General features: G+C 38.1%; 9 protein-coding genes, 1 non-coding gene and 1 pseudogene across 13 annotated transcripts in view; 8 read left to right on the top strand and 3 right to left on the bottom strand.

Moving 5' to 3' along the window:
- Positions 1–15530, bottom strand: part of LOC143621044 (uncharacterized) — a 19194-nt gene extending 3664 nt beyond the window's left edge. Inside the window, exon 1 of the mRNA XM_077092579.1 lies at positions 15278–15530. Coding sequence (XP_076948694.1) covers positions 15278–15496 — 219 coding nt within the window. The 5' untranslated portion in view covers positions 15497–15530. The remainder of the gene's footprint in view (positions 1–15277) is intronic.
- Positions 15531–17867: 2337 nt separating this feature from the next.
- Positions 17868–19462, top strand: LOC143621043 (elicitor-responsive protein 3-like). The gene is made up of 4 exons (XM_077092578.1): positions 17868–18096; positions 18176–18241; positions 18324–18649; positions 19272–19462. Exons 1-3 carry the CDS (start codon positions 18030–18032, stop codon positions 18476–18478), a joined length of 288 nt encoding a protein of 95 aa, XP_076948693.1. The 5' UTR covers positions 17868–18029; the 3' UTR covers positions 18479–18649; positions 19272–19462.
- A 2275-nt stretch (positions 19463–21737) lies between these two features.
- On the top strand, positions 21738–26080 carry LOC143621042 (uncharacterized). Its single transcript, XM_077092577.1, has 7 exons — positions 21738–21848; positions 23498–23816; positions 23888–23981; positions 24069–24190; positions 24899–24997; positions 25156–25257; positions 25869–26080. The coding sequence occupies exons 2-7, from the start codon at positions 23499–23501 to the stop codon at positions 25917–25919; spliced, it is 786 nt and encodes a 261-aa protein (XP_076948692.1). The 5' UTR covers positions 21738–21848; position 23498; the 3' UTR covers positions 25920–26080.
- A 774-nt stretch (positions 26081–26854) lies between these two features.
- LOC143621249 (small nucleolar RNA Z199) lies at positions 26855–26941 on the bottom strand. Its single transcript, XR_013151482.1, has one exon. It is a non-coding gene; the product is annotated as a small nucleolar RNA Z199 (small nucleolar RNA).
- Positions 26942–33492: 6551 nt separating this feature from the next.
- LOC143621041 (NAD-dependent malic enzyme 59 kDa isoform, mitochondrial-like) lies at positions 33493–39177 on the top strand. Its single transcript, XM_077092576.1, has 19 exons — positions 33493–33772; positions 35464–35560; positions 35647–35765; positions 35847–36014; positions 36113–36241; positions 36346–36406; positions 36503–36606; positions 36684–36767; positions 36842–36948; positions 37052–37148; positions 37226–37339; positions 37423–37488; positions 37593–37665; positions 37762–37848; positions 37980–38034; positions 38121–38192; positions 38317–38379; positions 38494–38608; positions 38700–39177. Exons 1-19 carry the CDS (start codon positions 33617–33619, stop codon positions 38769–38771), a joined length of 1839 nt encoding a protein of 612 aa, XP_076948691.1. The 5' UTR covers positions 33493–33616; the 3' UTR covers positions 38772–39177.
- A 3103-nt stretch (positions 39178–42280) lies between these two features.
- Positions 42281–47091, top strand: LOC143621040 (phosphomannomutase-like). Of its 2 annotated transcripts, none has more exons than XM_077092575.1 (12): positions 42281–42454; positions 44250–44335; positions 44634–44678; positions 44774–44840; positions 44959–45035; positions 45185–45220; positions 45473–45528; positions 45608–45707; positions 45788–45883; positions 45967–46056; positions 46167–46218; positions 46764–47091. In XM_077092575.1, the coding sequence occupies exons 2-12, from the start codon at positions 44267–44269 to the stop codon at positions 46823–46825; spliced, it is 750 nt and encodes a 249-aa protein (XP_076948690.1). In that variant the 5' UTR covers positions 42281–42454; positions 44250–44266; the 3' UTR covers positions 46826–47091. The 2 variants fall into 2 exon arrangements, with proteins under 2 accessions (XP_076948690.1, XP_076948689.1); XM_077092574.1 differs by lacking the exon at positions 42281–42454 and adding an exon at positions 43124–43218 and having other exon boundaries at positions 46764–47090.
- A 2209-nt stretch (positions 47092–49300) lies between these two features.
- LOC143621039 (uncharacterized) lies at positions 49301–61408 on the top strand. Its single transcript, XM_077092572.1, has 12 exons — positions 49301–49676; positions 50114–50188; positions 50271–50372; positions 50483–50514; positions 50614–50727; positions 50811–50925; positions 51179–51369; positions 51454–51570; positions 59822–59902; positions 59983–60212; positions 60655–60694; positions 60788–61408. The coding sequence occupies exons 1-12, from the start codon at positions 49469–49471 to the stop codon at positions 61337–61339; spliced, it is 1857 nt and encodes a 618-aa protein (XP_076948687.1). The 5' UTR covers positions 49301–49468; the 3' UTR covers positions 61340–61408.
- Positions 61409–62760: 1352 nt separating this feature from the next.
- On the top strand, positions 62761–65144 carry LOC143621038 (LIM domain-containing protein PLIM2b-like). 2 transcript variants are annotated; one of them, XM_077092571.1, is made up of 5 exons: positions 62761–62895; positions 63141–63240; positions 63992–64011; positions 64089–64178; positions 64742–65144. In XM_077092571.1, exons 1-5 carry the CDS (start codon positions 62761–62763, stop codon positions 65123–65125), a joined length of 729 nt encoding a protein of 242 aa, XP_076948686.1. In that variant the 3' UTR covers positions 65126–65144. The 2 variants fall into 2 exon arrangements, with proteins under 2 accessions (XP_076948686.1, XP_076948685.1); XM_077092570.1 differs by having other exon boundaries at positions 63989–64011.
- Positions 65145–74838: 9694 nt separating this feature from the next.
- LOC143621143 (K(+) efflux antiporter 2, chloroplastic-like) lies at positions 74839–82397 on the top strand. Its single transcript, XM_077092656.1, has 20 exons — positions 74839–74996; positions 76629–78192; positions 78304–78472; positions 78566–78656; positions 78723–78859; positions 78958–79017; positions 79090–79209; positions 79296–79364; positions 79483–79548; positions 79659–79748; positions 79885–79989; positions 80072–80200; positions 80277–80486; positions 80601–80750; positions 80843–80896; positions 81010–81068; positions 81153–81396; positions 81505–81561; positions 81757–81831; positions 82101–82397. The coding sequence occupies exons 2-20, from the start codon at positions 76706–76708 to the stop codon at positions 82221–82223; spliced, it is 3495 nt and encodes a 1164-aa protein (XP_076948771.1). The 5' UTR covers positions 74839–74996; positions 76629–76705; the 3' UTR covers positions 82224–82397.
- Positions 82398–83517: 1120 nt separating this feature from the next.
- On the top strand, positions 83518–86998 carry LOC143621142 (bifunctional protein FolD 4, chloroplastic-like). The gene is made up of 5 exons (XM_077092655.1): positions 83518–83858; positions 85111–85439; positions 85537–85773; positions 85853–86020; positions 86649–86998. Exons 1-5 carry the CDS (start codon positions 83645–83647, stop codon positions 86817–86819), a joined length of 1119 nt encoding a protein of 372 aa, XP_076948770.1. The 5' UTR covers positions 83518–83644; the 3' UTR covers positions 86820–86998.
- A 496-nt stretch (positions 86999–87494) lies between these two features.
- LOC143621129 (tRNA-specific adenosine deaminase TAD1-like) lies at positions 87495–93964 on the bottom strand (annotated as a pseudogene). The gene is made up of 10 exons (XR_013151459.1): positions 93802–93964; positions 92350–92470; positions 89152–89158; positions 88793–89108; positions 88565–88731; positions 88383–88459; positions 88169–88288; positions 88007–88091; positions 87780–87908; positions 87495–87664 (listed from the first exon to the last, which is right to left on the bottom strand). The product of XR_013151459.1 is annotated as a tRNA-specific adenosine deaminase TAD1-like (transcript).
- Positions 93965–144179: the final 50215 nt, after the last annotated feature.

Genomic DNA, 144179 nt, shown 5'->3' with positions numbered 1-144179 from the left:
TAAATTTAGCCTTTTCGGCCGGAATTTGAGCCCCCCCTCGTTTGTGAAATTTTGTATACATTTTGAGTTCGCCTCCCTCCCCCCGGGTGCCTTAGTCCAAGCTTCGCCACTGATAACGTTAAAAGTGGCGGAAGGTTAATCAAAAATCATGTGGTGGCGTTGATAGCCGAACTACAATGGTACATGCACCAATCAGCTGGTGTCCCGATAATTGAGTGTTATTTGCCTTATGTCCAAGGCTTGATGCAAAACTAATATCGAGCTGGGGGTCTTACCGGAAACAGCTTCTATATCCAAATGGCGTTGTCTACATTTTACCTTCCTCAGACCCCTACCATAGCTTTGTTATTGATGGAATGTACTAAGTACGATGATGATGATGATGATGATGATGATGATGATGATGATGAAACCGGTTATAACATGGGTCGTACTTGATAACTCTTAAATATATTATAACATCTTATTATAATAAAAATTAATCAAACTAAAATATTTTATATGAAAATCATATAAAATAGGATATACTAAATATCCGTTTTTTTAATATATTATTTATAATTTAAAAACAGTTTTATAGTAAAAAAAAGTTAGTGGGTCATAGATATCAACAAATACAGATAACTTTTAAATCAGGTTATAACATCTCTGAGAGGGCGTTTGAAATTGCTTATTTTTGGTTACTTGTGAGTTACTAGCTTTTAGAATAGTTAAAAGGTGTTTTGTATTATGCCTTATTGTGAATTAATAAGTTAATAAGTCATAGTGTTGTACTGTTGTGACTTGTTAACTTTTAAGAAAAAGTTATGAGGTAAAGTAAGGAATCCTAAACACCCTTAAGAGCAATATACTCCTACAGCATGTGGGCTTGTTCCTAGAAAATCGGGCACTTGGGCTGCCAAAGCCTGTATGGATTTTTCAGAATACAGGTTCGAACTTCAAAAACATATCAAAGGGATTGTCGGGAATGGTCAGAAAATTCGCTTTTGGATCGACGTTTGGATTGATTCCAAGAAACCGTAGTGAAGAACTGAAGACTACTGCCTACTAGTATGGACGGCTAGGGGTGTTCTTCGGGTTCGTTTTTCAGGTTTCGGGTTTTTCGTGTCAGGTTCTTCAGGTTTCGAAATTTTAAATCTTAACTCGAACCCAACCCGAATCTCTCATGGATTTTTCGGGGTTCGGGCTTTTTCGGGTTGGGTTAATCGGGTTTCGAGTATTATAGAAAAAAAAAACTTCAATGCTAAAATTAAACCAACATATTCTTATTTGTATTTGCTCCTAACACAAATAATCAAATAATAAACCAACATAACTTCATAAAACATTTCAAAAGAAAATAAAAACTAAGTAATTAACTCGAACCATAATCTTCTTCAGTAGGACGCGATTTGGTTGTTCGATTACGGTTGCTATTAGTAATAAACGGAAAACATTAATTAGCAATAAACAATCGATCCATAATAGTTGGAATGTTAACAATCGATTATGGTCAGTTTTTGATAACTTTAGTGACTAAGACTAAAAGGCTATTATACCTAAAAATATATTTAATTTCAAAACTAAAAATTTATTTGGGTTTTTCGAGTTGATCCGACACTTATAAATCAAACCCGAAAACCAACCCGAATTAATTCGGTGAAAGGCTTGTTCAAAAGAGCTTACATTCAAGATGGGGGACAAAAGATAATGTAGTTATTCACTTATTACACACAATCATAAACTAAACAATTGTGTAAAGATGGAATACAACATAGATAAAACATATTTAGTAAGGTGGAAGCCCTTGAACCATATAATGAATTGCTTTCTAATCAAGAACGTGAAAGCAACCTCTCAAACCCAAAGAGAGAAATACCTCCTAACCAACTATGTTGAAGGTAAGCAACGCGTCATTTATATGTCAAGATTACAATAAAATAACTACAAGAGTTATACGTATATGTTAACCCAATAAAAGCTAGGATATAATATAACTTGCTGGGACAGAAATTAGGAGTTATATATCAGCTATTAGAAAAAAAAGATCTCTTGAAGTGACTAATGACTCATTCCTAAAGATTGTGACAACAAAAATGTATAAAGGTACATCTAACACCTTCGATGGTGTGTCCAAACTTATGAGAACAATCCTTTTAACTTTTAAAAGGTGCTTCATATACATATACCACTTGCATTTAAATAAAATTGTAGTTAAAAACCGATGGCTTTGCTTTATCTATTTTAGAACCCGATTGTTCAGTTTGGTTTTGGTTTTGCTACCAACTAAAATCGAAAAGACAAACCGAACTAATTGGAATTAAAAGATCAATATGAAGTAATTTCTAGAAGGGAAAATAATAAATGGTGTTACCTAAAACTTCTATATCCATTAGTTTACAAAGTCCTATATTATTTAGCATAAATACATTATTTTGAACCATTTTTTTCAGCCCTAGTTTTTCAAGTCCGACTGATCAAACATAAACCAAACCAAACCGATTTTTAAACCGAAACCCAATGATTTTGAAAAACCAAAAAACAGAATATTCGGGTTGAGTCAAACACCTACCTATGCACACCCGTAATAGTATAGTGTGTATCGTATGTTACACGGTATCTACTGATAACCTGGAAATGATTACATCTTAAACCATATATATTTTCAAGTAAACATTCATTAGCTTTCATTTATGCAAGTAAAATTTAATCATCAATTGATTTTACCTTCTACAATCAACTCGAATTACTTGTCAACCATGTGATCCTTACAAACATGTCACCGTACTTATCCTAACTAGTCGTGAAAACTAAATAATTCTTTCGTTTTTTGTTGTCGCGGTGTTCTAATTAAGTTTGGCCCACTATATCAGGGTGTTTATGTGGCTCTACTTAACATGTAAACACGTCCAAATACAGAAATTAAAAAAAAAATAAAAAATGTACCTGGTATTAATCCCAAGCCCAAATAAAAATAAAAACATGTGAGTAACTAAATCGTTAAATATTGAAAATTGTCATTGACACAGAAATTATGGGACTACTTACACAAAGCATATACAACAGCAGTACATACCTTCCATGCATCAAGATTAGCCTCAAAAACATGAATGAAGATGCATTTATTTTATATTTCATTGCAGGTTAGCTAGAAGAACCTGCCTCACAAGCTCGCAACAGGCATGTTATAGAAGGTAGCACGGCACAAATAATTTAATCTTTCTGAATCCTTTGATTTGAACTCTATGGAAACAACTGTCAAGTTCCTTCCGCTCCATAGTACAGATGCATCAACAATCAATTCTGCCTGGCGATATTAGAAAATAATGGATTTAAAGCCTTAAATATATAATCAACAACCGAGTAGAATAAATAATGCATAGGATTTGGTAGCATATAAGTTTCATAACAGTCATTGAAATTGATTCAAAAGTCTTAAGTTGAATGTTTATAAAATTTAATACTTTCCTCTCATGAAAATCACATAAAGATTTGGTAATAAGATTAGGTCTGTCCAAAAAGCTCATGGCTCGGAGCTCGCTCGGAAAAAAGTTAGAAAAAAAGCTTGCTCATATTGGCTGTTTGAAACCAAGCCGAGCTGGCTCGGTCTGTAAACGAGTTGAGCCTGAGCCGTGGGTGCCAGGGTGGCTCGCTCTTTAGCTTGGTGAAGAAACACTAACCAGACCCCGGACAGATTACTGGTAACCTGGGGGTTGGAGAGATGTTTCCCACGAGGGGTTAGACCCTTGGAAGACGGTTCTTCTGATAACCTGCAAAACAGACACCGTGAGCTCGTCACTGAGAAGGGGGGGTTCCTCCTTGTGACCACCCTCCGGCGTGAGAATCAGACTAGATTGCTCTTTAAATATCAAAGTATATTAAGAGATTGCTAGAGCAAATATCAGGTATAATATGATGATAATGTAGTAAGATATGATAAGATGAGATGATCATACCATTTGTGGTATTTATAGCCGAAGGTAGGTTTCCAAGGGGTTTAGCCGGCCCAACACGCTACCAACTGTAACCTATGCACGTGCCCTGCCTGTGAGTGGTGGATAGGTAGCGGCTGACACAGAGCAGGCGTGTCGTGCACTCTTCCTCTTCTGCCAACTACAGGCTAGGCACGTGGTATGGCAGGAGTTGGTGGGTAGGCGGCGGCTATTGGTCACAGTGCTGTGGCGTGCTGTCTGCCATGCTGCTGTCAGTGAGCTGTCGCATCTCTGATCAGATCTTTTGCCCATACCTCGTCAGGTACAGTAAAAGATCCTTCAGTATACGGACTGGCTTATTTAGGCGGGAGTTTTCCCCCTCCCGCCTTTGCTCATTCCTTCAGGTGACACTGGGGAGAGTTAAGTGCCTTGTGCGTGTAGCCATGCTGCGCGGGTGGCCTTTCCTCATGGCTTGTATCCGAGGCTGCGGGAACAGGCGGAGTCCTTCACCATGGGAGGCATTTCCTGCGGGACCAGCTTGCATACTGCGCGTAAGGACGTCACTTCTCTGAGCATGGTTGGTCCTGCGGATCCAGTTGGTCTCTGCGCAGACGTCCCTGTTTAAGGTGAGTCTTGCGGGTCCAACTGGGCTCTGCTGGGACCTACCTCTTCAAGTCCCCCCAGTCCAATGTTCTTCTCATGCGTGTTTAATAAAGTGAGGTGAACTTTTGGACTTAAAAGGGTTTTGAAAAGGGTTTTGTAAGGTTTTCCATGGGAAGTCCTTGTCACTTGCAGAAATGCCCGAGTTTCCTGCTTGGTCTTTGGGTATGATGCGGGTAGGTCTGTAACCTCCTCGCAAGTCAGGAGCATTGAGTCCCAGTTGTGTGGATTCTCCATGAGGTTTTGGTAGTTTTGAACATAGTGATCAATTATGTTAAAACCACCAATTCCATCCTGGAGCTTCAAACAACGTAGCTCTCGACGTTCCCGCTATGCGAGGATGTTATTTCCTTTTCCGCAAGCATTGCCCAGAAGATCCTTCTTGGTTTCAATTCCCAGCGGAGCGTTAGGTATGTGAAGGGTTTTGCCTTAACACTGTACCTGCGCTCGTCTTACGGTTACTTTACTTCCAAGGTATTCCTGGCGTCAATTCCCTGCGGGTGCTGGGTATGTGAAGGGTTTTGCCTTTACACTGTACCCGCACCTGTCTTATAGTTACTTGGTTGCCGAGGTACTTGGCTTCAATTCCCTGCGGGTGCTAGGTATGTGAAGGGTTTTGCCTTAACACTGTACCCGCATCCATCTTATGGTTACTTGTTCGCCAAGGTTTTCTTGGCTTCAATTCCCTGCGGGTGCTAGGTATGTGAAGGGTTTTGCCTTTACACTGTACCCGCATCCGTCTTATGGTTACTTGTTCGCCAAGGTTCTCTTGGCTTCAATTCCCTGCGGGTGCTAGGTATGTGAAGGGTTTTGCCTTAACACTGTACCCGCATCCGTCTTATGGTTACTTGTTCGCCAAGGTGGGGGGGTATTTTCCCGCTTACTTTTTAATATTTTCGAATTTTGAATTTTGAAATTCGAAGAGTTGGTGAAAAGATAAGAGCAATCCAATACCTCAAACGTCGTGCGACGGTTTCTTCTGACTGTGTCAGGACGTGCCAGAAGTTATGGCGACATGACATTATGTGGTCATTCCAGTCGTTTTTTCAGGCGCGTGGGCACGGGATTTCGGGCGCGTGGCCGCGAAATTACTGGCACACGTCCTTTCAACAGCTGTTGCCAGCTTGCTTTTTGCCACGTGTCATAGTTTCATTGCATCTTCGATTTCTCTCTCCTCCGCATTAAATTCACCGCATTAATTGCGATTACTATATAAAGGGGGAGGGGGTTATTTGCAATTCACACTTTTCACTTTCATCTCTTCTTGTCAAGTAATTTCCGGCGAGTTTTTCTGTCCAGTAAAGCATTACCCTGAAATCTCTTTTCATCTTTCTTCCACCATGTCTTCTCATGATGCTGATGACCAGAAGACTGCTGGCGAATGCCAGTGCTCTCTTCCTGTCGATCTGTACCAGTATATCGTCAGGAAGTTCATGCTCGAGTCTCTCGAGCCTGAGTTTCCTGAACCCCACCATACTGTGTACGATGCCCCTAGTGGCAAGATCGGGGTTTATGCTGCATTTTTTGTCTACGGAAACCTTAGGTTTCCGTTGACAAAGTTTGTGTACCGTGTCCTGGAGAGGCACGGTGTGCACCTGACAGAGGTGCACCCTATGGCCATTGCCAAGGTCCGGCACTTTGAGTGGGTGTGCCGGATTCTGGGTATCGAGCCCCATGTGGACCGGCTGATGACCTTCTACACTTGGAGGTGCATCCAGGGGTGGTACAGTCTGACAACCCGGATCAAGGGTTTAAAGATTTGTACCACCGAGCGGAGTCTTCGCTCGTGGAGAAGAGAGTTCTTCTTCATATCCGCTCGCGCCATCCCCATCGCCATGAAGTTCAAGAATGGCCAGGCGCTTCCGAACCTTCCCGCCCTCAACTACGAGGAGGCGGAATGGTTCTCGAAGATATCCCGGGTCCAGTCCCCGGTTTTCCGTTTTCCGGAGTCAGCGATGGTGATGCTGGGGATGAGCCGGGTGTGGAAGGCGGCGAATGCGGATAAGGTTCCGATCGTTCTTGAATATGGTTCGAACTCTGTCCCTTATGGTACGTCTTGTTTCATTTTGCTGACTTCGATTTTTTCTAACTTTCTTGTTGATTTCAGAGGGGAACGATCTTCAGTCGCTCCTGAATCCGCGGGAGGAAGATGGTCCTGCGCGGATGGGTACTCGTGCTCTGGACGAGAACGAGTTGCCCATCTTAGAGCAGACCGCGGGTCGGTTCGTGGAGGTTTACCCGCCAGGCCAAGAGATCCTGAGCCACCGACGGCCAGGTAAGCCTATCTTCTACCCTGAACCTCTCAATGCTGTGCCTGCTGCTGGAGTTCATGACATTTCTTCTTCTGAGGAATCCGCAGAAGGTCCTCCACTGGTGCGGAAGAAAAAGGCTGCCGTCGGGAAGGGCAAGGAGAAGGTGGCCTCTATGGCCGACCCGGTAGTCCTATCTGACTCGGAGTCAGATAATGCAGAGGTGGCGGGGAAGCCCGGTGGTGAGGAGACCACCGCTCCGGAGGCTGCAGGTGTTACCTCCGGGGAGGCAGCGACGACGACGGTTACCGGTGTCAAGAGGCCGGCTCCATCGGGTTCGCCCCCGCTCGTCCGTGCGTTCAAGCTCAAGAAACCCCGTGAGTACCCCCATAATTCTTGTCTAGATTTGTTGTTTCAAATAAATTTTTCTAACACTTTTGCTTGTGCAGGTGTGGATGTTGACGCATTCCAGGGTGGAGTTGGAGCAACTATTCCCCCGCCAATGACGGTAGGCTCGGTCAGCCTTCCCGAGGCGTCGACCCAGGCGTCTACGCCTGCTTCCGCTGGTTCCAGCCTTCCTGAGGCTGTTCCAGCTGAGAAGGTGTCTCCGCCGGCCGTGAGTGCAATTTTTACAGCATCTTTCACGGAACCGGCGGTTACTGTTGCTGAGGAGGTGGCGCCAACAATGGCTACCACAGCGGCTGCCACTATACCTGTGCCACCGGCAAAGACGGCCGGACCATCAGGTACGCGCCAGGCTTCCCGCCGATCTATGCCACCTTCCCGTCTGCCTGACCTGTTGGATGGATTTCCTTTAGGTTCAGGTGATGGGTTTGGCGGCTATCGGCCTGTTATTGACCCTACAGGTATGTAGGGTTCTTTTTCCCTTATATATTTTTATCATCTTTTCCTAACTGCCTTTGTTTCTTTTGCAGTGTCGGATTCCAATGAAGTGTATGTTCCAAGATGGAACATACGCCGAGGAACAACCCTTCGCACCCCTGTGGAGTGCGTGGACTGGGCTCGCCACGCTGCTACTCATGGTGCGTTGGGGGAAGCCATGGCTAGCTACCAAGAGGGTAGGCTAACCAATGAGCTTCGGGTTCTCCAGGCCCGAACGCAGCCCCGCGTCGAGCTGCTTTGTCGTGAAAACGACAAGTTAAAAGCAGCTCGCGCCAAAGATATATCTGAAGCGCGGGCTCTTCGGGAGGAGAACCGGCAGTTGGCCGCTGCCGCAGCCGAGAAGGAGAAGGCATTCAAGGCCCTCGAGGTTGAAGTCCAGGCGCGACTCGAGGCCCGCTCCAAGGCTGCCCAAGCTGTGAATGAACAGCTTCGGCTGGCCAAGGAGACTGCGCGAAACTCAACTGAGAGGGCTGCCAAGGCTGAAGCTGTTGCTGAGCCACTTCGCGAAGAGAATGAGCAGCTTAAATGCAAATTAAAGGCTCTTCAGCATGCTCATGACGCCTTGGCAATGGAAGATGCCAAGAAGCTGCAGGAGATCCTTGACCAGAGGGGGGTGCTTGACCGTACTGAAAGGAAACTCAAAAGCGTCGAAGAAGCTGCCGCCAAGGAAGTTCAACTTGCCAACCTTGATAAAAGCGGAGCCGAACGTGCTTACAAAGAAAGTCAAGCTACCCTCCAATGGCTGCTTCGAGAAGCGTTGCCTCAGGTATCCCCCTTTTTTTTTTCTCTTTATTCTTTCTGCTTGTAATTAGAAAATGTTCTAACTTGTAATTTTCTTTTGTAGGTTGTGCGTCGCGTCCTTTCAGAGACCTCTTATGACGATGCGATGAGCGCAGCCCTCAACGCTTCTCATGAGGATGGGGAGAAGACTGGCTTCCTGCTTGGTCTAGGGTTTGCTGAGAGAGGCTTTCCGCCCTCCAACTTCCCTTTATTCAATGTTAATACTGAAGCTGCTTATGACCAAGCTGTGAACCAGTACGCTGCCTTCCCGCATCCAGTGGTGGAGAAGGTGAATGAAGTTGCTGCTGCTGATGATGGGCTAAACATCCTTAAGGCTTTCCTTGGGCAGCCGCGCTCTGACGGTGCTGGTCCAAGCGGAGGTGGCCCTGAAGCCTGATCCTGAAGATCCCTTCCCACTGCTAGGATAGACTTAGCTTTGTATAGATTTCTTTTAGGCGGGTAGTTACCCGGCCACTGTTGTAATATATCATTGAAATATACGATTGTTATTCCTTTCACTGGATTCTTTGCTTTATAAACTTATGACTTGCATACTTAGTTTAAAATAGCAATTTTCCAAGTGTTTAGAGTAAGTTAACCTGTGGACGTGGTTGATGGGTTAAAGTTTTGCTTCCTCTTTCGTGATTGTGCGGGTGTAACCGTCACTCGCACTTAGTAGGATGGCAACACTTTACCCATACCTGACCTGCGTGTAGGTTTTTCTTATGAGGATAAGTTAACCTTTGAACGTGGTTGATAATAGGTGTGAAGTTTTGCTTCCTCTTTTCGTGATTGTGCGGGTAGACCCGTCACTTGCACTTAGTAGGATGGCAAAACTTTACCCATACCTGACCTGCGTGTAGGTTTTTCTTATGAGGATAAGTTAACCTTTGAACGTGGTTGATAATAGGTGTGAAGTTTTGCTTCCTCCTTTCGTGATTGTGCGGGTAGACCCGTCACTTGCACTTAGTAGGATGGCAAAACTTTACCCATACCTGACCTGCGTGTAGGTTTTTATTATGAGGATAAGTTAACCTTTGAACGTGGTTGATAATAGGTGTGAAGTTTTGCTTCCTCCTTCGTGATTGTGCGGGTAGAACCGTCACTTGCACTTAGTAGGATGGCAAAACTTTACCCATACCTGACCTGCGTGTAGGTTTTCTTACCTTTTTAAGAATTTTGCTTTGAACCGTTCGACGCGCCGTTGTCGATAGGTTAGTGTTCATTTTCCTCATGATTCATGCGGATAGACCGGCACTTTCATTTAATGGGATGAACTCCTTCAACTGACCTGCGTGAAGGTTTGCTACGTTATTGGGTTCGTGCGGGTAAGACCGCCTTCCCACGCAATGACTTCACGTAATGTGAATGTTGACAGGTTATTATTCAGTTTGGATAGTTTTAACCGTTCGACGCGCGGTTGTTGACAGGTTATTATTCAGTTTCCTTAATGATTCATGCGGATAGACCGGCACTTTCATTTTTGGGTGCTAAACTTTTTCCCCTTCAACTGACCTGCGTGAAGGTTGTCGCGTTATTGGGTTCGTGCGGGTAGGACCGCCTTCCCATTCACTAACTTCACGTAATTATGCGGTGAAAACCGGCATATTAGTGTCCAGAAAAGTATAAATGTATCATCAGCTTCGATATTCTTAAAGAGAATCATTTCCATTAGAAGTGGCTCTTGGCCTTCTCTTTACAAATTGGAATTGATTACATGCAAACTGTGTAATTGAACTCCCTTCCATGTTGGGACAGGAGTGCCATCGAGCCGACACGCACCTGTTTCGGGATCTCGTTCTTTACGCAGCATGTAGTCTATATTGAAGCTGATTTTTTATTCGTGTTTACCCCAGCCGTGGTTCCACACGCACCTGCCTGCCTGCTTAGCTTTTATTTCGCCACGAGGTGCGCGAGCGTCCCATCTCTGACGAATGTTTCGACCATGTCTTTTACGTCTATGCATTCTTCAGTGTTGTGGCCTTTTGTTCTGTGATAGTCACAGTACTTGCTCCGATCAGCATCGTGACGATGTCGGATTACTGGAGGCTTTGGCCATGGGAGCTCTTCAGTAGCAAATATGTCAGTGACGCTTTTGGTAAGTGGCGTCCATCTGGAGTTTCGGTGCGGCTTTACATTATCCCTTTCACCCAGTCGGTGTTGTAAGCCGGATGAGGTGTCAAAGTTTACCCTTGACTGCCAAATGCCTTGCTTCCGTTTTTTGTTCAATCGGGCGGTGAGGACGTTGTCCTCTCTCGTCCTCTGGGTGTAAAGGTTTGTGTTCTGCGGAAGGTCTCTACCCAGTTGCTTCTCCGTTTCCGCATAGCGTTTGGCTGCTGTCATGATGCCATCCCATGTGGATGGCATTCCATCTTTACCCGTTAGGGTGCGGATAAGCTCTGGGTCCTGCGCGCCCTGGATGAAGGCTGCGCGAACAAGATCCTCGCTGATATTGCCCAAACTTAACTTCTTTGAGTTGAAGCGAGTGATGAAGTTTGGCAGAGATTCATCTTCTTCCCGTGTGCATTTGAGGATTGTCCATTGCTCCTCGGTATACTTTCGCTGCTGGCTGAAGTGTTGGCTAAACTTCTGCTGGAAGTCTGCCCAGTCGTAAATGTGGTTAACCGGTAAACGATCAAACCAAGCCCTAGCAGCCCCCACCAGCGTCATTTGGAACATGTAACACCACGTGGGTTCCGTCCAATTGCTAACGGTTGCCCCCGCTATGAACCTGTTCAAATGATCGTCTGGATCAGATAGGCCGTCATATGTGCCTATGTTAGGCATTTGTTTAGCACTCTTCGGGGCAATTGCTTCAGCAATGTCCCTTGCAAATTTGGACGTTCCTGCGTTTGTAACGTTTGGTCTGAACGTTTTAGAGAAGTCTCGTGGACTTCCATCTATGCTTTTTGGTTTGAAGGCTTGTCCAAAATGCCTTTTCGGTTGGGTTTCCGTTTCTTTACGCTTCCCTTTTGCCTTATGACGAGGGTTCGCGTCGGAGTCGGATTCCTCCGAGTCATCCTCCCAGTATTCGAATTCGTCGGCCTGTTGCACGGAACGCAAGCGTTCGTTCAACTCAGCCTGAAATTCCTTTTGTCGTGCCTCCGCCCATGCCTTGACTTCGTCGAGAGTCTGGCGGGGGAGTCTTCGTTTTTCAAACTGGGTATCGGTGGACCCCAGTAGGCGGTCATTTACTGCACTTGCCCCTGCTTTAGTAAGTGGGGTAGTGTTCGTAAAATTTACTTCACTTGCTCCGGCTTCGGTAGCCGGGGTAGTGTTCGTAAAAACTGTGTTGCCGGTATTCCCCCTAGTAGCTGGGGTTGTGGTTACCGGAATTTCTCTAACCATCTTTGTAGAAGTTTGAAAAAACTGGAGAAAATTGTAGTTCTAGCTTTATGCACGGATGGCGCCAATGAAGAAACACTAACCAGACCCCGGACAGATTACTGGTAACCTGGGGGTTGGAGAGATGTTTCCCACGAGGGGTTAGACCCTTGGAAGACGGTTCTTCTGATAACCTGCAAAACAGACACCGTGAGCTCGTCACTGAGAAGGGGGGGGTTCCTCCTTGTGACCACCCTCCGGCGTGAGAATCAGACTAGATTGCTCTTTAAATATCAAAGTATATTAAGAGATTGCTAGAGCAAATATCAGGTATAATATGATGATAATGTAGTAAGATATGATAAGATGAGATGATCATACCATTTGTGGTATTTATAGCCGAAGGTAGGTTTCCAAGGGGTTTAGCCGGCCCAACACGCTACCAACTGTAACCTATGCACGTGCCCTGCCTGTGAGTGGTGGATAGGTAGCGGCTGACACAGAGCAGGCGTGTCGTGCACTCTTCCTCTTCTGCCAACTACAGGCTAGGCACGTGGTATGGCAGGAGTTGGTGGGTAGGCGGCGGCTATTGGTCACAGTGCTGTGGCGTGCTGTCTGCCATGCTGCTGTCAGTGAGCTGTCGCATCTCTGATCAGATCTTTTGCCCATACCTCGTCAGGTACAGTAAAAGATCCTTCAGTATACGGACTGGCTTATTTAGGCGGGAGTTTTCCCCCTCCCGCCTTTGCTCATTCCTTCAGGTGACACTGGGGAGAGTTAAGTGCCTTGTGCGTGTAGCCATGCTGCGCGGGTGGCCTTTCCTCATGGCTTGTATCCGAGGCTGCGGGAACAGGCGGAGTCCTTCACCATGGGAGGCATTTCCTGCGGGACCAGCTTGCATACTGCGCGTAAGGACGTCACTTCTCTGAGCATGGTTGGTCCTGCGGATCCAGTTGGTCTCTGCGCAGACGTCCCTGTTTAAGGTGAGTCTTGCGGGTCCAACTGGGCTCTGCTGGGACCTACCTCTTCATTATGTATATGTATGTATGTATGTACATATAAACCAGCATTTTTTGATATTTTATTCAATGGATTCAATATTTTGTTGATTCAAATCGGTTTATGTTATTTTGTTGATATAAATTTGTTTAAAAACCTTTATGTTATGCTGATTCCATTAACATATTTCAATTTAAAGTTACAAGAGGGTTTTAATACTGTATTTTCAGTTCTATTTTGTTTAAGAATGTTTAATAATTATATTTAGAACCAAGCCGAGCCCGAGCTCAGATTTTCAGCTCGATTTCAAAACAGAGTCGAGCCAACTGGGTTTAAAACCGAGCTGAGCCCGAGCTTGCCCTGGCTCGGCTCAGCTCGTGAACAGCCCGAAACATATACGTAAGTCATCTAACTTTTCAAAAATACTGCAAGATTATATGAGTTTGGTCACTACACATTTAAACACTTCTATAAGCTAAGATATAACCAACCATTGCAGTTATAACTAGACATATAAACTAACAAATAATTAGCTCAAGTGCATACATTTTTAACAGCTGCAGCGAGAAGAGAGATAATTCACCAAGAAAAAGCTCTTTATCTTTGTTGACCACAGTTCTAGCACAGGCTATAGCGACAAACTCTGCTGTCGATCCAACTGCTCCACCATGAAAAGTGTTATACGGGTTCTGCATAAACCATACCATGATGTGATAGATATAACTACAGATAATCGAGTAATTTTGAATGTTCATACTAGAGGTGCAAACGAGCGGAGCCTCTCGCAAGCTACTCGAGCTTAAATAGATAAAAATCTTGACACAAGCCAAGCTTTTTCAAGCTCGAGCCAGAGCCTCAAATAAAGCTTGTTACCGAGCTCAGGCCTTGTATGGGGCACTCATTAGGCTCGTCGAGCCTTGTGTATTTTTTAAGTTTTACCTCTTTTGAACGTCTATATATTGTTTTTACACCGTGTGGTCAAGCTTGAGCCATGATTTGACTCGTTTAAGGTACTACACGAACTCAAGCCGATATTAGGCTCATTTAAGGTATTTTATCAAAATATATAAAACTAATTAAAAACGTATATGAATTAAGTAATAAATAATAGACGAGCTGATGAGCATAACGGCATACAGAGCCACATTTAGTTGCGAATTGAGGAAGTAAATGAGCGGAGCCTCTTGCAAGCTACTCGAGCTCAGATCTAAAAGTGGTAATAAGAGATCATCAATCTTATTCTTGTATGTATTGTTGATGGTAGTGATTAACTTAATTACAAATAATCCCTAACTATAAGCCTCTAATAACCTATATAAAACCTTATTAGACTCAAACTAGGAGAAAAAGTTTTTCTGAAAAACTAACACAAAAAACAACTAGGTTTGTAATAACCACCGTACTTACACAAGATTACTCCAACCAAAACGTGATAAAAAGCTTGAAACGAGCCAAGATTTTCTGAACTCGAGCCTTGTACGGGACACTCGTTTAGGCACATCAACGAGCCTTGTGTATTTTTAAGTTTTACCTCTTTGGATTTCTATATATTAGTTTTATGTTGCACGGTCAAGCTCGAGCCAAGCCAAAGCTCGTTTAAAGTACCACTAGGAGAGCAAACGAGCTGGACCGCCCGCGAGCTACTCAAGTTCGGATTGATAAAAAGCTCCAAACGAGCCGAACCCGAGCCTAAAATAAAGCTTGTTTTGCTAATGAGCCAGAGCCTAGTAGAGCTCGGCTAGGCTCGTTTACACCCCTATCCGTACTACATGAGCTGAAGCCAAGCTTAGGCTCATTTAAGTACAAACAAATAACACACCCCCCCCGGGGGGTACTTACACAAGCAACAGGACCGATATAAAGCTTGAAATGAGCCAAGATTTTCCGAGCTCGAGCCTTGTCGGGACACTCGTTTAGGCACGCCGAGCCTTGTGTATTTTTAAGTTTTACCTCATTTAGACTTCTATATATTAACTTTACACTGCACGGTCAAGCTCGAGCCAAGCTTTGGCTCGTTTAAGGTACTACACGAGCTCAAGGACTCGAGTCAAGATTAGGCTCGGTTAAGGTTTTTCTCAAAAGATATAAAACTAACTAAAAATGTATATAAAATAATTAAGTCAAAACGAGCCGAGCTCGGGCTGGTTTACACCTCTAGTTTTAATCCTAATTTGAATCTATAAACATAACTACAAATTACATAATACAATAGCGAAACTATATGAATACGTAAATATAGAGTTTGGAATGTGGATAAAAAACAAATGAAATTAACGTGCTAAACGTGATAATCAAGTAGAGTAATTATGTAATTATGTCATAGAGTAATTAAGTAATTATATATATAAGTAGAGTATTATGTAATAATTACATAACTTGTATATATAATTCACAATTAGCACGTTAACTTTTCCTCGTAAATATATGTGAAGTTCGGGTTTGAGAAGTTACGAGGACGCAAGGTTTAACGGTGAGGATGCAGGTTACACGGCCGCGATGAATATGTTGAACTTTAAGTACGCTGCGGATCAAATCGGCGCTAAATTCCTCGACGTCGTACTTCGCCGGAACTTCGCCGCCGCCGCCGCAGGCCTTGATGAAACTGCTGATGTTCGCGCCGGTTTTCGGAGATATTTTTTCTGATGTGATAATTGTCGTCGTCGTCGTCATCTTCTAGAGCAAAATGATACGTGATGGATGATGATTTGAATGTGAGGACATTATTAGCGGTTAGAAAGTTAGTTAGTTAGTTAACTCACTAGTTAATTAGTTAGTTAAACTTGAAAGACTAGTTTTTTCTCGAACGATGACTTTCACGGTTAGTTAGTTAGTTGAAAGAGAGTGTAAATTATTTTTAACCGTAAACAAACATAATGGAAAAAGTTCACGGTCAAATGGCCCTACCTAGCCGTACAGATCTCTTAAGCGTTTTCAAGATAACTCTAGTTATAGGGAAAACAGACCCGCCTGAATAATGGTAAAACCCGGGCACCATCAGAATTGAACCGGAGATCACAAAGATCTCGGTCTTTCTTCATTGAGCCACCTATGCCTTCCAAAAAGTGTTGTTTATGGGATTGAACCTCGGTTTCCATTGAAGAATTCATGCTTCCTACCCACTACACCACGTTGGAAAGGACAGTGCGTTGTGGAACAACTGAAAGTTAAATAAAATAAAAAAAATGTTTGATTGGTACAGTGGGGTTGGACCTCACCTGATTTAGCCCTCCTGGGCGTTAACAAATAAGGGGAGTATTTTTTTACGACCGCAATGCATGATCTAAGAAAAAAAACATGTAAATTGTAAGCCATAAATTAAGGTCGTTAACTAGCTTAGCCAAGTCAACCAAGCTGAAAATTTGAACTTGGATTCAGCTGGGCTTTAAGTTGATCTGGCTCGGCTCGGCTAGGTTTTTAGAAGAAAACATTTAAAAATACATAGATTAAGGTTGTTCACAAGTCGATCCAAGCTAACCAACCAAACCGAGCGAACTACCATTGGCATGAGCTCGGCTGGTTTACAAACTGGACGGCCTCAGCTCAATTTAAACTGAGCTAGTTAAATGAGCTTTTTTCAAACTTTTATTTAGCGAATTCTGAGTCATGAGTTTTTTGGACAACCCTGGTATTAAATATTATAATGATCGTGCCAAATATAATTGTTGAAATTATACAAAACAAAATTTTTATTAAACTAATCAAATGAAACTCGAACGATTTCAAATATTTATAAGAGTAGATAACAGAAAATAAAATGTATGAGCAAACAAGACTCCCAAATATAATTGTTGTAATTCGAGTTCAATTTAATGTTTGATTGTTAAATTAAAAGTTACATAATTATATCTCAAAATTTCTTAAAATAAAAAAATAACTGAAAATACGTTTGTTTTATTAGTATAATTAGTTTTTTTTTAATAAAAATACGTAATTATTAACATGTATTTATTAGATAGTTTAGAGCAGTGTTGTAAAAATCGCTAGTTGTTAGTCGGGCGGTGGGGTGGGTGGGGACTAGCGAGTAATCGGGATTAACCGGGTCGGACTTTAATGTATAATTTTCAGTTTTATATATACATGCACACATTTTTATATGTAGTTTTCTGTTTTATACATACAAAAACATATTTTGGTTGGAATCTCGCTTGAAATCGGGGGGGGGGGGGGGGTTGCTGAAAATGCTGTTCACGAGTCAAGCCAGGGTGGTTTCGAGCTCGGGCTTGAAATTAAACGAGGCATCTCAGCTAAGGCTATAGCTTGATTTTGAAGCTAAACGAGATTTAAATCGAGCCAACAAGTCGAGCCATGATCGAGCCGAGCCTAGGTCGAGCCGAGCTTGATTACAAAAATGAGCCAACTCAACTCAGAATGTTTCAAATCAAGTTTTTTTAACTAGTTTTATTCGAGCTTTTATCGAGCGAGCCACGAGCCCGAGCTTCGAGCTTCGAGCTTTTTGAACAGCCCTAGCTGAAATCTCCCGCGGAAAACGGCTGATTTTGGTCAGAATCTCACTGGAACCGTTGTTTTTGGTCTGAGTCTTGTCGGAAGCCACCAATCTTGGCCTGATTTGACCAGAAACCGCAAATTTTGGCCGGAGTTTACCATTACCGATTAATTGGCCGACTTGCCCGAATTAATCAGTGAAGTGTGGACTAGCGATTAATCTGGGATTAATCGGTGACTAGTCAGGAATTTTGCAACACTGGTTTAGAGTATAGATGCATATAGATTAACCACTTAAAAAATGCTTTTTATTTAGTTGACATTTTTTGGTTACTGACTTGATATATGATAATATATATATATATATATAAAGTATGAATTATGTTTAGACCAAAAATTTTTATACAAAGTATGAATTATGTTTATAATTAAATTCGTGAATAATCTTGTTATATTAGATTATAAACACTATAAAATTAGTTTATGAAGTTACGTTCCTATACATGCCTACATGTAACGTGTCAAATTAACACTCAAAAACTTTAATGACATTAATTGTAAAACTTTTCCTTTTAAAACAGTAAACATAACAAAATAAAAAATAAAAACTATCGTCTCTTAAATTCCCACATGGGCACATTCAAAGAACTTGCGAATATGTCTCGCAGCCTTTGAAATCAATCCCACGTAAGTATATATTCAGAAAAAATAAGAACAAAATCAAAAGTTTATCATTTTGTCTATTGAATTTGTTTTAAGTATGCCAGAAGGAACGCTAGAAGTTCTTCTCGTGAGCGCTAAAGGCCTCGAGGATGCCGACATCCTATGTGAGTCCTCGTCGATCCCTTTAATATGACGATATCAATCCTCTATACAAAACACGTTTAAAAGTTATTTTTATTTCAGGTAAAATGGACCCTTATGTTGTTATAAGTTACAGGACTCAGGAAAAGAAGAGCACAATAGCATCAGGCGCGCATTCATTTTATTCATTCGTATTTTTAGTTAGAATATAAAGATAGAATAATTTGTCATGTGTAAAATGTTTGTGTAGGCAAAGGGTCTAACCCCGAATGGAACGAGACGTTTTTATTTGATGTTTCGAGTGACGATGCAACCGATATAAAGGTCAAAATAATGGATAGTGATGGGGCTATAGGTGTCGATGACTTAGTTGGCCACGGGAGGCAAGTTAATTTACGCGCATAAAAAATATTCTAATACAAAACTGATCGAATGTGTGATGTTATGAACATGTTTAGGATCCCGTTGGATGATGTGTTTCGAGAAGGAGAGATACCAGTAAAGTCATATAACGTTATGAAGGATGATGATACGAATTGTGGTGAGATCAGAATTGGCCTCAACTTTACAGCCCAGGTTCGTGTTGTTTGTTTATTGCATACAATGCTTTCTTCACTAGAGAAGTCATTTAATTCGTCATCTTATCGGTCCAGACTGACTTCGAAAAGGGATTATGTTCTATATAAATAATTTTATGTAAATTATTTTAGAAGAATAAAAATAGAATTACTTAAAAATTTATGAATAACAAAAACAGAGAATATAACAAACAAAATATGGAGTCTGAACCAATAAATGAATTTTGAAATTCCTGTTAAAATGAATTTTCAAAATAAGCCGATAAATGAGATTTTATAAGGATTTAAAAAAGAAAAAAAAATCCCAACTGCTGATTTTATGAAATTCCTGTAAAAATGAATTTTCAAAATAAATCGGTAAATGAGATTTTGTGAGGATTTTTATTAAAAAAACAAAAAAAGATAACACGTCTAACCGCTAATTTAGTTAAGCTTGACAACCGGTTGACGCCATAACCAAGTGGTCCTAGCGAAGGTTGTTCAAGATAACTCAACTAAACCGCTCGTGTAGACGATTCCTGGTCATATGTGGTTATGAAAAACACTGGTTACAACAGAATGCAAGTCGAATAATGGTAAGCGTTTACTAATTATGTTTCTTCGATGTCTTGTTGTTTCAGAGGAGTCGAGGTTTGGATGAATTAGATGCAAACATTGGTGGATGGAAGCAATCGGGCTAGGATTAGTCATGCAGGGACCAAGTGTGTGATCTTTGAACATGAAAAATATTATTTGTTTTCTTTGTTTTCCAAGTTGAAATGTGAGTAATTATATATTTTCTCCCTCTCCCAAAGGGAGGGATCTATATAGTGTCATTGATGTAATTATTATGGTTTATATATATGAAGTTTAAGGACCCTCTATATGTATGTTTGATGTGAAAATTTGCTATAGATGTTAAGGTATTGGATAATTTCAGAAGTTTTTTTACAGCGAGAAGTGCGAGAAGTGAATGTGTAACTCCATTAATCCCTAATTTCACTCTATTTCATATGTGTATGTGTGTTGTGTAGGTGCATATGTATGTGTGTAGGTACGTATGTTTGTATATGTGTACGTATGTTTGTATATGTGTATGTTTGTATGTGTGTAGGTACATAGGTTTAAATGTGACTCGGTACATTTATACGTTTGTAGGTAGGTTTGAATGTGTAATTAAGACGTAAATACAATCAACCTACATATATGTATGTAACATCATATGAAAGGGAGTAAAATTAGAGATTAATGGAGTTATACCTTCACTTATCGCACTTCTCGCTGTAATATCACTTCTCGCAAGATTCATCCCGTTATATGTTAAATATGTTAAATCCCAATTATATCCTTCAAGAGAGGGACATTAAACTAGATGCAAGTGTTTTCATTGTCAAGCCTCTTTTAAGGTTTTTTTTAAGTATGTATGTGTATATGATTGCTTTAACTCATTTACTTATGAATTAGTGTATTTATTTTATGTAGTATTTGAAATTGGTCAAATTAAAATGCAACTAAAAGATAAAAGATAATCATCAAACCGTCTAAATCGTATAAACTAATCTATATAAAAAAAAGTTTGACATGTACACAATAATTAACGTAGGCAAGAGTGTAATACCATGTATTGACGCCACCATCATACCACATCATCCTTTAACTTGATGAATACCATTACACACAAGCCAAAAGGGAGCCAATGGGGTGGAACGCCAAGGCAATGACTAGTGCTAGACAGATTGGAGGTGAGGCCGCTTGCAAACCAATCAGTAACATATTAATTTTCTTTTCCTTTTTTTTCCATTTTAATTTTGTTTGATTAATACCATTATACTTATTTGAGAGCTTAGTTAGTTAATTTGCTTCCACATATGTGAAAGTGATGTGACGGTAACGAAAGCCCCTCCACAAGTCCAAAGACACAATGAGTGCTAAAAGTTGCATGTTTAAACCCAAACTTTTAAGAAAAAGCTCCAAAAACTAGTTAAAAGATACGTATTTTAAGAGGAATCACTAAATTACTTTTCTGATTGTTTTTTTTTTACAAAAATAATTTTTGAATACTTCTTTTGTTTTTGTTAACATGATATTTTGACTCATATTCCTTGCACCAACGTGACCCAAAACCTTTACAAAGGGGTCAGTCGAGTGGCTTTTATACTTTTATACAAGAAACTTAACTTACATATAACACCCACTATGCTTCCAAATTATTATTCCCTTAATCCTTGATATATTTAAATGTTAAATGCTTTTTCTAAAAGATTTAAGTGTAAATAAGTATAAGCTGTAATTTTTTTCTTAAAAAGTAAGCTAAATATTTTTAAGTTTTTACATATTTTTAAGTTATGTTTTTATATGTGTTAAAATTAAGTATTTAAGTATTTAAAAAACATGTTTTAAGTTTTTAAATATTTTTTGGACACGTGTTGTATTATTGGTGAGACACAGACGGTAAATTAGGGGTGTGCAAGAAACTGAAAAAACCAATCCGGAACAAAAAAAACCGAAAAGTCCTAACCGAAAAAACCGAACCAGAACAAAAACTGACGGTTTGGTTTTAAATTTTTGTAAAAGCCGAACTAATGGTTCGGTTTTGGTTTTGCATTTAATAAAAACCAAAAAAAAAGAATCAGACGGAATTTATGAATTTTTATTTTTTATATTTTATATTAAGTAATTTATAAGAATTTAATAAATAAGTAACTCAAATATTTTTGATCAAATGTATCATAGTCTATTATTTTACAATTAATAAAATTATTTATACATAAATTCATTAATTTTTGACAACTTTTGTTTTCGGCCAAAAATTTTCAAGCTCAAATGATAAAAACAGAAAAAACCAAAACCGAACTAAAACCAAAACGAAAACCGAAAAAACCGAAGCCAAACGGTTTTAAACACTCAAAAAACCAAAGTTTGTGTTTTAGCCGAAAACCGCATCAAACCGCGCCACGCACACTTTTACAATAAATTAATGAAAAGTGGAATTTAATTCACGTTTTGGATATGGGAAACTGGGTTTTACCGACCGGGTCTGGGTGGGTTACCCGTTGCCATCGAATCCAAAATGCTGTTACAAATTAAAGCCAAAAAAACTACCACATATAATAATAATCACTCATTCATTTGTTGATTCAAATAATAATCAATCAAAACCTTTGTCCATGGTCCATAGCTTTCATCTCCAACTATCAATAATCCCCAATATTTTCCAGGTAACTAATAATTATTATTATTATTATTATTATTATTATTATTATTATTATTCTCACGGTATCATTTTAATTTATTCGGAAATTAGATACTCTTATGTCCATGAGTTGTTATTTAATATTTATAGATTCGAATTACGAACAGAGTGATGTTGTTAAATAGACGTAGTTTAGGTTTTAATAATTTGAAACCAGAGCTACTCGAGCTGCGTTTTTCTCGAGCCTGATTCGAGTCCGAGCCTCAAATAAAAGCTTGTTTAGTTCGGAAGCTCGTCGAGCCTTAACGAGCTTCTTGTGTTTTTATGTTTACTCTTTTGGACAATCTATGTATTAAATTCAAGCTGCACAGCTAGCTTTCGCTCGATTAAGGTACTAAACGAGCTCAAGTTTAGTTTAGGCTTGTTTAAGGTTCTTCTGAAAATATATAAAACTAATTAAAAACATGTATAAATTAATTGTTAATAAATAATAAACGAGCTGAGCATGAAAACGACTCATGAGCTTGAGCTTTAGAAATGATCTCGAAACGAGCTGAGCTCGAGCTCTCGTAAGTCAAAACGAGCCAAACTCGAGCTGGGCATAGGAGGCTCGTTGAAGGTTATTCTGAAAATATGTAAAAATAATTACAAGCGTATATAAATTAATTAATAAATGAACGAGCCGAGCTTGAGTTAAAAAAAAAAGACTCACGAGCCGAGCTCGAGCTTTAGAAAAAAGAGCTCGGAACGAACCGAAATCGAACTCTTGTTAGTCAACTCGGCTCGTTTGCACAAAGAAGAATTTGGGCTAATATATCGGATCGGTTTAAGAATCGATACAGTGACATTTTATCAGTAAATCCGAAAAACGAGCTCTACCTAAGGTTAGGCTTGTTTAAGGTTCGTCTCAAAATATATAAAAATAATAAAGAACGTATGTAAAGATATTTAATAAATAATAATGAGTTGAGCCTAAGCTTGAGAAAACGACTCACGAGCCGAGATCGAGCTTCAGGAAAGGAACTCGAAAACAAGCTGAGCTCGAGCTCTCTTGAGTCAAATCAAGCCGAACTCAAGCCGAGCATGGGTTCGTTTAAGGTTCTTCTAAAAATATATAAAAATAATTAAAAACGTATATAAATTAATTAATGAATAATAAACGAGCCTAGCCTGAGCTTTAAAACATAACTCACGAACCGAGCTCTAAGCCTCTAACATTAAAAAAGAGAGCTTGAAACGAGCCGAGACCGAGCTTTAGAAAAAAGAGCTCGGAACGAGCCAAGATCAAGCTCTTGTAAGTCAAAATGAGCCTAGTTGACCTCGGGCTCGGCTCGTTTACACAAAGAAGAATTTGGGCTAGTATATCGGATTGGTGTAGGAAGAGATGTAGCGACATTTTGTCACTAAATTCGAAAAACGTTTAGGGTCCTTAAGTTCTTAATATAACTCATGATTTTTCGTTATATATCTGTCCCACTAGAACAAATAAAGCAAGTAACAAAATATATTTGATGAGCTATGATATAGATTCACAAAAAAGCCATGGATATTTGTGAATAATTGATCATAGATCTTAATTATCAGACTTTGAGTAACATAGATAAAAATACAAATATAGTTCTATGTCTATATATCTATGTAAAGATATGAATGTTTGGTTGTTTTGGATTGAAGGATGTTTTTGGGACATATGGACTCGATGCAAAGACTGCGGTCGTCAAAGGAGCTACTCCTTTCTGACCCCGTGTCTGAGCTGGAAGCTGACGAGGATGAGGTATCGGGGCAGATACTATATACCGCCTCTTTTGAAGAAAACACTTCAAGTATTTTAACGTACGACACTATTATATGGCTTTCAATATCGTTATTGCTGGTTTTAGCTTGGGGAGTTGGTGTAATCATGTTACTGTATCTTCCCATGAGACGCTACGTGCTGTCAAAAGATTTATGTTCACGAGAACTTTATGTTACTCCTTCTGAAGTGGTTTACAAGGTACAAGTTTCAGATTTTAATGTGTGTATAATGGATATATCATATATGTTAATTGTGATTTAGTTTTGAAGGTGTCCAGACCGTCTTATATACCCTTTTGTGGGATTGTAAACGTTGAAAGGCGTATACCTCTTGCTCTAGCAATTGATATTATTATTAAACAAGGTATCGTTTTCAAAACTATTTTTTTGTTCGTTTATGTTTTTAAAATTGGTTTATGTTTTTATGATTTATGAAATTGATTTTTGTTAGGTTGTTTGCAAGCGATGTTTGGACTCCATACTTTTCGACTTGAAACTGTAGCGCAAGGAAAAGCTTCTTACGTTGATGAATTACAAATTCAAGGTGTTTCTAATCCTCAACTTTTAAGGAAGGTAAATACTTTTAATTTGTATGTTTGACTCCAATAAGTCAAGACCTTTGACCTTGTACAATTTATTTGCGTTTATTTAGTCTTCGACCATCTATAGCAGTCATATCAGTTTTATTAAGTTATTTAGTAATCCCTTTTGGCTATTACCTTGTTCTAGCCGATCCAAGCCCGACTAGGCTCAAGCTCGGCTCGTTTCGAGCTCTTTAAATAAAGTTCGAGCTCAGCTCGTGAGCTGTTTTTTCAAACTCGGGTTCGGATCGCTTTCGGCTCGTTTGTTATTAAATAATTAATTTTTATACATTTTTAGTTTTTTTATATATTTTGAAGAAACACTTAAACGAGCTTAAGCTTGGCTCGAGCTTGTGTAGCATCTTAAACCAACCAAAGCTCGGCTCGAGATCGACTCTGCAGTATGAAATTAATACATAGAAGTAGAAAATGGTAAAATTTAATATACAAAATGCTCGAGCTTGAGCTCGGTAACTAAACGAGCTTTATTTCAGGCTAGGGCTCGGCTCTAGCTCGAAAAAGCTTGGCTCGTTTCAAACTTTTTTATTGATCCTAGCTCAAGTAGCCCGCGAGTGGCTCGGCTCTAGCTCGAAAAAGCTTGGCTCGTTTCGAACTTTTTTATTGATCCGAGCTCAAGTAGCTCGCGAGTGGCTCAGCTAGTTTGCACCCCTACAATTAATGTCATTTTTAAAATTTTTAGGTGATAGTGAAAGAAGCTTCAAGGGCTATACAAGAAAATCCAGCTCACATGAGATCTTTTACAGACGGAAATCTTTTCAAATCATCAAGAAACTGGAAGGTAATTTAGTCTCATAACTACTACTTATTTGATAAATAAAGTTTTTAGCTTCATTAGTTTATGCACAAAATCATTAATAAGAGTAGTTTGAACTTTGAAATAATGAACTTTTAAACGACAATAAGATTTTTATATGTCATAAAATGTTTGAATTGCAGGCGGTGAATTCACCTAGGACTCCTGCATTAGGAGAACGAAGAGTGTTGAATCATACAGAGGTGCTAATAAACAAAATGGACGAAGTCCGCCAATCTGTTAAGGTATGTATGAATATACATAAAAAAACAACAAGGGTTAAAAACATGAACACAATAATAAATTATGCCAGTCGAATAATACGAATTTTTGCATTAGTAAAAATGAGACCTGAGATAGCCTATTAATCTTAGTTGGCAATATTTTGACAGTCTCGTAAGTCCTGTCACATTGCGGTCTTCTTCTCGAGTGTTGATCCACTACATCCTTCTAGTGCTCATATCATATCTCGAGAATGTTGCGTGCCAAGTTGACGAAAATTATGGAAATTTAAGCTATCAGATAATTAAAATTAAAAAAACAGTTTTGGTGAATTAATTGCTTGAAATCTTAATGGTTTTAAGTCAAATATGATGGTTCACTAGTCAAAACATGAAAATTTTCATGTGTAGGGATAAACTGCAGATAAACTTTGTTAATAACTTTTATCATGAAAATTTTAATTGTATTTGATTGATTTTAAACTTGGTATTATTATTATTGTTATTGTTATTGCTATTGCTATTGCTATTGCTATTGCTATTGCTATTGCTATTGCTATTGTTATTGTTATTGTTATTGTTATTGTTATTGTTATTGTAAATCATTTTCTTTGTTTTGATACTGGATTTAACAGAAAATAGAGAGAATACTAGAGAAGGCTCCAGCTACCAGTGAAAGTGGCTAAGGATAAAGGATATCAACTTTGCTATTCTCTGATTTTTAAAAACTAGAAATTGTATTGTTTTATATCATTCTTGAATTATTCATGATTTTCATTAGAAGCCATATTCATTTCAATTTTGACTTGAAATTGATGTATAAAATATTTACAAAATCCCAGTTTGCAGAAGGGTTTATACTTTATTGCATTGGCTACTTTTATTAAGAATCTTAATTTCTCATTTCATTGCTAAAAGTACTCATTGAATGGTGTCATTGATACAAAAGACTAATGACATATGAGTATATGACCAGGATTCATTTGATAAAATAATTAAGAAATTAAGCTCAGTTTGTGGACAAGCCGATCGGCTGTCCAAACTACTTGGCGTTCGATTGGAAAATACAGAAAATGATCATTCGATTTCAGCTCAGTTTGTGAACAAGCCGATCGGTTCGATTCAGTATGTAAACGAGCCAAGCACGAACGAAAGTAAGCTTGGTTCAATTCATTGGCTCAAATTATTTGTTTAGTTTTATTTTTTATAAATGTAATTATATAAATAAAAAATATAAAATTAAAATTTCTCTACTAGAACTTTATTTTGAGATACATTATATTCAATTAAAATACGTATCATAAAGAATTTAAAAAGCTACTAGATTTTTAGCTCATTATGTAAACCAGCGGAGCAATGCTAGGAATACGCCCGGTTTGTAAATAAGCCGATTGGCTCGGTTCGGTTTGTAAGTGAGTTAAGCACGAGCAAGTCCTCGGTTCTGCTCGTGAACATCCCTAGCTAAAACGGAGATCAAAAGTTGGTTAAAAAGTTTTCGGTCACGGTTAATTCAGAAACACGGACCAATGAATTGTTTTTTTCCAATTTCACCAACGATTTATGTAAACTGACACGCATAATCTAATATAATTGCAACAAAACAATTTGAGAATTAACCGTTCATCATCGGAGACATGAATACTAATAATCACGAACAAAATGTCAATGTCCATCATTTTGTTGCGGTTAAATTTCTCATCACTTGATGAACAAAAACAATCACAATTCCAAAATAAGAAACCAAAAGTACCATATGCAAATGGTATAAACACGTGTATTAGACTGCGTTAAAAGCAGCTTTATGTAAAGTGACATGACATAAGAAAATGTATCTTGAAAACCAACATGTGTTTCATGCTACAAGAGGTTTTAACTTTTAAGTGTGCTAAGTCTCAAAGTATGGTTCAAACATGTGAAATTTGATTGAACTTGTCGTCATATTGGTTTCGCAACTACTTTTGGTTTTACAAACATGCAAATTTTCCCATGAAACCAAACGGTTTGGTTTGCAGGTTGGTTTAAAAACCTTCAAGTCCCGGGAAGTGACCAATGGCAAATACAATATCTCTTAAACATCCAAAGATTTTGGATTCAAGTCCCAGGAAGTAAAGAATTTACCTTAAAAAAAATCAAACTGAAATGGACCGCTCTCTTAGTTATTAATATAACAAAACCGGTAATATGTTACATTGCTACATAGTTTTATAGTTTCTCTTTTTACTTGTGTAAAACTACATTTTCTATATTATTTAAAGTTTTTTTTTCATGTATCAAATACGCTACAATGTTACATACTTACATAATGTTAAAATTTTTGGGTCGACCTTGCTTGTACCAAAATTTGCTAGTTTGAAAGGCTCGATAAGCCCAAACCATGAAACCAAAAATCATTATGGTTCGTTTTGATTTATAAAGATTAAAAATTGGCACCAAGACTATATCCACTATGATGATCATTTATCACAACCGATTGCAACTTGCAAGGTGGCAGAAAAAGACAAAAAAACATTTTAATTACAAATTTTTTTTGTCCTCAACCAGTTGCAACCTAGGTTGCTGGAACAACCTAAGTTTGCAGCTAAAAATTTATATATAACTTGGTTTATTCATGAAAATTACAGCTTTTAACCATTTTTTAAAAAATGTAATGACACGGTTTTATTTATAAAAAAATATTGAACATTCTGATATAAATTTTATAAAAAATTAAGCATTTTTATATAATAAAATATAGGTTTAGGTTGGGTTGTGATAGTGGATAGTCGAACAATTTGACTCACGATTAAACCAAAAAAGGAAGAATCGTTAAAATCGAACCGTAAAAACTCAAGTTAATATGCTTATATCAACTTATGAGTTATGACCATCCAATCCATGTCACTTTTTGTCTAGGAAATAAAACCTTTTCTATTTAATGGTACGTGTATGATTTGAGAACAAAGAATAGTTTTAGGCCAGGATTATCGCATACATATCGAATTAGATTCGTGACATGAAAGTGACCAACACACAATTTGGCCCATTGGGCCCTTGATGGTGTCTTGTACTCTTATGTAGCAATAATCAAGCATGGCGTATATGCTTTAAAGTTGCTTATTCTTTTGTAATGAAATCGAATATGATTTACATGATAAAATGTTAGAATAAAATAAATAATAACTCTCCTAGTCTCCTAGGTACACTTTAAAATGATATAAAACACTTCAAAGGAAATTAATTAAAAAAACACGTGAAATTAAATTAAATACAGTACGGAAATATTACTTTCTTTACGACCGAATAAAATGAAATAACAAAGCGAGAGAGAAAAGGGTGATCGAGGATTCATATTCAACACGTGTCAGTTAAAACAAATTGTGAGTCTCATCCAAGAGAAATCGCTTGTCTAGGGATTTTTCCTTGACGATGTTAATTAAAATATTTTGATGTAGGGACGCATTTGATCCCTCACGAAAACCACATGGACTCAACCAGTCAAATTTATCAGGAGAGATGCAATCTGCTCCTACTCCTAAACCACGAGAACACAAAATGCAATTCTCTCTAAATAAGATAGAGGAGGCTTTTAAACGGCTTGCGGTGAAATGCAAAATGTGTCATTGTTATGGTGCACGCGGGGTGCTTTCTATGGCTTATACTTATTTCTTATGACAAAAGGAAATCAAGACTAAGAAATGTTATCACTTATATAGGCTAAGGATCAAATAAAAAGTGTTTTTAATTTAGAAAGTTAAAAAAGATCATGAATGTGACATATTAGACTCCTTTAAATTAGAGGTTTGAAGGTCATTTTAGTCTTATTAACCAACTTAACTCTTTTTGTTTTCTCTAAATACAACAAAAAAAATTCAATACAAAAGAATTTAGCTAAAAAAACATATACAACACAGTTTGTTTGTTTTTTCTTTTCAAAATGCTAGTTTGCATATAGCAATATGACACCCAAATTAAAGATAAAAATGTTTATGTGGTTACTTAAAAAAAGCGTGTAAAAAATTTCGATTGTTTAAAAAAAGTATGGGAGAATTTAAAAAAAATCAACAAAAGTGGTTATTCCAAAATATCATATTTTTTTTCCTTACACCATGATCTATCAAGATGCATTTATTAAATTCTTTACCAAGATGGCTAAGGCTCAATCCTTTGAAACACACAATTTTGAACACTCTCGTGTCATCCATCTTAGCTTCACTCTTGACACATATTTATTTGTTGCGGAAATCTTATAAAAGAGAGCGCAAACAAATTAAATGATTATTCGATAAATAGTTAATTAATTATTATTTATGTTTTAAGCGAGTGTGAAAACTCATATTCTAATATAAACGCCAACTCTCATATTTTACATTTCATTAAAAGTCTATACATTTTATATTCTAAAAAAAAAAGCCTGCAATTCTGCCCATATGTGACTGCTTTACGCATGGTTCAATCTATTCGACCTAAATATTATTCTAATTTTCTTCTAACATTTTTTCACCAACTTTAGGTGATGGTCTAGAAACACAACTTGCGTCTTATTGCAGCAAAAGGAAAGGTTTGGTGCACCATAATCGGTGCTTTAAAGGCTATATTCTTTTGTTTCGATTTCGGATCCACACAGGGCTCGAGCATCATTTAGGACCCGTTTTCAACGGGTGCCCGAAAATTTTAATTATATACATAAAAGGTCTAAAAAATTGATTATCTATGGATTTGGGCCTTATCTATACTATATATAATATATGAGATAGGGACCTCTTAAATTTTAAGAGGTACCACTCTTATTACATGTTATACAAGTAATGATGCATAAAATTTTAAAAATGTAGGGGCAAATTAGTCTTTGCTCATTAAAAAACAAGTTACAATAATGGTCCTTAAACTTCAATCAAGTTTTGTTAATTTATTAAATAGTTACACATTTCCCCCTAATTCTAAATCAACTACCCACACGACTTTTTAACGACCGTAAGTTTTTAACTCTTTAATATTTTTTTTCTAAAAAACTACATCATAAAAACAAACATTTTATTCTCTTTAATTTGAGTATGATATTGCTATAGTTTATTAATATTTAAAAAACTAACATGTTACGCGATTACCATTTATTATCGACAACTGGTCGGACATGTTCGGCTAATGGTGTTGGAACGGGTTAGATTGGAACATGTTAATACAAAAAGGGTTAATTTAGTTCATGTTGGGATGAGTTTAGATCGAAAGGGTTCATGTCAAAACGGAATTCGGGTCGGAACTGGTCCGTCAATACGAATTGGGTTAAAAAATAGATTATTTGAAATTACTATACATTTCATCTTTGCTTTTTGCTTGTCGCCACCAGTTACGCGCGTTTAAGCATCGGTTATGTGGATAACATACCGAGTTGCAAACGTATAGACGTTATGTGACGCGCTTACTGGCACCGGCTATACGTTCGATGCCACGTTAAATGCATACCACCGTAGGGTTACGTACGTACCGTTGCGAGGTTACAAACATACCAACACCAATTACGTTTGCACGTATACCGCTGCATCGCGCAGGCAACTGGCTAGTATGCTATAATATTAATACATAAATGATAAACTTGGCGTAAGTCCTAATAGTTATAATTAATTGATAAACGACCTGAGCCAAGTCATTTGTAACATCCATGATTGTAATTAGGAATTCAAGAGGCAAAGAGGCTGAATGGCACTAGTCTTGATGAAAATGTATATAAGATCTGTTTTTCATACTTGTATTGTACATTCGAAATATCGGAGAGAGGCATGGCGATAATTAGATAATGTCACTTTAATTTATAAAATTTATTCTTATAGTTTCTTTATCAATAAATATATTTACCACTTGAGGCTCTTCATCAAATAGACAAATACCAATCATTCATAGGATTGTGTCGAATATTTGACCACTTGATGATTTTCATCAATATTTACCGGTTGGGAAGATTTGCTCATTTGCATCCAATCTAATATTTCACCACTTAAGAACTTTCATTAGGTATGTTATTAACCACAAATGGACTTAAATCCAAATATTAACTATTTACCGCATGAAACTTTACGTTTAAATATTTACCACTTGAAGATTTACACTCGGATATTCATCATACATGTATTTTCAGCAAATACGTGACGCTCATATACATACCAGTTAATGACTCACCCCGAGCCAACTTATACTTATATATTGTTTCAAATCAATTAGTTAGGATATAATAGCATGCAATCCAATATCAACTTGTATGTGTACACTTACCACTATAGTGCTTATTTGCGATATACAATTTTAACTGTCTAGACATCTAGTAATAAATAGTAACTAAGATCGCACTATGAACACACAACAGTCACCAATCACCATACTATTATAAAGCTTGGGTTTGTACTTGAGCTTGTTTAAATTTTGGGTTGTCTCAAAGCTTTTAACTAGTCAATGCCTAGTATTATCTAACTCGTTTTGTTTAAACATTGTTTTCTCAGCTAAAAATATATCTTCAAAGTAAAAGATTTAGAAAACTTTATAGGTGTTATGCTAACCCTTCAAAGATAAAAACTTACATATAAACAACTCATAATGTTATTATTATCCAGGTACGGGATTTGATAAAGACATTTTGTGCTAGATGGTCGACTTTAAAAAGTTTAAAGACAAACAACTAATAAAACGTTAATTTAAATTTAAAAGCTATATGTTGAGAATTGAACAGTTGTCACTGTGTCATCCTTTTGATTGCACTTAATTTGACTACCAACAAAGTAAAAAAAAGATGAATATCACCATGACATTACGTGGAGAGATGGATGAGATAAAAGTGTAAAGAGTAATTAGTACATTAGTGTAAAAAATATGATTTTTCAAAACGCCTTTTTGTCCTTTTTAACCGAAAATAAGTTTAAAAGTCTAAAAGTATTAACTTAATTGGAAAAAGGTCATGATGTTTTCTTGCCACTATCAATATTGTCTCAACCTATAATATATGAAAAATGTTACGAAAAAATGTGTGAAATCAAATAAAGATGCTATAAAACTTATTCTAGGCCAGAAACCATGTTTCCTTACTGACTCGATTTTCTACCATTCAAAATACCATACCAAAACAAATAAAATAAACCTATAAAATAATTCTTAATCCTTTACCAAGCACCCCTTCAATTTCCATTTTCTTTCAAAACAACCCATTTAACTTTTCTTAATAACATGTTTCAAGATTAAAAGTATCCACATTTTAACTTTTCTTTTACGACGACTTTCTTGTGTGTTAAGCCATCACACTCTCTAATTTTGGAGAATCTCGTTGTTCAGCTATGACCACATTATGTTATCTTAACCGGGTCCACACCGACTTTCAGAGTTTAGCTTAGGCATTTCGTTGGAAAACTATACCGCTGACTACCATTTGACAGTCGTTAACACACGACGGGATAAAAACCCGGGTGAACTCGGGATTCGAACTGACAACCTCGGGAGGTCCAGCTCAAATCATTTATTTCCATGACCCACCAAAAGTGACACAAATAAGGATCAAACTTAAAATCTCCACTGGAAAACCCAAACCTCCTACCTGTCTATCATTACGTCACAACTCACGAGGAAGGACATTTTAACTTCTTGACTACATGTTTCAGGGTTAAGTTTCATAAAGTAAAAAAAATCTTATCATTACAAAGCTTCGTTTTCAGTAGAATTGACTCAACTATTTAAAAAGGGTTTGCGACGCAACTTTTTACCCGTTTACCTGTTACTTTATTGTAAATATGTAATCGTTTTGAGTTTATTGAAATCAAATTCCTAAAAAAAAAGAATTTACAAATAAATATCAAATATCATATGAATATACTTTTATTACATACTAAATACCTATTATTAAAAACCAAAATCAAAACAATCTAATAATAGATACTAAATAGTGGTCAAATCAGATAAAATAATAAAAAAAATAGATAAAATAAGAAGTTATGTCGAAAACGCGGCGAACCCTAAACTCTCGTTCCCCAAATGTGTGAACCTCCTTCAACAGGACCATTTCCTTTTTCCCTTAAATCCCCAAAATACCCCTGACTTCGACTAATCTATAATACCCGGTCACCCCCAATCCACCATCCACTCCCCTGCCCGAAACTTTATTCCTTCACATCCCCCCCTGCCCGTACATCTCGGTCAGTCTTCTCATGCTCAACACTGGATAATATTCTATTAATTCTATTAATTATATTCTATTAAAATTTTCTATTAATATAAAATATTAGCCTATCCATTGTGTATGTATACTATCCATATTTACATGTTTTTTGTATCTACAATCTATATATATATATACATACATATATTATATTCTGTTATGTTTTAAGTTCTAACAATCTAACAAACGAGCAGTTGCGAATTACGTACAAATAATATGTGGAGAAGAGCGGTGGCGCGAACGGTGGCGGTGGTCGGAAACGTACGGCAGCAGCGGTGGATGTCGGTGGCGGCGACGACGACGGTGGTACCGAGTCCGTGTATTGTGCATAAGCGTGGAGCTGATATTCTGCATGATCCGTGGTTTAATAAGGTTCGTAGATCTGGAGTTAATATATTCAGTGTGTATATATATATATTGTGGTGTTTGATGATAAGAGTGTGTAATTGTGTAATTGAATAATTGAATTTTGACCTAATTAATTAAAATTGTTTCGGATGTTTAAAGTGAATACGTTTAGGCTATGCGTTATACTCGAATCTGGACTATTAGTCACGTCATGAGAGTGGAGACTAGCCGGTCTCCACCGTTTGATTTATTTATATTTATTAAATACAAAAAGAGATAACAAAAAGAAAAAAAAACTTTTTGATTGGGTGACTCCGCCACTATTCATGTCATGTCATGTCAGCGTGTATACTCCATAGCCTTACTGGTATCACGGTGTTATGTACTTAATTAGATAATATAAGAGTGAAAACACAAAGTTAAGTTTTGTTTATTAGAATTATGAATGAGATATGCTACAGATTTACAACACATGTGCACGTATGCGTGACTTTGTTAGTTGTACATTCACATCGGTAATGGTCTCTTATGAGACCACTTGAAGTCGCTATCCAAGAGATTTTATGTGGCTTTTGAGAGAGCACTTGGTATTGTAAAATTTTAATTTTACCTAATTAACTAAAATTGTTTAGTATAGTATTATAATGTGTTATGGATTGATATTTTGATTGAGGAATTAGATTTGTGGATAGAGTAAATATTTGGAGGGAACCTGAAAACCTATCAATTTGTATTTTTGAAATTTGGTCAAACATTATTTAATTGAAGAGTGAGTTTATATATGTTATAGTTATGTAGAGAATGGAATGGGACAAACTTGTGATGACGATAACAAGGACCATCACACTCACTTTTTCTTTATTTTTATATGTTTATTTATTTAGATATGAGTTAAGGCACATGTTCTGACTTTTCAGGACAACCTTTCTTTTTCTTCATAAAGGAAACTAAAATGTGATTTGCCTTTTGAACTATTATATACCCTACATGTTGTTTAAACTATTTTTTGTAAATAATAAAAGAAAATATACATGTTGAACTAGGTGAAATATAAACAAGTATCTTAAATTATGTTGGTTGTCATAAATGATAAAAACTAACATGGTGTGGAACAGTGAAAGGGTAATCAATCTTTTGGAATATTGAATTGTGTTCATCTTTGTTTATAAGCAGAATATATACTAATACCATCTGTTCTGAAGAATAAAGATTAGCACATTCCTTTTCAGTTCTAAAAGAGAATGCATGTATTCATTGATTGGAATAATATAAACTAACATGAAAATGTTCTTTTTTTTTATTCTATTCTTTTCAGAAGCAGATTGGAGGGTTGATTAAATGAAATTAATTTTTATAATAGTTCCTAGGATGTATTTTTAATTGTTGTGATTAAATAAAAATGTGATTTTTTTTTCACACTTTTAATTGTTAACTTTTCACTATGGGTTTAGTCTGGAGGTTATTTGGGTCATTTTACTATGGCTGTCTAGCTGGTATGAAATTTTCATTTTTTATTGACAAGTGCTATATAACTTCATAGAGTCTGGATCAGAACTTATTAATTACATAATGCTTACATTCCAGAATTTAAGTTTAATTCCTGTTAACAAAAGGACAGAATATCTATATAGACCAAGTGTATGTTACTTCTCATCATATACAACAAATATAACTAGCTTTACACTAATCAGTGATTGTGATATTTTCAAGAGCAGGATACAGGGTTCCCTTTGACTGAAAGAGACCGACTTGGGCTTCGTGGTCTCCTTCCACCACGTGTCATATCATTTGAACAACAATATGAGCGTTTTAGTGAGTTTTATACTTCATTTTTTGTTTACTTTTAAGGATATCATTAAAGTTGCAACACTAATATCTTAATATCTGTCTATTATTAGTGGATTCGTATCGGTCGTTGGAAAAGAATACAACTGGTCAACCGGATAATATCGTCGCCTTGGCAAAATGGAGAATCTTGAATAGACTACATGATAGGAATGAGACATTATACTACAAAGTATGTTTACTGATAAACATTATATATGTTGAATGATTGAACATAATGCATCAATGTATAATGTTGTGATTTTTTTTTCAGGTACTGATTGATAACATTCAAGATTTTGCTCCAATAATTTACACTCCTACAGTAGGTTTAGTATGCCAAAACTATTCCGGATTGTTTAGACGCCCACGTGGAATGTACTTTAGTGCAAAAGATAAAGGAGAGATGATGTCAATAATCTATAACTGGCCTGCTAATGAGGTATATAATGGATTCTAAATGTGTTCATATATATTATGTGATCCCTTTTGTTATAATATATGAAAGTCTGTTTTTTTTTGTGTGAACAAATTATTCAGGTAGATATGGTGGTACTTACGGATGGTAGTCGTATACTGGGCTTAGGTGATCTTGGAGTTCAAGGAATTGGCATTCCTATTGGGAAACTTGATATGTATGTTGCTGCTGCGGGTATCAATCCACAAAGGGTATGTTTTTTGTATAAAAAATCTGAATTTATTTGATACACTGCTTGCATCTTATTTTAAATCATCACACTCAACATATAATTTTGTGAATGTTGCTATCTCAGGTCCTTCCTATTATGCTTGATGTTGGAACCAACAATGAAAAGCTTCTAGAAGATCCTCTTTGTAAGTGGTCATATATATAGTTATACAAGTTATAAAGATTCGACATGTTATTTCTGAGTAACTAACTGAACCACATAACTTTTTTACTTTTAACAGATTTAGGACTAAGAGAACGAAGGTTGGAAGGAGATGAGTATATATCAATAGTGGATGAATTGATGGAAGCTCTTCATACACGTTGGCCTAAAGCTGTTTTCCAGGTTCATGTCTTTTCCGAGTTTTATTTTTATATATTTGTTTTATACAAACAGTTTTTAAAATAATCATGTTAAATCAGTTTGAAGATTTTCAATTCAAATGGGCTTTTGAAACCCTTCAAAGATACAGAAAGAAGTACTGCATGTTCAATGATGACATACAGGTTAGAATCTATTTACTTTAATTCCTGAAATAATGTTAGAAGATTCAAATTTATGCTGATATTATGGTTTTTAGGGAACTGCTGGTGTTGCGTTAGCTGGATTGCTTGGAGTTGTTAGAGCACAAGGTCGTCCGTTATTAGATTTTGTAGATCAAAAGATTGTTGTTGTTGGAGCTGGAAGGTAGTAAAAAGAATATACTATAACTAATAATATTATACTATCAATACCAGTTTAGAGTATTTGTGATACATAGAACGTCTAATTTTTTTTATATTGTATTCAGTGCAGGGCTTGGTGTTCTTAAAATGGCCTATCAGGTTGTTTCAAGAATGACGGGAGGAAAACCAGCAAATCCTCAGTTTTACTTAATTGATAAAAATGTATGGTATTAAATATCTTTTGTTATTACCATTTCTTTCACCTCTTTTAAATTTTAACTTACAAAGTTTTGTTGCAGGGTCTAATTACAACAGAAAGAAGCGGTGTTGACCCGTCAGCTGCACCATTTGCAAAAGCCGTTGGTGAAGTTGAAAGTCTAGGACTCCGTGAAGGATCTGATCTTCTTGAAGTGGTACACATTTTTTTATTTATATGAAAAACATATTTATGAATTCCTTTAATTTATGAAAAAAGGAATATTATGATATTTTGCAGGTAAAAAAAGTCAAGCCTCATGTGCTTCTAGGTTTATCAGGGGTTGGAGGTATTTTCAATGAGCAGGTGTGTAGTATTTTTACTGCAGTTTGCCCTAAATTTATAGCCTTTCTTTAAGAAAGTTTCCATTTTATTATAAATATTTTAAATATATGTGTGTGCGTATTCAGGTGCTTAACGCCATGCGAGACTCTGACTCCCCTAAACCTGCCATATTTGCCATGTCAAATCCCACAGCCAATGGTCTGTCTTTTATAAACCTCATGCATATCTTCTTTTATGGAATCCGTTAATATACTTTTTTAAACTTTTTATAAGTTTTATAATTTTATGAAACAGCTGAATGCACTGCAGCGGATGCTTTCAAACACGCTGGCGAAAACATAGTTTTTGGAAGTGGAAGCCCTTTCGAGAATGTTAATCTTGGTATGATTTTTCCGTTAATTCCTGTTAATCATGCACGTAATTTTGCTATAGTTGACTAGTGGCAGTTTTTACTCATTTACTTGTGAGTGATTTGGGTGTTATATATATTGATGTTATCGTTCCATGGGCAGAAAATGGGAAGATTGGTCATGTAAATCAAGCAAATAACATGTATTTGTTTCCCGGGTACGTGCTTATATTTATATAAACACACGTATGCTGTTTTTATTATTAATTTGTCATAATATGTCCGATATCTTTTGCTTATCTAGGATTGGTTTGGGAGCTCTACTTTCTGGCGCTCGTATTGTATCAGATGGAATGTTGCAAGCAGCATCTGAATGGTATGAACTAAACAAAATCATCTTGAATTAAACTAAAATGCTAGTTACTTTATATAATGTATATTCTCAAAATATAAAATGACAACAAGGTTGGATTCTAATTAATTATTTTTCGTGTATTCAGTCTTGCTTCATATATGACTGAAGAAGAGATCCAGAAGGGTAAATTCTTCCCATCTATCGGCAGGTACTGTACTCATAGTTTCACTTTTTGTTCCATTATTTAAGCGGTTTACGGGTCAGGCCTAAATTGACCCATTCATTAGTAAACGGGCCATAACTGCTACCAATATTATTGCAGTATTCGAAGTATTACTGCTGAAGTAGGAGCTGCTGTGCTTAGGGCTGCAGTCATTGAAGAGGTAGCAGACGGATGTGGTGACGTGGGACCCAAAGAGCTCACACACATGACAAAAGTACATATCAAATCTCTACAACTTTTAACATTTTTTTATTTTTCTTTGAATATAATTAATTAATGATGATTAATTATAATGTTAAATGCAGGAAGAAACTGTCGAATATGTAACGAGCCACATGTGGTATCCCGTTTACAGTCCCCTAGTTCATGAGAAATAAAGCGGCCAGAATGCGGTTGTGCAGATAGTTATGCGTTATAAGATAAGAGGGTCCCGTTAGTAGCTTAATTATGTGGCTAGGGAGAACTCAACTTGTTTGTTGTTGAGGTTCTGTAGGTCGATTAACCGAAAACAATTTTGATCATTATTGACCATCATTCGTGGTCGTCATCACCTTATATATTCATTATAAATTATAAAATTGGGTTTTGGTTTTTCTTTAGGTGTCCAATATGAGAGCTATATTTATGTAAAACTCTTTTTATCTGTCACTAGAAAAATACATTATTGGAGAATCTTTGATTTAGTTGCTTGTTGACTCATTGCCATTGTAGTTAGAGGTGGGTCAAACATGCTGGTTAATGGGTCAAACAGGATCGGGTTTAAACGGGTCGGTTGATATTATTATTTGATGACATTTTTTTCATAAATAGTTAATGTGTTAGCTGTTATTCGAATAGTTAGAGTTTTTTTACCAAAATGGGAGAGAGGGGAAAAATATTTACCAATATAGGTGATTTGAAAACTATTTACCAAAATAGGTTTTTTCTTAATAAATTTACCTTTTCTCACTCAATCTTATTAAATAAATTAATTTCTATTAAAAACTTATATATAAAAATCATAGATAAAAAATAATTTAAATAAATTAAATACATCTTTTTTTTCCATTAAACTATTCAAAAAAAAAAGTTTCTGGAATCCGTTTCCAACATTTACGTTTTGTTTTATGAAAATCGATTTATAAGAAAAACTATTTTTTATTCTCTTTGCTTTTAATTTCTTTATTATTGTTATTTTTATGGTTTTCTTTAAGTTATTTTACATAGGAGTCTTTAATAACTAATTTGGACATAATAACGATATTGGGAACGATGTTTACTCGGAATCTGTTTGGTTCAATTTGTCATCGTACAAATAAATTACTGAACTCGTGTATAGCTTATGATATAAAAAAATGCTCTAGTTTGAATACATTTTTTCATTCAACAAAATTTAAATGGAGATGTAAGTTATTTTTAACGTATGTTACTTATAGAAAAGATGAAAATGAAATTTCAAAAGCAAAAAAATAAAACATAAAAAATTGAAACATCGGTCTAGACCATAAAACAACTCCAAGCTCATTTTTTTAAAAACTCATATTGATAATAAATAAATAAAAATATAAATATAAGAAACAGTTTATAAGAACATAAGTCAACAAAATGAAAAATAAACTCATTTGATAATAAATAAATAAATAAAAATAGGAATATAAGATATGTTTTACAGGAATATATCTTAATCGAAATGATAAACAAAAAAATAAAAGTTTAATTTTATTTTAACCCACGTTTTTTAACACTTTTCAAACTCATTTATATATGTTTTTTTTATATATAAGTTTTTAATAGAATTAATTTATTTAATAAGAAAGAGTGTGAGAAAAGGTAAATTTATTATATTAAGGAAAACCTATTTTGGTAAATAGTTTTCAAATCACCTATATTGGTAAATATTTTTCCCCTCTCTCCAATTTTGGTAAAAAAACTCCGAATAGTTCTCATCTTTAAATAAAGGTCGCACGCATTGAAAATAGTGACTTTCAACCCATTTCACTCATTACCCCTTTAGCTATCTTTATTGACTCGACTTTCAAACCATTTGACCATTTTGAGATAAAACAACCTTGTAAAATCTTATTTTAGGTGGAGGAACGTTAAATCTTATCAAATACTCTGAAATTTAGTTTGCCTTTTGTTTCGTTTTAGTCGGTTCGGGGTTTTTGTTTCGTTTTGATCGTTTTTTGGATTTCGGATGAGTTTTGTTTCGCACGTGATAGTTTGGGTATTTTGAATTAGATAAATTTTGGATAACTTGGATATTTTGTTTTGACCCATTTTAACCTATAAATGAAACTCACTTGTATATTTCCAACCCATCCTGACCCACTTGAAGAATTTTTATGATCCATCATAACCTATTTTACTTTTAAAGTTTATCCATCTTGACCCAAAACAATACATTTGGGTTGTGTTTGCCACCCTTACTCTGAATCAATGTACTACTATGTTACTCTTTGGGAATAAAAATTACATGCAATTTGTTTGCTTCATATTTGCATAAAGATTTTAGACTTGTTCTTTTGGTTTTGGAAATTTTATGAAGTTTAGAATGTAGCTATCTTGCATAAAACAAGATGAATGCATTAATAACCTATGTTAGATATTATAGTTCTATAGTAAATGTGAGACATACAAAAGTGGACAATCATAATATCATATCCTAGCTTTAGGAATTATACCTAACAAAATTAGTTGTAAATAAACTTCCTATATCTAACCCACTTTTGAACCTTCGTTACTGGGCCAAGTTGGATCAATGATAACGGTTGATGATAAAAACATGAAAATCAATTTTGCTTTAATTTTTAATTAGTTTTAAAAGGTTCAATGTAAAATTTAATCGGTAAATTACACGTGGTAAGTCAAAATTTCACATTTTGTCCTAACTTTTGAGAAACTATGCATATACCCGCAACACTTTTGGCTGATAGAATAGACGACACATTAGTCTTTTTTTCCTTGAACGGCCAACAAATCCTTCAAATTGACTATAGTTAATTCACGACATCATAATACACTCGTCTTTCGATCAAAAAGAAAAAAATCATGACCTAAGGCCAACACCCACCACATTATTCTCTTTTATTTTGTCTAAAATTTTCTGATATTTTATTAATAACTACATAATTATGTCATTCTAGGTTTATTGATGTGTGACCAAGCGTGTAAATAAGAGGTTAATGTGATATGCAAGAAATAAAGAAGATAAAAACATAAATAATTTTATAATTTAATTTATCATCTATGTATCTATGCTATATAGCCGTCTCCGAGAATTTAAATACCTAGGCCGAGCAAAAATAAAAAAGGCCCGTATGCCTTAACGAAAATTTTTTATTCGCTTGCGTATATGGATAAAACTTTTCGATTGCGGTTTATTATAAGCAGATGTCATTCTGAGCATATACATCTCATAAACCATTGCAAATAACCTTATTTTTAACACCAAAAGCATATGTATGTAATATGTATAAAATAGTTTGTGCCCCCGAACCTTATGTGCCTGGCCGATGGTGCAACTCGCACACTCTCAAAGCCTCCCATGGATATAATCCACCACTTGTGTTCTAGTAGTAAAAGATCTGGATTCTTCAGTGGAGACTCAGGTTCGATCTCTACTCGTGTCATTTTTAGTCGATTAAGAGAATAAATGATTTGAGCTAGGTAAGGTTGTTAGTTCGAATCCTGAGTCCACCTAGATTTTCGTCCCATCATGTATTACGTCAGAGATTATGTTCTTGTGATGACACAATTACTGTTAATTGACAGTTGACGATGTGGTTTCCCAGGCGATCGTCAAGCCAAACTCTGAAAGTCAGGTCGGGCGCGGTTAAAATAATATTATTTGTGTTAAAATAATATAACCACAAAAGAAAGGCGTTCCAAAAACAAGATATTATATTAAGTTTCAACGGTCAAAACAAACTGAGTCAGTACCGTTGAGTCTCAGTTGAGCAATCTCACCTTCTTTATATTTTGTTCACAATCAGATCTAAACATCATCCCGCATTGCATTTGGATTCCGATAACCTAATTATTCACGTCAACGAGATTCATTTCATCTTCAATTTCTACTGTAAGCTTTCGTTTTCAACTCTTATCTACTGTTGATATAGTATATACTACAGTAGCCTAGGGTTTTTACCGTTTTAGAACTTAATTGATCAGTCGCATCATATTATTGTATTCTCATTGAATGTATATGTTTAGGTTTGTGATAATTGGAACAGAATTGTAGTGTTTTGAGTAGATCAGTTGAAGTTTACCTGAATTTTGAATTCTAGAGCTGTTTGTTGTTCATATATGTTATCAATTTGAATGTGTATGTTTATGTTTGTGAGAATTGGAACAGATTTGTAGCGTTTTGAGTTGATCGATTGATTATTAACTGAAAGTTGAATTCTAGTGCTGTTGCTTGTATATGTTATATTAATTTGATTGTGCTACTGATCTAAACATCCGGCATTTGAATTCTGATAACCGAATCACGTTAACGAGATTCACTTGATCTTCAATTTATTTGCGCGGTTAGAGTTCATTTTCAACTCTTATATACCGTTGATCTGTATCTAGTACAGTGACCTAGGGTTTTAGAGCTTAACTAATCAATTAAGTCACAGTATTGTATCCTGATTGAATGTATAGGTTTAGGTTTGTGATAATTAGAACAGATTTGTAGCGTTTTGAGTAGATAGTTTGAATTTTAACTGAATTTTGAAGTCCAGGGCTGTTGTTTGTATATGTTATCAAATTGATTGTGTTATAGATCTAAACATCCTGCATTTGGATTTTGAAGATCAAATCACGTTAACGAGAGTCTATTAATCTTCAATTTGTGCGGTAACATTTCATTTTCAACTCTTTTCTACTGTTGATCTAGTTTATAGTACAGTAACCTAGGTTTTAGAGCTTATTTGATTATTAAAATGACAACATTGTATCCTGATTGAATGTATATGTTTATGTTTGTGAAAACTGGAACAGATTTATTGCATTTTGAGTAGATCGATTGAAGTTCAAGTGAATTTTGAATTCTAGCATTTGAATGTGTATGTTTAGATTTGTCATAATTGGAACAGATTTCTAGCATTTCGTGTAGATCACTTGAAGAAATTTGAACTCTAGGGCTGTTTGTTATTCATATATGTTATCGATCTGTATATAATGGTTATTTAAGCTTATAAATTGAAATGTCAGGCTAGAAATTTGAATCTGAATAGCGGTTGGATATAATTGTAGCATTTGGAAAGAAAATTCAGAATTTAAGTGAAAATGTAGTAATTGAGGATTTCATTCATCTTCAAAGTTGATTGGATTGTGATATAGATCTATATAAATAATATAATATATCAAAGGCGGTGGAACACCTCTTGATTCCGTTTCAGATTAAAGTTGAAAATATCAAGTTCAAAGTCTGACTTAAGAGCATTTGTGAAAAAATGATGTTTTAGCTAAATTATATAGATTGAGATGAAGAAAGGAATGTGAGTGCTCTTATGCTCCATTGGAAAATGTAGATGATCGATATGTAAGAATTAAAACGGGAAAAGTTGGATGGTTTACTAATTAAATGATAACATAGAAAATCTAAATAAGTTACCTTCTTTGATTAGAGAGTGATGGTAGTAAAAGCATTAATGCTGACATATGAGTTTTGGTGGCTTAGGATTCAACTTCATATGTCATTATTTAGCGGTTGTAATCTATCCACTGGATTGAACATTTTTATAGATCTAAAAACACGGTACCACAACCAATTAGCATAGCAGACAGGAAGAATTTGGTTGGTTTGATATAATTCATGATTATTGCATCTTCTTTGATCTTACAAACTTGATTCATATTGTTGTATAATTGTGTGTTTTTTGCAGTAAGACTTTGATTGAGGATGGCTTTGAGGAAACCTGGTTTAATTGCTTTATTTGATGTGGATGGCACTCTTACTGCTCCAAGGAAGGTATGCCTTTGTTTTAATCACTATGACATTTGAAGGAGCCCAATAAGCTTCCTTTAAATATGATTGTGTTTATGAAGGTATGGTAGAACATTATGATACTTTTTATCAAACCCGGTTTACTATTATAGAGGAAATCTTGCCAATATAATCAGATTTTGATATTAAAAAGGCATTTCTGTAAGAACTAAGCGGTTTATCTGATTGATTATACCATAAAAAGCTTTGTTTTCAAATGAAGTATTCATTTGTTACTTCCGAATACAATGAATTTTGTATTTAAAGCACTTCAAAATTGCAGGGTGTTACTCCAAAGATGTTGACATTCATGCAGGATTTGCGAAAGGTACATGAATTATTATTATGCCCTGCACTCTTGATTGATTGATTTATTTACTCATGTTATCTCTATTTATTCATGTCTTAGTTATTTTCTTGCAGGTTGTTAATGTTGGTGTTGTTGGAGGATCTGATCTTGTTAAGATCTCAGAACAGCTAGGGTCAACAGGTCAACTATGTGCTCCTTTTTTCTTCCAATTTTAGTGAATGCATATGAAATTTTTGGATGTAGCTGATCTTATAAAATATTTATCAGTGTTTAAAATATGTCACCTATGTCTATGCAGTTATAAATGACTATGATTATGTGTTTGCCGAGAATGGCCTTGTGGCCTACAAGGATGGAAAGCTGGTTGGAAAACAGGTACTGTTTTAAAAGCATAGAAAACATCAAATTCAATCTTTCCCAATATAACTTACTGTTTTTAATCATTACACGTGTTACAAATCTTAGAAACTAATTTTCTTTATGTACTATTTTTATATTAATTGATCAATTCTTCCCTTGTGCAGAGCCTGAAGAAATTTCTAGGAGAGGAAAATATCAAGGTAAAGAGTTTTCTTCCGTTTCTTTACGGGTCTACAAAGTGTTCTTAGAAACTTAGGGGCCGTTTGAGTCATTGCAACTTGAAATATCAAAATTAGCTGATTTTATATCAGTAAGCGGTTTTCTTATGAAAGGAGTTCATTTGCTTCTCCAATTCTGATTATTTTAACTCTAAATATTCAAACAAATAAGATTCATAATCAGATGTATTTTTTTTTAATTTGTAATGATTAAACATACACACCATGATGCAGGAGTTTGTTAATTTCACCCTTCATTACATTGCTGACTTAGATATCCCAATAAAAAGGTGAGTGAAAGCCTAAATTATTGCAACAGTTAATCATCTTTATAGAATCATAATACACCCTCTTAAATCTAAACTACAGGGGAACTTTCATTGAGTTTCGAAGTGGGATGATTAATGTTTCACCAATCGGGCGAAACTGCAGTCAAGAAGAAAGAGATGAGTTTGAGAGATATGATAAGGTACAAAACTTTTCTTTATTTGGAACAAAGGACATTATACCGACATTTGAAATTAATTTTGATTATAAATTACAATTCAGGTCCATAATATACGCCCAAAAATGGTGGAAGTCCTTCGAGAAAAATTTGCTCATCTTAACCTTACATTCTCCATTGGTGGCCAAATTAGCTTTGATGTAAGTAACTGCTTACTTTTGAAAACATATGAGATTATGATTTCTTCTATTGGTTAATTTCTTTTGTAAAATGATAATAATAGGCGTTCCCTCAAGGTTGGGACAAAACTTATTGTTTGAAATACTTGGAAGAATTTCAAGAGATTCACTTCTTTGGAGACAAGACTTACAAGGTAATTCTTTTTAGTTCCCATTACATTTTTTTTAAAATATGTTTTTATAAGACTACTAGTAAATGTAATTGTCTGTAAGTTGATATAATGTTCATTAACTTTTTTGGCAGGGGGGAAATGACCATGAGATTTATGAATCTGAACGAACCGTTGGCCACATAGGTTAGCATATTTCATTTTCATCACAAAATCTGATCTAACTCCTAGTTTCGGGTAGGGGTGCAAACGAGCCGAGCTGCTCGAGCTCAAATCGATAAAAAGCTCGAAAAAAGCCAAGCTTTTTTTGAGCTAGAGCCAAGGCTGAGCCTCAAATAAAGCTCATTCGGTTATCGAGCTAGAGCTCGAGCCTTGCATCAGTAGCTCGTTTAGGCTCGTCGAGCCTTAACGAGCTTTGTGTATTTCTAAGTTTTACCTATTTTTAGACTTCTATATATTGATTTCACACTGCATAGCCGAGCTCAAGCCGAGGTTTGGCTTGTTTAAAAGTTTTTAAAAAGTATATAAAAATAATTAAAAATGTATATAAATTATTTAACAAATAATAAACAATCCGAGCCCGAGCTAGAAAAAAAATTCACGAGCCGAGCTCGAGCTCGAGCTCGAGCTCTAGTAAGTCAAAACGAGCCTAGCTCTGGCACGGCTCGTTTACACCCCTAGTTTTGGGTCGAATGACACTAAAACTTGCCATCCGGTTGTTTGCTTTTCAGTTACGAGCCCCGATGATACTCTGAGTCAATGTACTACTTTGTTCCTCAACAAGCAAGTCTGAGGTTCCCGACTCGTTCTTTACGATTTTAACACCGTAACGTTTGGGAAGAAAAGTCGTCGTATGTAATCTTTTTGCTTCATATTATAACTGAGATTGGTTTTTTTGGTTTTGGTAATTATATAAAAGTCAGAATAAGAGTAATGTACTTATATTGCATTTTAAGTAGACAATGAGTTGAATGGGAAGAAACATGTATCTAACATTTTATAATTATGCAGTTGTTTTAATCATACACACATACATATTTTTGTATGTGTGAATTTATACATGTGTACATCGTAAAGTTGTATGCGACGAAGTAGACAAGTTGGTCCGTCTTTGACCACTTGGGTTTGCAAACCGCAAACCCAACATTGTTAAAGAAGTGTGATAACTCTTGGCGTGTTGTATTTTCTATAAAAACATTAATAAAGCGCGGCTAACTGGCTAAGAGACAACAATCTCTTGCTAGAAAGGTCGAATCTTTTCATACACTGATTCTTGTATTAATTTTATAAGAAATAGTAACTTTAACTGGTAATGTTTTCTTTAGCGATTTATCTTATTGGATGAATCTCGAGACTTCATCAAAGTAGTTAAAACCTACTTAACCGTCCAAGCTAAAACATAGCTAGACTCTAATAATCAAGTGTTAGGCACATACGCAAATAGTCCATAGGATAATTCCAAGGACTTCAAAGCAAACACCAAATCACATGATACAAAGGGATAATTAAAACACATCGCATCCTTTGAGTTTATAGGAGAAGCGTGTTTCTCACTTTCTTAATGCCAAGTCCACTCCAAACTTAAATTTTCACTTGCAATGTTCGTCAATATGGTCTACAAAACATTTTTTATATCCGCTGAGTGAGGCTGATTCACTTCTCACGTGATAGGTATGGGACGGTTTGACGTGAGCCGAATAAAAGAAAAAAAACATTTTAATATTATTTAGTTATGTACATGTATTATAATCATTAACGTCTTTATTGGTTACAAAAAATTAACACAAATTAACAATTTTGCGATTTAAAAAAAACAATTAAAAACCATCAAAGCATCAAACCACTAAATACGAACAGTCCGCCGAACCACCCAATCCATTTGTCATCCAATTCACTTTCGTCAAAACAGCCAAACCAGATCGTGAACGCCCCTATAAAGCAGTACAAATAACGTGCCATGAGCACAACATCTCCCGCTACCAAGAACATAACCGGGGTGTGTATCGTTCGTTATAACGGCCACGCTTGTCAAGGACTAATTTGTAATTCAACAAATCAGCAAGGACTGAAATCGTTATTATCCGATACTGAATGTTTGATCATAATCAGTTATTAATCAAAAAATATAATTATATTCATATTCAGTTAGCTTCATTTACAACTCAAAGCTATGGTAATTACTAACTATATTTTGTTAAAATTAGTCAAGTTCCTTCATTGTTCTCTATTATTTATGCTTTAATTAGTGATTGTGAATTTGTAATTAACACAATTGAATTGAATTCTGTTACGGTTTCGTGTTTAATTCGGTATGTAGTTGGTGAAATTAGGTCGAATTTTAGTCATCGTTTGTTAATATGAAGTTATTACAATTGAACAAGTTGTTATCAATTGAACTTTTGTTTTCTGTAATCAGTAACTGGAAAACCGTTAACCGGAGAAACCGAACCGAAACCGACGGTTTGATTTTATGTTTTTTTGTAAACACCGAACTTACATTTCGTTTTTGGTTTTGTGTGTAATAAAAACCGAAATAACCGAATCCAGCCGAATTTATAGATTTTCATTTTTTATGTTAAATGATTTATAAGAACTTAATAAATGTAACTCAAATATTTTAGCCAAAATGTAATAATAATTAATTATTTAATTCGGCCCGAATTTATTATTTTGGGCCAGTATTTATTTTGGCTACTAGCTCGTAGCTTACTAGATGAAAGCTTGAATTAAGCTAGCTAAAAAACTTGATTTAAAACGACCTGCACCAAGCCGGCTTATTTTTGTAACCGAGCAGAGCTTGAGCCATGCTCAGATCGGCTCATGGCTTGGCTCGTTGACTCGCTCTTAGGCTTGTTTAACTTCTAGCTTGAACTCGAGCTCGAGCTGAGTCGAGCTGCCTCGTTTGAGCTCGAACCCACACCGGCTCGACTCGTTTACAGCCCTAAACAAAACCTAAGCCGAAAACCAAAAAACCAAAACCCAAGCTGCATGGTTTTTAAAGATTAAAAAACTGAGGTTTTGGTCTTTGGTTCGGTTTTAGCCAAAAACCGACCCAAATCAAACCGTGCACACTCCAAAATCAGTTGCTGTAACTCTAGAAATATTACTGTATAGTTTTTTGTTTTGAAAATGATTATCAATAAATGTGATTTTCTTCTCCAATATCACATATTCACATTCAAAATGCACATCCATACCCCCCCCCCCCCCCCCAACTTCTCACATTCTGATTTCTGTTTTAAGTATTACTAGCTCACTGGAATATTTGCAGCACTCAGATAGATACATTGATGCTGGTGAACCCGAGACTCATAACTGTGAGATCAAGCTGGTTCGTAAATAGTAGCCTTTAGTAAAGCATTTTCGCATGCAATTTTTCTTTTATTGGTGTTTTGGATGAAAAAGTTATATTTTAGTAAAATAAGTTGGTGTTCAAATGCAGAGAATAAATCCTACGAGGCGAAGGGAAAAACTATATGTTGGTTGTGGAGCTGGTTTTGGTGGTGATAGACCATTGGCAGCACTTAAGTTACTTCAAAAAGTCAATGATCTTAACTACCTTGTACTCGAATGCTTAGCGGAACGCACCCTTGCTGATCGCTACCAGGCGTTGATGTCAGGCGGTGACGGTTTTGACCCCCGTAGTATGTTTTTGTTCACCACATTTTTTTCTCTATTAAATTGTACCTATAATAAATATAGGGTCGAGATAATGTACAATAATGCCTTAACGTACGATAGGTACGCGAGACGCTCAAAGGCAAAAAACAAGGCAAAAATACTAAAACGCTCAAAAACGCTCAACCAAAACCCTAAAACGCTCAAAAAAGGTTTTCGCGAAAAAAGTAAAAAATTGATCGATTAACGATCCAAACCTGTTTTTTTTTGGTGAACCAATGATTAATTGGATATGTATTGACGATTCTGAGATGTTGGGATGTGATTTCATGGATCGATTTCGTGAAAAAAGGGGATTCGCGTACCTATTGTACGATAAGCTATTATTGTATTGGATCTTTTCCCAATACACACACACACACACATTACATATCCATTGACCATTTTCTGTTTCTGTTTGCAGTTTCGGAGTGGATGCAGTTGCTCCTTCCTTTGGCAGTTGAGAAAGGAGTTTGCATTATTACTAACAAGGGTGCAAGTAAGAAACATTAATCATGTTCTTTTATTTTCTTAAATCTTTTGTCGGCTTTTTTAAAATTCAATTTTGTTTTCCTTGAAAGCGAATACATTGGCTGCTCAAGAAAAGGTTTTGGAAATTGCAAGCAGGTTGAGTATTAAGATTACTGTAGGTGTAGCTCATCAGTTTGATATTGCCAAAGCAGGTCTAAATGTCTAATGCCATTCTTATAACTTACATATGTAAAGTTGATCTCTTTTTTAAATGTATTTCACCGCTGACCGTATTCTTTAAAAAAATTTCTTACATATTCAGGTCTTTGTTCTAACTTGAGAAATGCAAACGATGTAAGAATTCGGTACTCGTGACTCTTATATTGTATCTGCATTTAGCAGTAACTTTGAACATTATGATTGTTACATTCATATTTATATTGATGCATATAGGGTATAAGCATGTATCTAGGAGCAGCGCCTATTGTGGAGTGTCTCGAGAAGTACAATCCCAATGTTGTCATCACTTCTAGGGTTGCTGATGCTTCCTTATTTCTAGCTCCAATGGTATAAAATGATTTTTTTCTTCCTTATATATGACATGTTTATCATATTAAAAGAAATCATCATCTTTGTTGGTGTTTTTCAAGGTTTATGAACTCGGGTGGAACTGGGATGAATACCAACTGCTAGCCCAAGGCTCGTTAGCTGGACACCTTCTAGAATGTGGCTGCCAACTCACTGGAGGATATTTTATGCATCCAGGTGCTATAATAATTACTAGTTCGTTCAAATGCATGCACTTTGACTTTTATGGTCAAACCGATTGTTATTAGTTTTTTATAACGATATCGGTTTCTGTAAATTTGTAGTCCCAGAAATAATTTATATATGTAGTCTATTATAATCTTCTAATGTATGCAAACAATACACTCAAAAGTCTAGCGATACGTATTTCGTGTGAAGTTGAAGATTTGATGTTTTGACCTAAAAAGTCAAATGTATATTGTGGTTGCAGGAGACAAATACAGAGACATGTCTTTTCAAAATCTTCTAGAACTTTCTCTTCCCTTTGCTGAAGTTAGTTACGATGGGAAAGTGTGTGTAGCAAAAGCAGACGGGAGCGGTGGTGTACTAAATTTCAGTACTTGTGCTCAACAACTTCTTTATGAAGTTGGGGATCCAGGTGCTTATATTACTCCAGATGTGGTGAGTTGCATCTCCACGTCCGTATATTTAGTTAATTAATTGAATGTAAAGGAAATTACACTGATTGGAACATACTGGAAGCAGGTTATAGACTTCCAAGACGTTTCGTTTCACTCGTTATCAACTGATAAAGTTGCTTGTACTGGAGCAAAACCGGCTGCGACATCTGTACCCGATAATCTTTTAGCACTAGCTTCAAAGGTATTATTGGAATATTATTTTCTTTTTCAGTCTGGAATCTCATTCTATGTAACCGATTACTTAAAACCCGTGAAATAACATTATAAATCATCATCATCATCATCATCATCGTACTCAGTATATCCCACCAATAGCAAAGCTATGGTAGGGTCTGAGGAGGGTAAGATGTAGGCAGCCTTACCTCTACCCCATAGGGATATAGAGGCTGCTTCCGGTGAGACCCCCGGCTCGATAGTAGTTTTGCATCAAGCCTTGGACATAAGGCACATAGCACTCAATCATCGGGACACCGGCTGATCGGTGCATGTACCCTTATCTTTCCGCTATCAACGCCACTACATGATGCCTAATTAACCGTCCGTCACTTTTAACGTTATTTTCACGAGATTAGTAAAATAACGTCAAAATTAGTGCAATTTCACTTTTGCCCACCCGAGGGTTCACACATATATACATCATATGTGCGCACCGCAAGCAGGGCTAGAAATAACAATATAAATAAGTTGAGGATTCTGAAATATTTGTATTTGAATTAAAATGTGATTCTTGTAGTTAAGCTTGGCTTGTAAGCAAACCAAACGGACACGAGCAAAACATGTTCGTTCGTTTAATATTAAACGTCCAAACGATCGAACACGAACAATTAAATTAACAAGGTTTTTTTGTTCGTGTTTGTTTGTTAAGAAAAGGAACATGTTTATGTTCGTTCATTACCAGTATAAACAAACAGTTCACGAACGTAAACAGACGGACATAACTGAACTACAAACCAGCTAAAGGGTAATGTGAGGAACAATGCGATTGGGCCTAAAATTTTATTAAAACTATACTAAGTTAATGGGCTAAAAAATTTCAAATTAACATATTAACGAACATAAACAAACGAACTTAAACTACCGAACATAAATGAAAATAAATGAGCATAAACAAATTTTAATGGACGAACTTCCAGCCGAACGGTTCACAAATGCTCATTGAATGTTCGGTTCAGTTAGAGGCCTACTGGTAGTGAATAAGTTATTGTAATACATGATTAATCAGTTTGTTGGTTTCGAATCTGCAAGGATTAACTAGAATCTTGCTCATGCCATGTGAATGTGTAAGGCCTCGAACCTGGTAGCCTTACTTTAGCGTCGGATTTACTCATAAACACAGTTCTTACAAATCAGAGTTCATTAAAACTTTCGCGGAATATAAAAACTTCTATGAAACGTTACAGCAATCCAAAACTTGCCTTAATTAAACATTCTCGTCCTTCAAAATAAACGTCAATTACATTAAAACATCTTGAGTCTTCAGATGCCAGTCTCCTATTCGCCCACCATGTGCCCGCTCAAGCTAGCTGTCTCATTCTACTCACCTGCGTGCATACTAAAAGTCAGCTACGCTGAGTGAGTTCTAGTTAATCATACACTATACAATACATACACATACATACATATCCGAAGATACATATCCATACTTAACTAGTTACCCTTCTGTTCTACATACATACTTACTACCATACATACATACATATCTACAATCACTAACCTCAGTCTACCGAGAGTACGTTCATAGTCCGCCGTCTATACCTGTACTCAAGGTCGTGAACACGTAAAAGGTCCGCAGTCCTTACCTATGTTCACCATTCATGGTACGTGCAAGGTCCGCGGTCCTTCCCTATACCATCCCACTTCCACAACACGAACAAGGTCCACAGTCCTTCCCTATGTTGCAACCTAATTCATAGCACGTACGAGGTCCGCAGTCCTCCCCTATGCTACCACAGCACGTATAAGGTCCGCAGTCCTTTCCTATGCCATCCTACATCCACAACACGTACAAGGTCCGCAGTCCTTCCCTATGTTGCAACCTAAACCATAGCACGTACGAGGTCCGCAGTCCTCCCCTATGCTACCACAATACAAATACAGCACGTATAAGGTCCACAGTCCTTTCCTATGCTGATGCCTATCTATAATACGTATAAGGTCCGCAGTCCTTAACTACGTTGTCGTCTATTATCTGTAACACGTATAAGGCCCACCGTCCCTATCTACGTTACATCTATCATCTACATTACGTATAAGGCCCGCAGTCCTTAACTACGCCATCACCAGCCGAGTCTATGTCCGACAGAAGCTAGAGGGATTTGCCATCCTAACTTACTATGTCGAACGTAGAACTCACATACCATTCGTGTACCTGTATACACATACTTCACATATACAATAATTACATTATAGCATAAGAACACTCTAGGCGTTCTTTACATCCTTCATTTAACAACCATACCCCTTGTCGTTACGTGCAATATCCGAAGATCGTTCACGCCCCGACAAGTATTCATTTGTAATATTCATACATCTTCGATATATAATATTCGTACCTTTATTTTTAACCTGACAGTACGCGCAATATCCGAAGATCGTTCGCGTACCGACAAGCAATCATTCATATCCATCACATATATCACATATGGCATACACTTATCACTTAGGATAAATGTATTAACAACACATCGAGTATGCACACAGCCCCGAAAACATAACAAGGAATGGGGCTAGAAACTCACCTGAACTCTGCTTCTTCCTCCGATAGTTGTAAATCCCTTCTTTAACTGAGCTCGGCTGACTGTATAAGTTACACGTATCAATACTCGCTTGATCTAATCCGGTGGCCTAGTATTAGCTTACTTTTACTTATCGTTTTTAATCTATTCTCTAATCGAACTTGACTTTAGGCGAAGTTAAACCTTAGGCGAACTTGGCTTTAGGCGAAGTTGTCATCAGGCGAACTTGGCTTTAGGCGAAGTTGTCATCAGGCGAACTTGGCTTTAGGCGAAGTTGTCATCAGGCGAACTTGGCTTTAGGCGAAGTTGTCATCAGGCGAACTTAGCTTTGCAGGCGAAGTTCATCAGGCGAACTTAGCTTGCAGGCGAAGTTGTCGGCTGCAGCTACTGTTCGTTCTTAAATCCTTCGTTTCTTAACCAAATAACTCGATTTAGGTATCCACGGAATCGTCTGACCAGCGCCTACAAACCCCAACCATCAAATCGGCCTAACATCGATGTTTAAGGGGTGCGATTTAGGCATATAGGTTACGGGTTCTTTTAGGTTAACAATTAACCTATCAATTGCTAATCAGTTCTAGTAATATTTGTTGTTTTAGGTTCGTTTATAACAAACTAACACAGATCTATGATTTTCCAAATCAAACCGAACCTATACGAACGATTTCTAACTATAAACGTACCTTGAACGAGTCGAACTACGAACCCGGTTAAGCCTTGATGTTGTTTTGGTCCGTCACGACGTTCCAGCACCAATAAGCTCGGGTTTTCGCTTTCGGATCTTGGTTCGGGTTATAAGATGGTGTTGTGTGTGTTTTGGTGGTGTATGGAATATGTGAGAATGAGGATTAAATGGTGATTAATGGTATTTATATTTAGGGATCATGGGCTTAAGCCCATGGACTCTCCTTCCTTCTTTCATAACCCAAGTCCATAACCCATATCCATTACCCAACACTAGCCCGACCCATACCAACTCCTACTCTATTTATTTATTTCCCGATAACCCGAGTAAACTTTCCCTCTATTATTAAGTAATACAATTAATATTATTTTGGAAATTTCGGGATGTTACAAGTCTTCCCTCCTTAAAGAGGTTTCGTCCCCGAAACCTAACTTATTCCCTATAATAGGAAAACTCCTTATATTTACACACTTTATTGAATCGCCTTTGTTTTCTGGGTTATCCCTCTTACTCCTGACTTGTAGTCATCGAGCGGTGATCATGTGTTTTAGCTATTAAGGTAGCTTGTCCATGAGGCCCTCAATGTGCCAAGTCTCATCTCACCTTCCCGAGGAACCTTGTTTTATATAATAACGCTAACTCCTAAGGCGACGCTTTACCCTCACACAACTATTTATCATAACCAACACGCATTCAAGATAAATTCATAGTTCGTTCATACAAAATCACAAGAAATCACAAGTACTTCATAACATAAAAGGAAATCATTCAAGTTTGTCAAACAAACATAGGTTCAACTGTAACATAAAACACTCTTTAACTACTAAACATAAAACAACTGTCCTGCAACCTCCTCAGCAGCTAATAGACCATCCTTTCACGCGTCTCCTCTTCCTTCCCCCACTGCCACGGCTTCCCCACACTCCCTAGCTATGTGACCTGACTTACCACACTTGTAACACTTCTAGTCCTCGGTGCATTCACGGGAGATGTGCCCCTTCCTCCCACATCGGTAGCACTGATTTGGACCAGCATTGCATTCCCCCAAGTGCATCTTCCCACACACCTTACATGCTTCCTTTCCTGCCATCTTCTGTGTCTTTCTCCCTGCACGCTCCACGACATCCCTAGCTCTTTTAGTTCCTTTCCCTTCTTCCTCATCTTCCACTTCCACATCATCCGCCGCCAGATCAACATAGACCATCTCCGCCAACTCGACCGCAGACTCAAAGGTAACAGGTTTGTTGGCCCTGACTAACATGCGGACCTTCTGGGGAAGTCCTCTAACGTAGCACTTGATCCGTTTCGCCTCGGTGTTCACCATGTCAGGAACTAGCCTAGACATGCGGTTGAATTCAGTGGTGTACTCACGATGTGTCATCATACCGGCCTTTAAATTCAGGAACTTCATCTCCGTCCTTTCAACCTCGGCATCTGCACACAACTTCTTCATCACCAACTCTTTCAGATCGTCCCATCTCAACGCCTTGATCTCATCCCTAGTCTTTCTCTGCTCCACACTTTCCCACAAATACATAGCTTCTTCCTCAAATGACTGAGTAACATAACCCACAGCTTGGTCGGGACGGCATTCGCTAATGCGGATAATCTTGTCCATAGTGGTTATCCACTGAAGAGTAGCGATTGCGTCTCCTAAACCAGTCAGCTTAGGCGGGTCACAACCTTTGAAGGACTTATAGTTGCAACCGCCTCGGCCCCTCTTCCTATCATCAACTTTCACAGACCTTACCTCACTTGAATCACCTTTTTCCCCCTCATCATCTTTCCCACTATTACCACCCGCCCCTTCAACAGTTCTTTCACGGCTTCCAGCAGACCTTCCCGGGGTAATATTCTTCACAGCAGTGGCTGCAGCTTGAACAATAGCTGCTTGAATTGCGGGATCCAGTTGAATTCCTTCATTGTTTTCCGGGTTTTTTCCAGCTGCGCTTCCTTTAGCTTCGGTGTTGGAAGCTGTCTCAACCGAAGGTTGCTGGACACGACGAGGCCTGCCGCGTCGTCCAGTGCGACCTCCAGCTCCAACAATGTCGCCAGCTCCAGCCATCGTATTCTAAAAGGGAAAACACAAACATCATCACTCAAGGAACTATTTAGTACAAGGATAGCAAGGCTAACAGGTAATAACAGTGGCCAGCTGTGACTAGCTGATCACGTTGCTTTCCGTGTCCTATACACTTCCCTTTATGAGTCTATTTGTGCTGGTTCTACTTAAGCAGTTAGTCAAATCAATCAATCAATTATTCCTATCCCTATCGTTCACGTATCTTTTCTTTCTCATTAACATATATCATTTAATTATACACTTTACCTTTACTGATCTTGCTTGAGCGACACATGGCATTCTTGAACTGGCATCTTCTTTCTTTTCTTACTTAAACCCCATTCTCTGTTCGAGTCTAAGCATGTAGGATGCTTAAATCTCTCGAACTTTGCTCTGATACCAACTTGTAAGGCCCCGAACCCGGTAGCCTTACTTTAGCGTCGGATTTACTCATAAACACAGTTCTTACAAATCAGAGTTCATTAAAACTTTCGCGGAATATAAAAACTTCTATGAAACGTTACAGCAATTCAAAACTTGCCTTAATTAAACATTCTCGTCCTTCAAAATAAACGTCAATTACATTAAAACATCTTGAGTCTTCAGATGCCAGTCTCCTATTCGCCCACCATGTGCCCGCTCAAGCTAGCTGTCTCATTCTACTCACCTGCGTGCATACTAAAAGTCAGCTACGCTGAGTGAGTTCCAGTTAATCATACACTATACAATACATACACATACATACATATCCGAAGATACATACCCATACTTAACTAGTTACCCTTCTGTTCTACATACATACTTACTACCATACATACATACATATCTACAATCACTAACCTCAGTCTACCGAGAGTACGTTCATAGTCCGCCGTCTATACCTGTACTCAAGGTCGTGAACACGTAAAAGGTCCGCAGTCCTTACCTATGTTCACCATTCATGGTATGTGCAAGGTCCGCGGTCCTTCCCTATACCATCCCACTTCCACAACACGTACAAGGTCCACAGTCCTTCCCTATGTTGCAACCTAATTCATAGCACGTACGAGGTCCGCAGTCCTCCCCTATGCTACCACAGCACGTATAAGGTCCGCAGTCCTTTCCTATGCCATTCTACATCCACAAAACGTACAAGGTCCACAGTCCTTCCCTATGTTGCAACCTAAACCATAGCACGTACGAGGTCCGCAGTCCTCCCCTATGCTACCACAATACAAATACAGCACGTATAAGGTCCACAGTCCTTTCCTATGCTGATGCCTATCTATAATACGTATAAGGTCCGCAGTCCTTAACTACGTTGTCGTCTATTATCTGTAACACGTATAAGGCCCACCGTCCCTATCTACGTTACATCTATCATCTACATTACGTATAAGGCCCGCAGTCCTTAACTACGCCATCACCAGCCGAGTCTATGTCCGACAGAAGCTAGAGGGATTTGCCATCCTAACTTACTATGTCGAACGTAGAACTCACATACCATTCGTGTACCTGTATACACATACTTCACATATACAATAATTACATTATAGCATAAGAACACTCTAGGCGTTCTTTACATCCTTCATTTAACAACCATACCCCTTGTTGTTACGTGCAATATCCGAAGATCGTTCACGCCCCGACAAGTATTCATTTGTAATATTCATACATCTTCAATATATAATATTCGTACCTTTATTTTTAACCTGACAGTACGCGCAATATCCGAAGATCGTTCGCGTACCGACAAGCAATCATTCATATCCATCACATATATCACATATGGCATACACTTATCACTTAGGATAAATGTATTAACAACACATAGAGTATGCACACAGCCCCGAAAACATAACAAGGAATGGGGCTAGAAACTCACCTAAACTCTGCTTCTTCCTCCGATAGTTGTAAATCCCTTCTTTAACTGAGCTCGGTTGACTGTATAAGTTACACGTATCAATACTCGCTTGATCTAATCCGGTGGCCTAGTATTAGCTTACTTTTACTTATCGTTTTTAATCTATTCTCTAATCTAACTTGACTTTAGGCGAAGTTAAACCTTAGGCGAACTTGGCTTTAGGCGAAGTTAAACCTTAGGCGAACTTAGCTTTAGGCGAAGTTGTCATCAGGCGAACTTAGCTTTAGGCGAAGTTGTCATCAGGCGAACTTAGCTTTAGGCGAAGTTGTCATCAGGCGAACTTAGCTTTGCAGGCGAAGTTCATCAGGCGAACTTAGCTTGCAAGCGAAGTTGTCGGCTGCAGCTACTGTTCGTTCTTTAATCCTTCGTTTCTTAACCAAATAACTCGATTTTGGTATCCACGGAATCGTCTGACTAGCGCCTACAAACCCCAACCATCAAATCGGCCTAACATCGATGTTTAAGGGGTGCGATTTAGGCATATAGGTTACGGGTTCTTTTAGGTTAACAATTAACCTATCAATTGCTAATCAATTCCAGTAATATTTGTTGTTTTAGGTTCGTTTATAACAAACTAACACAGATCTATGATTTCCCAAATCAAACCGAACCTATACGAACGATTTCTAACTATAAACGTACCTTGAACGAGTCGAACTACGAACCCGGTTAAGCCTTGATGTTGTTTTGGTCCGTCACGACGTTCCAGCACCAACAAGCTCGGGTTTTCGCCTTCGGATCTTGGTTCGGGTTATAAGATGGTGTTGTGTGTGTTTTGGTGGTGTATGGAATATGTGAGAATGAGGATTAAATGATGATTAATGGTATTTATATTTAGGGATCATGGGCTTAAGCCCATGGACTCTCCTTCCTTCTTTCATAACCCAAGTCCATAACCCATATCCATTACCCAACACTAGCCCGACCCATACCAACTCCTACTCTATTTATTTATTTCCCGATAACCCGAGTAAACTTTCCCTCTATTATTAAGTAATACAATTAATATTATTTTGGAAATTTCGGGATGTTACAGAATGCTTTCAGGAAGCTGGATGGAAAGGATGGGGAGAGATATCATATGGTGGATATAAATGTGTGGAAAGAGCAAAGGCTGCTGAATATTTGGTATTTTAAACTCCATATATAATGGATATAATATGGTCCCACTGCTTATGTGACATATTTGTATGTTATCATTTTGGTAGGTGAAGGCATGGATGGAAGAAGTATATCCAGGCACTAGTGCGTGTATAATGTCGTATATAATCGGATTAGACAGCCTCAAAACAACTAGTCTTGAAAATATCACTTTAGCGACTATCGACATTCGGTTACGAATGGATGGTTTATTTGATCAAGAAAAGCATGCTGTTCAGTTCACCAAAGAGTTCACAGCTCTTTACACGAATGGACCGGCTGGTGGTGGTGGTGTCAGGTCTGACCCATTTCTCACTTCATTTTAACATAAATCGCATGTTAATGTTAATGGGACCCGCAAAATGACCTTGCGGGTGAGGTTACTGTACAATAATTTCTTAACGCACGATAGGTACGCAAGACGCTTAAAGGCAAAAAACAAAAACGCTCAAAGGCAAAAATACTAAAACGCTCAGCCAAAAACCTAAAACGCTCAAAAACGGTTTTTGTGAAGAAAAGTAAAAAATTGATCGACTAACGATCCAAAACTGTTTATTTCAGTGAACCAATGATTAATTGGATATGTATTGACGATTTCGAGATCTTGTGATGTGATTTCGTGGATCGATTTACGGAATATAAGTATTATCATGAATATAAGTATTCTTGTACCTAATGTACGTTAAGCAATTATTGTATTCTATCTTTTCTCATGTTAATGCGTGTATTACAAAATGCAGCACCGGGCACAAGAAAGAGATCCTGCTTGAAAAAGGATTGGTATGTGTAATAATCATCATTATTTAACTTATAGATCAACAGTAATCAGCAATTGTAAGTTACTGACAATTGTTTATTTGTTTAAATAATCAGGTGGGGCGTGCACATATATACTGGAAAATATCAGCAAAGCAAAACCAACTAACAAAATCAAGCGATCAAATCAACATACACCATACAGAACCAAAATCTAATCATCTAAACGAGCTTCTATCTCTCGAGACTCACGTCTCACCTTCGCCTGCACCTACACCTGCACCATCAAACCAAAAGATTCATCTATATGACATAGCTCATAGTCGAGCTGGTGACAAAGGTAACGACATAAACTTCTCGATAATCCCACATTTCCCACCAGACATTAAACGTCTCAAAACCGTCATAACACCAGATTGGGTCAAAAGGGTCATGTCACCTCTTCTGAACCAATCATCTTTCCCGAAAGCAGATGATATAGAAACGAGAGACAAATGGGTCGATGAACATGTTAGTGTGGAGGTCTATGAGGTACGAGGTATCGCTTCGTTAAACGTTGTCGTGAGGAGCGTTCTAGACGGTGGTGTTAACTGTTCTAGAAGAATTGACAGGCATGGGAAAACTATATCTGATCTCATATTATGCCAAGAGGTTGTGTTGCCCATATGACCAACTGTTGTGTAATATTTATAAATTGTAAATCATGATTTGACTTGCATGCATAGCTGGATAGTGGGCTGTGGGTTTATGCACACTTAGGCTATGCGTTATGGGTCATTCTTCACATTCTCCATCATTTTCGATATCGCCTACACCTCTACTTTTTCTTCATCATTCAACCTCACCACGCAATCCATGTTATACTTCATTCTCCATCAATTCATTTATTTATATTATTTAAATACAAAGATGAAATGAAAAAAAGGAAAAAAATATGGTTGGGCGATGTGAGTGGTGGGGTCACAAGGATAAGTGGGAATGAGCAGCGCGGTAGCCCTCATGCACACCCCGTCATGCATGAGGGGAGGGTGGGGGCGTGGTGTTCATGGGGCATCATTTGAGCCAACTCTGCACTCTTCGTAACCACCAGTGAGCCATACCATATAGCCTTAGTGGCAAGTGTTGTTGATACTCTTTGCTATTGGGTTCATGTGCCTTGATGCACCATTTCAACTTTTGTGATTGTTGGTCTTATTATGAATTGCTAACATAACAAATGTATTGTGATTTGTGAGCTTCAAGCTTGATGAACAAAATAGTTTATAGTTTACGGTTTATGGATATGTTACACTCTGAAAATGTTACATTTAGTTTATAATAAGAATACATGATAGTTCAGTAGTAGCATATATCCTTCTTTAAAACTTGATTAAACACACAAATACCTCCTTTAAGTTGTACATTAAAACCTTGTGTTATGGAAAATACGAAATAGTACAAGTTTATAAATTCTTCATTTAAACTATTAGAGCATTTTATATAATTGGTTTGGAGGTGTTTTTGAAGAGAGTGTATGATATGTGGGAGAGGGTCGGTTTTGTGACAAGATACCCTCAAATGAGCTCATGTGAGTGAAAGAAGGAGAGAAAATGTTTTGACAATGTTTTTGAGACTGACTATTGTGGATTTGTGAGGCTTTTATAGATTAACATATTTGTGTTTCGTCAATCTTAAACGCCTAAAATTGACATTAAAAGATTTAAATTTATTAAAAGTCAAAATAAAGTGACATAAAAATTTATTAATTTTGTGTTTATATTTTTGAAAGAGACAAAATAAAGTGACATATATGTTTTTTTATTAATAATATCTTTAAAAAATAGAAAACACCATCCTAGTTTCATTGCATAAAAATCGAGCAAATTGTCCGTTATTTTCTCAAAAATGATTAAAATCTCCAATCACGTGTTGGTTCTTTATAAATTCATTGAGAATTCAACCTCTAAACAATAAAACCAAATTGTATTTGTGTGATTTGTATTCCTTTTTGTCCATTCAAAAGGAAAGGACTTATTCAATTATTCCTTTCCTATTGTTAACAACATTTTATCTTGTTTGAAAACCAAACAACCAAACCGAAAGCCAAGAAAATGTCATTCACAGGAACTACAGACAAATGCAAAGCTTGTGATAAAACGGTTTATTTTGTTGATTTATTGACTGCGGATGGAGCCACGTTCCATAAAACATGCTTCAAATGTAGCCATTGCAATGGAACGCTCGTGGTTCGTGTTTCAATCCCTTATATCTCTTGATTAGCTCTATACTAATTAATTAACTTTTATATATATATATATATATATATATATATATATATGTAGCTTGTATTTTTATTTCTATAAAAAATAACGTATTCTTGTACCGATAATTTTGATCTTTGTGGTTGAATATTGGTTTTCATGCATAAAAACAATGGAAAATTTATATGAATTAAAAACTATACATGAAAAATAATAACTTCTTTTGGCAGATGAGCAACTACTCTTCCATGGATGGAGTCCTCTATTGCAAGACTCATTTTGAACAACTTTTTAAGGAATCTGGGAATTTTAGCAAGAACTTTCAAACTAGTGAGTTTTTCTTATTAGTGTTATTTATAATGTAAAAATATTTTATTCGACATATCAATTTTTTTAACAATGAAGGGCATACTGCGGGGTTTTTTATTAAAAGATTTGAACTTGGATCTTCACCAGTTTCGGCTCTTATCACTCGGCTACAGCCCAAGTGGGCCGAAAGAACAATTACAAGTCAAAAAATTATTTTAGTTGGTAAATCTTAAAAATTAAGAAGAGTTAATTAGGTTAACCCCCTTAAACATTTTTTTACCAATAACTTTTTTTCGGAAGTTAATCTTCTGTTACAATTTTTTTTCTTTTTCTATTTCTTTTATAACAAACTATATACAAAAACAAAAAAAAATAAGTAATTTTAAAGTTTCTATATAAATAATATTAAATAATAATAATTGTATAATTAGAACTAGGTACACTGGCTATGTCTAGAGCAAACTAAACAATTTTAGGAGTTAAAAGTAATATTGTTTTTCATGAAAAAGGAAAACAAAGTGCTTTGAGATCCTAACACATTGGAATGTGATGGCACAATTTTTTATACGATTACAAAATCACACAATCTCAACATAAATTTAAAGCGATCAAAAGGTGAGTGAGTTGCCACCAATAAAAAAGAATCGAATGTATTCAAACCGTAAAAATTTGAAGCCGACGAACCGAAGCTTACTTTTTTTATAGTGCATGCTAATTTGCCATGATTCTTTGTTTATGTTCACCTAAACAATTTTCTTCAATCTTGCAGCAGCAAAACCAGAAAGAGAACTGGTATGTTCATATATTTTATAATGTTTAGAACTTAACTTTATTTTTTTAAATCTAACCTTTTTAATAATGTAATGTAGACAAGGACTAATAGCAAACTATCTCAAATGTTTTGCGGAACTCAAGACAAATGTAGAGCTTGTAATAAGACTGTTTATCCTCTTGAAAAGGTTTGTACTATGCATTGAAACTTATACTTTGTGTTCCATTAAGTCAGTCATCCCTAAGAATTTAGTGACCCAATAAAAGTAGAGAAAATAGGCCCCTAAAAAATATTATAAAAAATATATATGTATTTGAAAAAAAAAAACTTAACATACGTTTTAACAAATTAAAAATAGTTTTAGGGCCCTCGACGGTCATGTGCTAAGTCAAGGACTAATAAAACGATTATATTAATTGGCCTAGCAATGTTAACCAATGCCATCATGCTATACCAATTTGCACCTTGTGTATCAAAAGTTGTACGTTGTAGGTTGTTCACAAAGTCATGTTGTAACGATTTGTATATTGTGCATCCCTAGTTGTACATTGTGCATTGCAAGTTATACGTTGTATGGGATTTGTTTAGAAGGTCTTTGAATAAGGTTTGGAATCTGATTTGAAATTCATTGGAGCTCATGTGACGGTTCATGGCCGTGGATGCGCTTATAAATATGTCTCGAAAGGCCGACATTAACCGATACATTCCCTAGTACAACATATTAATGCATTAATGGTGTTGTGATCATAGGTGACAATGGAAGGAGAACCATACCACAAGTGTTGCTTCAAATGTGCTCATGGAGGTTGTCCTCTAACACACTCATCATATGCTGCCCTTGATGGTGTTCTATATTGTAGGCATCATTTTGCCCAACTTTTCATGGAGAAAGGTACTTATTCTCATGTCCTCGAGGCGGCAAACCAAAAAAAAAATGGGCCCGCCTCATCGGAAGAGAAACCAGAGCAACAACCAACCGCTGATGAAGGTGAAGCTGCTAATGATAACCAACCCGAAGCACCACAATCACCACCAGCACCAACACCGGCACCGGAGGATGAACAACCGGAAAGGGAAGAAAAAGAAGAAGAAAATGAAAATGAAAAAGAAGAGGAGCAATCCAAAACAGATTAATCCTACACCAACACAAAAAGTCACACACTCATTTGGTTAATGTTGTGTCACATGGATTAGTTTGTATATATAAAAAAAGAATTCACATTAATTCCCTTAAAGGGAAACACCTTTAAGTTCTTTATATTTCTTGATCACTAACTAGAGTGTGAGAAATATGATGGTCACAAATAAATTTCCAGTTTTGATGTATGTATATATGTAAAACTTTGATATACATGAATTAATGACAATTTCATCATGTACATGAAACTTTATTTAGGGTGTGATCTGTTAAGGACATTAGTTGCAAAATATTTTAGCAGAGAATCACAAGAATCATATAAACACATGTATATTTTTTCTTTAACCGTATACATAAGATAGTTGTGTAATCGTTTGATGTATGTCATTCACTATGTATAAATACATACATTATATGATTTTCTACTTAAAATTGGTTATATATTAAACCACCAGTAATGTGTATACTTGTAAAACTATTGTTTACAACTACATTAAGAGTTGATAAGTAAATAAAAACATTAACTGTATAAGCAGTGGCATGATGGATAAACGTTTCAGTCCATAACCGTAAACTTCCTGAGTTCTGGTCACTATGTGAGTTTAAGTTGAATTCCTATTATCCTATAAACTGTTTAATGTTTACATGCCAATTGAATTCCTTCATATTTTGTTTCAATGATAACAACAACAAAAAATCTACTAAAAATGTCATTATTATATTGTATGTTAGAATTTTGGGGCTATTTGAGTAAGTGAATGAGGGAGTTTTAAAGGTCCTTTGGAGTGCTTGAAAAGTCATGTCATATGGTGTCACCCTATAAATCTTTCCTCACTTTTTTTGGTCGGGTTGTGTTTCATTTGGGGCCATCTACACATATCGTGTCACCTTATAAATCGTAATCACTAAGTAATTCGGCCCATCGACAAGTAATTCGGCCCATCGACGTTGTCTCATGTTGAGATCTTTTTGGTCAAAGATGTGTTGTAGACTTTTGTAATCGGTGAATACAACACACTTTGTGCCATAAAGATAATGTCTCCAGATTTTGAGAGCGAAAACGACGGCACCAAGTTCGAGATCATGAGTCGTATAATTCTTTTTGTGATCCTTGAGTTGCCTTGAGGCATATGCGATAACTTGACCTCGTTGCATGAGAACGCAACCGAGACCTTGGTTGGATGCATCGCAAAATACCACAAAGTCGTCGTTTCCATCGGGAAGGGTTAGGACGGGAGCGTTGCAAAGCATATGCTTTAGAGTTTGGAAAGCTTCTTCTTGTTTTGGTCCCCATTTGTAAGGTTCTCCTTTATGAGTTAGTGCGGTGAAGGGTAACACGATTTTAGAGAAGTTTAGAATGAATCGCCGATAATACCCGGCCAAACCAAGGAAAGATCGGATTTCCGTGGGTGTGGATGGAGTCTTCCAATCTTTTACGGCCTCGATTTTGGCGGGATCAACATGAATACCTTTATCGTCGACGACATGACTCAAAAATTGAACCTCTTTTAACCAAAATTCACATTTGGAGAACTTGGCATAAAGTTGTTCTTTTTCTTAGGAGATCAAGAATGGAACGTAAATAATGTTCATGTTCGGCTCGGGTTTTGGAGAAGATAAGAATGTCATCGATAAAAACAATCACGAATTTGTCCAAGAATGGTTTGCAAACACGGTTCATGAGGTCCATGAATACCGCAGGTGCATTGGTTAATCCGAAAGGCATAACCAAAAATTCGTAATGTCCATACCGAGTACGAAAAGCGGTTTTTGGAATGTCGTCTTCATGAACACGCAATTGATGATAACCCGATCAAAGATCGATTTTGGAAAAGCAAGTTGTGCCTTGAAGTTGATCGAAGAGGTCGTTGATGCGAGGCAAGGGGTAACGATTTTTAATGGTAAGTTTATTGAGTTCACGGTAATCGATACACATGCGAAACGAGCCATCTTTCTTTTTCACGAAGAGGGCGGGAGCACCCCAAGGAGAAGAGCTTGGACGGATAAAGCCCTTATCGGAGAGTTCTTGGAGTTGATTCGATAACTCTTGCAATTCCGAAGGGGCTAAGCGGTAAGGAGCCTTGGCTACGGGAGTCGCGCCGGGCACAAGGTCGATTTGAAATTCAACAGGACGAACGGGTGGAAGACCAGAGACGTCTTTGGGAAAAACGCCTGGAAATTCACAAACAACGGGAATGTCTTGAATCTTCTTTTCTTTTGGATCTTTTACCACCGCTTGGGCTAGGAATGGAACGTACTTTTGGCGCAAGTACTTACGAGATTGAGAGCAAGACATAAGGTTGAGTTTCTTGGGGATCGTTTTGCCAAAGACTTTGAGAATTTTGCCATTGACGAGCGGGATACGAATGAATTTGTCATAACAAACGACTTCGGCACGGTGAAAAGCTAACCAATCCATGCGTACTATGATGTCGAAGCTTCCCATTTGCATCGGGATGAGGTCGATCGAGAACTCGTGCTTGCAAAGAGTGAGGATACAATCGCAAATGACCGAATCGATGATGATGGAATTTCCATTGGCGACTTCGAAAGAAAAGGGGCGAGAAAGTTTAGTGCGAGATACGCCAAGAATAGATTCGAATTTAAAAGAAACAAAACTCCTATCAGCTCCGATATCAAATAAAATTGAAGCTAAATGCTCATTTACTAAAAACGTACCGTTCACCACATCGTTGGCAACTTGAGCTTGGTTGGCGTTCATCATAAAGGCACGCCATTGGTTGTCGTGGTTAACTTGTTGAGCTGGAGGAGGTGGGAGAGCTTGCATGGCTTGCAGATGTGGTGGAGGAGGAAGGGCTTGCATGGCTTGGATCGGTTGAGCGGGAGGAGCCAAGAGTTGCGGGATTTGGGGTTGATAAGTTTGAACTTGGTAGGCTTGGGTATGGTAGTAGGGTGTGGGTATGATTTGAGCTTGGTTAACAAGAGCAAGTCGAGGACAAGCATTGCGGAAGTGATTCGGGTCTCCACAATTGAAACAAGCCCTAGGTTGGTATGGAGGGTTTTGAGCAAAAGGAGTGGGACGATTTTGGTTGGATGGGGCAAACCTCGGTGGAGCGGGTAGCCCACGAGAGGCTTCTCGACACACGTTGTTAGTGTGACCATAGCGGTTACACTTGGTGCAGTGGCGACAAGCAGAGTATGAGGGATGATGACGTTGACAAGTGTTACATAATGGGTGCGGGCCGGAATAAGGTTTTCGGTTTTGGAGTGCGTGGGATTGAGATTGAGGTTGTGATGGGTGGGTGACAGCATAGTTTCGGTAGTTTGGTTTGATTTTCTTTTTGGTGTGGTGGGTGTAATTGGAGTAGTTGATGGCTTGAGGTTGTGGGTCGACTTTAGCTTGAGGGGTTGGTTCGGGCTTACTCTTGTCACTCGTTTTCTTGATGGAGAGGGTACCGTCTTTGACATGGTTTTCAGAAAGAGCACCGGCGAAGGTAATAGCATCATGAAGGGTTTGCGGGTTGCGACTCATCACCGAGTCGCGGATTTGCATAGGCAAACCGCCGACATACTTGTCAATAGCCCTTTCGAGGGGAGTGACCAAGTGAGGAACCAAGAGACTAAGCTCGTGAAAGCGGTTGGAGTAGGTGGAGTTGTCACCACTCTCTTGCTTGAGTTCCCAAAATTCGGATTCGAGTTTTTGAAGTTCATGTTTTGGGCAAAACTTTTTCATCATGACTTCTTTGAGCTTGGTCCATGAGTAGGCCATAGCTACTTCCGCTCCATGGGTGGAAATCTCGCTATTCCACCAAGTGCGGGCGGTATTCTCAAACATGCTAGAGGCATACGTGGTCTTTTTGAGTTCGGGGCACTCACAAAGAGTAAACACACTTTCCATTTTCTCGAACCATTGTAACAAAGTGGTGGCACAGTTCGTACCAAAGAATTGGGATGGGTTGGCACTAGTGAAGTTTTTCAAAGCGAAAGGTATGGGGTTGGGTGTGGTTTGAGTAACGGTGGGTTGGGTGGCTTGGATTTGAGTTATGAGTCCGGGAATCACAGCGGCGATTTCTTTTGCTACCATTGCGGCCATCTGACGACCGGAGCTCGGCTTGCGTAGTTGGCGACGGATTGAAGGCATTCTAAAATAATAAAAGAGAAATGGTATAAGTTTGGGGTAATTGATATAAGTATGAGGGAAAAAGAGTAAATGTATGGTTTAATGATAGTGAATCCTAGAGTTATGAGAATGAGAATGTTAGTAAAAACCATTTTATACTTACATCAAAAGATAAAAATGTATATACCATTCAAAAATTGGAGGTTTTGAGATTTTGAAATTTATATATAGTCGGGAAAATCGTACATGAAATCACCAGGGTTTGATATCCCGACAAATAAAGTTGTATAAAATAATAGGTGGAGTCGAACATGTGCACGTACCACCGCGTCTTAATTATGTTGTTGTGACTCAAATAACGAAAATAACATATAATAAAAACGGAGATACAACGAGATGCAAAAAGCAACTTGTATTTTTAACACCAAAAAATATAAGGAGGCAACCGGAACGCTTGCATTCGACAACTTAAAGTATTGACATATATAACACGATTTGTAAGCCTAGAAAACGCACACTATAATTCAACCATCCCAGGTAAGTATATCACCTTCGATTCTTGGAATCTTTTTGTCAAATGGTTGTTTCATAGTGTTTCGCTTTCCATGATGGCTACAAATCCGATATAAATGCAACCTTTAAGGAGATCTTAAATAACGGGATCCAAATTAAGTTTGTGATCCATAAAACACATTATGAAAACTAATGTTTTTGCGTTTTAAGGTAAGGATACCTTGGAATACTATAAAAGTGTGTGCATGTGTATATTTTTGAAGATTAAATGAAATAAATAAGCAATTAAATGTATAAGTGTAATGAACAATCAAGTAGGGTAACACGTATAAGCAACACGTACAGGGACCCTAAAGCAAAACTATACTAGGCCGTTACGTCTAACCACCTATCTTATAGTCTTGGCTCTGATACCAATCTGTCACACCCCGACCAAAGGCGGCGGAACATGCCGGGGTGCAACGTGATTGGACAAATACACAAGACACTATTAAAGTGACAATATTTAATCAACTCATTAATTTCATTCAATCACCAAAGTAACACATATTGTTCATACAAATAACATCAAAACATAAGAAATAGATATTGTTCATTCTTCTAATAACCTAGCGGTATCAAATAGAATGACGTCTTCAAACTCCAACTCAAGTAATAATCAAACCTGTAACATGCATAAAATAACATTTGTCAACACGTATGTTGGTGAGCAATTTCATAGTTTTGAGTGTATATAATATGAGTGAGATCCACAAACGTATATGAGACTATAAATAAAAGCATCAATCATGGTATATAAAACATATGTAAATGAGGATCCTTTCTAATCGGTAAGAATACCGACATACTTGGATAATGAGGCCCTATTCTACTAGCACAAGGCTAAGTAGTTAGGGGAGCGTATGATCATACTTAATAAGGCTCAACAACAACATAAAAATAAACACTCGCGCACGTAAAGCATATGAGACATATAACACACAATAGAGCAAGTATTCTAGCATCATATACCCTAAAGTTTGTGGTTTGAGAAATGAGTATAATATAAATCAATTTTGTTTGAATAAGTATGCATGTTACCCCCAAAAGATAAAAGTGAAAACGGGGGATGAAATGTACTCACGTTAACTAAGTAACTTGAAAGATTGATTCGTGAATAATCGGAGATTGGGTTTAACGAGCAAGACCTAGATTAAACGGGACTTAAGTTAGTAGGTAGTCTTAGAAGGGTTTAAAATAAAATATGACAAGTAAAGTAAATAAATGAAGTTTATGGTTTAAAAATGTAAATACTTGGGAAATTAAAGACATGTTCTAAAAAGTAAGTTTACTCGAAACCGGGTCTTGGTATTTCATTCATAATTATTACTCAACCTATGTTAAGTAACTTATGTGGGTTATAATGTACTAATGCAAGACCCTTTGGGTATATGAACACCAAAACAAGGTTTTAATCGAGTGTTCGGATTTGTTAACTTGGGTCTAGATAATTAACTAAACTCAAAGTTAACTTTCCAAAATGTTTTGAGATAACTCAATAAAATCGAAAGACTTAACCAAGTATATAGTTCTATTATGAAGAACCTTAACGTCCGTTAAGTGTGTATTTGGTATCACCGGTCCAAGCTTGTTATAAGATCAAGTTGGATACCGACACACCAAGTAAGTTGATAAAATACTTAAAATTAGTTTAAAATACATTCTTGAAGAAAAGATGAGTTTCGATGGCCAAAAACACACTTGTGTGTCTTAGGCAAGTGAACTCAGTTTAGTTCGGTTTTGGTTCGGTCCTTGACTCGGAATGATACCGAGGATGGTTGCCACATACCCAAATACCATAGAACTATCAAAATGGTTTTAGAAGTTACAAGGTTCAAATCTTTCATAAACATGTTTATTTAACTATTTTAAACAAAACTAGTAAACAAAACTATTTAAAACAAAAGCTAGTAAACAAGAGTTCGGTCTTGGTTCGGTCTTGATTCGGGTCTAATCTCGGGATGAAACCGAGACTAGTGACTTCATACCCAACACCATGGAACTCTTTAAACATGAATTAAAACTAAACTACTTACAATATAAACAAAAGCATTAAAGGGAAATAGTATAAACAAGACTAGTAAATAAGAGTTTGGTCTTGGTTCGGTCTTGATTCGGGTCTAATCTCGGGATAAAACCGAGACTAGTGACTTCATAACCAATACCATGAAACTCTTTAAACATGAATTAAAAGTTAAACTACTTACAATATGAACAAGACTATGAAAAGCATTAAAGGGAAATATTATAAACAAGAACTACAAAGAGTTCTCCATGTAGTCTTGCCTTGTAGCATATCACCTCCCGAAGAAGATGAAAGCCGAAGGAAACAAGGGGTGCATATTATATATATGTTGTGCCAAAAGATATGAATTAATAAGTAACAAACAAGAATTAAAGAAGGTTATTGCTTGATTATTAAGAACCTTAGAGGTTAGAGATATGAACTTTATTTGGGAGAGAAAGAAGATGAATGAGCAAAGAATAATGAAGAGGATGGGGTTATTTATATAGGGAATGAGTCAAACTTGTTTTCCTTGTTTTATATCAATACTTGTATGTGTTTTTTTTTTTAAAAAAAAAGGTTTAAATAATACAATCTAGTAACAAATCCAAAAGGTAAGAGATGATTATGAAACCCAAAAATCCAACATTTTATATTAGTGAAAGATTTGGTTTACAAATCGGGTCGGGTTTTGATACAAATACAAATACAAAAAAGATCGAAAATGACGAATGTTACAATTTGGGGCCATCTACACATGTTATACTTAAGAGAGTTTGTATTCACAAATGAATATTACACGGACATGATAAGATACACGAACCACACAGACATGTTAGACATAAAAACATGAAATAATTTATGTATCCGTGAGTTGATATGATGAGAATCTTTGCAACCTTTGCTTTTTCTTTATATATTTACTATAAATGAAAATTTCACATCAGAAAAACACAAATGTCTCGTGTTAACTCACCAATCATTTCTTTCATTTACTTTTAAGTTCGACATGAAATGCCCCTTAAGATTATAAAATAGTCAACCCCTTAAACCACTTGGTTGGCCCCAAAATGATGTGTTATCCAAACATGTTAACGACCCAAGCTGACTTGAACCGAAACTTATTGACGTAAACCCATGAGCTTTATATTAAGCTTATGTCGGGTTGAAAATTCCCACTCTTAATTTATTTACATGAATGAAGATTTTTTTATATATTTTTGATTCAAGTAACAAGGGAATTAGTGATGTATAAATCATATGCGAGTTACCTTGTGAAACATGGTAGTAATCTCTTATAATGTCCTACAGAATGCATTATGTATAAACAATACCAACACATAATATTAACAATAATCTCTTACAATGTATTTATTTGACCGTGTGTTATGGGTCATTCTCCTCATTTTCCATCATTCACCACGTCTGCGTCACTTTAGTGTTAACTCGGTTTTTCTTTCATCATTCAACCTCACCACTCAACTCCTATTATGGTTCATTCCCCTTATTCTCTACCATTATATTATTTAATAATATAAAGAAATGAAAAAAAAAAACAAAAAATAAAAAAAATTCTCATCGGATATCTCTCCCCATCATTTAAAGGATGCGCATAACCACCCTCATTCTCATCATTTCACGTGTGATAATTTGGACAACGCAATGTTTCTCTTTCACCCTTGAAAGAGAGAGCCTGCCATGTAAGATCCTTCAATGGTCTTTCATAACCCATACCCTATAACCTTAATAGTTATAATTGAATATGTGTTGGTTAGCCATTGAAGCTAGTTAATTATTTTATTTTCACTATATTTTTGGTCATTTATATGAAGCTAGTTAATTTTAAAATTTTAACAAAACCATAGGAATCATCCATGGTAATTTACTCCAACACTATATATAAAAAATAAAAATAAATGATGATTTGATTATAGAACTATAGAAGAATATCCTATTTTAAGATTCTTACGTTGCGATATTGATATTCATGATCCTTGGTTGATGTTATACAAATCACATGTTTCACATAGAAGAAAATATAATGATAAATTCTTCTTGGTGTTATAAGCAACAACAAACTTAAAAATAAAAATTGATGTATATCTCAAAGACAACCTATATGATTTAAGTTATCTAAACTAGTGACACATGCTCGTCTCAACCTTTATAGAAACTTGACTAAAGTGATTTTAAAATAAGTGTCTTATATGATAGGGGAAAATTAACGTATAAATGAAATTAACGTGTTAAATATGAGAATCAAGTAAAGTAATTATATATACAAGTGGAATAATTATGTAATTACTCTATGATTTAATTACATAATTATTCTACTTGTATACATAAATACTTTACTTGATTCTCACGTTTAGCAACATTAATTTTATTTGTATTTGATCCAAACTCTATATAATATTGTTTTTATTATTTTAGTTTTAATAAGGCTAATAAATTTATATACAATAAATTAAATATATCAATCAAACACAAACCGTTCCGCCGAAATTATTCTATGACATAATTACATAATTATTCTACTTGTATATATAAAAACTCTACTTGATTCTCATATTTAACACGTTAATTATATTTGTATATGATCCTCCAAACTCTATACAATATTATTTTTATTATTTTAGTTTTAATTTGGCTAATAAATTTATATATAATAAATTAAGTATATCAGTCGAACACAAACCGTTTCACCGATCATCATTTATACATTCATCAGATTAGATTGGACGGAGTGAGCTCAGAATGGCCACCACATCAGCATTACCAGGAACACCACTTCAGGTGTTCCAGAATAACCACGGGTACCGTCGAAATGAAACCGAAGGAGGTAGCTACCCCCGAGATCCCAAGAACGAATGCCAAAATCACTACTCCGTCTTACCGTTACATTAGTTTCCGTAAATAACCTTCCACAAACAAACAACTTTAAGTAATTAGTCTCTACTCCCAAGGGCATTTCCGTACATATACGTACTTTTATTTTATTTACTCTCTTTCCCACCACCCAAATATTTCATTTCAGCTTTCTTCATCACAATACAATACACACACATAATCAACAAAATATCAGAAAACGGTTAATCCTTCATTTCACTTGCTAACTGACACACTCTCGCTCTGACGTCATCAACCGTTCTTCTTCCTGTAATAATCCGCCATTGATTCTGCTTCAAGCTCAAACTCATACTTACTAGTATCTGTTACGATCAATCAGGTATGTTTTAACTCCTCTTACTTCATTTAAACACTCATACATCTGTAGTATCACGTACGGTTATGTAATTTTGTGTCTACAGGTGTGTAGTACTATTAATTGTACTTAAACAAATGATACATGTGTAATTTAGCTTGAGTAATGCTATTAGGTTACATTTTGAGGAGTAATTGATACTCGACTGATTAGTAGTTGACACTAGGTTATTCTCGCTCTGACGTCATCAACTGTTCTTCGTTTTCCTTATCTAACCTAGCTTATCCTGTAGTAATCCGCCGTTGTATTGTTCTTCAAGCTCAAAGTTATGCTCATTATCTGTTACAATCAATTAGGTAAGTTGAACGACTCATTACTTCATCTGAACACTCATACATCTGTAGTATCACGCACGGTTATGCAATTTCGTGTATAGGTGTGTAATTGTACTTATACGATACTAGTGTAATTACGTTTGAGTCATTTGGTTATTGTAATGTTTCTAGGGCACATTTTGATGAATAATTGAAACTCAATTGATTAGGATTTGAAACTGAGTACAGATTGAGATATGTTTGTTTGTTTGTTTGTGTGTATAGGTGTATATCTGTAATTTAGATGGAGTAATTAGTTTCTAGGGCACATTTTGAGGAATACTTGAGAATTGAGAGTTGATTTATTAGAATTTGAGTTTAGGTTATTGAACTTTGATTTGAGAATCTGACACGCAATGTATGAGCACAGATATGTTTGTTTGTGTGTATATGTATTTATACGGTATATGTGTAATTTGAGTTGAGTAATTGGTTGTTGTAATGTTTCTAGGGCACATTTTGAGGAATTATTGAGTTTCGAGTGAAATTAGGTTATTGAACTTTGATATGAGAATCTGACACTCATTGTATGAGCACAGATCTATGTGTCTGGCTAATTTGGAGACTGGAGTTGTGCGTACGACTGTACTGTAAATATTTGTGAAGGTTATATAAGTTAAGTTGTTACAGTCAAATCAACTAAAACAGTGTGCACACAGTAGACATTTGAGTATAATTATGAAATTAGAAGTTAGATGATGAAAACTAAGTATATGGTTAGGACATGTATGGATATGGTTGACCTTGAGCAATTGGTTATCTTGTTATCTTAATGTTTTTAGGTAAACTTTGACTGACACTGAAGTAGACTAATCAGAAACTGGATTTTAGATTAGTGGAGTTTGATTTGACAATGTATAGGCCTTTTGGGAATAGAATCTAGGATAACTGCTTCTGGTGGTTTAGACTGTGATTATTGATTGGAAGCTCAATTGACATTGAGGCTGAATTTAGTAGATATTGAGTCTAAATGTGAGAAGTACCCTTAGACGGTTGAATTTTCTTATTAGGTCGCATATAGATATGATGAGTTAACAGACCAGGAACATGGTTTATGGTAACTGGAATTTGATTTTGATCTTCAGACATTTCATGTACCATGCATGATGGATACTTTTTACGTTTAGGAATTGTCTTCTTGTATGGAACTTACTTGAGTGAAGGTACGATTAGTTAATTTTATGTGTTATCTTTTGGTTGACTGAAAGTATGTTAATAGGCCATCTATAAATGTGGTTAAGTGTGGGTAACTGATTTCTTATGTTATGTGCTTGTATTGCAGGAGCTTGATCTTACAGCCTGATATGAAATTCTTTTACCACCAGTTAGTAGTTAGAAACTGAAGAAACAAGGCGAGATATGACTGTATCATCTAGTTTCCAGATTGGTGGTTGTCAAAGTATTAGTCATGGAACATTTGAGCAGTTGAATTTGCAATCAAGTTTTGGCTATAGTTTTTTATGCAATTCACGACCTGTATCAAAAGTTTGCTCTCGAAAGAAACTAATTACTTCTAGTAAACATGGTTTCAGTTCAACTAGAATTCATGAAGGTTTCAGTTCAAGGAGGAATATTAAAACAGCTTGTCAGGGAAATGATTCACTCACCTTCATGAATGGGAATGGAAGGGATCTAGAATCTACTGAGACTAAAAATGTAGAGAATTCAAAAGAAGCAGCTAAAAATGATTCAAGAGACAATGGAGAGGAAGCAGAAGTGGTGGGGCCCACTTTAGATGAGTTAAAGGAGTTGTTACAAAAGGCACGTAAAGAATTGGAGATAGCACAACTTAATAGTATCATGTTTGAGGATAAAGCTCAAAGGATATCAGAAGCAGCAATAGCACTAAAAGACAAAGCTTTAACTGCATGGGATGATGTCAATTCAGCTTTAATTGCTATTGAAGAGGTCGTGAAAGAAGAGGACCCCGTTAAAGAATCCATTAAGAGAGCCAAAATGGCCCTTTCTTTAGCTGAAGCTAGGCATCAAGTGGCCCTTGAATCATTGATAGTTGCAAAAGAGAAAAATGAAAATGAATATGAAAATTTATATAAAGAAGAAGAAACTCTAAGATCTGCTCAGAAGGATATGAAGGAGTGTAGGGCGAATTTGGAAAATTGTGAGAAAGTACTGATTCGGTTGCAAAATAGAAAAGATGAGTTGCAAAAAGAAGTTGTGATACTGAACGATCTTGCAGAGAAAGCACAAATGGATGCGTTAAAAGCCGAAGAAGATGTGGCTAACATAATGCTTCTAGCAGAAGAAGCTGTTGCTTTTGAACTCGAGGCTTTGAAACGTGTTAGTGATGCTGAAATTGCATTACAAAAAGCTGAAAAAGTTCTTGCCAAGTCCCTTGTAGATACTTCTGAGAGTACAGTTTCAGATGGGGAAACACTCGGTGACGAAAATGCCCTTGAAGGGATTTCAGTTGAAATCATAGCTGACAAAGACAGTGATGGAACAATTGAAGATCCTTTGAGTGGGCCCATACAAGATAATGGCCTAAGTTTTCTTGGTCAGATGTCGGAAGATTCTAGACTTTCTGATGATAATGACAAAGGGAGTGAACAAACATCTAAAGACACTGAAATTGATAGAGAAAAGACGAAAAATGCGGTTCAAACAAAAAAACAAGAAACTCTAAAAGATTTCACAAAGGACAGCTCTCAATCAGATTCACCAAAAGCGTTACTGATGAAGTCATCTCGTTTCTTTCAAGCATCCTTTTTTTCATTGGAAGGAGATGGTACTGAGTTTACACCAGCTCAAGTATTTCAGGAGCTTGGTGAATCTGCAAGAAAGAATTTGCCTAAACTGTTAGTTTGGTCTTTGCTTGTTGGTGCAAGGTATAATTTATTATTCTGACTAATATGTATGAAGAATTAAATGAAATAAGGAGCATGCCTGTTAAACATTATTGGCTAATAATTTGTAGAATATTTGTGGTATATTGACAGTTTTACTTTCTACGCTAAACGAGAACGGATTGGTAAAATATTTCAGCAGCCAAACATTATAACTACCAATCTGGATGAAGTTTCATCAAATGCTCAGCCATTGGTTAGACGGATTATGAAGTTACCTGAAAAGGCTAAAAAACTAATTGATATGCTTCCACACCAAGAGGTTTGATGCTCCTTGCTTAACAAAAACATTTGTCTTTAACGATCTCTAAAGTAATATTTATGTTCTGTTTTATTATGTGTTTAATATCTGCAGGTTAATGAGGAAGAAGCTTCTCTTTTTGATATGTTGTGGTTATTGCTTGGCAGTGTAATATTTGTGCCTATATTTCAGAAACTTCCTGGAGGTACTTCAATATTAATTTAATATTCAATTATTTTGTCTGGTCACTAACGGAGGCCATCGTTTTCAGGAAGTCCTGTTCTTGGGTATTTAACAGCTGGCATCCTGATTGGACCTTACGGTCTTTCAATTATATGTAATGTTCATGCGACAAAAGCAATAGCCGAATTTGGAGTAGTTTTCCTTCTTTTTAACATCGGCCTTGAGGTTAAATAAAAAGTTTATTTTGAGATTTTAATTGTATATTACATAGTTACATTCACATAATCAGAGAGCTGAAAATTGAAACTATATATTGTTTACAGCTTTCTGTTGAAAGGCTGAGTTCCATGAAGAAATATGTTTTTGGATTGGGTTCTGCTCAGGTAATTGCAATATATTTTCTGCATTATAATTTGTTGTATTGCCAGACATTTAAACCTTTGCTAGTGACACAGGTGTTGGTGACAGCTGTTGTGTTAGGATTAGTTGCCCATTTTGTATGTGGACAGCTAGGACCTGCTGCAATTGTCATTGGCAATGGTTTGGCGTTATCTTCTACAGCAGTTGTCCTTCAGGTAAGCAAAGGAAAAGATAGAACTGCAATTATTCTTTTATATTCTTTTCTTATCATATAGTTTTACAAGATGAAATTGTATTACAGGTATTGCAGGAGCGAGGGGAAAGCACATCACGTCATGGACGAGCCACATTTTCTGTTTTACTTTTCCAGGTATACACGTCTAATCAGATCATCTGAACTTATGTTTATTTTTGTGAGGGTGAACTTTTTGTAAGTTTTATAACGTTTTCGAAAAACATTGCATCTAAAATGGTCTTTTTTCTGCCAGGATTTAGCCGTTGTTGTCCTGCTGATTCTCATACCTCTCATTTCACCAAATTCATCTAAAGGAGGGGTAAGTATGTACATTAAAACACACCATCCGTCTAATCAATGATCTATACATTTCTTTTTGGTTCTTATGTTGTTTTATTCTTTGACACTATTAATGTTTTTGATTTTTAGATTGGCTTCTTTGCGATTGCTGAAGCTCTTGGATTGGCTGCTGTAAAGGCACTTGTTGCTATCAGTGCCATTATTACTGGAGGACGGTTGGTAAGTTCTGAAAGTACTGACCAACTATTTGAAGCACCGATACATGTTTAGTGTTATGTTAATCTTTTATATATTCAGATGCTACTGTTAAACAGCTTAATAAAGTAAGTAAGTTTCTCTCTGGTGCTGTTTGCAGCTGCTTCGCCCAATTTACAAGCAAATAGCAGATATGCAAAATGCTGAAATATTTTCTGCAAATACGCTTTTGGTTATTCTGGGTACTAGTCTACTCACTGCGCGTGTAAGCAGACTTAAATCATTGGTCATTGCATTTGTAATCACCACATCATTAATATCCTTTTTTTTCCATAACAAATGAACAGGCTGGTCTTTCAATGGCACTTGGAGCTTTTCTTGCTGGTCTGCTACTTGCAGAAACTGAATTCTCTTTACAAGTCGAATCAGATATTGCTCCGTATCGTGGCCTTCTATTAGGCCTCTTCTTCATGACGGTATTTCTCATATACTTTGTTAAAAAAACTTCTTGTATTCTTTGTTTTCCTTATAATCTCACATTATGTTTCTCAGGTTGGAATGTCTATCGATCCAAAACTTCTTGTCTCAAACTTTCCTGTTATTATGGGGTCATTAGGGGTTCTAATTGCTGGGAAGACCATAATGGTAGCTGCTGTTGGTAGACTTTTTGGTGTTTCATTAATATCTGCCATTAGAGTTGGTCTTTTGCTTGCACCTGGTGGAGAATTTGCATTTGTTGCCTTTGGTGAAGCTGTGAATCAGGTGAGTCTCATCTGTTTAAGTTGCTCACTGTTGCAGACATTTTTTTTATTTCATTTTTATGCTACTACTTTTTTCAGATTTGAAAATAATATTTGCCATTCTTTCGTTTTGCAGGGTATAATGACTCCTCAGTTATCTTCTTTGTTGTTTCTTGTGGTCGGAATTTCAATGGCGCTTACTCCATGGTTAGCTGCTGGTGGCCAGTTAATAGCATCTCGTTTTGAACAACATGATGTCCGTAGTTTATTACCTGATGAGAGTGAGGTAAAATCGAGTAACTGCTGTTATTCACTTGTGCAGTAATTTATTCCTGGTTCATTGTATTGATATGGTTTTGTTATCTCACTTTTTTTCAGACAGATGATTTACAAGATCATATCATTATATGTGGGTTCGGACGTGTTGGCCAGGTACAGCACCATTGCCGGTTACATTTATTATTAAAACAAAACGAACACGACTTTTTGGTATTTAAATTTAATGTTTTATATATAGCTTATGTTTCCACTTATTGTTCTTTCAGATCATTGCCCAGCTTCTTTCCGAAAGACTGATTCCATTCGTTGCTCTTGATGTGAAGAGGTATAAAGTCATTTGTTTATTTTATTAGCATGAGTTAAGTAAATAACAAGCATACTGACATCTAAATATTGTTATAATGGTAAGTGATCGAGTATCAGTGGGACGTGCACTTGACCTACCTGTGTATTTTGGTGATGCTGGTAGTCGAGAGGTGTTGCATAAAGTTGGTGCTCATAGAGCTTGTGCTGCAGCGGTAACTTTAGATTCTCCTGGTGCGAATTACAGAACCGTTTGGGCTCTCAGCAAGTATTTCCCTAATGTCAAGACATATGTGCGTGCTCATGATGTCGATCATGGCCTTAATTTGGAAAAGGCTGGGGCTACCGCGGTATTTCTCCTGTTCCCGTATTACCTTTTTTTAAAATAAAAAAAATGTTGAAAAACACGATCAAGGTTATACAATGCCTTTTGACTTTTAGTTAAAAAAATGTTGCAGGTTGTGCCCGAGACCTTAGAACCAAGCTTACAGTTAGCATCTGCTGTTCTTGCAGAAGTAAGTAATTAGTTGGTTGGTTGGTTAAATATGATCAGTCGGTATAACTTGAACGCAAAATTAGTTGCATTTAATAGTATATCTATATTTTATATCTTTTTATCTTGGTTTTCGCCATTGTTTAAAAATACAATTAATATCTTTATTGGTTTCTGAAGGTTGGTTTTGAATGTTTTTAACTCATTTTTTTCATAGGCTAAATTGCCAATGTCAGAGATAGCAGCAGCTATCAATGAGTTCAGATCCCGCCACCTGTCAGAGCTTACCGAGGTATCCAATCTTACTTTGTTGCCTCTCAAAACGAGTGGGTCAAAACAGGTTCTTTTTACCGATTGTGTTCTTTATAAATAATTATTGTCCAAAAGTTACTAATTTTTTTATATAAAATTTTAAGAGGTTTTATGCATGGTTAGAGATATAACATAACTCGAATCAACCCATTCATAAGTAACTAAATGGGTTGATATCGTCACGTCTACAACAAATGACTATTAATTTGAAAAGAACTTGACCATATTGGTTTGGTGATGATTATGCAGCTGTCGGAAACAAGTGGAAGTTCTCTTGGTTACGGTTTCTCACGGATCATGTCAAAACCTAAACCTCCGTCAGATTCTTCGTCTGATGATACCCAGATCAGTGAAGGAACACTTGCAGCATGAACTAAAAACCCGAACAGAGAAGATGAGAAATGAAACGGAATTTTTCATGCAGTGGATAACAATCCATTGCCCCTCCGGTACAAATTGTACAGAAACATACAGCTGAATTCATTCTTCATTGCATTCGTGTAACAACACCCTTTTGTACAATAAACTTTTTGTTAATCGTTAAAATTTAAACTAAAATATAAACTTTACAGTCCAGGTTTGAGTCTGAATAAGTTATAAAAATATATACTATCTTCTAACAAATAGTAGAATTATCATATTGGAATTTAAAAATAATATAGGTTCGGTTACCCATTATCCAGATTTAGCTCGGTTTGTGTTATATATAAATTTAAATTTAAATAAAAGAAAATATAGGTTCATATATTTTGAGAACTACAAACTAATTTATCTTTGCTTTCAACATACTACTACTATAAACCCATTCATCTAACTTATTGTTTACAAACAAAAAAACATAATCCAAGATATTTGTATTTAATGGAGTTTTCTCTTCGTATAAAATTTGGAACCTAAAAATGAAACTAGCGACACTCGAGCTGATTAAATGGTGTAAGATAGGGGAAACGAGAAACTATGAGTAAGATGAGACTTGAGAGCAGGAGAAAGAAGGAGAAGTGATAACTCAGGCCATATATTTACTGAGACGTGAACGAACGAAAAGATAGGGAAGTGACAACTCGCGATAGATCTAAAGTTCTAAACCATGGGCCATATATTTAAGAGGAAAAAAAAGAAAAGAGCCACAATCAAACAAACCCGATAAAACGACAAGACTGTCAATATGGCTAATTTGTAAATGTTGTAGAAAGATTTATACGCATGCTCCATGCATTCTTTTCTTTATTTATTTAGAAGGGTACTAGGGTCACCTAAAGAACTACCCAAAGTACCGAATTCACATCATCCAATCAAAGTATTCAAAAATATGTTTTATTATCAGGGGTGGTGTTCCATCTATACCATACTACTCGAATGTGTTCTAACCAATCATATACACATTCATTCATTCATCTCTCGGAGATTTGGGTTCATATAACCGATTCATCCCTAGCACCCTACCATTTGTTTTGGTTAACTAATTTACTAAAGTTTGCGAGAAAAATATTTATCATTTTGTAAACTATAATTTAAAAGTTAGGAATAAATAATATTCGAAAAATAATAATATACAAATCACAGAAAGAATAAAGAAATGACTCGAATGACTAATACCAGTACCGTACAAGTAGTCCAATGCATTAACATAACATATCTTTTCTTTTCTACGCCACTATCACAAAACCCTAACCTTCACTGAAACACAACAAGCTTAAACCCTAACTCCAGTTCCAATAACAATAATAATAATAATAATAATAATAATAATAGGTGTGAGGCTGCTGCAATCAATCTGTAAATTACATAATAAAATGGCGTTAATCAATACTACTATCTTCACCGACTGTTCATCATCTTCTTCAACTGCACGGCTTCTTCTTTTCAATAACACCACCAAACATCAGAAGAAGCTTTCAAATAATAATATTTCGTATTTTGGCAGTTCAAGTTCCGTTCAGTTTGGTATCTCAAGCCGTACGTCTTCTAGAAGCATTATCACTCACTGTTCATCGTCATCTGCAAGCGGTAACTTTTAAATTACTTTTATAATAATAATAATAATAATAATAATAATAATAATAATAATAATAATTTGGAGTTAATTTTAGGTTTTAATTGAACCTGCATGTGCTTGTGTACGGTTAACATAGCTCAATTCGATTGATTTTATTAATTATAATTGCTAGGGTAATAATTTGTAATCGAACCGTACAACGCTTTGTTCATTTTCGTTCGTTCGTTCGATAATAAAATGAACTTGTTTACAAACACGAGCTAACGAACACAAACAATGTTTTATTTGATCTTGCTAACAAAAAATGGTTCGGTGTCAACAATTAGGTCCAACTACTAAGTCATTTACATATAAATTTATCACGTGCTATCTGTATATATTTTTGTTATAGTTAATGATTTTGCTTAAATCTATATGATAAGATTAAAAAAGTCATTAAATAGTATTATATTTAATGTACAAACATTAACGAAAATAAACAGGCGTAAATGAACACATTATCGAACGTTCACGAACACAATTGAACGAACATGGCCTCTATTCGTGTTCATTCATTTAGTTAATTGAACGAAATTCCTTTTTCATGTTTGTTCTTTTATTAACAAATGAACTTCCTGCCGAACAGTCCGCTGGATGATCGGTTTGTTTACAGCCCTACTAACTGCTCAACAATCAGTGATGGAAATCGTTACAGGATAAAAAACAAAATTTGGACTCTCTTTATTTATTTATTTATTTTTTTGTTTTTAAATATATAATTTTAATTTTTTTAAATAGAATTTGGATACTTTCGGTAAAATATTAATTTTAAATTTTAGATGTTTTTTTTATTTATTTTATTGTATTTTATTAATTATTTTGAGTTAATAAAACTGTTTATTTTTTATTTTTAGATATATAATTTAGTTTTAATTCAAAATATGAAAAAATAAAAAAATAAAAAAATTGGGTAGTTCTTTATGGGTGCCTCCTACCAATTTGGGTACTTTTCCATGGATTTCGGGTCTAGTAAGTAGTAACTGAAGAAAACAAGATTAAAACAGGCTAAATGAACGCTGACTCAAAAAATTGTAGTAAGATGCAAGCTTATACTTTCAGATGGCTGAAATAAGCCTAATAGTTAGAATATGCCTAAATATTCAACAATATGCATTTGACTGAGAGCTAAGAACGAAATACCTACAAGATAAACATTGAGATACCATTTGAGTTATAGATTTTTAAAAGTGTCTCTTCACTTGACACTAGTTATTTATCTTGCAGCTATACAGGTAGACAACGAGACCTCTGCAAAGGTTATTGATGGAAAGCGTGTTGCAAAAGACATAAGGGACGAGATAACTGTTGAAATATCCAAAATGAAGGAAGAGATCGGGATTGTTCCTGGATTGGCAGTTATTCTTGTTGGGGACAGAAAAGATTCCGCTACTTATGTCCGTAACAAAAAGAAAGCATGTGACTCTGTGGGTATTAACTCGTATGAAGTACGGTTACCTGAGGATTCCACTGAAGAAGAAGTCCTCAACCACATCTCAAAGTTCAACGATGACCCGTCTGTTCACGGAATACTTGTTCAACTACCTTTACCTTCTGTAAGCTTCTAAATGTATTATGTTCGTATTGCTTGTTTCCTTCATTCTTTGTTGATTTGTGTAGTACTGATAAGATGTAATGCATTTGTTGGATCAGCATATGAACGAGCAGAATGTTTTAAATGCTGTTTGCATAGAGAAAGACGTTGATGGGTTCCACCCTCTGAATATTGGTCGTTTAGCTATGCGAGGAAGAGACCCGTTGTTTGTCCCGTGCACACCAAAAGGATGCATAGAACTGTTACATAGATATGACATCCCTATTAAAGGGAAACGAGCAGTTGTGATTGGAAGAAGCAACATTGTTGGAATGCCTGCTGCATTGTTACTTCAAGTTAGTCATACGCGTTAATAATAAGTTAACAGTTTGAAGTTATGTTTAAACATATTGTATATTGTTTTTATTGATGTAGAGAGAAGATGCTACTGTGAGTATTGTTCACTCGAGAACGAAGAATCCGGAGGAGATCACTAGGCAGGCTGATATTATTATATCGGCAGTGGGTCAGCCAAATATGGTCAGGGGTAGTTGGGTGAAACCTGGTGCGGTTTTAATTGATGTTGGTATCAATTCTGTTGAGGTTAGTATTAGCTAATAGTGTTATTTTAATTTCAAGTTAATTACATATATGGTATCTGTGGTTTGAGCAAAGCTGCAAAGTAACAGGTTTAGGCACTAACTTTAAAAAGCTGCATATTTTGAGTTGCGTGGTTTTAGTTTTGTCACGAGTTTGAGTATTACCACTAACTTATGTTAGCTATTCTGTTAAGTTTTACATATTACCACTATCTTATGTTAACTTTTCTGTTAAGTCTTACATAAAACGAACAAACACCCTTACTAATAAAAAAGAAAAGATTTAAAGAAAATAGGAAAAAAACTAAAATTCAGAAAAGTGGTTTTTTTCTAATGCTTTATAATTTTTTTTTGTTTTTTGTTAGGAAGGGTGTTTTGGTCATTTTATCTAGACCTAACAAAAGCTAGTGTTAATACCCAAACTCGTGACTAAATTAAAACCCCGAACCCCAAACATGCAACTTTTCGAAATTAGTACCCAAACCGCATGGGCGATCTGTTTAGTTAACTCTATTATTTCTTTTGTTCATGTATCCGATTAACTTTTATTAAAAAGTGTAAAGCACTAAAGCTATGAAATTATTTGTGTTATGAGATGACAGTTACGAGTTTGTTTATCATTGTCTGAACAGGATGCAGAATGCGCGAGGGGATATCGGTTGGTGGGGGATATATGTTATGAGGAGGCGAGTAAGGTGGCTTCAGCAATCACCCCGGTCCCAGGTGGAGTTGGGCCGATGACAATAGCCATGCTTCTCTCCAACACTCTTTTGTCTGCCAAAAGAATCCATAACTTGAGGTGATCTCTTTTTTGAACTATGACATCAATGTACTCGTGTCAGCCTGCCCCTTCTAGTCGACAACGAGAGAGATGTAATCTTGTTTTGTTTAACTTAAAGATTTGTTAGATTTTTGAATGTAGTGTTTGCTTTTTGCAAACCGCACAATGTGGTAATAAATGCTACAAAATTTTGTATTTGTATTTGTGGTAAGTTATCTGTGTCTCAATTTAATGTCTAAAAATGTGAGTTTTAACTTTGCAGTATGTTTAAAATGTATATTCTTATTTTTTTTCGATCGTGAGTTACTCGTATCAAGTTTATCGTGTATTTGTAATTGCTTTTTAGTTAATATGTATGTTTTATTGTACCCGTAAAATAATGGATTGATGATGAATGTATTGTATAATACACACCAGATAAGAGGATTTTTTTACACTATCTATAGTAGCTTCTTTCAAGTTTTTCTCTATTTTTAAAAGCTTACAGATTAGAAAGAGGTGAAAAAAAAGTTTATAGCTTGAAGTAACCCACACATTTTCACGTCCGTGGGCAACCGTCTAAACAAACACAACATTAGAAGCCGAGCCAAAACGATAGCATCCATGGCAAACATCCACCTGGTCGGTTTCTGGATGTCTTCTAGAAACCGACCAATATCTAGCACTACCTAGTTTTGAACAATGTAAGGCCGGAAACAAAAACTAATTTAAATTAAATTGCAAAAGGTATTCTTTTGACAAAGTAGATATTACAATAACTTTAAATTACATAAAAACATAAGATCTCAAAAAGAATGACATAACAATGAAAATGGCAAAGAAGATGCAAGACTTGAGGCCTGGAAAACAAGTCATCCCAACACCCATCTACAAAATATGAAATTTAATGGTCAAAGTTAAACTCGCTTATAATTTCTAATAACCCGTTTGACCCATTCAACATGTAACCTTTTAGCTAGATTTTTAGAAGAAAATGAAATACCTGAAGTTCAACTCACTATCCGATAAGAGCTGCTTGAGGCTCAAACTGTAACGGCTTCACAAGCCAATTGCTAAACTGCGGGCTTTCTTTAAATGCTTTCAAGGCTGAATTATACTCCGCAGCCTTCTCCTTTAGAACAATTAAATGCATCAAACAAACATAATAAACAAAAAAAATTCAACTAATGGACTTTTACATATTGTCAACTGAGCCATTAAAACTCTTACTTTTAGCCTCTGGTATGACGTGTCATATGATGGAAAATTGTGTAACGATCGACTCAGTGACACGAACGAATCCAACATCCTCTTCCTGGTTTACAAAACAAATATAAAGTTAGACAAATAATCTCAAAAGCATAAATTTTTATAACAAATTTGTTAGCTTACTTGCATAAAGTTGACTCTGAAGAAGGATGCATTGCGCCTTTTGCAGAGGTCCCCTGTTTTCGACCAGTGGTTCCGAGAATAACTTCATGCAGACCAGCTTTATTCCAGCTTATTGAATATCTGAATTTAGTAATTCACTCTTTCAAATAAGTAAAACAGAAGGGTTTTAAATTCTAAATTATTCACATTTAAACTTTAATTAAACGAATTTTACCCGCACGTTAAAGTGGATGCAGCAGATTCAGCATGGCGAAACACCTCAAGAGGTACCGAAGCTACAGCAAATAATGGCTGCAAAAAGCATAAGCAAAAACCATATTTAGTGGGATATAATTATTAAATGATTAATTAATGAAGAAACTAATTAAAAGGATTATCTAATAAGCACCTTACAACCTTATTAACTTTAAAAGGACTCGTTAGTTTCTTTGATAACGGTAGCACTCTGTCAGTCAAAGCCCTGGTCAACTGCTCTTCAACTTCCGTATCAGAACAATTACGAGACTGCCCCACGGTTATTGAAGAAATGTAAACCGGCTGCAGAAAGTGAGACAGTAACGCCCCTAAAACACATGAACGAGCTTTTATTTTTTTTATCAAAAAAAATAATTTTATATAACGTACCTTGAACGCCAACAACATTCCAACGAGAAATTTTATCAGAACAGCTAACTGACAAAGTCAATGGCATGTGAACAATCACCTAAAAATTCAAATAGTTAGGCAATAAAATCTTGATTTTTTAAATATTGTTCATTGATGACTCCATAAGATCATTGAGTTTGCTAGTTGAGGATATTGCATAACCTTCTTTTACAGAACTATTCAAGCACGGTTGAATAAAATAAAGAAATTCAAAACGAAATGACTTACAAGGCAACTGTGATATGTATAAATGCAACTGCCAGCCCGGTCTCATCTTGTATTTGCCACCAGCTTCTTGATGATGGAAAAGGGAATCTGTGTATAGAAGTATCTGTATAGAAGTATCTGAAAAAGATTGATTTTTTTAAGTTTTATGAAGATAGAATCCAACTATTATCTTTTTGGTTATATCCCCAACTATAGTGTTGTGACAGTTACTATTAAATTAGTCAACTAATCAAATTCATTACACAAACTCACAAAAAAGATCTTATTTGGTCAGCACTAATACTTCCTGAAAACTTATCTAGTAAGTCGGTTTTGGTTTTGCATGTAATGGAAACAGAACTTATAGATTTTCATTTTTTTTCAAGTAATTTATAATAATTTAATCAGTATATAAATCAAATATTTTAGCCCAAATGTATAATAATCAATTACTTATTAATTTAACAAAAAGAATTAGGCCCAAATTCATTATTTTGAGCCAAAATTTTATTTCAGCCCAAAATTTTCAAGTTCAATGGCAAAACTCGAAAAAAACAAAATTGAAACGATTTCAAACAAACCTAGCGGTTTTGAAAAAATCAAAAACCAAATTTCAGTTTTTTGTTCGGTTTTAGCCCAAAACTGACCCAAACCAAACTATGTACATCCCTAGGCCCTTATCTAGGATGGAAATTATTAACAAATTTAGGCTACATATATCACTTTGCAGTAAATGTTATAAAAACTAAGCTCTTGCAGACATTTTTTCCAAAATCAACCAACTTTAAAGTCAATATTTATATGTTTGACTATGAACTTCAACTTGTAATTTTGCTCTTTATGAAAAGTAGTAAAAAATTACCAATAACATCAGTACTCAATATCATACATCTAATTTAAAGGATGAGATAATGATATAAATTACGATTTTTATGGTGATGAAATGTAACATCCTAAAATTTATAATGTTGAATAAAGAAAGTTACGTTTAGTGAGTTCCGCGTTATTAATTAATTAATATCGAGTAAAGAACGGATCATGGAGTTAGATTAATTGAGATGGGTTAAATGAGAATGGGCTTTAGGTCCATGGGCTTTAAGGGATATAAATATCCCCTAAACCAACCTAAAACCCTAAATCCTCATTTCATTTCCATCATAATCTCTACACACTCCAAAACACACACACACCACACACCGCCATATACGGCCGGCGGCCGAGGGAGAGAAACGGGCAAGATCCGAGAGAGAGTAAACGATTAGTTGTGATTAAACAAGTTAAACGAGATCCAAACGAGCACAAAAGGTATGTTCTTGACCTTTAAAGTTTATGTTTTATTGAATGTCCTTAAGCTTAAAGATCCAAGCTTTATAGTATATACGGGATATATATACGAACGAAATGGTTAGGGAACGTTAGTGGGTGATGTCGAACCATAACAAGGGTATTAAAATCGCCAAAATGCTTGATAAAAACCAAACCCGTAGCTGAACTGGGCAACTTCGCCTGCAAACTGATAACTTCGCCTGCAAACTGATAACTTCGCCTGCAAACTGGTAACTTCGCCTTCAAAGCTTAACTTCGCCTTCAAAGCTTAACTTCGCCTTCAAAGCTTAACTTCGCCTACGGCCAAGTTCGCCTAGCTGGTAACTTCGCCTAATGCTAAGTTCGCCTAAGGTTTAACTTCGCCTAAAGCTAAGTTCGCCTAAGGTTTAACTTCGCCTAAAGCTAAGTTCGCCTAAGGTTTAACTTCGCCTAAAGCTAAGTTCGCATAAGGTTTAACTTCGCCTAAAGCTAAGTTCGCCTAAGGTTTAACTTCGCCTAAAGTCAAGTTCGATTAGAAAATAAATTAAAAACCTAATGGAAAATGTGTTAAGACAGTTAATGTAAATAAAATTTTTCCAAGCTGACCTGGCAGCTCGACCCCAGCCAGGGGCTCTGCCCCTTGGACCCTGCTAGGGGCTGCCGCCCCTAGACCCCGCTGCCAGGGGCGCTGCCCCCGGACCCCCGTTCGTTGTTGGTTGTATAAAGATAGAAATACAACATGAGTAGTAGTAGTTAATTGATACGTGTAAATATTATACAGTTAGCCGTGCACAGCTCAAGAAGGGAATAACTATTAACGGAGAGCGTAACAAGATTCAGGTGAGTTTCTAGCCCCATTTATGTGTTATGTTTTCGGGGCTGTGTGCATACTCGATATGTTTGTTAATACGCTTATCCTAAGAGATAAGTGTATGCCTTATGTGAATAATGTGATATGTATGAATGATGGCTTGACGGTACGTGAACGATCTTCGGATATTGCACGTACTGTCAGGTTGTAACGCTATGTATAAGGTAAGTATGATATGTATGCTTATGTGTATGAACGTAAAAAGTTAATAAAAGAAGGAAATGATGGTTGTATGGTTGTATGGTTACGAAAAGGGTACCGAGCCCTAATAATACTCGAGGTATGATGTATGGTTGTATGGTAACGAAGAGGGAATCGAACCCTACTAATATTCGAGAACTAGGGAACCGAACCCTACTAATATTCGAGGAAAGAGGGTACCAAGCCCTAATAATACTCGAGGAAAGAGGGTACCGAGCCCTAATAATACTCGAGGTATGATGTATGGTTTTATGGTAACGAAGAGGGAATCGAACCCTACTAATATTCGAGAACTAGGGAACCGAACCCTACTAATATTCGAGAAAAGAGGGTACCGAGCCCTAATAATACTCGAGGAAAGAGGGTACCGAGCCCTAATAATACTCGAGGAAGGAGGGTACCGAGCCCTAATAATACTCGAGGAAGGAGGGTACCGAGCCCTAATAATACTCGAGGAAGGAGGGTACCGAGCCCTAATAATACTCGAGGAATGTAGGGCGTAATGCTCTTTATAACATAAGATATGAAAGCAAGTTAATACAAAAAAAAAGGAAAGTATGAAAGTATGAAAGTATGAATGAAAGAATATAAGTTTATGTGTATTGTATAGTGTATGATTAACTAGAACTCACTCAGCGTAGCTGACTTTTAGTATGCACGCAGGTGAGTAGGATGAGGCAGCTCGCTTGAGGAGACACGTGGCACTGAATAAGAGGCTGGCATCGGAAGACTCAAGACGTTTAAGTTTAATGTTTCGTTTATTTTGAAAGACAAAATGATGTTTTAAGACAAGACGTGTTTTGTTATGAAATGTTTTATGAAAGCTTTTATATTCCGCGAATGTTTTAATTAACTCTGATATTTAGAACTGCGTTTATGAGTAAATCCAACACGAAAGTAAGACTACCGGTAACGGGGCCTTACAAGAAACCAGAAAACAGAGTCCACAGACCTTAGTAAAGCTCTTCTAGCTACAATCTCAGCGTGAGAATCATTCAACACATCACCACGAACACTAAGACGCGAACGCCCAATACATTTAGTTCCTGTCCCCAGTGCAACCACTTTCAACTCTGCAAATTCACCAATTCAACTTCAATTCCCGAAAATTATCACAATTCAAGTAAATCCTCAAGTGAATTCAATCACACTACACTATAACTGATAACAAACTGAAAATAAAATGTAGAACAGAATTAATACTTATTAATTTTAGGTTTTATAAAAAATTATATATAAAATTTTGAAAAAATGTTTACATATATACATATTTTTGAAAAATTAGATATAAAAATCCCAATCCGATTAAATATTCTGAAAAATTATATATAAAATTTTGAAAAATACATATATATACACATATAAGCTTGAAAATTTACATATAAAATCCCAATCCGATTAATAAATTTGAAAAATTATGCATAAACTTTTTTTTAAAAAATTGTATATAGTATAAAAGTATACATAAGCTTGAACAATTACATGTAAAATTCTAATCCCATAATTCCACAAATAAATTTGAAAAACTATTTTTTGTATGCATACACACACATAAGTTTGACTAAGTACATATATAATCCCAATCCAATTTATCGCGATTAATCGCTAGTGAGTACCCCACCGCCCGAGCTAGTTATACAACAGTAACATAAATTCAAGTTAAATTCTCCCTAAATTAAACAATTGTAGCAGCTCCTCCAAGTGAAACCAATCGTAATTGATAACAATAACAAAGTGGAAGTATAATGTAGAACAGAATTAGGTTATATTACTTATAGGTTTTGGAGGTAATTGAATATCGAGTAGAGTCATTATGTAATTACTATCATAGAGTAAGAATTACATAATTATTCTCCTTGATACTTACAATTAGCATGTTAACTTTCCTCTGTATATATATGCAGTGTTTAAAAAACCGGTTCAAACCGGCCGGTTGAACCGGTTAAACCAGATTTCGCACAATAGGCCGGTATTTTGAGTCCGGTATTTTTGACCGGTTTGCTAGAACATCTTACCGGCGGTTTTTGTCTAAAATACCGGTTTTTACCTGTAAACCGGTTTTAAGCCCGAGAAATTTTTGATATTTGTGGCTCATATTTTTTCAAAATTACTTTTAACCCAATAATTAACATTCAAACGTGTAACTTTAGGACTATTTTTTAAAATTGAGTGTTTTTGCATTAATTTTTCAATATGGATTAACTTTTGGATTATTTTTTTGTTATAGAAATCATTTAGTTTTGGATTATTTTTTAATTAAATTTATATTTATAGGAAATTATAAGGTAAGCTATTCAACCTGTTGAACCTCCCGGTATACCCGGTTCAACCGGTTGTATCATTTTTTAGCCAGTCCGATATAAGTAAAATACCGGTTTTTAAAACATTGTATATATGTATATACCTTGAGTGGGAGAAGAAGTGAGGAAAGCCGCAAGGACGGTGACCTCACGGCCTTGAGGCTTTCCTTTCTTGGGGAGGCGGTTGTACGCCGTAAACACTGTTTGAGAAACCTTCTCTCCCCATTCTTTCTTCTTCTTCTCCGGCGAAGGTGAACAAGTAGTCATTGTTGATGGAGGAAATGAAGGGTGATAAAGTGGATAATTGTTGATAAAGTGGACGACTATTTATATGTCATAGTATGTTGCACAACTAGTACCTCTACTTCTACTATTCTTATTTCATTAACAAATGTGTTCTTTTAGGCTATGCAGCGTATGCGTAGTGGAGGAGCTACAAATTGGAGCGAATTGTGACACTTAACGCTCAGTCAGTAAGGGATGGAAATTTATTTTTAGGGTGTAATGGTGTATGGGCTACAAATAGTAATATCATATATATATATAACACATAAGTATATAATAATAATAAAATCAATCCTCTCCCGGCGACAAACCCCCCCCCCCCCCAAAATCGCCCACTACGTAAAGCCTTATGAATACATTTAGGTACGGGTGCACAAATCGGGTTTTTCAAATACCTGGTTTCAGGTACGGGTATTGAAAAATCGGTTTTGGTTCAGGTCAAGAAATTTTCTCTAAAAATCATACTCTATGTATCGGATTCGGGTCGGGTATAAAATAGGGTATTTTGATACCTTATTTCCGGGTATTGAAAAAACCATATTTTTGGGTGTTTTCAGGGTTTTTTTCAGGTATAGATTGGATTTTTTAAGGGGTTGCACTTTTTATGGATATTTTTTGAGTATAGATCGGGTATTACTTGGTGCAAATCGAGTCTAGTTTGGGTACGGGTTTTGGTACTGAAATGTATCATATATGCGTACTCTACAGGTATGGGCGGGTACGAGTTCAGGTATTAAAAACATGGGTATGAAAAAACCGGTAGAGGTTTTTTATCGGGTTCGTGTTTTTTGTGCACCTATACATTTAGGCGTGACTACCTTAATCAAATCACAACTGACATAACTGAACCGATTAATATATAGCCGACATAACCAGTGGGTCGGTTTTGGTTAAGATAATTCCAAATCCACCATAACTTAATAGACCCGTTTATTTAGCCGGCAATACCGCCAATATGTTTGGGATTAACTTGCACTAAATGTATTATAGGATTATACCATTTTGATGTTTTTGTTGTAACGTTTGTTATCGAATTAACTTGGGTTCGCTGCTGGATTATATAACGTGGTCTTAGTCGTTTATTGGTTGGATTGATTGTTAATGGCCTAATGGGTTGTAACTTATAGGATCCAAATTCCAATCCCAACATATTGGATTGGCCCAATAATTGCTCAATTTAAATGGATCACTTGTTACATAAATATTAGTGGCCCATTACCAATATATTATGTGGGCTTTTTATTGGGTCGAGATATACACTTTAAAACTGCTAATACCCGAAAAACCAAAGTTTTACGAAGTACCAACTATCTGTTTAGCAAGACCGAATTTCGGATCCGATTCAGTGATTCGACCCATACTCAGTTTTTTATCCGGCTCAGTGAACATACCTGTTTAGCAATACTGGCAAAATTTCTAACGGGCCGCGGGGTGGCGTAAGGGCATAATTATTGATCTGATTCTTTCGTAAGGTTATAAAATATTGTATGGAGGTCAACAAGACCGAATTTCTGATCCGATTCAGTGGTTCGACCCATACTCAGATTTTTCTCCGGCTCAGTGAACATACCCCTTTGGCAATACTGTCAAAATTTCGAACGAGCCGCGTGGTGGCGTCAGGGCATAATTATTGATCCGATTCTTTCTTAAGTTCATAAAATATTGTATGGAAAAGACCGAATTTCTGATCCGATTCAGTGGTTCGACCCACACTCAGTTTTTTCTCCGGCTCAGTGAACATACTCTTTTGGCAATACTGGCAAAATTTCAAACAGGCCACGGTGTGGCGTCAGGGAATAATTACTGATCTCATTCTTTCGTAGAGTCATAAAATAATGTATGGAAGTCACCAAGACCGAATTTCTGATCCGATTCAGTGGTTCGACCCATACTCAGTTTTTTCTCCGGCTCAGTGAACGTACCCCTTTGGTAATACTGGCAAACTTTTGAACGGCCTGCGGGGGTGGCGTCAAGGCATAATTATTGATCCGATTCTTTAGTAGGGTCATAAAATATTGTAGGAGGTCACAATGACCGAATTTCTGATCCGATTAAGTGGTTCGACCTATACTCAGTTTTTTCTCCGCCTCAGTTAACATACCCCTCAGGCAATATTGGAAAATTTTTGAACGAGCCGCAAGGTGGCGTCAGTGCATAATTATTGTTTTTTTTTCGTAAGGTCATAAAATATTGTATGGAGGTCACCAACACAGAATTTCCGATCCGAATCAGTGATTCGACCCATACTCAGATTTTTCTCCGGCTCAGTGAACATACCCCTTTAACAATATTAGCAAAATTTCGAACGGGCCGCGGGGCGGCGTCATGGCATAATTATTGATCCAATTCTTTCGTAGGGTCATAAAATATTGTATGGAGATCACTAAGACCGAATTTCGGATCCGATTCAGTGGTTCAACCCATACTCAGTTTTCTCTCCGGTTTAGTGAACATACCCCTTTGGCAATACTGGCAAAATTTCGAACGAGCCGCGGGGCGGCGTCAATGGCATAATTATTGATCCAATTCTTTCGTAGGGTTATAAAATATTGTATGGAGATCACTAAGACCGAATTTCGGATCCGATTCAGTGGTTCAACCCATATACTGGAAAAATTTCGAACATGCCGCGAGGTGGCGTCAGGCCATAATTATTGATTCGATTCTTTCCAAGACTTATAAAATATTGTATAGAGGTCACCAAGTCCTAATTTCTGATCCGATTCAGCGGTTTGATCAATACTCAGTTTTTTCTCTGGCTCAGTGAATATACCGCTTTAGCAATACTAAAAATATTCAAACGTGCCGCGAGGTGGCGTCATGGCATAATTATTAATCCGATTCTTTCGTAGGGTTATAAAATATTGTATGGAGGTCAACAAGACCGAAAATCTGATCCGATTCAGTGGTTCGATCCATACTCAGTTTTTTATCCGGCTCAGTGAACTTACCTGTTTAGCAATACGAGCAAAATTTTAAACGAGTCGCGGGGCGGCGTCATGGCATAATTATTGATCCGATTCTTTCGTAGGGTCATAAAATATTGTATGAAGGTCACAAAGACCGAATTTTAGATCCGATTCAATGATTGGACCCATACTCAGTTTTCTCTCCGGCTTAGTGAACATACCCCTTTGGCAATACTGGCAAAATTTCGAACAGGCCGCAAGGTGGGGTCAGGGCATAATTATTGATTCGATTGTTTTGTAGGGTTATAAAATATTGTATGAAGGTCACTAAGACCGAATTTCTGATCCGATTTAATGGTTCGATCAATACTCAGTTTTTTCTCCAGCTCAGTGAACAAACCCCTTTGACGATACTGGCAAAATTTTGAACGGGCCGCAAGGTGGCGTCAGGGTATATTTCTTGATTCGATTCTATCGTAAAGTCATAAAATAATATATAGAGGTCATGGTGACCGAATTTTTGATCCGATTCGGTAGTTCGACCCATACTCAGTTTTTTCTCCGGCTCAGTGAACATACCCGTTTGGCAATACTGGCAAAATATCGAACAGACTGCGTGGTGGCGTCAGGGCATAATTATTGATCCGATTTTTTCGTAAGGTCATAAAATATAGTAGGCAGGTCACCAAGACCAAATTTATGATCCGATTCAGTGGTTCAACCCATACTCAGTTTTTTATCCGGCTCAGTGAACATACCACTTTGGCAATACTGGCAAATTTTCTAACGAGCCGCGGTGTGGCGTTAGAGCATAATTATTTATCCTGTTCTTTCCTAGGGTCATAAAATATTGTATGGAGGTCACCAAGACCGAATTTCTGATCCTATTCAGCGGTTCGACCCATACTCAGATTTTTCTCCGGCTCAGTGAACATACTACTTTAGCAATACTAGCAAAATTTCGAGCGGGCCGCGGAGCGGCGTCATGGCATAATTAGTGATCAGATACTTTCGTATGGTCATAAAATATTGTATGGAGGTCACCAAGACCGAATTTATGATCCGATTCAGTGGTTCGATCAATACTCAGTTTTTTCTCCGGCTCAGTGAATATACCCCTTTGGCAATACAGGCAAAATTACTAACGGGCCGCGGTGTGACGTAATGGCATAATTATTAATCTAATTTTTTCGTAGGGTCATAAAATATTGTATGCAAGTCACCAATAACGAATATCAGATCCGATTCAGTGGTTCGACCCAAACCCAGTTTTCTCTCCGGCTCAGTGAACATACCCCTATGGCAATACTGGCATAATTTCGAAAGGCCGCGAGGTGGCGTCAGGGCATAATTTCGAACGACACATAGTAACACCACTGTGTCATGTGGTATCAGAGCCTTAGGCTCTTATGCTATGGTTCGAGATCTGCGTTTTGGTGTTTCTGGCACGTTTCTGTGCGTTTCTGGCCGAACAGCGCCGCAGGCGAAGTTATTGTTCATCAGGCGAAGTTGCCATCACTGTTCGTAGGGTTTCAGCGAAGATATAAGGTCTGGCGAAGTTATGGACATGCGAAGTTATAGCCATGCGAAGTTATGAACAGGCGAAGTTGACTTTAGGCGAAGTTGACTTCTCGGCGAAGTTAAAAAAAAAAAAAAAAAAAAAGAGTATTTGGAGTTTTCGTCTGTATGGCCAGGTGTACACGATTATTGTGAGACCAAAGACGTTGTTCCGTCAACGAGTGAAACTTGTTATCTCTTGGTCTTACGTGTGAACAAATACGTGTCAACTCTGGATATGGAGTTGTGTTTGAGAATGGGATATTGATTGAAACTGGATATTGACACATATTTGGGTGTTTGTGGGCAATGAAATTGTTGTTGTTCGAGGTTGACCAACTGAAGAAAGTCAAATTGAACTGAAGGTTTTCGTCATTACTGGATTGCGGTCAGAGCATATTATTTATGTTATTTTCAAGGCGTTCGAGAATTGGATCCTGAAACGTGATGCTCATTTATTAGAGTGAAAATTCTGGAACAAGTTGGATTTAATCGGGAATTAAAGTGTTTATGTTCTTGATCGTTATCCCTGCTGATTGAAGATGCTTCAGATTAATTAATGGTCATGTGTTAGATTCTGTCAAGGTGGTTTTGTGATGAAATTGATCACTTGATGTTGAGTAGTTGAAGATTAAACCTTATCGTATGCCGACGAGTTGGTGAAGTTGTGGAGGACGCCCAACTTCACGTGTTGGTGAAGTCAGATGGACTCACGTGATTGGTTGAGATGATCTATTGGCACAAGGATGCATGCATTTCAAAGACCTCAATCATTATAGTCGGAGAAGCTTACACTGAAGGGGAGATCTGATATGGAAGATGCTGGGTGATTGGTAGATTTGTGAAGCTACAGGACAGTTTCAGACACGGCTGGTTGATGAGCAAACAGAAGATCATCAGTTAAGAGGGAGTCTGTTGGTGCATGTTTTGTAACAGATGATCTTTTGTGTTTGTTAGTATTGAGAGCAACGGTCAAAGGGGAGACTGTTGGTGCATTTTGTGACCGTCGCTATGCAATTCAGACCAGCGGAGACGCCATAGGTGAAGTTAGAACAACTTCGCCTTAGGCGAAGTTAGAACTGGCGAAGTTAGGACAACTTCACCTTAGGCGAAGTTATCACAACTTCGCCATAGGCGAAGTTATGAACAACTTCGCCTACTGAAGTTTATATATATATATGCGTGTGTCTTGTTTAGTTTTAAGAATCCAGTAATTCAGAGAGTTGTGTGTTACAGTTTGATTGTCGAGAGAGAACAAACAGAGAGAGAGTGTCGTTAGGGACGACCCGAAGTAGGGCTCACCTCTGGTCGGACGTGTTTCTGTTTATGTTACGGTATGTAACGTGTTTGTTTAATTATTATTATAAAGAATCTGTAGATTTGTTTATCCCGTTCTTGTATTTGTTCGTGTATTTGTTCGTGTACGTGTTTGTGTTCTTCATCTTGTACACCATTAACGAGTCTAGGAGGATTCCGCACTCCTAGACCTCGTGCGGATCTCGTATCGATCGGCGACGCCCCGGGGGGACCTACAGATTCTTTCGTAGGGTTATAAAAAATTGTAAGGAGGTCACCAAGACCAAATTTCTGATCCGATTCAGCGGTTCGACCCATACTCAGATTTTTCTCTAGCTCAGTGAACTTACCCCTTTAGTAATACTAGCAAAATTTCGAACGGGCCGCGGGGCGGCGTCATGGCATAAATATTGATCAGATTCTTTCGAAGGGTCATAAAATATTGTCTGGAGGTCACCAAGGCCGAATTTCTGATCCGATTCAGTGGTTTGATCAATACTCAGTTTTTTCTCCGGCTCAGTGAATATACCCTATATGCAATACCGGCAAATATTCGAACGGGCCGCGAGGTGGCGTCAGGGCATAATTACTGATACGATTTTTTCGTAAGTTCATAAAATATTGTATAGAGTTCACCAAGACCGAATTTCAGATCCGATTCAGTGGTTCGACCCATACTCAGTTTTTTATCCGGCTTAGTGAATATACCCCTTTAGTAATACTTGCAAATACTCAAACGGGCCGCGGGGTGGCGTCTGGGCATAGTTATTGATCTGATTCTTTCGTAGGGTCATAAAATATTTTATGGAGGTCACCAAGACCGAATTTCTGATCCGGTTTAGTGGTTCGACCCATACTCAGTTTTATCTCTGGATTAGTGAACATACCCGTTTGGCAATACTGGCAAAATTTCGAACGGGTCGCAGGGTGGCGTCAGGGCATAATTATTGATCAGATTCTTTCGTTGGGTCAAAAAATATTGTATGGAGGTCAGCAAGACAAAATTGCTTATCCGATTTAGCGGTTCGACCCATACTCAGTTTTTTCTCCGGATCAGTGAACATACCTTTTTAGCAATAATGACAAAATTTCGAACGGGCCACATGGTGGCGTTAGAGCATAATTATTGATTCGATTCTTTCGTAGGGTCATAAAATATTGTATGGAGGTCACCAATTCTGAATTTCTGATCTAATTCGATGGTTAGACCCATACTTAGTTTTTTCTCCGGCTCAGTGAACATACTCATATGGCAATAGTGGCAAAATTTCGAACGGGCCGCGGGGTGGCGTTAGGGCATAATTATTGATCCGATTTTTTCATAGGGTCATAAAATATTGTATGGAGGTCACCAAGACCGAATTTCTGATCCGATTCAGTGGTTCGACCCATACTCTGTTTTTTCTCCGGATCAGTGAACATACCCATTTGGCATTACTGGCAAAATTTTGAACGATCCGCGAGGTGGCGTCATGGCATAATTATTGATCAAATTCTTTAGTATGGTCATTAAATATTGTATGGAAGTCACCAATACCGAATTTCTGATCCGATTCAGCGGTTCGACCCATACTTAGTTTTTTCTGGCCGCATGATGGCGTCAGGGCGTAATTATTGACCCTATTCTTTGGCAGGGTCATAAAATATTGTATGGAGGTCACCAAGACCGAATTTCTGATCCGATTCAGCGGTTCGACCCATACTCAGATTTTTCTCCGGATCAGTGAACATACCCCTTTGGCAATACTGGTAAAATTTCGAACCGGTCGCATGATGGCGTCGGGGCATAATTATTGATCCGATTCTTTGGTTGGGTCAAAAAATATTGGGTGGAAGTCAGCAAGATCGAATTTCTGATCCTATTTAGCGGTTCGACCCATACTCAGTTTTTTTCTCCGGATTGTGTCTGTTCGAAATTTTGCCAGTATTGCCAAAGGGGTATGTTCACAGATCCGGAGAAAAATCTGAGTATGGGTCGAACCACTGAATTGGATCAGAAATTCGGTCTATGTAACCTCCATACAATGTTTTTTGACCCTACGAAAGAATCAGATCAATAATTATACCCTGACGCCACCATGCGGCCCGTTCGAAATTTTGCCAGTATCGCCAAAGGGGTATGTTCACTGATCTGGAGAAAAAACTGAGTATGGGTCAAACCGCTGAATTGGATCAGAAATTCGGTTTTGGTGACATCCATACAATATTTTATAACCCTATGAAAGAATCGGATCAATGATTATGCCCTGACGCCACCATGCGGTACGTTCGAAATTTTGCTAGTATTGCCAAAGGGGTATGTATACTAATCTGGAGAAAAAAACTGAGTATAGGTCGAACCGCAGAATCGGATCAGAAATTCGGTCTTGTAGACTTCCATACAATATTTTTTGACCCTACCAATGAATCGGATCAATAAATATGCCCTGACGCCACCATGCGGCCCGTTCGAAATTTTGTTATTATTGCCAAAGGGGTATGTTCACTGATCCGGAGAAAAATCTGAATATGGGTCGAACCGCTGAATCGGATCAGAAATTCGGTCTTGGTGACCTCCATACAATATTTTATGACCCTTCGAAAGAATCGGATCAATATTTATGCCATTACGCCGCCCCGCGACCCGTTCAAAATTTTTCTAGTATTACTAAAGGGTTATGTTCACTGAGCCAGAGAAAAATCTGAGTATGGGTCGAACCGCTGAATTGGATCAGAAATTCGGCCTTGGTGACCTCCTTACAATATTTTATAACCCTATGAAAGAATCTGATCAATAATTATGCCCTGACGCCAACTCGCGGCCCGTTCGAAATTATGCCAGTATTGCCATAGGGTATGCTCACTGAGCTGGAGAGAAAATTGTGTATGGGTCGAACCACTGAATCGGATCAGAAATTCGTTATTGGTGACTTCCATACAACATTTTATGACCTTACGAAAAAATTGGATCAATAATTACGCCATAACGCCACACTGCGGCCCGTTAAAATTTTGCCAGTATTGCCAAAGGGGTTTGTTAACTGAGCTGGAGAAAAAACTGAGTATTGATCGAACCACTGTATCGGATCAGAAATTCGGTCTTGGTGACCTCCATACAATATTTTATGACCCTTCGAAAGAATCGGATCAATAATTATGCCATGACGCCGCCCCGCGGCCCGCTCGAAATTTTGCTAGTATTGCTAAAGTGGTATGTTTACTGAGCCGGAGAAAAATCTGAGTATGGGTCTAACCGCTGAATCGGATCAGAAATTCGGTCTTGGTGACCTCCATACAATATTTTATAACCCAAGGAAAGAACTGGATAAATAATTATGTTCTAACGACACACCGCGGCCCGTTAGAAACTTTGCCAGTATTGCTAAAGTGGTATGTTCACGGAGCCGGATAAAAATCTGAGTATGGGTCGAACCACTGAATCGGATCAGAAATTCGGTCTTGGTGACCTCCATACAATATTTTTTGACCCTACCAAAGAATCGGATCAATAATTATGCTCTGACGCCACCATACGACACGTTCGAAATTTTGCCAGTATTGCCAAAAGGGTATGTTCACTGATCCATAGAAAAATCTGAGTATGGGTCGAACTGCTGAATCAGATTAGAAATTCGGCCTTGGTGACCTCCATACAATATTTTATGACCCTACGAAAGAATCGGATCAATAATTATGCCCTGACGCCACAAATGCGGCCCGTTCGAAATTTTGTCATTATTGCCAAATGGGTATGTTCACTGATCCGGAGAAAAAAATTGAGTATTGGTCAAATCGCTGAATCGGATTAGAAATTCGGTCTTGGTGATCTCCATACAATATTTTATGACCCTACGAAAGAATCGGATCAATGATTATGCCCTGACGCCACCATGCGGCACGTTCGAAATTTTGCTAGTATCGCCAAAGTGTAAGGCCCCGTCCCGGTAGCCCTACTTTAGCATCGGATTTACTCATAAACACAGTTCTTACAATCATAGTTAATTAAAACTTTCGCGGAAACGTTTACTTGAAGCATTTGTTACAAAACATTTAATCTCTTCTTTGATACCATAAAACAAATCATTATATTTAAAACATCTTTTCTTCCATCTTCAGATGCCAGCCGTTCAATCCATGCCATGTGTCATCCTCATGCCTTCTCGATAAACATATATACCTGCGTGTATACTAAAAGTCAGCTACGCTGAGTGAGTTCTAGTTAATCAAGCAACTTATCATACAACCACTACATGCATCATATACGTATCCAAAGACACGTAGCCCACTGTCTAACATGCTACTGCTTAACCGCTTAATTACCCCTACAGCTTAGCCTCTTAATTACACCTACAGCTTAGCCACTTATGCCACTTTATGCCAATTGATGCCACTTTAATAACGAATATCGTTATGCCACTTGATGCCAATTTAATAACGAATATCGTTATGCCACGTGATGCCACTTTAATAACGAAGTCACGTATAGGTTTACCCTACCACGTACTATCGTCAGCCACTAACACTCTTACTATACTGCTTACCTCTTCTATCACACTCTACCTCTACTTGTCTATAACACACTTTATACTGATACAACATTTACATAATAAGCAAGTCACATCGTAGAATACATACACACTAACAACCACTTGACAATCACTATCCTTGGCGATACGTGCAATATCCGAAGATCGTTTATGTACCGACAAGCATTATATAATAGCTACTTGTATAACATCTATGGCATACACTTACCACTTAAGGTAAGTGTATTCACACTTCACATCGAGTATGCACACAGCCCCGAAAACAAAAAAGGAAATGGGGCTAGAAACTCACCTGAACTCGGTTACTTCTTCTGCTAACGGTTACTCCTTCTTGAGCTGTGCGCGTCTAACTGTTTAATAATTACAGTATTAAGTACCGCTCTAGTCATCTCATTGCTACTTAATTAGTCTTACACGTCTAAGCTGTTTTACTTCATTAAATCATTACCTGGTTAGTTAATCGTTACTCATTAACCTTTAAAGGTATCTTTCATAAATTGCCAAACTCCAATGGCTGTTATGTAATTATATAATTCTTTTCTAAGTCCAGGGACCATTTTGTCTTTATATTAAACTCCTAGTTCGTTACTTTGCCCTTAACGAATTGGGTAAAGAATCATCCTCTGATTCGCTAAGCTCCCATAACGAACTAGCTAACGAATCACCCTCTGTTTCGCTAAGCTCCCATAACGAACTAGCTAACGAATCACCCTCTGTTTCGCTAAGCTCCCATAACGAACTAGCTAACGAATCACCCTCTGATTCGCTAAGCTCCCATAACGAACTAGCTAACGAATCACCCTCTGATTCGCTAAGCTCCCATAACGAACTAGCTAAAGAATCACCCTCTGATTCACTAAGCTCCCATAACGAACTAGCTAACGAATCACCCTCTGATTCGCTAAGCTCCCATAACGAACTAGCTAAAGAATCACCCTCTAGTTCTCTAAGTTTCCTTAGCGAACTAGCTAAAGAATCACCCTCTAGTTCTCTAAGTTTCCTTAGCGAACTAGGGTTAGGTCAGGGAATGTTCTCTGACACCTTTATCTTTTCCGGCGCCGTCATCGCCGGAAAACCGCGTTTTCGCCGGAAAAACGAGATCTCACTCGTTCTTCCACCGTTTTCATCGTTTTTAGTCCCGTTTGATCCAGATTTGAGCTAGGGTGATCCCTAAACTCATCTTAGGTCCGGTTTATACCCGATTCCACCCGGATCTTGTGATTTAAACGGTTTAACGGTGTCGGCTCGTCGTTTCGCGACTATAACTAACGTTTTAGGCTCGTACAATATTAAACTATCATTACCTCGAGTCGGTGCTCGGTTTACTTCTTGATTTCGGCTAGAGATAAGGAAGAACTAGACAGAAATATTAAGTGTGTGTTTTGGTGGTGTATGGAATAGGTGAGAATGAGGACTAAATGGTGATTAATGGTATTTATATTTAGGGATCATGGGCTCAAGCCCATGGACTCTCCTTCCTTCTTTCATAACCCAAGTCCATAACCCTTATCCATTACCCAACACTAGCCCGACCCATACCAACTCCTACTCTATTTATTTATTTCTGATAACCCGAGTAAACTTTCCCTCTATTATTAAATAATATAATTAATATTATTTTGGAAATTTCGGGATGTTACACAAAGGGGTATGTTCACTGATCCGGAGAAAAAACTAAGTATGGGTCGAACCGCTGAATCGGATCAGAAATTTGGTCTTGGTGACCACAATAAAATATTTTTTGACCTAGAGAAAGAATCGGATCAATAATTACACCCTGACGCCACGCCTCGGCCTGTTCGAAATTTTGACGGTATTACCAAAGGGGTATGTTCACTGAGCTGGAGAAAAAACGTAGTATGGGTTGAACCACTGAATCGGATCAGAAATTCGTTCTTGGTGACCTCCATACAATCGTTTTTGGCCTTACGAAAGAATCAGATCAATAATTATGCACTAACGCCAGCATGCGGCCCGTTCGAAATTTTGCCTGTATCGCCGAAGGGGTATGGTCACTGATCAGGAGAAAAAACTAAGTATGGGTCGAACCGCTGAATCAGATTAGAAATTCGGTCTTGGTAACCACCATACAATATTTTTTGACCTAACAAAAGAATCGGATCAATAATTACGCCCTGATGCCACCCCGCGGCCCGTTGGAAATTTTGACAGTATTACCAAAGGGGTATGTTCACTGAGCTGGAGAAAAAACGTAGTATGGGTCGAACCAGTGAATCGGATCAGAAATTCGGTCTTGGTGACCTCCATACAATCTTTTTTGACCTTACGAAAGAATCAGATCAATAATTATGCCCTAACGCCAGCATGCGGCCCGTTCGAAATTTTGCCTGTATCGCCGAAGGGGTATGGTCACTGATCCGGAGAAAAAACTAAGTACGGGTCGAACCGCTGAATCAGATCAGAAATTCGGTCTTGGTAACCACCATACAATATTTTTTGACCCAGCAAAAGAATCGGATCAATAATTATGCCCTAACGCCACGCCGCGGCCCGTTCGAAATTTTGCCAGTATTGCCAAAGAGGTATGTTCACTGATTCAGAGAAAAAATTGAGTATGGGTCGAACCGCTGAATCGGATCAGAAATTCGGTCTTGGTAACCTCCATATAATATTTTATGACCCTATGAAAGAATCGGATCAATAATAATGCCCTGACGCCACCATGCGGCCCGTTCGAAATTTTGCCATTATTGCCAAAGGGGTATGTTCACTAATACGGAAAAAAAACTGAGTATGGGTCGAACCGCTGAATCGGATCAGAAATTCAGTCATGGTGACCTCCATACAATATTTTATGACCTAGCGAAAGAATCGGATCAATAATTATGCCCTGACGTCACACCACAGCATGTTCGAAATTTTGCCAGTATTGCTAAAGGGTTATGTTCACTGATCCGGAGAAAAATCTGAGTATGGGTCGAACCACTGAATCGGATCAAAAATTCGGTCTATGTGACCTCCATACAATATTTTATGACCCTAAGAAAGAATCGGATCAAAATTATGCCCTGACGCCACCATGCGGCCCGTTCGAAATTTTGCCAGTATTGACAAAGATGTATGTTCACTGATCTGGAGAAAATACTGAGTATGGGTCGAACCGCTGAATTGGAACAGAAATTCGGTCTTGGTGACATCCATACAATATTTTATGACCCTACGAAAAAACCGGATCAATTATTATGCCCTAATGCCACCATGCGGTACGGTTCGAAATTTTGCTAGTATTGCCAAAGGGGTTCACTGATCTGGAGAAAAAACTAAGTATGGGTCGAACCGCTGAATTGGATCAGAAATTCGGTTTTGGTGACATTCATACAATATTTTTTGACCCTACGAAAGAATCGGATCAATTATTATGCCCTGACGCCACCATGCGGTACATTCGAAATTTTGCTAATATTGCCAAAGGGGTATGTTCACTAATCCGGAGAAAAAAACTGATTATGGGTCGAACCGCTGAATCTGATCATAAATTCGGTCTTGGTGACCTCCATACAATATTTTTTGACCCTAACAAAGAATCGGATCAATAATTATGCCCTGACGCCACCATGCGGCCCGTTCGAAATTTGGCCAGTATTGACAAAGGGGTATGTTCACTGATCTGGAGAAAAATCTGAGTATGGGTCGAACCGCTGAATCAGATCAGAAATTCGGTCTTGGTTACCTCCATACAATATTTTTTGACCCTGCCAAAGAATCGGATTAATAATTACGCCCTGACGCCACCATGCGGTACATTTGAAATTTTGCCATTATTGCCAATGAGGTATGTTCACTAATCCGGAGAAAAACTAAGTATGGGTCGAACCACTGAATCGGATCAAAAATTCAGTCTTGTTGACCCCCATACAATATTTTTTGACCCTACCAAAGAATCGGATCAGAAATTTGCTCTTTGAGACCTCCATACAATAATTTTTGACCTAACGAAAGAATCGGATCAATAATTATGCCCTAACGCCACCCTGCGGCACGTTCGAAATTTTGCCAGTATTGCCAAAGGGGTATGTTCACTGATTCGGAGAAAAAACTGAGTATGGGTCGAACCACTGAATCGGATCAAAAATTCAGTCTTGTTGACCTCCATACAATATTTTATGACCCTACGAAAGAATCAGATCAATAAATACGCCCTGACGCCACTCCGCGGCCCGTTGGAAATTTTGACAGTATTACCAAAGGGGTATGTTCACTGAGCTGGAGAAAAAACGTAGTATAGGTAGAACCACTGAATTGGATCAGAAATTCGGTATTGGTGACCTCCATACAATATTAATGACCATACGAAAGAATCAGATCAATAATTATGCCCTAACGCCAGCATGTGGCCCGTTCGAAATTTTGCCAGTATTGCCAAATGGGTATGATCACTGAGCCGGAAAAAAAAATGAGTATGGGTCGAAACACTGAATCGGATCAGAAATTCGGCCTTGGTGACCTCCATACAATATTTTTTGACCCAACGAAAGAATCGGATCAATAATTATGCCCTAACGTCACCATGCGGCCCGTTCGAAATTTTGCTAGTATTGCCAAAGGGGTATGTTCACTGATCCGGAGAAAAATCTGAGTATGGGTCGAACCGCTGAATCGGATCAGAAATTCGATCTTGGTGACCTCCACGCAATATTTTATGACTCTGCCAAAGAATCGGATCAATAATTACGCCCTGACGCCACCCCGTTCGAAATTTTGCCTTTATTGCCAAAGGGAAATGTTCACTGATTCGGAGAAAAAACTAAGTACGGGTCGAACCGCTGAATTGGATCAGAAATTCGGTCTTGTTGACCTCCATTCAATATTTTTTGACCCCACCAAAGAATCAGGTCAATAATTATGCCCTGACGCCACCATGCGGCCCGTTCAAAATTTTGTCAGTATTGCCAAAGGAGTATGTTCACTGATCTGAAAAAAATCCGAGTATGGGTCGAACCGATGAATCGGATCAGAAATTCAGTATATGTGACCTCCATACATTATTTTATGATCCTACGAAAAAATCAGATCAATAATTATGCCCTAACGTCACCATGCGGCACGTTCGAAATTTTGCCTGAATCGCCGATGGGGTATGGTCACTGATTCGGACAAAAAACTAAGTAAGGGTCGAACCGCTGAATTGGATCAGAAATTCGGGCTTGGTAACCTCTATATAATATTTTATGACACTACGAAAGAATCAGATCAATAATTATGCCCTGACGCCACCATGCGGCCCGTTCGAAATTTTGCCATTATTGCCAAAGGGGTATGTTCACTGATCTAAAGAAAAAACTGAGTATCGGTCGAACCGCTGAATCGGATCAGAAATTCGGTCTTGGTGACCTCCAAACAATATTTTATGACCTAGCGAAAGAATCGGATCAATAATTATGCCCTGACATCACACCGCGGCCCGTTCGAAATTTGGCCAGTATTGCCAAAGGGGTATGTTCACTGATCCGGAGAAAAATTTGAGTATGGGTCGAACCACTGAATCGGATCAGAAATTCGGTCTATGTGACCTCCATACAATATTTTGTGACCCTACGAAAGAATCGGATCAATAATTATGCCCTGACGCCACCATGCGGTCCGTTCGAAATTTTCTCAGTATTGCCAAAGGGGTTTGTTCACTGATCTGGAGAAAAAACTGAGTATGGGTCGAACCCCTGAATTGGATCAGAAATTCGGTCTTGGTGACATCCATACAATATTTTATGACCCTACGAAAAAATTGGATCAATGATTATGCCCTGACGACACCATGCGGTACGTTCGAAATTTTTCCAGTATTGCCAAAGTGGTATGTTCATTGATCCGGAGAAAAATCTGAGTATGGGTCGAACCACTAAATCGGATCAGAAATTAGGTCTATGTGACCTCCATACAATGTTTTATGACCCTACGAAAGAATCGGATCAATAATTATGCTTTGATGCCACCATGCGGCCCGTTCGAAATTTTGCCAGTATTGCCAAAGGGGTATGTTCACTGATCTAGAGAAAAAACTGAGTATGGGTCGAACCGCTGAATTGGATCAGAAATTCGGTCTTGGTGACATCCATACAATATTTTGTGACCCTACGAAAGAATCGGATCAATGATTATGCCCTCACGCCACAATGCGGGACGTTCGAAATTTTGCTAGTATTGCCAAAGGGGTATGTTCACTAATCCGGAAAAAAAAACTGAATATGGGTCGAACCGCTGAATCGGATCAGAAATTCGGTCTTGGTGACCTCCATACAATATTTTTTGTCCCTACCACAGAATCGGATCAATAATTATGCCCTTACGCCACCTTGCGGCCCGTTCGAAATTTGGCCAGTATTGCCAAAGGGGTATGTTCTCTGATCCGGAGGAAAGCTAAGTATGGGTCGAACCGCTGAATCGGATCAGAAATTTGATCTTTGAGACCTCCATACAATATTTTTTGACCCAACGAAAGAATCGGATCAATAATTATGCCCTGACGCCACCCCGCGGCACGTTCGAAATTTTGCCAGTATTGCCAAAGGGGTATGTTCACTGATCCGGAGAAAAATCTGAGTACGGGTCGAACCGCTGAATCGGATCAGAAATTCGGTCTTGGTGACCTCCGTACAATATTTTATGACCGTATGAAAGAATCAGATCAATAATTATGCCCTGACGCCACCATGCGGCCCGTTCGAAATTTTACCATTATTGCCAAAGGGGTATGTTCACTGATCCGGAGAAAAAACTGAGTTTGGGTCGAATCGCTAAATCGGATCAGAAATTCGGTCTTGGTGACCTCCATACAATAATTTTTGACCCTACGAAAGAATCAGATCATTAATTATGCCCTGACGCCACCATGCGGCCCGCTCAAAATTTTGTCATTATTGCCAAAGGGATATGTTCACTGAGCTGGAGAAAAAACTGATTATGGATATAACCTCTGGAACGGTGCCTGCCACGTGTCACCACGTGGAACGGTGTCTGCCACGTGGCAAGCCTACACTGTGACTCATCCAAGCAATGTCGCGGTACGCGACGGTTCAGTTTTAGGACCCATCGCGGTACGCGATGGGATCCAAAATATTGCTTATAAATAGCGGCCATGGGCAGCTCATTTCCACACACCAAATCTGCTCCCACATCTCTCTACTCTCTCTCTAGCCATACTTCGATAAGCGTGTCCGATCCCTTGTTTGTGTAACGACGTTTCCTCGAAGAACGTACCACCATCCACCCACATATCAAGAAGGTGTTCGTTGTAATGGCGATGAATCTCGTAAAACGTGTCGAAGAGTGTTGAAGCTTGGCGTTATTGATTGACGACCGAGAAGATCAAGCGGCGTTGGAGTGCTGCTCAAGTCCCTAGGATTTCTATACGCCATTAAGGTTAGGCGTAATAATGAATTCAATATAATTCAATATTATATTAAAGGCTTAAGTCTTAAGTCGAGGATATACTCGATACCTCGATAAAAGAAAAGAAAAGAAAAGAAAACATAACAAAGAAACGAATGAAAGTATGATTATGAATATTGTTGAATACGTATATATGTGTGTAAGTATATATGTAAATATTCTTTGTTATGAAATATTATTTAATGAATAAAGAGCATTCTTAAATAATAAAATAAAATAATTACGTTTCTTGGAGAAGAAGAAACGCCGGGTTTTGAATATAAACTAAAAGTTTATAATTTACTTTTAAACTAAAGGTTTTCAAGTAAATAAGAATTGAAATAAAGGTTCAATCGAGGATTGAGATATAAGACTAAAGGTCTTAAGCCGGATTGTGTATCCGACTAACAAATATTTATACTCGTACTATAGGTGCGAGATAAAGAAAAGGGAAAGACCCTTGGCCGGTGAGTGAAGCCGATCCTAAAGAGATAAGGTGAATACGCCCCCAACTTTTATAAACTTGTTTTCAAATGAGTCAACTTGTTATATGAAATTGTTTACAAGGAAATATGTGTTCCTAAAACCGTTATGAACTATGGGTATGAACCTAGCCCTCAGGCTGTGGTATACGTATGTCTGGATCCTTACATAGGTGGTACTATGCGATGTATGGGCATGATCGCACCACCCTTGGTCGTAGGATGCTCTCCTGCAGGGAGTACGACCGTTGTGTATATTTACGGGTACTTAACTAAGTCGAACGCTGCGGTGTTTGCTGAGGTGACCTAGAGTAGAGGCTCGTATTTATAATTTGTTATTTGACTTTGTTATTCCTAAGCCACGTTGGGCCGAGGCAGGCGTAGTCTCGAGGGGTAATAAAGTAAAAGAAAGTATTTTTGCGTCAGCGTGTTCACCAGCATTCGTTGCTGATGTATTTTATTACATTTTGCAGATGAACAATGATAGCGCTTGGATGAGTCGAAGTGCTACTAATATCCGATGGCTCGGATTTTTTTGTAATAACTTAATATGGTGTTTGTAATTATAAACACATAAATCTTTTGTTAACAACTTATACGGGTATTTTATAATTCCCGTCTTTTGAATGTAAATATAAATTACACTTTCGATCCTTAAAGTTTTATAAGTCTTCCGCAAAATTAACTCAACTCTGATTTATTTACAAATACAATACCAACTATTGGGTCGCACTCCTAGGCCTAAGATGGGGGTGTGACAGGTTGGTATCAGAGCCATCGATCTTAGCGAATTGGGTATCATAAAACAATACCCAAGCTTCGATACAAGTATAGGAAATAATTGTTTATGTGTTTTAAGGATAAGATAGGCTGGTAACCTTTTCTTTCCCTCACTACATTCTAAACCACCAAAATTGTTAGATGTCATTCAAGACTTACATGGAAAATTATGTGCGCAAGGCAAAGGAAACCGGAATCGCCGAACCCTATCCAGAAGACAACATGAGTGATGGATACTATGAAGCGTACATTGACCAAGACGTGGAACGAGACCTGTCCAAACCTTTATACTATCCTGGAAGCAAACACTACCCGATTGACATTCCCGATAGTCCACCAAAATCAAGTGTTGAGCCACTGAGGCACTCAAGCTATCACCCACCAACCATACCGATGTATCATCCCTCAGAGATCCCGACGTATTACCCATCAGAGATCCCCACTTATCAACCCATGGAGATACCACAACGTTTCCCGACTGTATATGTACCGCCAAATCCACATCCATCGTATGCATTTCTTTCCAACCTACCTATCAAGGAGGAACCAAAATCCCCATCCTCCGACTGGATGCAATGTCACTCCGATCCATGCCGATGGTTTACTGGAAGTTCAACTTTCAATGAAGTCAACTCACAACCCAATAATGGAGAAGGGCCATCCCGAAAGCCTAAGATGAGGATTATGATGCCAATGGAGAGTTTCCAGATACCCTCCATGAAAATAGAGAACACACAACCTATGGAAGAGGATGAACCAGAATAAGAGGAACCGGAAGAGGAAGAGGAACCAGAAGAGGAAGAGTATCTTGAAGAAGATGAGGACACTGTGGAAGAGTCCGAAAAAGAACCGGAAGAAGAGCATCCTGACAACCCTAATGAAATGTCAAGCCCAATAGAAGGATCACACACTTCCCACAATGCAAGCTATGGTTCTGTGGATCCGTATGTCCAATACCTGGAGAAACTGAGGATCCGAACTTCGTTAAGCTTCCCACCATTTCAAGGAGAAATTACTTCGATTCAAGAGCAAGCCGACGACATCCGTGAGCAGAACCAAGCTGCCAAGACCTACCTCTACCTTTCGTCAGACAGGGACCATGTTCCGTATCCGGAACCGAGGAATCATTATGAGATGGTGACACTGGGATATCGAGACCCACCTCCACAGTACGGATACCCAAATATAGTTCCGCAATCGTATGAGGAGCATTTGGATCGCGCTCTACACGAAACTGATGACTGGAGGAAGAAGGCGGATGAGGAAAAGAAGAAGAAAAAGAGTATGGGAGAGAAACTTCTTCACAAATGTAACAAACTCACGAAAGTTGTGAAGAAGTTTATGAAGGACTAAAGATGGTGGTGATGTGAAGACTCTATGTGTAAAATAGTGTTGTATGATATGTGTATAAATAAAAGAACGTATGAAACGTTCTTATGTAATGATAGGACCAGCAATATATATCGTGGGAACGATATATATATGTATGTATTTTAAAATATACATATATCCTTGGGATATATATATATATATTAATGTGTAATAAATAAAATATGTGTTTAATAAAAGAAATGTTGCTAAAATATTCAGACCAAAATTAATAAAGAAAAGATGTCTGAACAAAGAAACAATAACGAGAATGCTCGTAAAGAGAGAGAGATAAAAGCCAAGGGGAAAGGCCCCGAGAATGAAAATGAGCGAGAGGAAGAAATTCCTGAAAAATATATGACTAAAATACAAAAGATGATTAAAGATGCTGTTAGGGAAGAATCCGCGTTTAGATCTCAATCTAGACATTCTTGAAATGCTAATCCTTCCGCTCATCCCTCTCGAAAATCTGAAAAATCCCGTCCAAACCCGTCTCATGTTGAAGAGAGTGTGCATGAGTCTAACGCCGATGGTGGAGTTAGACGTGAGTTCAAGAAACTCAAGATCAGTGGGTGTTCTTTTAAAGACTTCAAGTACTATGGACCGAAAGAGTTCCATGGTGACAAGGGAGCTATCTCAACCGTGAGATGGCTAGAGGAGATGGAAACAATCGTGATTACTACTAAGTGCTCCGAGGTAGAAAAGAATAAGTATTCTGCTTTAATGTTCAAAGGAGAGGTGTTGGAATGGTGGAATGCTCTGTTGATGAGCAAAGGAAGAGACGTGATGTATGGTTTAAGTTGGGAAGAGTTTAAAGCTTTGTTAATGGCAAAGTTCTGTCCCAAGCACGAGACCGATCAGATGCAAACGAAATTTCTTAATCTCAAGGCCGTATGGACAAACCTCCGAGAGTACAATACCAAATTCCATGAGTATTGTCGCCTTGTTCCCCAGCTGGTTAACCCTGAGTCCAGCAAAGTCACACGATATATTTGGGGACTTCCGCGGGAGATCCGCGACATGGTAAGGTCACACCTACCGCAAACCGCTGACTCCGCAATGGAGTTAGCCGGTTATTTGATGGGCGGCATGGTTCGTAACAAAGAAGAAGACAAGAAGGTTACGACAACAACAACTCAAGGAAGGACAAATGGAGGAAACAATCGATTCAAGGGCAAGGGCGTGAACCAAAGTCGATTTAATTCAAACGCCCCGCAATGTAAGATTTGTAGGAGGTATCATAGGGGACGATGCAATTTTCCCCCGCCTCCTAAGGTTTGTGAATCTTGCAATCACACGGGTCACGATGCTGCGGATTGCTGGAAGAAGAAAATGACTTGCTACAACTGCAAGGAAATGGGCCATTTAAGTTTCGAGTGCCCAAAGAACAAACCCGCTGCTGGTGGTGCGGGTGGAAGTGGTAAGGATAAGAAGGGAAACGCTCGAGTCTTCGTACTCGACACAAAAAGGGCCGCTGATGTGCCAGAAACCATTACTGGTACGTTTCTAGTCAATGACACCTATGCTAGAGTTTTGTTTGATTCGGGTGCGAATTTAAGTTTTATAAATTATAGTTTTTGTAGTCTATTAAACGAACCATTAACTAAATTAGATAAAACTCTAAGCGTCGAGACTGCTAGTGGCGAAATCGTTAAAATCTCCGAAGCTCTTGAAAACGGAAAAATTCTTTTAGCCGGTTATATCTTGCCTATTTGTTTGTTACCCATGAGTCTGGTTGGTTTTGATATTGTACTTGGTATGGATTGGTTATCCGATAACCATGCTCGTATCATGTTCAATAGCAAAACTGTTGAACTTCAAGCCCCCGATAAACGAACGATTCGAATTGAAGGGGACAAAGATGCTGGCCAAGTTAGCATAATCTCCATGATTAGGGCTAACAAATGTTTAAATCAAGGATGCCTCGAATTCATGGCCTACGTCACTGAAGAGTCTAAGCCAAAAGAAATCAAAGACGTTCCTATTGTTTCCGAATTTTCTGACGTCTTTCCTGATGAACTTCCCGGAATCCCTCCCGAGCATGAAGTAGAATTTAGGATCGATCTTGTTCCCGGCACTGCTCCAATCGCTAAAGCTCCATATCGTTTAGCACCAACCGAGATGAAAGAATTAAAGAAACAACTCGATGAGCTTTTGGAGAAAGGTTTCATTCGACCGAGTTCGTCGCCTTGGGGAGCACCAATTCTATTCGTCAAGAAGAAGGATAGTTCCATGAGAATGTGTATCGACTATCGTGAGTTAAACAAAGTCACAAAGAAAACCGATATCCACTCCCTCGTATTGATGACCTTTTTGATCAACTTCAAGGTGCTAGCTTCTTTTCAAAAATTGATCTTCGTTCCGGCTATCACCAACTTAAAGTTCAATCTGAAGACATTCCAAAGACTGCTTTCCGAACAAGGTATGGACATTATGAGTTCATGGTTATGCCGTTTGGACTTACTAATGCTTCGGCCGCGTTCATGGATATGATGAACCGTATTTGCAAACCTTACTTGGATAAATTCGTTATCGTATTCATCGACGACATACTTATTTATTCAAAGTAAAAGGTCGATCATGAAATTCATCTTCGAACGTCGCCTGAAATTTTAAGAACCGAGAAGTTGTACGCCAAGTTCTCGAAGTGCTAGTTCTGGTTGCACGAAGTGCAATTTCTTGGTCACATCATCAATGTAAACGGTATTCAAGTGGACCCCGCTAAGATTGAAGCTACCTCTAAGTGGGAGGTCCCGAAGTCGCCAACCGAGATCCGAAGTTTCTTGGGTTTGGCCGGATATTACCGTAGGTTCATCGAAAACTTCTCTAGTATCGCCTTTCCCCTAACCTCATTAACTCGTAAGAACATCAAGTATGAATGGGGGACGAAGCAACAAGAGGCATTTGATATACTTAAACAAAAACTCACTCAAGCACCAATCTTGGCTTTGCCAGAAGGTACTGAGGATTTTGTGGTATATAGTGATGCATCTCACTCGGGTTTGGGATGCGTACTAATGCAACGAAAGAAAGTAATAGCTTACGCCTCTCGTCAGCTCAAAGTACACGAAAAGAATTACACGACTCACAATCTAGAGTTAGGTGCCATAATCTTTGCACTTAAGATATGGAGGCACTATCTCTATGGAGTAAGATTTACCGTGTACACCGATAATAAGAGCTTAAAACATATTTTCGATCAAAAAGAGCTCAACATGCGCCAACGGCGATGGATGGAAACGCTCAACGACTATGATTGGGAGATTGTCTATCATGAAGGCAAGGCCAACGTTGTGGCCGATGCCTTAAGTCGTAAAGAGCACGAGAAACCAAAAAGAGTTCGACGTTACGTCTAGAGCTTCAAATTGACCTTTTCGAACAAATCAAATCTGCTCAAACTCAAGCGATTAATGAAAACCAAATCTCCGATGAAAAACGCAATGGCACCATTGACTCGTTAGTCAAGGGTGACGATGGTATCCTAAGACTCGGTAATAGGATTTGGGTACCAATCGTTGGAGGTTTGCGTGAGAAAATCTTGAACGAAGCTCACAAGTCTAAATATATGATGCATCCCGGAAATGATAAGATGTACCACAACCTAAAAGCGAACAATTGGTGGAACGGAATGAAAAGGGATGTCGCTTCGCATGTTGCGAAATGTTTGACATGTTTAAAGGTCAAGGCTGAACACAAAAAGCCTTCGGGATTGCTTCAGCAGCCCGAACTTCCCGTGTGGAAGTGGGAGTTGATTACTATGGATTTCATTACCAAACTCAGAAAATGACTCGACAACACAATGCTATATGGGTAATTGTGGATCGTTTAACAAAGTCCGCACACTTTATACCCATCAATGAGTCGTACTCTATGGATAGATTAGCATGTATCTATGTAAACACCATTGTCGCTTTGCATGGGGTACCGTTGTCTATTATATCTGATCGAGACAGTCGTTTTACGTCTCATTTCTGGAAAAGCTTCCAACAAGCTCTCGGTACAAAGTTGAACCTTAGCACTTGTAGGTCCCCCGGGGGGCGTCGCTGATCGATACGAGATCCGCACGAGGTCTAGGAGTGCGGAATCCTCCTAGACTCGTTTATTGGTGTAGAAGACGAAGAACAAGGTTACACATGCATAAACACACGAACAAACACAAGAACGGGATAAACGAATCTGCAGATCCTTTCATATAATAATCATAACTCGTTACATACCAAACACGAAAACAAAGACACGGCCGACCCGAGGTGAGCTCTACCTCGGGCCGTCCCACACGACTCTCCCTCTCGGTTTCTCTCTAGACAAATAAACTGATCACAAAACACTCTGATTTTCTTGATTCTCAAACCTAAACAAGACACATATATATATAGACAAAACAACTTTGCGGGCTTGGGCTTGGGCCAGTAGGCGAAGTTGTTATAACTTCTCCTAAGGCGAAGTTGTTCTAACTTCGCCTATGGCAGAAGTTGTTACAACTTCGCCTATGGCGAAGTTGTTCTAACTTCGTACTTCGTTTCTGCTGAACAGAATTGCATAGCGACGGTCACAAAATGCACCAACAGACTCCCCTTTGACCGTTGCTTTCAATTCTAACAAACACAAAAGATCATCTGTTACAAAACATGCACCAACAGACTCCCTCTTAACTGATGATCTTCTGTTTGCTCTTCAACCAGCCGTGTCTGAAACTGTCTTGTAGCTTCACAAATCTACCAATCACCCAGCATCTTCCATATCAGATCTCCCCTTCAGTGTAAGCTTCTCCGACTATATAGATTGAGGTCTTTGAAATGCATGCATCCCCGTGCCTAATTGATCATCTCAACCAATTATGTGAGTCCTTCTGACTTCACAACACGTGAAGTTCTTCTAACTTCACCAACACGTGAAGTTGGGCTCCCTCCACAAGTTCACCAACACGTCGGCATACGATAAGGTTTAATCTTCAAATACTCAACATCAAGTGATCAATTTCATCACAAAACCACCTTGACAGAATCTAACACACATGACCATTAATTAATCCGAAGCATCTTCAATCACCAAGGATAACGATCAAGAACATAAACACTTTAATTCCCGATTATATCCAACTTGTTCCAGAATTTTCACTTTAAAAATAAGCATCACGTTTCAGGATCCAATTCTCGAACGCCTTGAAAATAGCATAAATAATATGCTCTGACCGCAATCCAGTAATGACAAAAACCTTTAGTTCAATTTGACTTTCTTCAGTTGGTCAACCTCGAACAACAACTATTTCATTGCCCACAAACACCCAAATATGTGTCAATATCCAGTTTCAATCAATATCCCATTCACAACCACAACTCCATATCCAGAGTTGACACGTATTTGTTCACACGTAAGACCAAGAGATAACAAGTTTCACTCGTTGAAAGAACAACGTCTTCGGTCTCACAATAATCGTGTACACCTGGCCATACAGACGAAAACTCCAAACAACTTTTTTTTTTTTTTTTTTTTAACTTCGCCCAAAAGTCAACTTCGCCTAAAAGTCAACTTCGCCCAAAAGTCAACTTCGCCCCTCCTTAACTTCGCCTGTCCATAACTTCGCCTAAACCCTAAAATTTAAGCGACAACTTCGCCTGAACCCCATAACTTTGCCTGCGGTGGCTGTTCGGCCAAAAACGCATCAGAAACGTGCCAGAAACACCAAAACGCAGATCTCGAACCATAGCATAAGAGCCTAAGGCTCTGATACCACTTGTAGGTCCCCCGGGGGGCGTCGCTGATCGATACGAGATCCGCATGAGGTCTAGGAGTGCGGAATCCTCCTAGACTCGTTTATTGGTGTAGAAGACGAAGAACACGGTTACACATACATAAACACACGAACAAACACAAGAACGGGATAAACGAATCTGCAGATCCTTTCATATAATAATCATAACTCGTTACATACCAAACACGAAAACAAAGACACGGCCGACCCGAGGTGAGCTCTACCTCGGGCCGTCCCACACGACTCTCCCTCTCGGTTTCTCTCTAGACAAATAAACTGATCACAAAACACTCTGATTTTCTTGATTCTCAAACCTAAACAAGATACATATATATATAGACAAAACAACTTCGCGGGCTTGGGCTTGGGCCAGTAGGCGAAGTTGTTATAACTTCGCCTAAGGCGAAGTTGTTCTAACTTCGCCTATGGCAGAAGTTGTTACAACTTTGCCTATGGCGAAGTTGTTATAACTTCGCCTATGGCGAAGTTGTTCTAACTTCGTACTTCGTTTCTGCTGAACAGAATTGCATAGCGACGGTCACAAAATGCACCAACAGACTCCCCTTTGACCGTTGCTTTCAATTCTAACAAACACAAAAGATCATCTGTTACAAAACATGCACCAACAGACTCCCTCTTAACTGATGATCTTCTGTTTGCTCTTCAACCAGCCGTGTCTGAAACTGTCTTGTAGCTTCACAAATCTACCAATCACCCAGCATCTTCCATATCAGATCTCCCCTTCAGTGTAAGCTTCTCCGACTATATAGATTGAGGTCTTTGAAATGCATGCATCCCCGTGCCTAATTGATCATCTGTGACAATCGTCAATTTCAGGTTAACTCCGTTAACTCAACTCCATCAATTCAAACTTAAAGATCATTGAATCTATAACGCACACTTCATTACATTTAAACTAGGGTTTAAATGACGCTTAACACTTACTACATGTGTAGTCTTTCGGGATTTGCACCGAAACGCAAACGAGTTGACGCAAACGATTGATGAATAAACGAAAAACGTCAACATAATAATTATGTGTTAACATATGTGTTACTTGATTATATTGTGTGTAATGCTAGACAAGAAACAAGAAATAAGTTAGTTAAGTTAGAAAAAAACAACAATTGAAAGTGGAGGGACTTGAGTGTAACTTGTTATGTTTATAAATTTATCATTAACTTAACCCTAACTATTATTATTATTAACCCTAACCCCGATCGGAACCCCACCCCCCCCTCTCCTTGGCTGCCGTCCACTTTATACACACATTCAATCAAGAAATCAAGCTTGTGATTGAAGAACTAGGTGCTAGGAAGGTATAATTGATCATCCTATACATCTTTACTACTTTATTTTGATGTTTTTTGGGTTAATAACAAACCCTAGCAGCCGATTTCATGTATACATGTAATCAATATGATTGTTGTTGATTGAGTAATGATTTGATAAGTAGAATCGATATTGTAACATGTTGATTGTTGTGTCTTTGATTTGAGTTCAAACAAAAACCCTAATTAAGTATGTAATATGTAATTGATGTGCATGGATGGTGTTTATGGAGTCTAGAGGATCATATGAATGTATGATAGTTCATAGGTTGTTAATATGTTGAGTTTGGATGCAAACAGTTTCTGGACAGAATGTGTATTTGATGTTTAAGTGACTGTAACGAAGTGTAAATATGAAAATTGGTTGAGATTATTGGTACTACAGTAAACTAGGTTGAGTCTAGTTTCCATAGAGTGTAAATTTGTAATTTTTGGACAAGTAAAGGTTAACTTTTATGATTTTACAAAAACGTTGTGCAAAGCTGAGCTGTTAGACCTGCTGTTAGGTTGTTTTGTAAATGTTGTATCTCATGAACTACGAGACCAATTGGGTTGGTTCCATTCTGGAAGTTGACTCATTGAGTTAGGAACCTAGCCCAAGTGGTCTTGCATTTATTGGATTTTTCGTTTAACGGGAATTGCAAATAACATTCTGTTGCGCATGAATTTGACTGTTATGAGTTTGCTGTAATGATTTGATGATTGTGAGAAAACTATGTGGAATAAAAATATAATAAAATAAGTGCTGGAAACCTAAGACATATATGCTTCTGTGATGATTTTTGGTAAATTAATTGAGAAGCTATGATCGGTGAAATAGTACAATCTTCCTAGTAGGATTTCTGTCTCGGTGAAACTAGCTGCTGAGTTGTGTGAAAATGCATGAAACATGATACTTGCTATATAATTGTTATGTTTTGACCAAAATACCCTTGCGGGGAATAACTGCTAATTGATTGTCATAATTTGACCAAATTGCTCTTATGGGGAATAGTTGCTAGTTAATTGTTATGTGTTGACCAAATTGCCCTTACGGGAAGTAATTGCTAGTGATGTACTTTATGAATACGTGACACGTAAATGATTGCTTACACATGTAACGTATCACAAATACATTGTTAAAGTCACACACGATTCACAAACGAAACACGAAACATGTTATGTGCATAGGTATTATGTGCCGGGTCTAGAGACTCGATAATATTCCGACACTTAGAAAAAAATCTCTTTGTTGTTTTAGAACGCTAGAGAGAGTTTTTCTATGACGCGCATCTTGGTGATTTAATTTGGGAAATTCTTCGCAAACAGTGAGTTTCACTTTCCCCTCTTTAAACTGTTTTCAAACACTTTTCACTTGGGGGAGATAACATACTCCACAACGCATTTAAGATTTTGTTATAAATTATATATCACTTGTAAAGGCTAAGTGGCAAACGAAACATTTGAAGTCCTACACATCGAACCGGTTAATATTTAGAATAGCGAGTCACTGTTGAGTAGTACTACTGGGTTTGACAAACCCCACCCAACGCTAAACTCGACTGGAAGTCGAGCGGGTGTAATTTTGGCTAACACGTACCATGGTCTGGAGGACCTGGTGACAAGGCACTTAATAAACGAGTCAGCTTCGGTGTCGAACACTTAGTAATACTTGCTTTATAGGCTAGCTACCTATAGATATATAATTGACATAACACTATCTGGTAACGCAAAACGCTGTAACGCAAGACGCTGTAACGCAAAACGCTGTAACGCAAGACGCTGTAACGCAAGACGCTGTAACGCAAAAAGCTGTAACGCAAAACGCTTAACGCAACACGCTGAACGCAAACGCTAATCGCTTTATTTTTATTTAAACTTGTGAACTCACCAACCTTGTGTTAACACTTTTAGTATGTTATTCTCAGGTAGCCGAGGCGGGGCGCGGTTTAGGAACATGCATTGCTTGAAAACGCTTGTATTATGCAAACTTATTTTTAACAGTTATCATTGGTTTTAAGTCGTCCTGCGTGACGCAACTTTTGGATTAAAGGTTTTTACGCTTCCGCATTTAATTACTCGTAAACGTTTTCATGGTTTTGAAACTTTATTTTATGGTTTGATTACAACTAATGATTCCGATCCTGTTAGTCCACACCCTCTGACGGTAAAACTCCGTTAGTGGATTTTGAGGGTGTGACATCATCTCAACCAATCATGTGAGTCCTTCTGACTTCACAACACGTGAAGTTCTTCTAACTTCACCAACACGTGAAGTTGGGCTCCCTCCACAACTTCACCAACACGTCGGCATACGATAAGGTTTAATCTTCAACTACTCAACATCAAGTGATCAATTTCATCACAAAACCACCTTGACAGAATCTAACACACATGACCATTAATTAATCCGAAGCATCTTCAATCACCAAGGATAACGATCAAGAACATAAACACTTTAATTCCCGATTAAATCCAACTTGTTCCAGAATTTTCACTTTAATAAATAAGCATCACGTTTCAGGATCCAATTCTCGAACGCCTTGAAAATAACATAAAAAATATGCTCTGACCGCAATCCAGTAATGACAAAAACCTTTAGTTCAATTTGACTTTCTTCAGTTGGTCAACCTCGAACAACAACTATTTCATTGCCCACAAACACCCAAATATGTGTCAATATCCAGTTTCAATCAATATCCCATTCACAACCACAACTCCATATCCAGAGTTGACATGCATTTGTTCACACGTAAGACCAAGAGATAACAAGTTTCACTCGTTGACGGAACACCGTCTACGGTCTCACAATAATCGTGTACACCTGGACATACAGACGAAAAATCCAAACAACTTTTTTTTTTTTTTTTTTTTAACTTCGCCTAAAAGTCAACTTCGCCCAAAAGTCAACTTCGCCCCTCCTTAACTTCGCCTGTCCATATCTTCGCTTAAACCCTAAAATTTAAGCGACAACTTCGCCTGCGGCATCTGGTCGGCCAAAAACGCATCAGAAACGTGCCAGAAACACCAAAACGCAGATATCGAACCATAGCATAAGAGCCTAAGGCTCTGATACCACTTGTAGGTCCCCCGGGGGGCGTCACTGATCGATACGAGATTCGCACGAGGTCTAGGAGTGCGGAATCCTCCTAGACTCGTTTATTGGTGTAGAAGACGAAGAACACGGTTACACATACATAAACACACGAACAAACACAAGAACGGGATAAACGAATCTGCAGATCCTTTCATATAATAATCATAACTCGTTACATACCAAACACGAAAACAAAGACACGGACGACCCGAGGTGAGCTCTACCTCGGGCCGTCCCACACGACTCTCCCTCTCGGTTTCTCTCTAGATAAATAAACTGATCACAAAACACTCTGATTTTCTTGATTCTCAAACCTAAACAAGACACATATATATATAGACAAAACAACTTCGCGGGCTTGGGCTTGGGCCAGTAGGCGAAGTTGTTATAACTTCGCCTAAGGCGAAGTTGTTCTAACTTCGCCTATGGCAGAAGTTGTTACAACTTTGCCTATGGCGAAGTTGTTATAACTTCGCCTATGGCGAAGTTGTTCTAACTTCGTACTTCGTTTCTGCTGAACAGAATTGCATAGCGACGGTCACAAAATGCGCCAACAGACTCCCCTTTGACCGTTGCTTTCAATTCTAACAAACACAAAAGATCATCTGTTACAAAACATGCACCAACAGCACTGCTTATCATCCACAAACCGATGGGCAAAGCGAAAGAACGATTCAAACGTTGGAAGATATGCTCCGCGCTTGTGTGATTGATTTAGATGTAAGTTGGGATGACCACTTACCCCTAATGGAATTTTTGTACAATAATAGCTATCACGCAAGTATTCAAACCGCACCATTCGAGGTGTTGTATGGAAGAAAGTGTAGAACGCCCGTGTGTTGGTCTAAAACCGGAGATAATTAGTTATCTGGACCCGAGATAGTCCAAGAAACTACCGACAAAGTTATTCAAATCCGAGAATGACTTAAGACGGCACGTGATCGCCAAAAGAGTTACGCCGATGTCCGTCGTAATCCGTTAGAGTTCAATGTTGGTGATAAGGTTCTGTTGAAAGTCTCGCCTTCGAAAGGCGTATTTCGCTTCGGTAAGAAAGGAAAGTTAAGTCCTCGATTCGTTGACCTTTCGAGGTACATTAACGAATTCGCACTGTTGCATACCGTTTGCGACTGCCTGAGGAAATGCAAGGGATAAATGACGTATTCCATATTTCGAATCTGCGTAAGTGTTTGATCGATGAATAGTTGGCAATGCCATTAAAAGACGTTAAAATTAATGAGAACTTAAAATTCGTAGAACGTCCAATGCAAATTGAAGATACGAAAATAAAGAAGTTAAAAAGAAAAACTTTGAAAATTGTGAAAGTTAAATGGGACTCGCGTAGAGGCCCGAATATACTTGGGAACTCGAATCGGAAATGAGAAAGAAATACCCCCACTTGTTCGAGTAAATCAATCTCGAGGACGAGATTTGTTTCAAGGTGGGGAGGATGTAACACCGTGAAAATTTCGAGTTGAAAGTATCAACTTTCCAAAGTCTAGGGACTAAACTTGCCAAATTCCAAAGTTGAGGGTCTAAAATGTAAATTTTGATTTTCCAGACCCCTCGCGGTACGCGACGAGCCAGAAGAAAAACCCACCACGGTACGCGATGGGGTGTCTGACAAAGTGTGACACGTGTGCCACGTGGCACACGGTGGCAACGTCTGCCGCCACGTGGAACGGTGCCTGCCACATGTCGTCACGTGGCAAGCCAACACTGTGACTCATCCAAGCTATGTCGCGGTACACGACGGTTCCGTTTTAGGACCCATCGCGGTACGCGATGGGATCCAAAATATTGCCTGTAAATAGCGGCCATGGGCAACTCATTTCCACACACCAAATCTGCTCCCACATCTCTCTACTCTCTCTCTAGCTATACCTCGATAAACGTGCCATACCGATGGGTCGAAGTGCTACTAATATCCGATGGCTCGGATTGTTTTGTAATAACTTAATATAGTGGTTGTAATTATAAACACATAAGTCTTTTGTTAACAACTTATTCGGGTATTTTATAATTCTCGTTTTTTGAATGTAAATATAAATTACACTTTCGATCCTTAAAGTTTTATAAGTCTTCCGCAAAATTAATGCAACTCTGATTTATTTAACAAATACGATACCAACTATTGGGTCGCACTCCTAAGCCTAAGATGGGGTGTGACACGCATGGTGGCGTCAGGGCATAATATTGATCTGATTTTTTCGTAGGGTCATAAAATATTGCATGGAGGTCACCAATACCAAATTTCTGATCCAATTCAAAGGTTCGACCCATACTTAGATTTTTCTCCGGATCAGTTAACAAACCCCATTGGCAATGCGGGGAAAATTTCGAACGGGCCGCATGGTGGCGTCAGGGCATAATCATTGATCCGATTCTTTCGTAGGGTCATAAAATATTGTATGAAGGTAACCAAGACCGAATTTCAGATCCGATTCCGCGGTTCGACCCATACTCAGTTTTTTCTCCGGACCAGTGAACATACCCCTTTAGCAATACTGGCAAAATTTCGAACGGGCCGCGGGGTGACGCCAGGGCATATTTATGGATCCGATTTTTTCGTAGGGTCAAAAAATATTATATGGAGGTCACCAAAACCGAATTTCTGATCCGATTTAGCGGTTCGACACGTACTCAGTTTTTTTCCAGATCAGCGTACAGAACCCTTTGGCAATAATGGAAAAATTTCGAACGAGCCGCATGGTGGCGTCAAGGCATAATTAATGATCTGATTTTTTCGTAGGGTAATAAAATATTGTATGGAGGTCACCAAGACCGAATTTCAGATCCGATTTAGCGGTTCGACCCACACTCAGATTTTTCTCCGGATCAGTGAACATACCCCTTTGGCAATGCTGGAAAAATTTCGAACGGGCCGCATGGTGGCGTCAGGGCATAATCATTGATCCGATTCTTTCGTAGGGTCATAAAATATTGTATGGAGGTCACCAAGACCGATTTCTGATACGATTCAGCGGTTCGACCCATAATCAGTTTTTTCTCCGGATCAGTGAACATACCCCTTTGGCAATACTGGCAAAATTTCTAATGGGTCGCGGGGTGACCTCAGAGCATAATTATTGATCCAATTCTTTGGTACGGTCAAAAAAATATTGTATGGAGGTCACCAAGACTGAATTTCTGATCCGATTCATCGGTTCGACCCATAATCAGTTTTTTCTCCGAATCAGTGAACAAACCCCTTTGACAATAATGGAAAATTTTAGAACGGACCGCATGGTGGCGTCGGGACATAATTATTGATCTGATTCTTTCGTAGGGTCAAAAAATATCGTATGGAGGTCACCAAGACCGAATTTCTGATCCGATTCAGTGGTTCGACACATAGTCAGTTTTTTCTCCGGATCAGTGAACATACCCCTTTTGGCAATACTGGTCAAATTTCGAACGAGCGGCGGCGTGGCGTCAGGGCATATTTATTGATCCGATTCTTTCGTAAGTTCAAAAAATATTGTAAGGAGGTCAACAAGACCGAATTTCTGATCCAATTAAGTGGTTCGACCCATAATCAGTTTTTTCTCTGGACCAGTGAACGTACCCGTTGGCAATAACAGCAAAATTTCGAAAAGGCCGCATGGTGGCATCAGGGCATAATTATTGATCCTATTCTTTGGTACGGTCAAAAATATTGTATGGAGGTCACGAAGACCGAATTTCTGATCCGATTCAGAGTTCGACCCATAATCAGTTTTTTATCCGGATCAGTGAACATACCACTTTGGCATTACTGACAAAATTTCAAACGGGCCGCATGGTGGCGTCAGGGCATAATTATTTATCCGATTCTTTCGTAGGGTTAAAAAATATAGTATGGAGGTCACCTAAACCGAATTTCTGATCCGATTTAGCGGTTCGACACGTACTCAGTTTTTCTCCGGATCAGCGAACAGAACCCTTTGGCAATAATGGCAAAATTTCGAACGAGCCGCATGGTGGCGTCAGGGCATAATTATTGATCCGATTTTTTCATAGGGTAATAAAATATTGTATGGAGGTCACCAAGACCGAATTTCAGATCCGATTTAGCGGTTCGACCCATACTTAGATTTTTCTCCGGATCAGTGAACATACTCCTTTGGCAATGCTGGCAAAATTTCGAACGGGACACATGGTGGCGTCAAGGCATAATCATTGATCCGATTCTTTCGTAGGGTCATAAAATATTGTATGGAGGTCACCAAGACCGATTTCTGATACGATTCAGCGTTTCGACCCATAATCAGTTTTTTCTACGGATCAGTGAACATACCCCTTTGGCAATACTGGCAAAATTTCTAATGGGTCGCGGGGTGACCTCAGAGCATAATTATTGATCCAATTCTTTGGTACGGTCAAAAAAATATTGTATGGAGGTCACCAAGACTGAATTTCTGATCCGATTCATCGGTTCGACTCATAATCAGTTTTTTTTCGGAATCAGTGAACATACCCCTTTGACAATAATGGCAAAATTTAGAACGGACCGCATGGTAGCATCAGGGCATAATTATTGATCTGATTCATTCGTAGGGTCAAAAAATATTGTATGGAGGTCACCAAGACCGAATTTCTGATCTGATTCAGTGGTTCGACACATAGTCAGTTTTTTCACCGAATCAGTGAACATACCCCTTTGGCAATAATGACAAAATTTCGAATAGGCCGCATGGTGGCGTAAAGGCATAATCATTGATCCGATTCTTTGGTAGGGTCATACAATATTGTATGGAGGTCACAAAGACCGAATTACTGATCCGATTCAGCGGTTCGACCCGTAATCAGTTTTTTCTCCGGATCAGTGAACATACCCCTTTGAAAATAATGGCAAAATTTCGAACCGGCCGCTTGGTGGCGTCAGGACATAATTATTGATCCGATTCTTTCGTAGGGTCAAAAAATATCGTATGGAGGTCACTAAGACCGAATTTCTGATCCGATTCAGTGGTTCGACACATAGTCAGTTTTTTCTCCGGATCAGTGAACATACCCCTTTGGTAATACTGGCCAAATTTCGAACGGGCCGCGGCGTGGCGTCAGGGCATAATCATTGATCCGATTCTTTCGTAGGGTCAAACAATATTGTAAGGAGGTCAACAAGACCGAATTTCTGATCCGATTAAGCGGTTCGACCCATAATCAGTTTTTTCTCTGGATCAGTGAACATACTCGTTGGCAATAATTGCAAAATTTCGAACAGGCCGCATGGTGGCATCAGGGCATAATTATTGATCCTATTCTTTGGTACGGTCAAAAATATTGTATGGAGGTCACCAACACCGAATTGTTGATCCGATTCAGAGTTCGACCCATAATCAGTTTTTTATCCGGATCAGTGAACATACCCCTCTGGCAATACTGACAAAATTTCAAACGGGCCGCATGGTGGCGTCAGGGCATAATTATTTATCCAATTCTTTCGTAGGGTCATAAAATATTGTATGGAGGTCATCAAGACTGAATTTCTGATCCGATTCAGCGGTTCGACCCATAATCAGTTTTTTCTCCGGATCAGTGAACATACCCCTTTGGACATTATCAAAAAATTTCGAACGGGCCGCGGCGTGGAGTCAGGGCATAATCATTGATCCGATTCTTTCGTAGGGTCATAAAATATTGTATGGAGGTCACCAAGACCGAATTTCTGATCCGATTCAGCGGTTCGACCCATAATCAGTTTTTTTTCCGGATCAGTGAACATACCCCTTTAGCAATAATGAAAAAAATTTGAACGGGCCGCGGCGTAGCGTCAGGGCATAATCATTGATCCGATTCTTTCGTAGGGTCATAAAATATTGTATGGAGGACACCAAGACCGAATTTCTGATCCGATTCAGCGATTCGACCCATAATCAGTTTTTACTCCGGATCAGTGAATATACATACCCCTTTGGCAATACTGGCAAAAATATCAAACAGGCCGCATGGTGGCGTCAGGGCATTATTATTGATCTGATTCTTTCGTAGGGTCATAAAATAATGTATTGAGGACACCAAGACTGAATTTATGATCCGATTTAGCGGTTCGACCCATACTCAGTTTTTTCTCCGGATCAGTGAACATACCCCTTTGGCAATAATGGTAAAATTACAAACGGGCCGCAAGGTGGCGTCAGGGCATAATTATTGATCCGATTCTTTGGTACAGTCAAAAAATATTGTATGGAGGTCACCAAGACCGAATTTCTGATCCTATTCAGCGGTTCGACCCATATTTAGTTTTTTCTCCGGATCAGTGAACATACCCCTTTGGCAATACTGGCAAAAGTTCAAACGGGCCGCATGGTGGCGTCAGGGCATAATTATTGATCTGATTCTTTGGTACGGTCAAAAAATATTGTATGGACGTCACCTAGACCTAATTTCTGATCCGATTTAGCGGTTCGACCCATAATCTGTTTTTTCTCCGGATCAGTGAACATACCGCTTTGAAAATAATGACAAAATTTTGAGCGAGCCGCATGGTGGCGTCAGGGCATAATTATTGATCCGATTCCTTCGTAGGGTCAAAAAATATTGTATGGATTTCACCAAGAACGAATTTCTGATCCGATTTAGCGGTTCGACCCATACTCAGTTTTTCTCCAGATCAGTGAACATACCCCTTTGGCAATAATGGTAAAATTTGAACGGGCCGCATGGTGGCGTCACGGCATAATTATTGATCTGATTCTTTCGTAGGGTCATAAAATATTGTATGGAGGTCACCAAGACCGATTTTCTGATTCGATTCAGTGGTTCGACCCATAATCAGTTTTTTCTCCGGATCTGTGAACATGCCCCTTTGGCATATTGGCAAAATTTCGAACGGGCCGCGCGTGGCTTTAGGGCATAATCATTGATCCGATTCTTTCTTAGGGTCATAATATATTGTATGGAGGTCACAAAGACCGAATTTCTGAACCGATTCAGCGGTTCGACCCATACTCACATTTTTCTCCGGATCAGTGTACTGGCGAAAATTCCGAACGGGCCGCATGGTGGCGTCAGGGCATAGTTATTCATCTGATTCTTTCGTAGGGTTATAAAATATTGTATGGAGGTCACCAAGACCGAATTTCTGATTCGATTCTGTGATACGACCCATACTATGTTTTTTCTCCGGTTCAGTAAACATACCCCTTTGACAATACTGGCCAAATTTCGAACGAGCCGCGGCGTGGTGTCAGGGCATATTTATTGATCCGATTCTTTCGTAAGTTCAAAAAATATTTTAAGGAGGTCAACAAGACCTAATTTCTGATCTGATTAAGAGGTTCGACCCATAATCAGTTTTTTCTCTGGATCAGTGAACATACCCGTTGGCAATAATGGCAAAATTTCGAACAGGCCGCATGGTGGCGTCAGGGCATAATTATCGATCCTATTCTTTGGTACGGTCAAAAATATTGTATTGATGTCACCAAGACCGAATTACTTATCCGATTCAGCGGTTCGACCAATAATCAGTTTTTTCTCCAGATCAGTGAACATACCCATTTGGCAATATTGGCAAAATTTCAAACTGGCCGCATGGTGGCGTCAGGGCATAATTATTGATCCGATTCCTTCGTAGGGTCAAAACATATTGTATGGAGGTCACCAAGAACGAATTTCTGATCCGATTTAGCGGTTCGACCCATACTCAGTTTTTTCTCCAGATCAGTGAACATACCCCTTTGGCAATAATGGTAAAATTTCAATCGGGCCGCATGGTGGCGTCAGGGCATAATTATGGATCTGATTCTTTCATAGGGTTATAAAATAATGTATTGGGGACACCAAGACCGAATTTCTGATCCGATTCAGCGGTTCGACCCATAATCAGTTTTTTCTCCGGATCAGTGAACATACCCCTTTGGCAATACGGGCAAAATTTCAAACGGGCCGCATGGTGGCGTCAGGGCATAATTATGGATCTGATTCTTTCGTATGGTTATAAAATAATGTATTGGGGTCACCAAGACCGAATTTCTGATCCGATTCAGCGGTTCGACACATAAGCAGTTTTTTCTCCGGATCAGTGAACATACCCATTTGGTAATACCTGCAAAATTTCAAACGGGCCGCATGGTGGCGTCAGTGCATAATTATTGATCCTATTCTTTGGTAATGTCAAAAAATATTGTATGGAGGACACCAAGACCGAATTTCTGATCCGATTCAGCGATTCGACCCATAATCAGTTTTTTCTCGGATTAGTGAACATACCCCTTTGGCAATACTGGCAAAATTTCAAACGGGCCGAATGGTGGCGTCAGGGCATAATTATTGATCTGATTCTTTCGTAGGGTCATAAAATAATGTATTGAGGACACCAAGACTAAATTTCTGATCCGATTCAGCGGTTCGACCCATAATCAGTTTTTTCTCCGGATCAGTGAACATACCCCTTTGGCAATACTGGCAAAATTTCAAACGGGCCGCATGGTGGAGTCAGGGCATAATTATTGATCTGATTATTTCGAAGGGTCATAAAATAATGTATTGAGGTCACCAAGACCGAATTTCTGATACGATTCAGCGGTTCGACCCATAATCACTTTTTTCTCCGGATCAGTGAACATACCCCTTTGGAAATAATGACAAAATTTCGACCGGGCCGCGGCGTGGCGTCAGGGCATAATTATTGATTCGATTCTTTCGTTGGGTCAAAAAATATTGTATGGAGGTCACCAAGACCGAATTTCTGATCCGATTCAGCGGTTCGACCCATAGTCCGTTTTTTTTGCGGATCAGTGAACATGCCCCTTTGGCATATTGGCAAAATTTAGAACGGGCCGCGGCGTGGCATTAGGGCATAATCATTGATCCGATTCTTACTTAAGGTCATAATATATTGTATGGAGGTCATAAAGACCGAATTTCTGATCCGATTCAGCGGTTCGACCCATACTCACATTTTTCTCCGGATCAGTGTATTGGAAAAATTTCGAACGTGCCGCATGGTGGCGTTAGGGCATAGTTATTCATCTGATTCTTTCGTAGGGTTATAAAATATTGTATGGAGGTCACCGTGACCGAATTTCTGATTCGATTCAGTGGTTCGACCCATACTCGGTTTTTTCTCCGAATCAGTGAACATACCGGTTGGCAATAATGGCAAAATTTCGAACTGGCCGCATGGTGGCGTCAGGGCATAATTATCGATCCTATTCTTTGGTACGGTCAAACATATTGTATGGAGGTCACCAAGACCGAATTGCTTATCCGATTCAGCGGTTCGACCCATAATCAGTTTTTTCTCCGGATCAGTGAACATACCCCTTTGGCAATACTGACAAAATTTCAAACGGGCCGCATGGTGGCGTCAGGGCATAATAATTTATCCGATTCTTTCGTAGGGTCATAAAATATTGTATGGAGGTCACCAAGACCGAATTTCTGATCTGATTCAGCGGTTCGACCCATAATCAGTTTTTTCTCCAGATCAGTGAACATACCCCTTTGGCAATACTGGCAAAATTTCAAACGGGCCGCATGGTGGCGTCAGGGCATAACTATTGATCTGATTCTTTCGTAGGGTATAAAATAATGTATTGGGGTCACCAAGACCGAATTTTTGATCCGATTCAGCGGTTCGACCCATAATCAGTTTTTTCTCCAGATCAGTGAACATACCCTTTTGGCAATACTGGCAAAATTTCAAACGGGCCGCATGGTGGCGTCAGGGCATAATTATTGATCTGATTCTTTCGTAGGGTCATAAAATAATGTATTGGGGTCACCAAGACCGAATTTCTGATCCGATTCAGCGGTTCGACCCATAATCAGTTTTTTCTCCGGATCAGTGAACATACCCCTTCGGCAATACTGACAAAATTTCAAACGGGCCGCATGGTGGCGTCAGGGCATAATAATTTATCCGATTATTTCGTAGGGTCATAAAATATTGTATGAAGGTCACCAAGACCGAATTTCTGATCTGATTCAGCGGTTCGACCCATAATCAGTTTTTTCTCCAGATCAGTGAACATACCCTATTGGCATACTGGCAAAATTTTGAACGGGCCGCGGCGTGGCGTCTGTGCATAATCATTGATCCGATTCTTTCGTAGGGTCATAAAAGATTGTATGGGGGTCACCAAGACCGAATTTATGATCTGATTCAGCGGTTCGACCCATAATCAGTTTTTCTCCAGATCAGTGAACATACCCTTTTGGCAATACATGCAAAATTTCAAACGGGCCGCATGGTGGCGTCAGGGCATAATTATTGTTCTGATTCTTTCGTAGGGTCATAAAATAATGTATTGGGGTCAACAAGACCGAATTTCTGATCCGATTCAGCGGTTCTACCCATAATCAGTTTTTTCTCCGGATCAATGAACATACCCCTTTGGCAATAATGACAAAATTTCGAACTGGCCGCGACGTGGCGTCAAGGCATTATTATTAATTCAATTCTTTCGTAGGGTCAAACAATATTGTATGGAGGATACTAAGACCGAATTTCTGATCCGATTCAGTGGTTCGACCCATAATCAGTTATTACTCCGGATCAGTGAACATACCCCTTTGGCAATACAGGCAAAATTTCAAACGGGCCGCATTGTGGCGTCAAGGCATAATTATTGTCCGATTCTTTGGTACAGTAAAAAAATATTGTATGGAGGTCACCAATACCGAATTTCTGATCCGATTCAGCGGTTCGACCCATAATCAGTTTTTTCTCCGGATCAGTGAACATACCCCTTTGGCAATACAGGCAAAATTTCAAACGGGCCGCATGGTGGCGTCAGGGCATAATTATTGATCCGATTATTTTGTACGGTCAAAAAATATTATATGGAGGTCACCAAGACCGAATTTCTGATCCGATTCAGCGGTTCGACCCATAATCAGTTTTTTCTCCGGATCAGTGAACATACCCCTTTGTCAATTCTGGCAAAATTTCAAACGGGCCGCATGGTGGCGTCAGGGCATAATTATTGATCCGATTCTTTGGCACGGTCAAAAAATATTGTATTGAGGTCACCAAGACCGAATTTCTTATCCGATTTAGCGGTTCGACCCATAATCAGTTTTTTCTCCGGATCAGTGAACATACCCCTTTGGCAATAATGACAAAATTTTTAGCGGGCCGCATGGTGGCGTCAGGGCATAATTATTGATCCGATTCCTTCGTAGGGTCAAAAATTATTGTATGGCGGTCACCAAGACCGAATTTCTGATCCGACTTAGAGGTTCGACCCATACTCAGTTTTTTCTCCGGATCAGTGAACATTCCCCTTGGCAATAATGGTAAAATTTCGAACGGGCCGCATGGTGGCGTCAGGGCATTATTATTGATCTGATTCTTTCGTAGGGTCATAAAATATTGTATGGAGGCCTCCAAGACCGATTTTCTGATTCGATTCAGTGGTTCGACCCATAATCAGTTTTTTCTCCGGATCTGTGAACATACCCCGTTGGCAAACTGGCAAAATTTCGAACGGGCCGCATGGTGGCGTCAGGGCATAATTATTGATCTGATTCTTTCATAGGGTCATAAAATAATGTATTGAGGTCACCAAGACTGAATTTCTGATCCGATTCAGCGGTTCGACCCATAATCAGTTTTTTCTCCAGATCAGTGAACATACCCCTTTGGCAGTAATGACAAAATTTTGAGCGGGCCGCGGCGTGGCGTCAGGGCATAATTATTAATTCAATTCTTTCGTAGGGTCAAAAAATATTGTATGGAGGTCACCAAGACCGAATTTCTGATCCGATTCAGCGGTTCGACCCATAGTCCGTTTTTTTTGCGGATCAGTGAACATGTCCCTTTGGCATATTGGCAAAATTTCGAACGGGCCGCGGCGTGGCATTAGGGCATAATCATTGATCCGATTCTTACTTAAGGTCATAATATATTGTATGGAGGTCACAAAGACCGAATTTCTGATCCGATTCAGCGGTTCGACCCATACTCACATTTTTCTCCGGATCAGTGTATTGGAAAAATTTCGAACGTGCCGCATGGTGGCGTTAGGGCATAGTTATTCATCTGATTCTTTCGTAGGGTTATAAAATATTGTATGGAGGTCACCATGACCGAATTTCTGATTCGATTCAGTGGTTCGACCCATACTCGGTTTTTTCTCCGAATCAGTGAACATACCCGTTGGAAATAATGGCAAAATTTCGAACTGGCCGCATGGTGGCGTCAGGGCATAATTATCGATCCTATTCTTTGGTACGGTCAAACATATTGTATGGAGGTCACCAAGACCGAATTGCTTATCCGATTCAGCGGTTCGACCCATAATCAGTTTTTTTCTCCGGATCAGTGAACATACCCCTTTGGTAATACTGACAAAATTTCAAACGGGCCGCATGGTGGCGTCAGGGCATAATAATTTATCCGATTCTTTCGTAGGGTCATAAAATATTGTATGGAGGTCACCAAGACCGAATTTCTGATCTGATTCAGCGGTTCGACCCATAATCAGTTTTTTCTCCAGATCAGTGAACATACCCCTTTGGCAATAATGGTAAAATTTCAATCGGGCCGCATGGTGGCGTCAGGGCATAATTATGGATCTGATTCTTTCGTAGGGTTATAAAATAATGTATTGGGGTCACCAAGACCGAATTTCTGATCCGATTCAGCGGTTCGACCCATAATCAGTTTTTTCTCCGGATCAGTGAACATACCCCTTTGGCAATACTGGCAAAATTTCAAACGGGCCGCATGGTGGCGTCAGGGCATAATTATTGATCCGATTATTTTGTACGGTCAAAAAATATTGTATGGAGGTCACCAAGACCGAATTTCTGATCCGATTCAGCGGTTCGACCCATAATTAGTTTTTTCCCCGAATCAGTGAACATACATACCCCTTTGGCAATAATGACAAAATTTTGAACGGGCCGCGGCGTGGCGTTAGGGCATAATTATTGATTCAATTCTTACGTAGGGTCAAAAATTATTGTATGGAGGTCCCCAAGACCGAATTTCTGATACGATTCAGTGGTTCGACCCAAAATCTGTTTTTACTCCGGATCAGTGAACATACCTCTTTGGCAATACTGGCAAAATTTCAAACGTGCCGCATGGTGGCGTCAGGGCATAATTATCGATCCGATTCTTTGGTAATGTCAAAAAATATTGTATGGAGGACACCAAGACCGAATTTCTGATCCGATTCAGCGGTTCGACCCATAATCAGTTTTTTCTCCGGATCAGTGAACATAACCCTTTGGCAATACTGACAAAATTTCAAACGGGCCGCATGGTGGCGTCAGGGCATAATTATTTATCTAATTCTTTCGTATGGTCATAAAATAATGTATCGATGTCAACAAGACCGAATTTCTGATCCGATTCAGCGGTTCGACCCATAGTCAGTTTTTTCTCCGGATCAGTGAACATACCTATTTGGCAATAATGACAAAATTTCGAACGAGCCGCGGCGTGGCGTCAGGCCATAATTATTGATTCGATTCTTTCGTAGGGTCAAAAAATATTGTATGGAAGTCACCATGACCGAATTTCTGATCCGATTCAGTGGTTCGACCCATAATCAGTTTTTACTCCGGATAAGTGAACATACCCCTTTGTTAATACTGGCAAAATTTCAAACGGGCCGCATGGTGGCGTCAGGGCATAATTATTGATTCGATTCTTTGGCACGTTCAAAAAATATTGTATGGAGGTCACCAAGACCGAATTTCTGATGCGATTTAGCGGTTCGACCCATAGTCAGTTTTTTCTCCGGATCAGTGAACATACCCCTTTGGCAATAATGACAAAATTTCGAACGGGCCGCGGCGTGGCGTCAGGGCATAATTATTGATTCGATTCTTTCGTAGGGTCAAAAAATATTGGATGGAGGTCCCAAAACCGAATTTCTGATACGATTCAGTGGTTCGACCCATAATTAGTTTTACTCCGGATCAGTGAACATACCCCTTTGGCAATAATGGTAAAATTTTGAACGGGCCGCATGGTGGCGTCAGGGCATAATTATTGATCTGATTCTTTCGTAGGGTCATAAAATATTGTATGGAGGTTACCAAGACCGATTTTCTGATTCGATTCAGTGGTTCGACCCATAATCAGTTTTTTCTCCGGATCTGTGAACATCCCGGTTGGCATACTGGCAAAATTTCGAACGGGCCGTGGCGTGGCGTCAGGGCATAATTATTCATCCGATTCTTTCGTAGAGACAAAAAATATTGTATGGAGGTCACCAAGACCGAATTTCTGATCCGATTCAGCGGTTCGACCCATAGTCCGTTTTTTTTGCGGATCAGTGAACATGCCCCTTTGGCATATTGGCAAAATTTAGAACGGGCCGCGGCGTGGCATTAGGGCATAATCATTGATCCGATTCTTACTTAAGGTCATAATATATTGTATGGAGGTCACAAAGACCGAATTTCTGATCCGATTCAGCGGTTCGACCCATACTCACATTTTTCTCCGGATCAGTGTATTGGAAAAATTTCGAACGTGCCGCATGGTGGCGTTAGGGCATAGTTATTCATCTGATTCTTTCGTAGGGTTATAAAATATTGTATGGAGGTCACCGTGACCGAATTTCTGATTCGATTCAGTGGTTCGACCCATACTCGGTTTTTTCTCCGAATCAGTGAACATACCGGTTGGCAATAATGGCAAAATTTCGAACTGGCCGCATGGTGGCGTCAGGGCATAATTATCGATCCTATTCTTTGGTACGGTCAAACATATTGTATGGAGGTCACCAAGACCGAATTGCTTATCCGATTCAGCGGTTCGACCCATAATCAGTTTTTTCTCCGGATCAGTGAACATACCCCTTTGGCAATACTGACAAAATTTCAAACGGGCCGCATGGTGGCGTCAGGGCATAATAATTTATCCGATTCTTTCGTAGGGTCATAAAATATTGTATGGAGGTCACCAAGACCGAATTTCTGATCTGATTCAGCGGTTCGACCCATAATCAGTTTTTTCTCCAGATCAGTGAACATACCCCTTTGGCAATACTGGCAAAATTTCAAACGGGCCGCATGGTGGCGTCAGGGCATAATTATTTATCTGATTCTTTCGTAGGGTTATAAAATAATGTATTGGGGTCACCAAGACCGAATTTTTGATCCGATTCAGCGGTTCGACCCATAATCAGTTTTTTCTCCAGATCAGTGAACATACCCTTTTGGCAATACTGGCAAAATTTCAAACGGGCCGCATGGTGGCGTCAGGGCATAATTATTGATCTGATTCTTTCGTAGGGTCATAAAATAATGTATTGGGGTCACCAAGACCGAATTTCTGATCCGATTCAGCGGTTCGACCCATAATCAGTTTTTTCTCCGGATCAGTGAACATACCCCTTTGGCAATACTGACAAAATTTCAAACGGGCCGCATGGTGGCGTCAGGGCATAATAATTTATCCGATTATTTCGTAGGGTCATAAAATATTGTATGAAGGTCACCAAGACCGAATTTCTGATCTGATTCAGCGGTTCGACCCATAATCAGCTTTTTCTCCAGATCAGTGAACATACCCTATTGGCATACTGGCAAAATTTTGAACGGGCCGCGGCGTGGCGTCTGTGCATAATCATTGATCCGATTCTTTCGTAGGGTCATAAAAGATTGTATGGGGGTCACCAAGACCGAATTTATGATCTGATTCAGCGGTTCGACCCATAATCAGTTTTTTCTCCAGATCAGTGAACATACCCTTTTGGCAATACAGGCAAAATTTCAAACGGGCCGCATGGTGGCGTCAGGGCATAATTATTGTTCTGATTCTTTCGTAGGGTCATAAAATAATGTATTGGGGTCAACAAGACCGAATTTCTGATCCGATTCAGCGGTTCTACCCATAATCAGTTTTTTCTCCGGATCAATGAACATACCCCTTTGGCAATAATGACAAAATTTCGAACTGGCCGCGACGTGGCGTCAAGGCATTATTATTAATTCAATTCTTTCGTAGGGTCAAACAATATTGTATGTAGGTTACTAAGACCGAATTTTTGATCCGATTCAGTGGTTCGACCCATAATCAGTTATTACTCCGGATCAGTGAACATACCCCTTTGGCAATACAGGCAAAATTTCAAACGGGCCGCATTGTGGCGTCAAGGCATAATTATTGTCCGATTCTTTGGTACAGTAAAAAAATATTGTATGGAGGTCACCAATACCGAATTTCTGATCCGATTCAGCGGTTCGACCCATAATCAGTTTTTTCTCCGGATCAGTGAACATACCCCTTTGGCAATACAGGCAAAATTTCAAACGGGCCGCATGGTGGCGTCAGGGCATAATTATTGATCCGATTATTTTGTACGGTCAAAAAATATTGTATGGAGGTCACCAAGACCGAATTTCTGATCCGATTCAGCGGTTCGACCCATAATCAGTTTTTTCTCCGGATCAGTGAACCTACCCCTTTGTCAATTCTGGCAAAATTTCAAACGGGCCGAATGGTGGCGTCAGGGCATAATTATTGATCCGATTCTTTGGCACGGTCAAAAAATATTGTATGGAGGTCACCAAGACCGAATTTCTTATCCGATTTAGCGGTTCGACCCATAATCAGTTTTTTCTCCGGATCAGTGAACATACCCCTTTGGCAATAATGACAAAATTTTTAGCGGGCCGCATGGTGGCGTCAGGGCATAATTATTGATCCGATTCCTTCGTAGGGTCAAAAATTATTGTATGGAGGTCACCAAGACCGAATTTCTGATCCGACTTAGAGGTTCGACCCATACTCAGTTTTTTCTCCGGATCAGTGAACATTCCCCTTGGCAATAATGGTAAAATTTCGAACGGGCCGCATGGAGGCGTCAGGGCATTATTATTGATCTGATTCTTTCGTAGGGTCATAAAATATTGTATGGAGGCCTCCAAGACCGATTTTCTGATTCGATTCAGTGGTTCGACCCATAATCAGTTTTTTCTCCGGATCTGTGAACATACCCCGTTGGCAAACAGGCAAAATTTCGAACGGGCCGTATGGTGGCGTCAGGGCATAATTAATGATCTGATTCTTTCATAGGGTCATAAAATAATGTATTGAGGTCACCAAGACTGAATTTCTGTTCCGATTCAGCGGTTCGACCCATAATCAGTTTTTTCTCCAGATCAGTGAACATACCCCTTTGGCAATAATGACAAAATTTTGAGCGGGCCGCGGCGTGGCGTCAGGGCATAATTATTAATTCAATTCTTTCGTAGGGTCAAAAAATATTGTATGTAGGTCACCAAGACCGAATTTCTGATCCGATTCAACGGTTCGACCCATAGTCCGTTTTTTTTGCGGATCAGTGAACATGTCCCTTTGGCATATTGGCAAAATTTCGAACGGGCCGCGGCGTGGCATTAGGGCATAATCATTGATCCGATTCTTACTTAAGGTCATAATATATTGTATGGAGGTCACAAAGACCGAATTTCTGATCCGATTCAGCGGTTTGACCCATACTCACATTTTTCTCCGGATCAGTGTATTGGAAAAATTTCGAACGTGCCGCATGGTGGCGTTAGGGCATAGTTATTCATCTGATTCTTTCGTAGGGTTATAAAATATTGTATGGAGGTCACCATGACCGAATTTCTGATTCGATTCAGTGGTTCGACCCATACTCGGTTTTTTCTCCGAATCAGTGAACATACCCGTTGGCAATAATGGCAAAATTTCGAACTGGCCGCATGGTGGCGTCAGGGCATAATTATCGATCCTATTCTTTGGTACGGTCAAACATATTGTATGGAGGTCACCAAGACCGAATTGCTTATCCGATTCAGCGGTTCGACCCATAATCAGTTTTTTTCTCCGGATCAGTGAACATACCCCTTTGGCAATACTGACAAAATTTCAAACGGGCCGCATGGTGGCGTCAGGGCATAATAATTTATCCGATTCTTTCGTAGGGTCATAAAATATTGTATGGAGGTCACCAAGACCGAATTTCTGATCTGATTCAGCGGTTCGACCCATAATCAGTTTTTTCTCCAGATCAATGAACATACCCCTTTGGCAATACTGGCAAAATTTCAAACGGGCCGCATGGTGGCGTCAGGGCATAATTTTTGATCTGATTCTTTCGTAGGGTTATAAAATAATGTATTGGGGTCACCAAGACCGAATTTTTGATCCGATTCAGCGGTTCGACCCATAATCAGTTTTTTCTCCAGATCAGTGAACATACCCTATTGGCATACTGGCAAAATTTTGAACGGGCCGCGGCGTGGCGTCTGTGCATAATCATTGATCCGATTCTTTCGTAGGGTCATAAAAGATTGTATGGGGGTCACCAAGACCGAATTTATGATCTGATTCAGCGGTTCGACCCATAATCAGTTTTTTCTCCAGATCAGTGAACATACCCTTTTGGCAATACTGGCAAAATTTCAAACGGGCCGCATGGTGGCGTCAGGGCATAATTATTGTTCTGATTCTTTCGTAGGGTCATAAAATAATGTATTGGGGTCAACAAGACCGAATTTCTGATCCGATTCAGCGGTTCTACCCATAATCAGTTTTTTCTCCGGATCAATGAACATACCCCTTTGGCAATAATGACAAAATTTCGAATTGGCCGCGACGTGGCGTCAAAGGGATTATTAATTCAATTCTTTCGTAGGGTCAAACAATATTGTATGGAGGTTACTAAGACCGAATTTCTGATCCGATTCAGTGGTTCGACCCATAATCAGTTATTACTCCGGATCAGTGAACATACCCCTTTGGCAATACTGGCAAAATTTCAAACGGGCCGCATTGTGGCGTCAAGGCATAATTATTGTCCGATTCTTTGGTACAGTAAAAAAATATTGTATGGAGGTCACCAATACCGAATTTCTGATCCGATTCAGCGGTTCGACCCATAATCAGTTTTTTCTCCGGATCAGTGAACATACCCCTTTGGCAATACTGGCAAAATTTCAAACGGGCCGCATGGTGGCGTCAGGGCATAATTATTGATCCGATTATTTTGTACGGTCAAAAAATATTGTATGGAGGTCACCAAGACCGGATTTCTGATCCGATTCAGCGGTTCGACCCATAATCAGTTTTTTCTCCGGATCAGTGAACATACCCCTTTGTCAATTCTGGCAAAATTTCTAACGGGCCGCATGGTGGCGTCAGGGCATAATTATTGATCCGATTCTTTGTCACGGTCAAAAAATATTGTATGGAGGTCACCAAGACCGAATTTCTTATCCGATTTAGCGGTTCGACCCATAATCAGTTTTTTCTCCGGATCAGTGAACATACCCCTTTGGCAATAATGACAAAATTTTTAGCTGGCCGCATGGTGGCGTCAGGGCATAATTATTGATCCGATTCCTTCGTAGGGTCAAAAATTATTGTATGGAGGTCACCAAGACCGAATTTCTGATCCGACTTAGAGGTTCGACCCATACTCAGTTTTTTCTCCGGATCAGTGAACATTCCCCTTGGCAATAATGGTAAAATTTCGAACGGGCCGCATGGTGGCGTCAGGGCATTATTATTGATCTGATTCTTTCGTAGGGTCATAAAATATTGTATGGAGGCCTCCAAGACCGATTTTCTGATTCGATTCAGTGGTTCGACCCATAATCAGTTTTTTCTCCGGATCTGTGAACATACCCCGTTGGCAAACTGGCAAAATTTCGAACGGGCCGCATGGTGGCGTCAGGGCATAATTATTGATCTGATTCTTTCATAGGGTCATAAAATAATGTATTGAGGTCACCAAGACTGAATTTCTGATCCGATTCAGCGGTTCGACCCATAATCAGTTTTTTCTCCAGATCAGTGAACATACCCCT

This window comes from Bidens hawaiensis, unplaced genomic scaffold (genome assembly GCF_021521415.1).
Source record: "Bidens hawaiensis isolate Kalapana, Puna unplaced genomic scaffold, B.hawaiensis_p1.1 tig00002772_1, whole genome shotgun sequence".
Classification (NCBI taxonomy): Eukaryota; Viridiplantae; Streptophyta; class Magnoliopsida; order Asterales; family Asteraceae; genus Bidens; species Bidens hawaiensis.
This window is presented reverse-complemented; position numbering and strand designations above follow the sequence as displayed.

What these genes read in the sequence shown, in the direction of transcription:
- LOC143621039 (XM_077092572.1), top strand. Translation starts at nt 49,469, where the DNA reads ATGCAGAGAATAAATCCTACGAGGCGAAGGGAAAAACTATATGTTGGT. An exon ending in AGGATATTTTATGCATCCAG is followed by an intron (nt 50,926 to 51,178) that starts GTGCTATAATAA and finishes TTGTGGTTGCAG; the next exon opens with GAGACAAATACAGAGACATG. An exon ending in TTTTAGCACTAGCTTCAAAG is followed by an intron (nt 51,571 to 59,821) that starts GTATTATTGGAA and finishes GAATGCTTTCAG; the next exon opens with GAAGCTGGATGGAAAGGATG.
- LOC143621043 (XM_077092578.1), top strand. Translation starts at nt 18,030, where the DNA reads ATGCCAGAAGGAACGCTAGAAGTTCTTCTCGTGAGCGCTAAAGGCCTC. An exon ending in CGAGGATGCCGACATCCTAT is followed by an intron (nt 18,097 to 18,175) that starts GTGAGTCCTCGT and finishes TTTTTATTTCAG; the next exon opens with GTAAAATGGACCCTTATGTT. An exon ending in GAAGAGCACAATAGCATCAG is followed by an intron (nt 18,242 to 18,323) that starts GCGCGCATTCAT and finishes ATGTTTGTGTAG; the next exon opens with GCAAAGGGTCTAACCCCGAA.
- LOC143621040 (XM_077092575.1), top strand. Translation starts at nt 44,267, where the DNA reads ATGGCTTTGAGGAAACCTGGTTTAATTGCTTTATTTGATGTGGATGGC. An exon ending in TTGGAGACAAGACTTACAAG is followed by an intron (nt 46,057 to 46,166) that starts GTAATTCTTTTT and finishes CTTTTTTGGCAG; the next exon opens with GGGGGAAATGACCATGAGAT. An exon ending in ACGAACCGTTGGCCACATAG is followed by an intron (nt 46,219 to 46,763) that starts GTTAGCATATTT and finishes TTTGCTTTTCAG; the next exon opens with TTACGAGCCCCGATGATACT.
- LOC143621041 (XM_077092576.1), top strand. Translation starts at nt 33,617, where the DNA reads ATGTGGAGAAGAGCGGTGGCGCGAACGGTGGCGGTGGTCGGAAACGTA. An exon ending in TTTACTTAATTGATAAAAAT is followed by an intron (nt 37,149 to 37,225) that starts GTATGGTATTAA and finishes GTTTTGTTGCAG; the next exon opens with GGTCTAATTACAACAGAAAG. An exon ending in TTGCAAGCAGCATCTGAATG is followed by an intron (nt 38,193 to 38,316) that starts GTATGAACTAAA and finishes TCGTGTATTCAG; the next exon opens with TCTTGCTTCATATATGACTG.
- LOC143621143 (XM_077092656.1), top strand. Translation starts at nt 76,706, where the DNA reads ATGACTGTATCATCTAGTTTCCAGATTGGTGGTTGTCAAAGTATTAGT. An exon ending in TTGGTGAAGCTGTGAATCAG is followed by an intron (nt 80,487 to 80,600) that starts GTGAGTCTCATC and finishes TTCGTTTTGCAG; the next exon opens with GGTATAATGACTCCTCAGTT. An exon ending in ACCTGTCAGAGCTTACCGAG is followed by an intron (nt 81,832 to 82,100) that starts GTATCCAATCTT and finishes ATGATTATGCAG; the next exon opens with CTGTCGGAAACAAGTGGAAG.
- LOC143621142 (XM_077092655.1), top strand. Translation starts at nt 83,645, where the DNA reads ATGGCGTTAATCAATACTACTATCTTCACCGACTGTTCATCATCTTCT. An exon ending in TTCATCGTCATCTGCAAGCG is followed by an intron (nt 83,859 to 85,110) that starts GTAACTTTTAAA and finishes TTTATCTTGCAG; the next exon opens with CTATACAGGTAGACAACGAG. An exon ending in TTCAACTACCTTTACCTTCT is followed by an intron (nt 85,440 to 85,536) that starts GTAAGCTTCTAA and finishes TTGTTGGATCAG; the next exon opens with CATATGAACGAGCAGAATGT.
- LOC143621038 (XM_077092570.1), top strand. Translation starts at nt 62,761, where the DNA reads ATGTCATTCACAGGAACTACAGACAAATGCAAAGCTTGTGATAAAACG. An exon ending in ATTGCAATGGAACGCTCGTG is followed by an intron (nt 62,896 to 63,140) that starts GTTCGTGTTTCA and finishes TTCTTTTGGCAG; the next exon opens with ATGAGCAACTACTCTTCCAT. An exon ending in TAGCAAGAACTTTCAAACTA is followed by an intron (nt 63,241 to 63,988) that starts GTGAGTTTTTCT and finishes TCAATCTTGCAG; the next exon opens with CAGCAAAACCAGAAAGAGAA.
- LOC143621042 (XM_077092577.1), top strand. Translation starts at nt 23,499, where the DNA reads ATGTTTTTGGGACATATGGACTCGATGCAAAGACTGCGGTCGTCAAAG. An exon ending in CTTCTGAAGTGGTTTACAAG is followed by an intron (nt 23,817 to 23,887) that starts GTACAAGTTTCA and finishes TTAGTTTTGAAG; the next exon opens with GTGTCCAGACCGTCTTATAT. An exon ending in AATCATCAAGAAACTGGAAG is followed by an intron (nt 24,998 to 25,155) that starts GTAATTTAGTCT and finishes TTTGAATTGCAG; the next exon opens with GCGGTGAATTCACCTAGGAC.